Consider the following 144,179-nt stretch of genomic DNA (forward strand, 5'->3'; position numbering starts at 1 on the left):
AAAACCGTAACACTTGGGTTGCAAAATACTGAGAAAGTATGTATTTTTTTTCTATTCTAAATTAAAAAAAAAAGTCTTGTTTTTTAGTAAGGTATATGCTGACAGCCATAAGCTAAACACTCAGCACAATGGCAGGGATTCATTCTCTCTTTTTACATGCTTTTTCAGAATTTGTGCACGCTCATCAGTGCAGCAAGTAAGCTGGCTCAGCTGCGGTGTCTGTGGCAGACAAAAGATTCTGGACAAGTGAGCGCCTTGACCTGGAGCATGTCTGCATACACCTGTGCAAGTAAGCTATGGGCAGCTTGGCGCGAAGCACAGAGATCTCATTTTCTGAGGCCATCTTTGCTCCTAATGCTGTCAATGGGTTTTTAAACCACGGTAGATAAGTACCTTGCCTGCTGCAGTTTCACAGAATCACAGAATCATTTAGGTTGGAAGAGACCTCCAAGATCACCTAGTCCAACCTCTGACCTAACACTAACAAGTCCTTCACTAAACCATATCACTAAGCTCAACATCTAAACGTGTCTTAAAGACCTCCAGGGACGGCGACTCAACCACTTCCCTGGGCAGCCCATTCCAATGCCTAACAACCCTTTCAGTAAAGAAGTTCCTCCTAATATCCAACCTAAACCTCCCCTGGCACAACTTCAGGCCATTCCCCCTCGTCCTGTCACCAAGCACGTTTCACTTAGTGCTGACTGCTGAGACTCAGATACCACAGCCAGTCAAGTATCATTGACACCAGCTGAGTCACAATGCCACTTGGATTTAGAAAACATGCAAAAATGGTCAAAGGATCTTGATGCAGATGAAGTGATTGAGAGTGCCTTTATGAAGAAAATATTTCAGTGTTCTAGAATTCAATAAAATTACTCGTGATCCATCATGAAAAGGTGCTAAATTTTTTAGTTATGTCAACAAACAACACTAATTCTAAAAGCCATCTACAAATATGCTTAATGCTAAATACCTTTAACTATGTTTACATGTAAATACTTTCTTTTCAACAAAGGAGAATTTAAGAATATATCAAGAACAGGGAGTTGTGCAGTTCATACGTTAATTACCTAGTGGCCAGCATAAACATTTCTACAGCTGTTTATCAGAAATGCCTTTGACATATTCACAAACCGTGTTTAAAATATCCTTACTGTAAAACATAGTGCTGCTGAATCTATTTCCCTGTAAACCAGTGTTTTTAAGACAATAATTAGAAGTTGTGGTATGTCAGCTGAGCCGTGGTAGTAATCTTTGTAAATGTTTCTAGCCTGCTGCAGATGTGAAATAATTAATGTTTAGATTTGTTGTGGATAGGGAAACTGAATTCCTCATACTTGCAGAAGCCTAAAAGCATGCAGGTGAGCATTTACAAAGGTTGTCATGCTACCTCGACTGTGGGTGTAACCCAGTATCAACTACTGAGGGAGGGGGGAGAACTGAAAGAGAAGCACTAGATGCTGACCACATCCTATTTAGGGACAGAGATATAATTAATTTTTTCTTAAATTAAATCTCTATCAATTATTTTCTAATTTTAAAAGGCCCTTAGTACAGTGCCACTCAGCTTTGAGAGCTTGATCTCTGGGACTAAACTAGTGAAGAGTCAACCCACTAAAAGTGGCAATGTTTATACAATGTATATTTTCATGCCATATTATCTGCTGTTGCGAAACAGAGATGTCATCAGTTTATGAAAGTATAAGCGTGTTGTATCTAATCCACTAATCACAATTCCTCCAATTTACAGCAAGAATATTTACAACCGTAATGACTACAAATGATCTCTCAGGTGAGTATGAGAATGGCTTACCCTTCCAAAGTAATAGCTGCCATAGTAGTTTTTAAGTGCTTTGTAAAAGCAGTTAAAGTGGCTTAAAATAAATATTTTGCAGGTAATTTAATTATAAAGAAAATTTATTTAACAGCTTCTTACCATCCTGTGAAAAAGTGTGATCCCAACAAAGAACTAAGGAGTGCAGCAGGTTTATCAATATGTGGTTCAAAATCAAGAGTTGGTGGATGTAAGAACAGTAACAAAATCACATTATACCTTATCTGGTGGATCCTTTTTCTAGTTCAAAGCTAGAAATTCCAGCAGAAACATCATCTGAGTGTGTTTTTTATTTTCAAGCAGTCCTCTGCAGCACTGTAAGGCTTTAGTTTTACAAGCAGTTAAAATGGCTCTTTCACTGGAAAAGGAAGTCCCCTTTTCAATTCCTCATTTCTACCCCCGTGTGTGCTGCCTGCTCTATGCTTGGGTAGGGGTGTGCAGGGCCGTGCAGTTAACTGGATCACCAAAGAACTGGCATAATTCACATCGAATTCACACAGAAATATAATCTGGGTCAGCTACTGAGCCCAGTTCACCCACAGCTACACACCTCTGCAGGTTACAAGTGAGAGGTATGTTGAGGGGAGGTAGGAAGGGAGAAAAACGCTGTCTTGAGAGTGCTAGTAAAACCAAATCCCTTGAAAGTAAAGCTGGCGCTGGTTAAAGCTACTTTTAAAAATATAACACAGCACACTTTGGAACATGAAAGAGATGGCAGCAAACATTGACACTATGCAGCTCTAATGGAAAATGTTTCATGTTAACTTCTAGCACTTAACAGTTCGGTGTGTTTATCTCGGTTTCATGCAGGCATATGAAACTGTCAAAGATGACTTATTTCTGAAACAGTTTCATGTACATTTCTGTCAGTGTTCCATCTACCAAATGGGTATTAGCTGTACCTGTGCTTCAAACTGTGGTCTCACAGGTAGCGATACTCTGCTTCCTTGGATTTAAATCCAATCTGAAAGTTAATCAAGATACTGAAAAACAGTTTTGTTTTGTTTTTTTCTAAGTTATCAGATTTCCTCTCATTAAAATCTGACAGATACAAGTATTTCCTGTATCCCCAAAGTGTAAGCTTAACAGATGGCAGTAGAGAATCTCTATTATAAACAACACACGCAACTACAAAGGACACAAAAGCTGCAGCTCCAAGTTTAAGGCTAGGTGTAAATATAAATTTTTATGAGGCTACTCAGACTTGTGCTACTCTGCTGGTTTTGTCACAAAACAATTAAAGGTGTATTATTTTCAGATATCACGTGCAAATGTGAAACGCTCTTTTCTGCTGTGTTTACTTTGAGAGGTTCTGGGTTCCAGAACGTGGTAATTTAAACCAATTGGCTGAAATAAGTTGCAGAATGGGAACCAGCCAATTTGTACACCAGGAGAAGTTTACAAAACAACGTGTCTTCTGAAAATGACAGCAGTTGATTTTTTTTGAATTATGCTTACAAGATTTTTTTCTTCTCTTTTAGTTCTCATCCGTTTCATAACCATGCTCATTCTCAATATTTGGGTCACGGTCACAATTCTGCGCTACAGGAAAGCTAAAAAGACTGACTAGAAGACAATCATCAGCACACAACATTAAAAAAATAACAGCAAACAAGCAGATATAATTAAGCTTAAACAACAAAACAAAAGTTGAGGCAGCTCTCTCTCTTAAGCCTTGTTTTTATCTCTAAACATATTTAGTACATTCCTGCTTATTTTCTCTTGGAAATAATTCTTTTAAAATACTTAATTTAAGCAGCATATTTTTATTGGTTATTTAAGAGAAGTTTTACTGATAGCACATTTTCTATGGAGTTTTTTACTAAATGAACAAGGTATTTTGTATTTAGATGTTTATATATTCTCATATCACTTCAGTACTTTCTGGTTACATAGAAACAATTATTTTCTTCAATTATACAAGAGCTATTTTGTGCCAACACATCAACTCATCTTTCTGCATCTGCTGCAAGTTTGAAAACAACAGATGTTTGTCTTTTTCTTGCAAGCATCTCAGTTAGGTATTAGCTATCTGTATTTTAGGATAAAGAAAATCTGAATAAAGGCCCAATTCAAAATAAGGTTTTAAAAGTGTTTTACGAAGTCACAAATCCAGCTGGGCCTGCAGCACTTGCATGCAACACTTAAACAGTACAATGTATACAGCTGATACAGGACACCCATGGTCATTTTCTATAATGTACCCATTTTTTATTATGATAAGAGCAAAAACTCAGTTATGTATTCTTCTTTTTCAACCTGAATATTCACTGAACATACTGTTTTGGGAACAGCAGAAACTGGAAGGTATAGAAATTAATGGGACTTTGAGCTACAGAGTTAAAAATACTGTTCAAGCAGAAGTCCTGAACTGATGCCCAGTCTCCAAATGCAATCCATATGGGCAGTGACCCATTTACAAGTGCAGCTTGATGCATCAAGACAAACTCATCTCCAGTGTTTTTTGATGGTACTACTCTGTGCTTTATTACTTTTTAACCTGTCTGTCCTGAAGAACTGGAAGACTTCAGTTGAATTTTTACTTTGGAGATTTTAATCAGTTACTAGTAGGTATATTTAAATAGGGAAAAGTATATTCTTGAATATTATAACAGGATTTTATTTTTGGAAGTAGTACCATTCCAGCCAAAAGTTACAGAAGTAACCAGAGTAGTATAGTAACCATTCATCTCTCATTACATTCTCCAAAATGAAAAAAATAGGGCTTTTCAAAAGAATTTTTATAGTATTAGTATTGATTGGCATGCTAAAACCCAGGCACCCTTGATCCTGACATGCTTGAAAACTATGGGAAGACTCGGAAGACTCCATTGACTGCGTTTGAGGCAGGCTTTCCTTGCAATGTGCTAAACCATTGGACTCCTCTAGAGCAGCAAGATCTGCAAAAGGGGATGTTCTGCCAGCGTACACTGGGAGAAGAGCCGACTCTGCAATCTCCTTGAGACCTTGACTATCAGAAAATATAGCTGCTTTGTAAGCTCTGGTTTTGGGGTGGGAAGGGCTGGGAAGAAGTATGTCTGTGGACGTACGATTTCATGTATCTCACATTATTGAGAGCAAGTTAAAAGATGAGGTTTTTTTACTGCTCCAATAAAACTGTATAAATGCTCAGAAGTTTCTATGTTGGTTGAGAGAGTAACTGTAAACATTCTGCTATTGATATACTAAAGCTGTGTTAAATATCCAAACTGGTCTAAATAATTTGGTGGCAGGTGGTATGTTATACATTTTCCAGGTCATGTTAATAAATGGTACTCACCATGATTGATTCATGTCATTCTTATAGTGAATTTTCACTATACATTCAATTTTTAATTCTGTCTCCATATATGGAGAGAAAATAAAATGTTCTTTACAGGTCATTAATGGGCAGCTTTCATCTTAATATTCAAAGTATCAGGCTGTGTATCAACCTGTAAAATGCTAAAGAACTCCAGCATTTTAAAGGAAGAAAAGAAAAAACACAGGCATTTTTTTTTTCTTTAAAGCCTCTTCTTGCTAAGAGAAAGATTTGTTTAAAGTCTAAACTCAGTTATTGGTGTCTTTCTTACTCCTGAGTGATGCTGTAGCAAAATCACGAGCATTTTGGCTTGATGATCAGCATTTAATTTTTTTTTCACCATAAAATGTTGAAAATACATTTAAGAAAGGTTCTGTACAGGTTACTTAATACATCTAGAATAAGTCACCTTGGAAACTTGTGGGAAATGAAGAAAAGAAACGGCTGGATAATTCACAAACTTAAGTAAAGTAATTCTATGGACTTGGAAAGCTGGGCCATGAATTCTCACTCAAGCTGCATGGGATATGGAACAAATCAGAAGGTAGCAGCAGGTAGTTTTACATACTTTTTCTTTCTCTCTCTCTTCTTTTCTCACAGAGAATAATTTCTTTAATTTTTCTAAGGTAGAAACATGGTCAAGTCCTGGGCAAGCCCCATAAAAGTGTAGCTCCCTCCAGTATGCAAACCATAATCTTCCCAAGTAGCTGCATTAAAGGCAATAGCTTTAGCCAAGATAAACAGGGAGGACAAACCTTGTTAAACTTGTCATTCAGTGGTATCAGGGTGGATGCAAGCAAGTGCAGCGGCTGGCCAAAGGCACGCAAGGAAAACATCTTGGACCTGTTTTAGTGTGGTAAGCTAGTGAGTAACTTCTATCCACAGGGCTGGAAGCAATACTTCTCCATTCACAGAGCCTGTTGAAGCACTGAATTACACACCCAGCACTTACTCGCACCAGTTCACAATGCGTTGACAGGGTAAACCAGCTTTTCTTGGCTTGGAAAGTGTGGGGCCTACTGGGGCTTTCAAAAAGTATGAATTTTCTTGCCCATGACAATATAAAATTTGAATTCTAGTACAGCCCATTGAAATTTGAGTATAACCCCAAACCTCTCCAGCTATGAACTATGACTATGCCCTTGGTAATGGCTAAGCTGCAACCTGCATTTGGTGACAAAGCTCAGTTTAACAGCATGAAAGAGAAAACATTTATCATGACATATGGTATCAAAAAAAAAAAAAAAAAGAAAGAATGAGGACATGATTCCAGAGATAACAGGTTGCAGTTTTCAAAGTGGGGATGTAGCCAGTGGAAGATGGGTTTGGTTTACGTTTCCCAAAAGCCTACTTCTGAACTGTCATTAGTGAACAGGAGTCGTACACAAACGCATACAGGCACCTCCCTTCCTTACAGGCCTCCCTAACACTTAGTGGTTTGTGCAGAGTAAAACCATGCAGACACGGGTGTGTTTCTTTGCATTATTGTAATCCAGGAAAAGATTTTATTGCTTGAACAACTCAGAACTCCTTGTCCCTGAGCCTCTTCTGCTGGCTTGTGTGTGCATGTAGCTGCTTCCTAACCTGGCTCTGCTAAAGCAATCCAGCAAAACAGGAGAGCAAAGGGGTGGGGAAGGGGACTCGCACCGTAACTGCTGGCGTCCAGAAGCAGGCTTTTACAGCAGTTGGACTCTGGAGAAAGTCATCCACAACTAGCTAACAGGTCTCAGGCAGCCTTCATTAGGTCTTCTAGGTCTTCTACAAGAAGTAACATTACTATTCCCCCAACACTCAGAGCCCACAGGAAGAATTACCAGAATCGTGGCGATCAACACAAATGAAGTGGTTTCCCAGCCATGCATCTTTGATGATGAATAAATTATTTCCTTTATAATGCTCTTCAGGCTGATTTCCATTCCATTCCATTCCACATTCTTCATTGATAATCATCGATCACTAATAATTGAGATTCATATTCATGTATGTAGCAGAACATGAAATGTTCTGAACAATGCCCCAGGTTGGTATATGAGGAAGCTGAAAATTGTTGAAAAAGAAAAAATATATACAAAATCATAGAATTGGGTGTTATTAAATCTATTAAATTCTTGGTTTTCGTTGGAATTTAATTTGCTTGCTTTTGAGCTTCACTTCTCCATGACACTTAAGATTTCTCTGAGATAATGTCTGTTAGGGTCAAATAGGTGTCTGAGAGGCACGATAAACATTACCCAAGAACCTACCAGTTAATCACTGCTTTTGTTGTTGTTGTTGATTTGTTTGTTTTCCAGCTCTGCATAACTATCTTAAACTGCCAGTAGTTTAAGCAAGTACTTCTATATATTATGTGGTATTATTTATTTACAGGAAAAGCACTTTAAGAGGGCATAAATCTTGTTTTATCTGTCAAGTATTCTGGAAACTAAAGGGCAGTATCTGCACTAGGCTAAATGTGACAAGAAAAGCCAGCTAATAATGATTAAAACTGAATAGTAACATGGATCCATGCTAAAACATAATTTTACTTACCAGCTTACTGTAATTGCAGGTCTTCTGTGTATATGCCTGCTTTGGGACGTAGATAATTTTCACTTTTGAGTTTGGAGACATTAGTCAGCAGTACCAAGGTGCTGACCTGTCTCATACTATACAAAAAGGATAAATGGAAAAATTTGCTTCCTATGCCTCAGTGTCCCCCTGACGTGTAAAGCACAGTCAGCACTCTACTGAAGCATAAAGCTGAGCCAGTGTAAAACATATTTTTAAGTTATGCACTTACTGTAAAGAAATTGTCACCTTTGAGCTATTGACTACATACAGATTTCACTGAGCTGACTTCCAGAATGACTCATCTTGGGAGACTTTAAATTGTTTCCCCTGCAGTGCACAATCAGCATGACTTACCAGCGGTCCTCGTGGTCTCTCTGACCTCCAGGATATTTTCTTATCTCAGCGATGCTGATGCTTCTTTTAAACTTGCGTGTATGCTCACCTTCCCAGTAACAAAACTCGCGCTGCCGTAGCTCTGAATGGTACAGGAAGCACAAAGGGAAGCTCCCATATTGCATTTATCAAGCCCTTCCATAGCTCCAGAGTGGCCACGCCGCTACACAGATCCTACTGATGTTTGTATGAATCTCGGTCGTCCCCCAGTACATCAAGGCTGTAGTACGCCAGACATCACACAGGTTCATGAAGCCATGGGACCCAGCAAATCAACGAGTCTTGAAGCTGCAGACCTAGCTGCAACCTGCACCTAGCTCCAAGATTAGCTTCCAAAGCCTGTCTCAAAGATGGAACACAGCTGGTTACAGAGACCACGCTGGGCCTGGCGAATGTGAGGGCGTTCAAACAGCGGGCTTCCTGGCTCTGTCAGAACAGTGAAGGTGTTAAATAGCTCAGAAAACTCCTAAAAAAGTTTCCACCTATTCACTTGTTAATAAAAAGTAGCACACGCTGAGATATGTTGCTAACAGGGCAATCTAGTGCTTAAGCTCCAAGCAGCTGGCAAGCTGAGGGGAACAAGGAGGATTGGCAGTGATCCCACAGGCCTTACATACTCCTTGTTTGGTGGCTGTGCTTACCAAGTGGTGCAACAGCATCCTGGGGGAAAGAATTCCTGGAGAGCTAGAAAGGGTGATGACAAATGACAAGCTAACTGGATTACCTAAGAGACACACTGGGACATGACGATGTAAAACTACACGTACAAGTAGGCTCACGTTTCTGAACAAACGTTCAAGGCCTAGACCTCAAAATGGGGGTGATACGACTGAAGTGTCACACTCTGTTGCCTTGGCTGTGGAGGCATTGCTACGTAGCTCCTCCAAGCAACCAAAAAAGGGCCACAGGGACATAAAATTGCTGCTCTCTACCCTTTCGTTCCAGGGGGAAGATGCGTCTTTCCAGAGTTCTTTAGTTATGCAGGAATACATACAGTTAAGGCTTCGTAATTTTGCTCCCTCGTACAGCAGTTCTTTAACTTTCATTTTGAAAGATCACTTTAATCTTGTGGCTTCTGTAAGATTAATGGAACAAGAGCAGTATTGATCAAATCTAGCTGCACACTTGCAATAGCAAGTATTAGACAGTAACTTGACATTCTTACCCTTCTAAAGCAATACTTCCTGCCTTCCAAGGGGCAAAGATTCAAAACCCCAATCTTCGTAACAAGACCCGGTAATTAGCAGCCCTGCGCTAATAAATTACAGTTCCTCTCATCAGTATTTTGGAGCTATGGTTTTACATTCATTGTAGTAGTTTCTGGAGTGAACGAGACTGGATGTGTTTAGACAGTGTTCCCATACATCTCAGCAGACTTGTCCCGTTTTTTAGATGAGCGTGTCTGAGTACACCATTGTCTACTTTACAGGTAACTTAACAAAAAGTATGAATTAGTTTCAGAACTGCTCTGCCAACGTCTTTTACAGAGATCCAAATGAAAACTTCCCACTCTCATGAGGGATACTTCAGAGCAACAGGCAAAACCCTTTGATCTAATGGGACATTGATAATCCCTAGATTAGTTTATAGTGCCATTGCATGATCATATATACATATGCTCAAATTCCTAACAACCATCTGAAACCGCCTGAGACAAAGCACGTTATTTCTAGCAGAAGCTTTGCTGGCCGTGGTGACTCAAGAGAGCCACTGAATGTCCGTCCAAGGTTCAGCATCCCCAAGAGAGCTAGCAAGAGATTCAGACACTTGCAGAGAAATGTCAGTGATGTTTTAAATTTGGCCACTGTTGCCGACTGCCAAGATACTTGAGCTTCTTGCATGTTTCCCAGTCCTTGGTGGAACTATGTTCCACATCATGTTTTGGTTACAACATCAATCATGCTAAGAAGCGCAAGAATGACAAATTTTTCTGTCCTACACACGCCTGGTGTTCTACCCGGCATCGCTGTGATGGGCTGAGCTTTGGCAGGAGTCCCTGGAACTAGGGAAGTGCAGTACACAACTAGGACAGAAGAGGAAATCTCCTTTCAGGAAGGCTCTTGTGACAGCTGCCACACACTGCTCTGATGGGGTCTTCCTGTCCAGTTTCTGTGCTGGTGAGCTATTGGATGGGAACCAAACAGCAACTTCCCCGTGAATGTCTTGAGTTTCTGGCTCCCAGTCTGACCCCTGATATTTCCAGAAGGTTAATTTGCAGCTTGGCTATGCCAGCTGTGCACTCTTGCGAAACAATAGGACTTGGAATAAGAGAATTTCTATAGATAGATTCAGCCAGGCCATAAAAATGTCCTGTTTGCTGCAATAGCCCTGTTACAAAAGAAAGCGTTTAAACTTCAGTGACTTTAAAACAACTATTCCTTAGTCCAGTAATATGTTCCATCTCTCAACAATTTTAAATGATTACTACTGACAAAAAGGAAACAACACAATCCCCAGGAACTAATGTTGAAGAGTTCTTTGCAGTCCACAGCTCAGCAGATGAAAGCCCCATCTCGCACAGAAGGACAAGCGAGAAGGACAGAGGAGCTGCTTTCCCTTTTCTGTCCTGGGTACAAAACAAGGTTTGCTCACATCATACCATCGGCCAAATTGTTTCCATGTTACAGCTCAGCGTGGCCCACACCATTCCTTTGTTTTGATACAGAACTGCATGAAGTTGAGAACTGAGAAATGCTATGGTACTTCCATCCCTAGAGGCACTCAAAACTCAAATAGACCAGGTCTTGGGGAACTTGTTCCAAGTTGGCCTTGCTTTGAGGGAGAGGTGAGGCCAGAGCATCTCCAGTGTTCCCTACGAGCCCGTATCATTCTGTGATAGCTTCTCAATACAGCCTGCTGTATGTGTAGAGAATGTATAAACTGTGGCTAGTAAATACTGTAATACAGCACATTTCCAAAAATGTCAGGCTTAACAGGGCCCCAGGGATTCACAGTGAACGAGGGCAAGCCATGCAGAGAAGGTGCACCAGACCCAGCCCCGGTATCTGATGGCCTGCCAAACCAGCTCCGCTGAGTCTGCCCTTCCTCCACACACAGCCTTTGCTTGGCTTTCTTTTGAGCAGCCTTTGCCTTTCACATATCTGCCGCAGTAGTTGCCTATGTATTTAAATATTTTAATTAATTACCAGCTTGTCGAGTTCAGGAACTACTTTACCTTACTCAAATAGTTTATTTAAAAATATATATATAATACTCTCCAATTCAGAAAAGGATAGAACTTCCCACAATGTAACATTTTTTTTATATATATATATAAAATATTTATGCATTCAGTGAATGGAAACAGTTTTACTGTATACATTTTTAATGTTGTACTCTATGCAAATCTGCATTACCTAAAAATATACCGTATTTCTGTAAATCAAAACAAGCGGGGAAAAAACACCGTAGCTGTGCATTGGGTTATAATACCTAACAGAAATGATATGCAAGTTTTAGGTTTGGATTTAAGAACCCACAAACAACGTTTTACTTTGCGAGTGCATAAATAGAAGACTGAATACATTCTGGCTCCGTTAAGATGAACTGTAGTAGAGGTTACAAAATGCAAATATATTTATTCTTTTTCAGTATTTCAGTGTTTCCAAGTCCACCTTTCATGATAGTGTTAAATAAATCATGGTCCTATCCTTCCAAACATTTCAACACTCTTTAAAAAAAAACAAAAACAAACAAACAAAACTTTAAAGTGAAATGTCCTCCTTCATTGAAGTGTTAGATCATATTTTAAATTACTGCACTCCCACACAATAGTTTATATATATATATATTTTAAATATATATATATATTTATATATATAAAGAGACCAAATAGGAGACTACATTTTTTACTGTCAATATGTTTAACATAGCATACTGTAGTTGTATAAAACATGCATTTTCTGGGATAATTATGAACACATCATGAATGAGCCCACATAAATTATATTTTTTGTACAACTCCAAGTAAAAAAAAAAAAAAAAAAGTCAGATTAAGTGCCTCTGAGGCCCTTTATTCCCAGCTATCAGTTCTCAAAACACACTACTGGAATATTTATCTATGCCTACAGCTATGTGCTGGAGAACCAGATTTAAAATTTTAAAATACATCTACAGTATGTTTTATTTTTTCTTTAAAGTTTGTGACAGTCCTTGGATACTGTGTTGTGAAATGTAAAAAATAATCACATATTCTCTTTTTTTTTTTCAGAAATAAAAACACATCTAGGAGAGTATGCAAAAACAAGGCAAAATGAAGTTTTCATAGCACTTAATGAGGGTTAATATAAGTTGATAACTAATATTGAGGTTTGTAAAAAGGGCTGGATGAGCAGTTACATGTATAGCAAATGGTCTAGGAATTCCAATGTTATCAGACATTGTTTTTGTAACCAACACTTCTCCACCCTCAAAACCAGTCGATATACATTCAAAATAGATTGACATTGATATACTTACTAGGTGTAAAAATAGTGCACTATTTTTTCTGCCACGAAGCAAAATTGCATCCTAAGAGCTGGTAAACCTTCTTTTCCTTAAATACAGAGAATGGGCAAAAAACTTGAAAAAAATTAAATTAAGGCAATTAGGCAAAAACAGGACTGCCCATGATGACAAGCTGAAACTAGTATATACTTCAAAGTTAAACTAGCTGCTTAACATTGACACGCAGCTTCTGATAGACGTGTATGAATGATATAAACTTCAACATTATGGCTTTATACAAGTGCATAGTTGCAACTGCAATAAGTAACGGTATCTGATTAATAAGCATAAAAAAATAAAGTGGAAAGATTTTTAAAACCCTCTTGCAGTATTACAGTACAATATATATACACAGTATAATGGTCACTTCTTACAGATGCAGTCTATATCACTGTGATTGATCTTCCTCCTGTTCTTCTTGCAGACGTGCTGGTGGCATCTTTACGAAAGCTGAAAAGTCAGTTTCTTCAGTTTAAATATTCATTCCTCTCAATCCTTTTATGAAATGTAGTGTGTGTGTCTTGCCGAGAAAGCTTTTGTGGAACAGAGTTTAAAAGGTTACCTAACATATCCTTTTACTATTTACCAGCCATTCCTCATTTGATCAGTCACTCAGGGGAATACAGGAAAACCCTCAGAGATTAGTAATTTATATTGCAGCAAAAATGTAAACCTCTGATATATATAGCACAATCTCTCAGGAAAATATATATTTTTAATATATTTTGGGATATGTTTCAGTCTTGCTGTAACGGGAAGAAAATTATCACCTCGAATTGTGTCTGCATTCACGGAAAGCAGTTAGCTGAAAAAGAAGCAGGAAGTTTGGTCAGTAAAGGCAGTGAATGAAAATCTGACAAGAACACACTTCCTCAAAACCTTCATTTAAGATGGGCTCATCAGCATACTTGGGAGAAGTCATTCCTCTGCATTCAACAGCATCAAGTTACTTAAGTATAGTGCATCCTTACGCATTATGATCCCAAATCAATTAAACCCCCTTGTAATATATGAGGGTAAAGTACAATAGTCAGTAATAAAAGATTAGTAATTTAAAGGCTTTTTATACATAAAAATGCATTATATTTAATTAACGTAACGAGCTGGTATCTCAACTGAGTACATAGCTGAGGCACAGCCCTTGTGGTGCTGTCATTGCCCATTCTTTTATAAGGCTGAGACACACCTACGGAGTATTTAGAAAAATTCTTAAGAGGTCACAGTTTAATATTTAGGTTTTTCTGCAGTGTAAACGCAATATTTCATCAACATGTAAAATGACTAAAACATTGAGAACTACAAAATAATTTCATTCACTCTTTCCAGTACATTCACGTTGCATATTTGAGTAAGCCATGGGGCAAATTAGATCAACAAAACAGCTGTATCTTTTCTAAAGCAGTCAAGGAAACCGTGTCACAGAAGCTGCAAAGCCTGCTTGTTTACATAGTTTTCAAATGCATTGTTAGGTACCCAAAAAGCACAGCACTGCAAAGAGAAGCCAAGTCAAATTCACTTCACAACACAGGTAGAAAAAGCAAAATGCAGAACTCCTGGGATTTCATGTCTGCTAGCCATGGACAAGTGAGTTCATGTTAAAAGTTCAAGAAAAAAAAGCATTTGTAAACACCGATTCTATTTCAGGTAAATATCCAACTTTTAAAACCTCCCTTTTAGCGTAAATAAATTATTTGCAGAGCAAATTATTTGCAGCACTACTAAGATTACTAATACTGCTAGTATTAGCACTACACATGAACAACTACTCTGACAACAACAGGTATTTTGTTTTCGGGGCAGGCAGACATGAATTTTGAACAAAGATCCAAAATTAGAAAAATAAGAACAGTGAAAAGGCAAATCCATCATTTTAATGAAAACAACTCCTCTAAAAATTTGACACTGTGAACAGAATCTCATTTTTGCAGTAAAAAATATTAAAATGAGATCTTGTGTTTTCTCTACTTTAAGAAACAAAATCCAACATAGCATGCTGTATTCAAAGGCAAACAAATCCATTCCTCACTATTTAGATTTACCCCTTATACTTCTTCAGAAATCAAAAACATCGTCATCATCATCATCACCATCAATATCATCAACATCATCAAATGACCAATCCCAGTCTTTAAATGCCAGATCAAGTAATCTGCAACAGGAGGGTTTGATATTTAATGTGTGTCACGCTTCTTATAGAAGACACTTCAAAATTCCATTTGTTATCACTAAACCTTTCTAAAAAGACTGTCTTAAAATAGGTGGGCTCCTTCCTTTGTGTACCATGGAATATGAAGATTCAGTTACCTTTCATGTAAGCCACGAATGCTGTATTCAAAGGAAATGTATCTCACAAATCATTAAATTCTACTGAACACTTACCATATTGATTTTTCCCCAAAAATGTCAGTAGGAAAGACCATCTACATTTCATAAAATTAGCTGCTGTTTTGCTGCAGCTATTGTTGACCCAGGTGCAGTTGTATGCTCAGCTGCCGTCCCTTTCCAGACAATAATGCAAGACTAAATTTTTCCAGTAAAACTCAGTAATTTGGTTGTTGAACAGAACATCAAATAGAACAGTGTCATCTGAATTCACAAACAAATACAGTGAGATTATACTTCACAGCTGTCCTGCAGCTCATTATTTCACATTAGGCAATGCCAAAAAAAGAGGATGTATCACCGTGTTCTCTATGCATCGCTGCCGATGCTCCTTCTATGGTCACCAGAGAATGGAGGAGAGAGAGGCAGGCTTTTTCAGCAAATGAGTCATTTCACCTATTTTAGGCATTCGTTTTGGGATGGGATGAATCATTGTCTAAAGGCATTCATCTTTCTGCTATTATAGAAGGATTTTAGACAAACATCTCAAGTACTAACTTCTCAACTTACAAGAAATGAAATCCAGTCTAGTCATTTCTCCACTGAGCTCAGTGGATTTGAAATCAGGTTTATATGCCAACCTTACGAGGCAGAGATAGAAACTTTATTCTAAAGAAAGCCTTCAGGATATTTTAACTAAAACATGTTACAATGTTTAATATAGTTAATTGCATGCTTTAAACAAAGCAGGTTTCAGTTTTTATTGGGATTTCAGCTCTTAAAGTTTTTACACTTAAATGATATATCCCTAAAAAGGCTCAATATTAATCTATTATACGAACTGTGGTTATCATAATTCCTAAAACACAGAAATCATTAGGTATTAAAATATATTAAAGTTGTTTTTTTTTTTTTTAATTTGGAATGATCCTTTTGGCACAATCTAGTTGAATGCGGAAACTATACGGTCTGTGTGACAAAATTCCTGGCACGGACGGCATTTATAGGACCATATGGGTTGCACGGGACTTCAGGAGGTCTCTCGGCCGACCTCCTGCTCAAAGCAGGGCCAGCTGCGAGGTAGGGCCAGCTCAGGCTGTGCAGGACTCCTTCCAGTCGGTTCTTGAAAGCCTCCAAGGATGGAGCCTGCCCAGCCCCACCAACCCTTCTCCCTGCTGACTGTCCTCATACGGAAGAGGCCCGATGGCCTCTGCTTGATTTTCCCCAGTTGGTCAAAGTCTTTCTCGAATCTGGCGGCTCTAAACTGGACGCAGTATCTCGCCGTAGAATAATGAGTGATATCTCCTCCCTCAGTCTCCTGGCTGAACTCCTTCAGTGCAGTCCCAGAGCCTGCCTCGCTGCCAGGGCATGCTGCTGGCTCATCTCCAGCTTGTCGCCAGCCACTCAGCTCCCGCATTTAGCTGGCAACTGGATCTTCACTCTCAGTGAAGTTTGTAACAGAAAATTAACTATTCCACACAGTAAGTGCTTGCACAAAAACCTCATGGAAGCACCAGTCAGATATTAACTGGCTATAGCAGTAACAGTGATGTTTAAGTGTGTGGTTTCTAATTGAAAGTGTTTACATCCATACAGATTTCCACAGAACTTTGACAGACCTGCATTAAGGTGAGATGACCTCACAGAACTCCACTTTTCCATCTGTAACTCCTGAGCTGACAGGTACATTTCAAAAGTTAACTCGGAAAGTTTAACTGCAAGCATAAAACTGCTTACACAAAAAAAATATTCATCCTCCTTCTTTTCCTACCATTACTAAACATACAGATAGAAAAATATACTGTTAGGCAAAAAACATTAAAGACTGATTTGGAGTGGATGAGAACCAAAATAGAAAGAAGGGCAAGCTAGATACAGTTCTGAAAGCATTCTGTAAAGAAACATCATGAAGATTGAAAGAAGGGTGTTACAACAAGAAAATTTTCTTTCTGAGAACACAAGCATAGCTGTGGAAAAAGAATCAGAGTATAAAATACACCCTTTATATGTCAACAATAAGAAACAGAATAATGCTGATGAATTAGAATGTAAAAATGCAGAAGAAAAGCTTTTTACTTGTCCCCCAGGTTGTCACGAATAATGTTTCCTTGCTCCAATCCAATTGTTGATATTTTCATTGATTTTGCACAAAGAATCCCTTCAATAATTAATCTCCAAAATGTGGAATTAAACTTTTCACCTCCATGGTTATAATCAAAAAATCTAATAATTTAAAATTCAAATTACTAGGTCAGACCTTCTTTTAAAGGATGGAAAATAAATCATCAAAAATTAGTTTGTATGGAAATTAGGAGGGAAGTGAAGTTATTTTGAGTCTTTTCACTATGTATTTCCCCATATTAAAATACATTTTTTATTTTTATTACTATCTAACTCTTCCTCCCATAAGGCTATTTTGCGATTGCAACAGCATCACAACACCAAGCATGCTTGCACTGCATTCCCCACTGTAAATCTGGTGACTCTTCCAACCCAGTTTTCAACCAGCCAGCTTAGATACTGGTGGCAGTCTGGTCACAGGGACAAGGAGACCAACACCATCTAGCCACTCCCAAATTGCTTCTTGAAGGAACAATTTTAAACCTTTGTTGAATTGTCCATTGCTGCTGGAATACTGCAACAAACAAAGCAAGTCAGACAGACCAAACCTTTCACAGGCTGTCAACAACCAGGGACTATTATGTTTAAGTATTAGCTTTATAACCCTAACTGTTCCTTCCTTCTTAACTAACTGTGCAGTACTCTAGACGATGAAAAAAAAGCAAACTGAAAAAATCCAGAAATTCTGTACTGTGCTATCACTTAACTGCAATCTGCAGAATGTTATCACTTCTATGGCTGCAACATAGGATTTTGCTCTTTAAAACTGATCCAATAGTAGATTACTGGGTTTTACATGCATATTTATTTCCCAAATTAGAGGAACTTGATGATAAGACTACTCTTTTAGGAAACATGAGACATAAGCATGAGTATTTCTAGGCTAAATAAGGAATTGAAACCAATCCCTCCCTTTGGCAAGTGCTCCAACTACTTGTCCAAACGGTGATCACCACTTCCCATCTACCAGCTCTTTCCAAAAGCATGAGTGATGCTCACACAGATGCCTACCACTGCAGAAAATGGCACCACACTGTGGAACCTGCATGGGCAGAGATGCAAAAGTGAGACTCATCTGAACTATTTTGCTGTGGATGTCCAAGAGTGCTTTATGCTCCCTTTCTTCATTAGGATGTTGTGAATTCAATCCTAAAACCAACTCTTCCTATATATCAACTGTAAGCAGAGTTAGACATAGTTATATACATTTGGTCAGATGAATCACACTCAAACACACACATCCTCAGTCATGGTTCTAACCTCAGAATGGGGCAGGAATTCAACACATTCCTCAAAACCACACAGTATGAAAGAAAAAGATGTGCAGTCTTTAGGTATGTGGAAGACCTTCTGGATCGCTTTTTGAAGGCACCCAGTTTTCTCCTAGGTTCATTAGAACCACAAGTACCTAATTTCATATTGCAACTTCAAATCATGTCCAGTAGTGGCCGTGTTGAAAGTCACTAAACCTTTTTTTTTCCCCTCAAAATCTTCACAACCCTGTCACTGACTCTGCCTAGTTAAATCCCACTTTCCCTACCAGCTGCCAGTTCACGGGAACAGTAAGACACATTATCAATGCATTAGGTTAACTATCATAATGGGTTTTCTTATAACTTAAATAAGGTTTATAGAATATGACATACTAGATCACACATCAGTAGTCAACAACATTTGTGGTCAGTTGCCCATATAAACATGTATCACATTAATTGTAGTAGAATGTTTAAAATAATAAATTAAATAGCAGCTCTTGTGTCACCTTGGTTTGTTTGGAGGAAGCTGTCGACTTGGTCGTCTGATGGACTGGTTTGGCTGTACCTTCATGGAAGTTCTGGGAGAAGATCGAGCAAAGGGGTCTGGTGCTGGAGGCTTCTTGGGTATTTTTTTCACCAGTCGGCTCACCCATTTTTGCTGTTCTTCCGTAGAATTAGCTAACAGTAGTAGATTCTTTGCCGTTGAAATATCATAATACACTGTAATAATAGTTTTTCAAATAAAAAATAATATTGTTATTTCTCTAAACATATACCCACAGCAAAAATTAGTGGTCAGATTACCATACTCTCATAATCAACAAGAGAAATCTGCAGAGAAATCAAAAGCAAAGTGAGGCAGATTTTGCCAAACTTAAAGTTTCCTTATGCCTCCTTATGTTTGTTTACAGGATAACAATTTAGTACTATGGAAGACACATATGTTAAAAAACAAGAAAAGGTAACACAAAGGCATGCCTGATCACCAGAAACCACAACCTAAGTCACAAGGAGCAACTTCACTGAATATCATCCATTTCCTAACCCCCACTAACATTATCATGTCAGATAGCAATGCTGCACAACACGCAACAGTGTGAGCAGTCTATCAACCCCTAGGCTTTGCTGCATGAAGCTGACAACACAGCAGGTATGTACCTAATTAGCTACACGCTATTCACTCACAGCAGTGAGACAATCCTCTTGTAGACACCTTTAGGAAGTTTGACAGCTACATACCCATAAAAGAAAAACCTCCCTGTTTAAGTTGGTGTTAGACCATTACTGACATTAGAATGTTTTGTCATTCCTTGACTGTACACACAATCAAATACTTGCTAATTACCTTTGCAAGGTGCTATAATCTCTTCTTTTTTATCCATGTGATCTTTGTGACACTTGATATGGCAACGACGACATTCTAGAGCAGGAGGAGGTTTAAACATATGCCACAGAGGCTTCATACAAGCTTCACAATTGGTGGGAAAGTGATAAAGAGTAGGTATAAACTCATGTCCTTTGTGACAAATGTAATTTGACTTCTCTCCCATAGGCTCCACAGGAAATTCCTGTTCCTTTTTGCTCTCTCCTTCATTAGCATATAGAATCTAGAATCAAGGCAAAATAACCTCAGTACTCCTATATGACAAACATATATTCAGAGTAATTATCTAATTAGAAAGACTGAGGAATTACACCAGAATGGATCTTTTCAACAATTTTGTAGTAAATACTTCATTAGACAAAGTCATGAAAATATTTTTGACAATGTGATATACCATGTTTATTACATTAGAGACATTTATTTATTATTAAGTACCTGGAATATCCTTGGAATTTCCTTGGCATCTGCTCTGTACACATCAGTCTGAGTGACTGGCCGGACGTGGAATAGTTTGCTATAGGAAATTATTTCAATAAATACAAAAATTAATGTTTCCAAAACGATAGGCCTATCTTAGAATCCTGCACATGAATTTCCAAACCCTAAATAAAAACAAGTCACAAGTATCCAGCTATACTTACAAAAAAAAATGACAACACTGAAAAACTGACATCATGTGACTTTAGTGATTGCTGGTAGCTTTCTAACACAATCCTCTGCCCACGCTCCAACCTCCGAATAGCCAGTCTGTATTTGTTAAGGAAATAAATTAACTACGCCACCTGCTTATAAGCGCATGCTGTAAATGAAAATGTACAAACATTGAAAATTACAGTCCCTCGGCTACAGATTTCTTAACATTTCTTGCTACAGTGTGTGAGGTAAGCCTAGCTCGGCTAGTGGAAGCAGTTCAGTCAGGTCAGTTCAGTGGTCTGTGTAGGTCAACAAACATCAACAGAGCTTATTGCAAAAGTATGTCCCATTTGACATTGTGGTCTAAGACTGGATCTTTCTAAAAGGCCTTTGGTCAAAGCCTTTCTGACAAAGTCCACCTGCAAATCAGAGGAAGCAATCTTACAGAATACTTACTCTATATCTAATACCATATAGGGATTAGATTGTTCTTTATCTTGTTCGCTGTCATAGAACAGGATCTTCTTACTGCTTACAATTACATACTGTTCGGAGGCAGAAAAGCATACAATACACATTTTACTCCAACTCATCACATCAAAGATATCAGAGCAATTATCACAGATGTCAAAGCAATCTCTATCTATTGTTTTGTTAAATGGTAGCTAAAAGGACAATAGTAGTACTGTATTCTGAGTCCATGATTTGCCAAAAAATTCATTGCACTACAGACAAGATTTTTATTACTTGATGCATCAGTTTATGTTATCAGATTAATTGGTATTTAAACAGATTTAAGTATATATGAGGAGATAAGAATGGAAGTCGAGGAGAGAGTAACATTACATTCTATTTTACAGACTGAATCTTCACTTGGACTGACAGAATAGTTGCCATCTTACAATGCCTGTTTTACAGGTGCAGTTCACAACTAACAGGCATCATGCCCACAAAGATCACTTATCAGTACTGCTAGCAGTTTTCATAAAACAGCTTGTTATCTATAAGACCTCAAATTTCTAGAATTTTGTCCAGAATGAACACTATGATTGAGCAGTAAGTGAACGAGTATAAAACTGTGCAGGCTATTCTTTCGGTAAAGACCCACCGAAGAGGCTACTGAAAAGCAGTTACCAAGTGAGGGCTGCACATAGTAGATGTGCAGCCACTAGTTTTTATCTCCTAAATAAAGTATTTCTCAAGGGCATCTTCTTCCAGACTACGTTAAGTTCCAGATACATGATGCTATTCAGATTGCTTATTGTTGATTGTATAAATGTCCAACCCCTGTTACTCTCAGACATAGCTATATCACCTAACATATTATACATACATTCACATATATATACATATTTAAGTAATGAGAGAGCATGTATCAAAAAAAATTAAAGTGCTGAAAATCTGTGGTGAGTGTAAAATCCAGTTTATGCATGAAAAAAGATTATATTTATATATATATATTTACATATATATATATATATACATATATCTTTTCTTACCTTTTTAACCCATCCAAATTTTTTAGTGTTATTTCGAACAGGTAGTGATAACCAGCCTTCTAATCTTGATTCTGAAAAAAGAAATATTTAAGAACATAATTATTCACAAAACAATATTTTTGAGACTACTGTGCACTTAAAAATAGTCATTGAAGATCAATAATAAAGCAAAAGAGCAAACATGAGAACATGAACTATTTAAAAATACAATGTCTTGCAAAGTTTATCATAGTAAATTTTCAGGAATAAATTAAATTGCGTATTCCTGAATACAGCAATCACAAACAATGGGATTACAAAAAACTAGTAGGTATGAGGAAGAAGGTAGGAAGAGCAAACTTGCAATTATAGCACACACATTCCCTTAAGTTTTTGCTGGTTTTTTTTTGGTTTTGGTTTGTTTTATTTTTTTAAGACTTTAAGGTCTATCTAGCTTCACCACTTAGAACAACATCTAAAGATATTAGTAGAGACCACATGACATCCAGTTTTACACAAAAGACAAAACAATGCAAACTACTACCTTCAGTAAACATATATATCCTCTATATTCCAGGTAAAATTTCACAAGTTTTATATTCTTATTCATATTTTCCGCTCTATACATTTTTCTATTTTTCTAGTTCTGCCTAAATCTCCTAGACTTTCTAATCCAAAATAAGTGATTTTGGGCTAAACCCTAGGCCTTGCCTAAATTTAACTATGCTTTCACACACTTGTGATATTTTATATTTCACCATCACATTAGTCAAATGAGTTTTATCAATAGGATTAATAGCTCAACTGTTTTTTGACACACACATTTCAGCAGCAACCAAAATCTCAACAGGATCAGACTTTCCTTGTGCTTGGTAATACACAGTAAGTATCTCACAGACTTTGACACTATTCTTATAGTTCCAAGTTATACAAGAATTTCTTTCCCCTGTGGTTTATTAAGAGAAATTCAATTGTAAACATGATTGGTTTCCCACCCTAGCAGTTAACCTCTCCTGCTGCAGACACCAAGGCTAAAATTCTGAAGCCTTCAGTATAAACAAACACAAATCCATGAAAGGAGCACAAAAATTACCCCAAAGTGCAAATGTTATTTTTTTCTCATCAGATGGCATTTGCAATCCTGTGCCTATATTTAATATAGTGTAACAAATACTAGATATTCATTGAATTTTTGTTACATCTAGAGAGACTTCAGGAGTGGTTATTTACTGAGATGCGTTCTGTCTTCAAATTTTATTTCTCTGTAACCATTGCTATTGATGACACAGTTTAGTGTACGTGAAGCAGCTCTCTAACATTTATTTTGCCTCATATCTGTCACTTTAAATTATTCCTCTCAACTATGCCTGATACAAGGGGTAGCAAGCATAATGCTGATGCAAACATGCTTTCCCACAGTGGTACCCACACGCAGGAAGCACGTTTGGATTTCTTAATGTTGAGATTTTTTTTCCCAATTTTTCTCTGTAATCTCTCTGACTATAGCATGAAAGTGGACAAAAGAAGTTTCGTATTATACTGTGTCATTTCTGGCATCCATTCTATACTAACAGACCAGAGAAAAGCCAAAATATTCCCAAATTTTCACAGCACATGTTTGTAAGCACTAGGAGGAAAAAAAATCATCAAACCTCAAATCTGCTGCAAATATCTTAGTGAACAGTCCTAGCTTAGCTATGATTTTTACTTTACAACAAAATAAAACCATGCACATAACACAAGAGCAGCTAACAAGGAAAAAATATGAAAATACTCAATAATTCTTTCACCAAGAAGCATCATACCAAAAAAACAGAGAATGAAGAAAATACAGGAAATGCATTATGCTTTACTCTAGTTTGAAGAAGTAATGTCAATATTCAGGAAAAAAAAATCAGCCTTTGATTGAAAGGTATTCACACTTTAGAAGAGCCTCAAGTAACATACAGAAAATTGAATGTAATTAAAAAGCTCCGCTTCTGACATTAACACTAAATACAAGTTTTATTCAAGACAGTGTTCATGTAGTCACGTAGAATGAGTATAGAATTAATAAAACAAAGCTCTGTTTTACCAGAGCTCTTTAATTATATTCTTTATGCATCTAGAAAAACAAATAGAAATAATTTTTTATTGCTTTATCATACAAGAATCAAATTTAAGATTCAAACTGAGGCAAAAAGAAAAAATAAAGGTAACACTCAGAAGACTGAATTTCTATGAACAAGTAATGAACACGTTTAGATTGTGAGGAGAGATATCTTGACATTTCACTGAAACATAAATACTTGACTTTTTGGTATCCAGTATCTTAAGGTCATGCAGATAACTTTAGATACTGCATAGAGGCTACCTATCTGAACAAGACAATAAGGAATAAGGATTTATTCAATGCTTTAATAAAAATGGTGTTTTGTAAATGGCAGCAAGCATCCGAAAACATTTAGATGAAACAGGTCAATTATTTCTTCATGCAAAATTTATCATGCCTTTGATTACAATGTTTGCTGCCAATTTTTTTGGTTTGTTTAAATATATAATGTATTAATAGTGTTAGTTTTGAAATTGAGAAAAGAACACAATAAAAACAACACCAAGCAGTTCTCAGGAATGTCACCTGTGCTATCAACTTCTGTAGGGCTGTGGGAACAAGACAAAGGTTCTTCCTCTGAGTCAGAATCAGAATCAGAATCAAGAAGCATGCGAGAACTGGAAGGCTTAGTGGCAATACTGACAGAGGTGGAAGAGTGCTTGTAGGTAAAAGACATGGATTCCACAGTGTGGGATTGAGTGATATGGACTAAACATAAAGAACAAAGGAGGAAAAAGGCAGAAAAGAAGTCAAAACAGAATTCCTAAGAAGAGAGTATTAGTTTTACATTTCATCACATAGCAAAATAATTGCAAATTAACTACTGTCATAGAGATGAAAAAAAATTAGTTCCAATGTGAGACAATACATTTTTTTCAAGAATTTTTTTCAAATAAATTTAGGAATGAAGTATGATTACAGATAGATGTAGTTAGTACATGGATAGTGAACACTATCAAAGCATTGATAAGATGACAGAAACACAAAGATAAAAAGCCCCAGAAACATCAGAGGAGTATTTCAATATTTCAGCTTCCATGGTAAAACGCAGATATACAACCAATTAATGCAGAAATATTAATAAAAATAACATACCAGGGAATCCATCATCTGTCTCAGTATCTCCAGGTCCACTGCCTATGCTACTGTTATCTAGACCAATGTGCAATGACTGTAGCTGTGAACGAAGCTGTTCAATGTCACTATCTTTGCTGTCCAGAGTCATCTGCAGTTCAATGCGTATCTGACTCTCTTCTGCTATTTGCTGTAAGGATAAATGAAAAGATTTCCTATTGTCATTATATTCAGTTACTCAGAGAAAATGTAAGTAGAAAATTTTGGAGACTTTGCAGCCAGTCTCAGTAATATATACTGCACGTTTCTTTCGGACATGGAAATTCAGGAATAGACACTTTATATGCTACCTTAAAAAACTGAATCAATTCAATACATAATAAAGAAAATGCTATCAATGTTTATATTTGCAAAGAGAATCTTACTGCCTGCATTTCATTGATTTCTTTCTGATATTTGATCATCATTTGCGTTAACTTCTCTCGTTCAGATTTCAGTTCCATATGCAGTTTCCTATTTTCCTTTTCCTTCCGCCGTACATCAGTGTCAGCTCCACGTTTGACTGGACCCTTCCGATTCATGATCTCAGCCAATTTATTCACAGCCTTCCCATGGAAGAAAAAGAAGAAAAAACCACATCAATAAGTACATACTACTATGCTGTGAAGAAACAGTCTTCTCTCCCACCCATGACCAGGCACTTGTAACCTAATAGTAAACACTGCGTATCTGGTAGTACAAAGTTGTTTTAATTCATTGCATTGCTCAAAATTGTAAAGAAGGTCACGATTCCACTTTCACTTTAAGCAAACATTTGTTCAGAAGACTTCTACTCATTTAAATATTCTCTTCAGTTTCCGTTAGCTAGCCCCAAAATACATATTTGGATTAAAATATCACTAACTTTAAAAAACAATTGAGATTGACATTAGAAATTTCACATTTTGTAGAAATTACAGAGGAATATAAATCAAGAGGAAAACCATATGAATTTGACTGAAATCTAGACTTATGCTGGTGGACTGCATCCACCAGGAATTAGGATTAGAATGATTAGGAATTCCTCTATGATGAAACGTGAAGTTGAAGTTTCACCACACAGTAAGTCTACTTAGTACAGGCAAAATAAGATCAATTCAACATATTTTGATTCAGTGTAAAAAAAACGTAAACAGTAAGTTTTCTACTAAAAATTATTTGTCTCATGAACACTATCTCTTCATTCATTTACATACATTTGCTTACCTGAGTTTTCAATGTTCTTTCATTCAATAACTGTTTCTCAAACTGTGCTTTAATATTTCCTATATTTGCTTCTTCTTCTTTTAGTTTTGTAATTTCTGTAAAAAAAAAATCAATGAAAGTTCATTACAAAAGAAACAGTATTATTAAAAATGATACTGTTTTCATACTAAACTGTATTTGGTTCAAGGAATACATACGTTCTTGTACTTCCTTCAGTTTATTGTTCAGTTCTTCTTTCTCATTAGCCAGATTAGCCACATCGCTAGTTAGTGTTCTATTTGCTTCCTCCAACTGCAAACAAAAAGTACATGTGACTATGCAACTAAAAACATTTGACATATGAAAGCATTACAGTACATCAGGAAACGCCTGAGAGCAAAAATGGGACAACATAAGAGGGCTAGTTATAGAGAGGTAGGAGCACAGAAGACAATGATCAGAGAGATTCATGGAAGAAACAGGGTATGAGATTTTTATTTCAGTTAATTCATAAAAAAGATGTATTTTTAAATATCAGTTTTACCTTTAAGTATGCTAAACAGCGTTGGATAAATCCAACTGCAAATGAAACTAACGCCCACATAAACCTTTAACAAAATTAGGATGCATATTACTCACAGAGGCTATGGTGGCATCTTTCTCAGTAAGTTCCTGTTTATGCCGAGCCATCATCTCTTTAATCTCCAGTTCTTTCATAATCTTCTCTTTTTCCAAATCAGAATACTGTTCTTCGGCAATGGAACGTGCAAGTTGTTCTGAATCTGCTTTTGTCAAGGTAATCTCTAGCTGAGCCGCCAAGGAATCTCTGCAAATTATTAGTACATACTATTAACTCAAAAAATAGAAAGTTACTTAAAAAACAAACAAAAAACACCTGAACAAAAGCAATAAAAAGCCATCCTTTTCTATGTATTAATAGCACTAGTAAAATCTACCTCTCATCCTGTAACTCTTGTATCTTTTGCTGTATTTCTTTACAAAGTTTCGTCTTTTCTTCACATTCTTCTTTAAGTTCTCGAACTTGTGTCTTATACAGAGTCTAGAATTTAAAGTAGGAAAAAAGGACGTGACTTCCATATTCTAGCTTGAAGGTACACAAAAATGATGTGATGATATAAGATGATGTAGTATACAGCTCTATAATCAGTTCAAGTACAGCAGTGCAATGCTTTCTCTAAATTTAACTAAAGGTCATCATCATTCCCGAATATGTCTTCATTTAAGATTTTTTGTTTTGTTTTGTATTAAACTTGTGTTATTTGTGAATGGATGTATGAGATACATTTTATATGCTTGCAAGCATACTGTGCGTAGGACTCACAATGTGAATTTTCTTTTCTCTACTATTTTAAATCCCTGTCAGAGGTAGATTAGGTTGAGCTTGGACTCTAACCATAAAAATGTATGAAAGCAACATGACAGCCCAAGAGGAAAAAGGCATAAAGGAGTAAGAGAAAAATAGATTAGAAAAGTATTTGAAATTTAGATTTTTTCTTAAAGGGGTACAAACCTAGAGATACAGAGGAAATGAAAGAAAAATTACACTGCTCTGTGCACTAAGAATGACTGAAAACAGATAAAGTGCAAGTGGATTTAGCGCAGGACTTGTTAGACAACTCCCTCAGAATTCTCTCTCTGGCCCATCCACAGCAGTCAACTGACCTCAACTCTCCCATTCTGTCTCCTTTGAGATGTACAGCTTTTTGATCAGTTAGTCCTTTTCCTCACTAACATAAAGACCACAGTAGAAGCATAAGTTTCCTTTAATTTTCAAGCAAGTTCTCTGGCCTTTCCGTTGTGGCTGGCTGTGCACTATTAATATAAGTTAACCTTCATATGATAGTGATGATTTCTACGAACAGTACCTATTTACTCTGTTGTACCTATCACACTGAAGCAAAAACTCTCAAAAGGTCTCTGCCAAGTGTAACTATAATGCAGAAATTTCCTTCAAAGCCTTAAATGCACATTTCATAATGCCATATGATTCTGAGAATACAGCTTTTTTCTCCCTTGCAGCATGGAACAGATGCTAAATACAAAATGCTTGAAACATGCAGAAAATCATTTACACTGTGGAAAAGAAGGAAAAAGCTGCTTGACTACCTCCCACTAAAAACTGTGCTTGGGACTCCCTTCCAAAGCTGTTACATTTCTTAACGCAACCACTTTTACACTGCTCAGTGATCAAGAGCAAAGAGTGGTAACAGGGCTGCAGACAAGACTGAAGACAGACAGAAGGAAAAGAACTAGCCTAAGATTTGAGCAGTGAAATGCCTCACGGCTGAGGAGGAAGAAGAAAAGCTAACATTACACCTAAACATATTAGTATAAAAATAAAGAAGCATCAAGCATACCGAGAAATACTGTTCAGCTTCAAGTTGGTCTTGAAGCTCTTTCATTTGTCCATCTGCATCTTGACGTTCCCTAGGAAGGAATATAATACCTTTAAATAAAAGATATGAAGATATTCCAAACAAGTAAACAGAAAGGAGTTCATTTACACTCTTAACATCCTCAGTCTGTCTAGATCAAAGTATAATCTGCAGTTAAACTTGACACTTCCTTCGGGTACCAGACTTTTTCTCATTTTCACCTGTGCAGCTCAGAACACTACACTAATGAGACATCAGTTTAACACTGCTCACTTACTAACTACAACAGTCTGACAGTTTAACCACTAAGACACACTGATAAAGCAAACAGCCACTGACAGAATCTTATTTCCATGTAAAACATCACTGATCTGATCTGACAGACTGTTTTGTTTCTTGTTTGCTAGAGCTCAGACTCTGAGAATGCCTTTATTCTTTGTCAGGCATCGTTTCTTGAATTCATCTTTTAAAACAACTCAGAAAGTCACTTAGTCACATAACAAAGAACAGTAATGTAGTAGAAAAGACTTCCACCATTATTTTATGTTATAGCAATCATCATATATAGTCTTCCAGGTGAGTAACTGCATCTTGCTCACAGAAAAGAAAAAGCACAAGGTACATCATCAGAAGTCTAAAAGAGCAAAGAATAAAACACACCTGATCTACATATTAAACTTGTCTTTTCTGTCACAAGAATGTTCTTTGTGTGAGAAAACCTTAATATTTATTTATTTTCAGTTGCAATAATTGCTTGTAAGCACTTGAAGAAGAATTGCTAGCATAACTCCTATTCGAAGGCCTACTACGTGTGATTAAACTCCCTTAGCACAGGCTATTTCCAATGGTTACACTTCACACCTCTGTATTAGCATTACTGTCCAACTCTAATGACCTCTCCTAGACTCATAATGACAGCACCTTTCCTCTTTACTGAAGCTCTCAGTTGTTTAAAAGAAAATTTCCTAAGTATTCTCCTAAATAAATGTTTCTCAACTCTTCACGCTCCTGTGTTTAAGATTTTTCTTTTCCTTTACACCTTTTGTTTCTGATTATAGGTCTTCAGGGAAGCAAACATTTACTATGGTAAATCTATACATTGCTCAATCACTAAGGCTAGAGTCGCTATAAATTATATTAAACAATTAAGTTTTGCATTATGGAATAGCATATTCTGTGTAAAAATCTTTAAAATTAACGTGGCTCTCAGCTTTTGCAAAAAGAAAATTAAAAATCAGCATTACTTTAAAAAATAGACTGAGCAGCTCTGCTTACTTGCGGAGTTCATTATTTTGTTTTTCCAGACTTAATTTGATTTCCTGAAGATGGTTATTCTCCTGTTTTAGCTGCTTCTCTGACATTTTTAAGGTATTGACCTGTTGTGTTTGCATCTTGAGGTCATTTTGAGTGAGACAACGCTTTTGTGTTTCTTGCTCTATTTTTAATGTCAGGTTTTTTACCTAAAAAATAAACAGAAATGTGAGTTTTACAAATCTACATAGGGAAATAACATTTAAACAGTGTTTCTTATTAACTCTTTCTACACTTTTGTGCAACTTGCACACATCTTTTGATAGACAAATCTATTTCTTGAATGAAGTTATTAGTACAGAATAAATAAGTTATTTTTCCATGTCCATCTCTTAGCATTTTACATTCCAGAAGAAAAACTTTTTAAGATCAAAAATGCCAGAATACTTCAGAAAAGTGAAACTACAGAAAGCAAAATTTAAATCCAAATACAAAGAAGTAAAAATTGCTACCATTTACTTTCAAATACATCCCTAAATACAGATATAACAGAGAAAATATGAAGACATTTAAAACAAGGTTCCAGCTGAGAATTCTTTTGTCATTGTTACGTACATCTTCATTTAGTATATCCTTTTGCCTAAGGAGTTCGTTTATTTTCTGTTGTGATTGTTTGAGATCACAGTCCAACATGGAACGTTGCTTTTCAGCTTCTAACAAACGATTTTCTACTTTTTGCTTTAAAGCTCTCTCTTCCAAAAGTTTCTTCTCCATTTCTGTGAAGGAGATTTAATATCAATGTAAAGCAGTCAACATTTCAGAGGGTTTCAAGAGTGAGAAGGAGGTGGGAGGAAGGAGGAGGTCTATCCCTTATTAACAACAAATAAAATGTTTGTTCTTTTAACACTGAAGAGAAAGATTGCTGAAAAGTAATTCATTAAAATTTTCACAGTAAACCATGAAAAAGCATCCAAGAGGATGCTTTGCAAGTATTTCTGCCTGAGACCTATTTCCTACTTCTGAGTTTCAAGATAACTTCTAGCTTATCTGCAACACATCTGGAATGGATAAAAGGGCGGTTACTTTTTAAAGAAATATTTTGTATCAATCTATGAAGCATTGCTTTGACAATAATAATCTGAAATCAATTAAGAAGTTGAAGCTGTTCAGGAAACTGATAGACCAAGTGACTCATACATTACCACTGCATTGTTTGTGCTTTTTTGAAACATCTGCAAGCTCAAAATTTTTGTGAATGCTCTGCAATTGGAATGATAAGATACATAGGTTGCTTTTTAATCCGTTGCAATAGAGATAAGCAATTCAATTAAAAAATAAGAGCCATCTTCTGGAGTTGTTTGCTAACTCCCCTCTCTCTGAGAGATTTCAATTGTCAGGAGACACCAGAATACGCATGGTGACGATGGAAGCCTACCAAAGGCTTTACTGTTTTTAACGCTATCTAGTAACCTATTTAAGTTGTTACACTGCTGACATATTCTATTTAGGAAGACCATAAGAAATTTGACTACGTAGATAAGCTCTTGAAAGTTTATATTACTAGAACTGTTTGAAAGATTTAAGAAAAATTAGTTCAGAATACCCTAGCACAGAAAATGAATTAGTGATGTCAGCAACAGAGAGCCTGCTTTACTCAGCAACTAACTGTCTTCAACCTAGCAAAGCAGACAGAGAGATTACAACTGATTTTTAAAACTGCTTTACGATGCTAATTGTGTTTAAAAAAAGAACAGAAGAACTGAAAGAAAAAAAAAACACACTACATTTAAGTTCCCAGTAACACTAAAAGATTATATTACCTACATTCTATAATTTATACTTAAGTCAAACTGTAATGTCAAATAAATACCTTTCATGGCTTCAGATTTTGCTTCCTCTATAGATTCATAAATCTTATTTTTGTCTGCTAGTCGTGCTTTTGTGGCTTTATGCTCAGCTTCCTCTTGTTCAAGGTTCTGCTGCATAACTTTGAATTTGTATGTCATATCTATTTCCATGTTGCTCTTTTCCTGTTAAAGAAAAAAAAATACATTAAAATAAAATTTAAATACATCAGGTTAAATACAAAATTTTGGACAACAGTAACATCCTACTTGGAAGTAAGCTAACAGCAGAAGAAACAACACAGACCCTAAGGTACTAAGAATACATTTCATCAACTGTTTTTCTGGTGATAACGTGCTCTAGAAGTTCACATTGACATTACCAGTTGCAAAAAGTTATAGAATTAGAGCCTTAAAAAACAGTGTTTTGTGAAAAGAGTTCAAAAATTACATTTATTGAAGAATTGTTTGAATACTTATGCTTCAATAAAAAAATATGAAAAAATATTAGCTGAAACCTTTTTTATTTTTGGCAATACTGACAGTTCAAAAAAGGTCAGATTTTGCACCAGAAATGACATGTTATTTCTGCACTTCTAAGCTATACATTGGAGTGCATTATTACGTACTTCAGAAATACAATATATTGGAAAACGGTGTCTTTTTTCCCCACTTTTCAAATTGCAATAACAACAACAAAAAAGTGACACTGAAAACAACTTGTATTTTTTTCACAAACTTTGTCCCATGTCTCAATTAACAAATACACAAATTTTAAAATTAAATAAGAATGTAATACCAAAGTTTACTTAGAAGTGCTGTTACCTTCTCTAAATCTGTGAGCTTTTCCTGCAATTGCCTCTTCTCCATTTCCAGTTTGGCTAATGCACTCTTTCCATTTTTCACTTCTTCCTCCAGGCTAGATATTCGACCTAAAAATGAACAAAACATCTATGAGGCTGGGCAGCATTTGGAAAAAGAATGTACTGTATCTACTTAAACAAACATTTCAAACGTAACAGCTTCCAGTTCTGACTATTAAGAAGAGCTCCCTTCAGGGTGATTTTAGAAGTTATCAATAACATGCATTCTTATCTTATATATATCCTTGCTCATGTTCACTTTACTGTGTCCTCACTTAAATAACACTGTATAAAACAGCATACTAATCTAGTCACAGCAAACTAATCTAGTCACAATTTGAAGCTCAAATAACATCACAAAACCTATTTTTACTTCTGAAACTAGAAGAAAGCTTAACAGTTGCCGTAATACCTTGTAAATCACTGATGATCTCTGATCCATGACTTCGATCTCTCCTTTCTGATTCCAGAGCTGACTGAAGATTGAGAAAGTCCTTCTCTAGTTTGAGTTTAGCATTCTCCAGCAGACAGTTCTTATCCTGAAGTTCTCGATTATTAGCTTCCAGCTGCTGGATTTGCTTTGTACTTTCTGTCTGGTTCTTCCTTAACCTGGTTGCAGTATCAGACTCTGATCGCAGCAAAGAATTGGCTTCATCCAACTAAGGATTGATAAAAACATACTTCAGAAACAATTAAAATGTTAACATCTACCAGTGCTATTACAGATTATTACACTTAACAGATTAAAGAAATAAGAAGTGGTATTTTTTAAGATTATTTTTGAACACAAGAACATGAAAAAAAAGAATGGCTTTTAAAACTTCATTACACATTTTAACTCCCACCACTACTAATACAATCTGAACTTCTAAAAGCTACTATTTTAAAATAAACATATAAAAAGTTGGCATGCCTGTCTTTGTAGTTGATTGATTTTCTCATTGGATATTTGAGAGTTCTGATTCCTCTTTTTTAAATCTTCAAGCTGGTCTTTCAAACTGTTAACTGGAACAAAAACAATTCAAAATTGTTAATCAATGTAGTGAAAAAACTTTATAACTCATTTATTTTATCTTTTAAAAAGCCACATCAAAATATAACCCTTCAAACATTGTTCAACATACCCTCATTTTCTAAATTGCGTTTCTTATCTGCTTCATGTTCTGCTTTTCTCTGGTATTCTGTATTCTTATGCTGAAGAAGAGCCTTCTCTCTTTCTAGCTGTCTGACTGCAGACTCTACATTCTTCCTTGAAGTTATCTGGACACATTAAAAAAAACCACACTAATTACATACAGAATCCTGACATTTTTCAAGTGATAAAGAACAGCTCATGCATTCAGTTTAGTTCAGAGTGGAGAAAGACACGTTCCATTTGCTTACTGCAAACACAGCATATCAGAGCACATGTTCAAATACAGCCCAGAATAACTACAGCCAGGAGCTTTTACCATTTAAGACTGTATGATGGCTTGACTTCAATGAATATTGTAATCTGTTAGCATCATGAAGCACAGAAACATACATGTACTGGAAGATCTCAACATTCACCTGAATGAACAGTACATTAAGTAAATTTGCAGTAGCATTAAGATGCAAAGCTGGGCAAAATAAGGACCTTTTACTGACACAGTTCGGACAGGTACAAAAAATGCTGCAAAGAATGGGCTTCCTTTTCTATCAACATCAATCTCACTTTCAAATACAATTACTAGAATTGTATATGGGGTATTTATATTATGTTATCCTCCAAATTAAAAATTTGGAGATTCTGAAGATAAGGAGATTAGAGAAGTCATAATGAAAATCTTTCAGGAAAGGCAACAATGTAATGCTTGTGAATATCAGGAAATCAGCTGGTGTTACTTGCCATAAATATACAGCTACTCAAAGGTAATTTTCTGGTTCCTAAGGAAAAAAAAAAGTAACACATAAAAACGCTCAAGTTCTAATTCCAATAAGAAATAACTTACCTCTTCATCTAGCTCTTTCACTATCTTCTCTAACCGAGTATTAGTAGACCTGAAGGAATTTGAAAAATATTTTTAAACCTTACTGATCACACAATAATTAGACTGTTTGGATATGTCTCATTAATTTTATGTAAGCTACCCTATTTTCAGCAATCACATGAAATTTTGACGGCTGGGGAAATCACTCAAACAATAGAGAGATTCTTATGGAGAGATAAGGAAAAAAAAAAAGTAGCCATGGGAGTAGCAAGAACTTTTAAGCTTTTAATCATTCAAAAACAAAAGGTGTAATAACACTTCTTTATGAACATATCAAATATTTCAAAATAATCTCACCTGTACTTCTGTTCTAGTTCATCTTTGGCTTGTAATTCATTACTGAGCTGTTCTTCTAACTTGCTTATTTTTTTCTGAAACTGAGCAAAATGTGAAAATAAGCATGGCCATTATATAAGATTGGAATCACAGTGTAAAACAGTTTAATAACAAAAAAAGTGAAAGCAAAGAAAATGAATTCAATCTACCATTATGTGTTTTTTGTGTCTTGTTTTTTTTAAACCATCACCAGAAGATTATTGCATTTCTATTTCTCATCTGTACAAGTTATTAATCTTGATAATTTTTAAAATACCGATGTGTAGTAACAGAATTTCCTACATGCTATATTAAAGCTAACTATCATAGAGTGATGTGCCACAGACTGAGAGTCATAAAATTTCTACGGGCAAAGAATGTGTCTGCTGGCCAATTGCTCTCCTTTTTCTCTGTCTAGAGGCCTGCTGGAGCAGAATATTTGGGATAGTCTTTTCTAGGTAAAATATAAATCATAAAATAAAAAGGTGGGTACATAACTATATTGGACAATATTCAGAGAATATCAGACAATATTCAGAAAACACTAAACATGCTCAATGATGTCACATATTCAGAATATTTTTTCCATCTAGCACACGCAGAAGAAACACTTTTGAAATTTGGGAATGTTTGCTTTTCCTCAATAAAATATTAAAAAGATATTGTGAGTCAAGTAAAAATAAATAAATAAATAAATAAATAAATAAAAAGGATTATAATTATAATGAGCTTTTAAAATTGACCCATGTCTTCAGGCTTTCCAATTAATTTCTTTTCCTCCCTTTCTCTTCCTCCTCCAACCCCTAAACATAAAATGTAAAAATGTGGTTTTCTAAAATACTTTGTAATTGTTACAATTATAAGATTACCGTAACAGGGACACTTAAAAAGACATCAAAACCCAAGACTCACTGCTTGAAAAAATAAAAATTAAAAAAGTTGTCAGAATGAAATGCAAAGTTTTACCAACTACATTTACTATCCCCATATAAAGCAAGTATCATGAACATGGCACTCTGTATTTTAAACAGTTGCATTTCGTATTAAACAGGAAACTAAAACTATTATTCTGTTCACTAATGACAGGAAGGAAAGAAGTGGAGTCCCATAAATATTTGCGCTTAAATTTATGCTGCCCAATACGTAATGCATTTCCTTTACAACTCCTTTTCAAAGTTTAACAATTAAGTAAGCTTTAACAAATGTTAACCATAAACTAGCTACACTTGAATAATACAAATGTTTAAGTAGTATAATGAAGTAAGTTTGTTACATGAAAAAATCTGTAGCATTCTCCTGTCATCTGCATATTTAAATTCAGTTGGCGATCTTCAAAAAAATGGATAAACGTGCTTCAGACACTCACTTCAACTGAGAGAAAGATTTATGCTCATAAACATTCCTTTATCAATGTAGGTGACAATTTACACTTCCAAACTCTGGATAAATCTGTCATGAATCACAGACAGTGTGCAGCCACGAATCACAACCTTTCCAAGAGTAATGCTGTTTGGAGCAAACAGAGCCTTACACATTTGTTTTCAAAACAAATTCTGGATTCCAAAAGAAGTCAAGAAAAATCTGTATTCATTCATCTTCACACAGGAGTGCCTTAACACTTGAATATAACAACTCATTCATAAACTATTTCAAAACATAATTGCTTTACTGTTAACAAACTGGTGAATAAACATTTACGGTATTTCATGATAAATCGTGTCCACACAAATCATGTGGGAATGATTTGCTTCCTTTCATAATTCAAATAATACACTCACCTACCTCCTTGCTGTCCTGTAGACAGAAAACATAGTTTTTATCAATGAGCATTAAAAAACTAAAAGGCACCCCCCCCAACACCGGTTCTTGACACCGGTTTTGACTTTGCTTTTTCTTAACAGACTTAACCAAATTAGTTAACCATTCATTAATACTTACAAAAAAGGCACTAACCTCATTTTTACTAGATTGCACCGATTCATTTTCTCTGCAAGATTGAGAGGAGTCACTTAGCAACCTGTCAAAAACAAAAACAAATCCCTCCTGCTCTTATTCGAGTTTTCAACAACTCTGGCAACCTCACCAATCAAGGCATTTTAATCACTTCTCTCAAGTCTTAATTTGACCTAGGCTATTCTCAGAATGAAGCTTGTTTTACCTCGGTAAGAGCTTTCTAATTTGAATCTTTTCTAATTTGAATCTTTTCTAATTTGAATCTCTCTAATTTGAATCTTTTCTTAAGTGAAGTACAACATTGAAGACACTTCCAAATCCGTAACAGCTTATTTTTTAATTAATACTCACAATTATTTAGTGACTATTCAAACACACTGAATACGACTAACAATGCAAAATAAAGGCAAAGGGGGGGGCAAGTGATGCCTTAGCAAGCTATTATTTTGCGTAAACTTTTTTCTAATTCTACTAATACAAAATTATTTTAGAGCTAAATTACAAATCTAGTGTTTTAAAATCTAGTATTTTAAACCCAAAACCAGATTTTCAAAGAGACTATAAATTTTTATGTATATAAAAATATTATTTATTTAAACAGAATTATCAAGGTAGCCACAATTGTTAAATTCTACTTAAATTCTGCATTTTGTATCTTCACAATTGGACACAAATGAAATAAAGCAATGAATAAATTATGTATCTAGGGTAAAAATAAAGGGGGGGATAGGATAGAAGAAAAATCTGCAGGTGTACTTCTAAAAATGCATATTAAATTCTCACATACAAATTGTCTCTATAGTAGGTAAATCCTATAAAAGGCAGCTGGTTTCCCACGAAGGCTTTGGGGATTGGAAAGGTTTCCACGTCTCCCTTGTCATCCTCAATGTCATCAAAATTACTGCTGTCTATATCACTGCTAAGCTCAGGAACAACAGGAGCAGCAGCTACAGAAAGGGGAGAAAAGATCAACTTTACTCCAGCCACTTTGCATATACTGGTATCTCTCTAATATTAAGAAGCATACAATGTAAGTTGTCACGCTAGTTAAATATCTATTAAACATGCAGTAGAACTGTAAATATTACTGTGAAGATTTTTTTCCCCTAAGGAAAAGTATTTTTTCATTATTTGCTTAATATATGGAATATCTAAGGCTCAAAATGTATTTGCTAAAGTAAGCACATTTTAGAATGGAACACTAAATACAATCACCATTTTAAGAAACTTCAGTAAATACTTTAGAAGTTATGATCAAGCACAGGAACAGAAGTACTTGTTTTTCTGCCTAAAGCTATCAAGTTCTCAATACTTTCAGTGAAAAGCAGTAAAACCAACAAGACCACTCTTATAGCTAGTCTTAATTACAGATTAAAAAAAAAAAGGGTTAAAAGGTTAAAAAATGAATAAAATAAAACAAAAACCCATCAGAACAACAATAACAAAAGTCACAAAAATAGAACCTAATAAGCATTCATTCTGCCAAGATTTCTAAAACATCCAGTTTTGCCGTTCAAATCTACAGAAATCTATAAATTCAAACATGATAAATGTGAGAATAATTTCAGTGGGAAAAACGTGTATTTATTATCTCTTACTGATACAGTTTTTATAATACAAATGATAAATAAGAAAGTTATCTGTAAGTTGTTATCTGTCCTGATAACAGAAAAGATTTGCTGAATTTATAGAGCCTAAAGTTTTTCATATATGCTATTACTGAACAGTAGCCTTATGCAAATACTTAAAAAAAAAAAGCTTACTTTTAAACTAATTTACTTACTCTCTCGAATGTTGTCCCAGTTCCACTGATCACTCTTAAAGAAAGGGTGATGCTTTATTTCTTCTACCCCATTTCTCCCAAGTCGCACATCCCTAAACATAGCAAAGAAGGCAAATTCACATTAGGAAAAACTGCACTTTGTTTTGCTTTGTTTTTAAATTCTGACTTGCTCATAAGCAGCAAAGCAACTTTCTGTAAAGGCTGTCCCTGTAAACCGCATTAATAGTCAAATAAAAGAAAAAAAGAAAACCAAAAAACCACCAACCACAGATCTGTAGTTTCTTATATAAAATGTACTTGGTTTCTTAATATCCACTGCCTGCGACTGCTAAAACGTCCAGAAGTTGGAGTCTGCCACGTGGGGAGTAAAGCGAGAGAGAGAGCACTGAGGCAAAAAATAAGAAGAAACTAAAAACAAAAACAAAACCCAACACCCTGGGGGAAAAAAAATTGCTGAAGTCCGGTGTCTGCCAAACCACATGACAAACCTTAAGACTCGAGTGCAGGAAGGTCTAACTTACTGCACAGAACAGTTATTCAAAGCTGAACTGAAATAAATATTTTAAGAATTCCATCCTCTGTCCCATAACTAACCCTGACACATCTTTTGCTGATATTTACAATGAAGCAAACCTAAAGTTCAACAAGAAACTTCCAGTTTGACCAAGAGAAGTTTCCCTTAAAATGATCTGCAGGAACAGAACATAAAACCGATGCGTGTAACACAACTAATAAATCACGGGGTAGATGCTTATTTCTTCTTGTCCCTTTAAGTGCCTCAGCAGTTATCACGCATACAGAAAGAAGGCATCTGTTTCAAATAAGTCGCCCGAGCACTGCATTAAATATAAACAGGAAGACGGACACACGTAGTGGAAGTACACCTCGCAGCATTCGCATGATTAAATTCTACCCCTATTTTCTCTCCACCCTGCAGCTACTGGTTTGAAACACTTAACGCCTATCTTTCCTGAGCAAGTGGGATCCTGCTCGGCAGAACAAACAATTCTCTTTGAATGCAAAAAAACATTATAAGACAATGCATTTCTGCATTTATTTTTACTAATCCCTCATTCTCTATAAGCTAGATTATCTACAAGTCAAATTTGGGTGATCACCGGAAAGCATAAAAAGGCATTATCAACACATAGTTAACTTTGGACCTACAGCGTTGTTCTTTTAAATCAAAGAAATTTAACATAATCTGTGCTTTCTAACACTAAAAATTTAAATATTCAGGTCAAGAACAAGCTTACACAGCTAATATCAATAAGTAGAGCTCAGCTCTACCAAGGGAGATCTCTATGATTAATTTATAGCCAGAACAACATCCTCTTTGTTTGCTAGCTACACTTATCAATTAGTACCATAAGGTAAATGAAAAAAAGTTCAAACGTTCTATGAAAAAATGAACAAACTAGGTAAATGTATGCTTATCTTCATAAAAGCATGTTTTCATTTTTTATAAGCAACATCCACTTAGTCACTGAGCACAACAATTTGGTCCCCCTGCCTTTAGGGGCTTAAAAATTACTTCCAACCTTACAGGTTTGTTGCTGTGTTTTACACCACACAACAGCTGGGAGGATTTGTTCAGCACAAATTATGTTGTAGCATGAGCCATCAGAACTACTCACAGAAATAAAATGGAGCACCTGGAAAACACCCCAAAAGAAAAACTAGAGCGCAGATGATTTTGCAGAAGAGATTTGAACATAAGTTAGGAAAAGCAATCGAAGGAATTCATTTTTACAATGTACATGTGCTAATACCATCTAAAATAGAAACAGTACCAAAATAATACATACACCTACCTGTCAGTTAAAAAGGCACAGATGAGGTTCTTTGCGTGCTTAGAGATTTCCACATCATCTGGGAAATGTAATGAGTTCTTATGATCCATAATTTTACTGTATGTTCCTACTAAGGAGTCTGCATAAAAAGGAGTATCGCCTGAAAATAAAATAGCAAATTGACTGATTTTCAGGCGTGTTCAAGTCATGTAAGTTGAAGAAGACAAAAAAAGAGATGTAAAGTCTACAAGCAGTTTAGCCTGAAATTGCCTTTACATTTAAGAGAGAAAAAAGGAGTACAAGGTACAAAATAGCATATCCTGCTAGAATATTCCTTTTTCAAAATGCCTGTTACACATTAAACCATTCTCTGTATGACATATCACTACCAAACTTTTGCCCAATGACTTGCATCTTTTGTTCTACCTGAATAGTGTCGCTGTGCTTTCTAATTTACGTGATGGATGACACCCACATGTAAGCCGCTCTTCAAGCACTTCCAAGGGTGTAAGGGAGGAAAACTCAGCAAGGATTTGCTGAGGCACATTCCTTGAAGAGACTCCACCACTGCTCTCCCAGCCCCTATCCAGGGGCAGGTGAGCCTGGGGCAAGGCAGTTCTGATCAGGAGCCTTCAGAGCACGTTACGGCACCACCAAACCCAGATTCTCAAATCTTGCTGACAGACAAATTATATCGGCTTGGGTGCCCATATTAACATGGGCAGGCAGCTTTTAAAATTCAGCCCTTTCTCACCCAGAAGCTTGCAGTGTAAGGTTTAGTTAATTTTAGTTTCTTTGCACACGTAAACTTAGAAAGGTAAAACTGGGACAACTGAAGAAGAATCAGTATCAAGAAAGGTATGTGACATTGAAGTTCACTGACAACATCCTGCATATATAAATGGTTTGGGTCAGTAACCAAGAGGCCGCAACTTTTACAGAAATCCCTTTTCACAACCAATCCACAGGCCTAACGGAGGAGGTGAATAATTAATGGCTTATTAATTAAAATTAATTAACAATAAATAATTAAACAAGTGTGAAAGTCCACAAAGGCTTTTAAAAACGATTGTCAACTGTCTCTTGACAATGCTACTTCAGAATTGAAATGCTAATGCTAAAATTCTTTTATGTTAGGTACTGTTACTGGGGTGAAAAAAAAGAACTTTTCAACGGTCAAAATCCTGGGGGCTCAGCGCAGGACAGGAAAGGAGGACTCAAGCAACACTCGGAAGTTCACAGGTCTTTTATTGGTGGTAAGCGAAAGGCAAGCAGGGGCCAGCTGCAGGAAGGTACCCCCGCTTCCCACGGGTGGTAAATCCACAGTCATTCCCCCAGTCCGTCCCTGGCTGGACATCGGCCTCCTCAGGCTGTGCCTTGATGGTCTGCCCCCATTTTCTTCATGGGTGCTTGTTCTTGGGCTGGACATCGGCCTCACGCGTCACCATGGCGGTCTGCACCAACTTTATTGGTGGGTGTCTGCCTGTGGCCTGGATGTTGTTCTCAGGCTGCGCCATGATGGTCTGTGCCAAGTCTGTTGGCGGGCATCTGCCTGTGGCCTGGACATTGGTCTTCTCAGGCTGAGCTCTGATTCCTTCCGCCAACACTGTTGGTGGCTATCTGCCCCAAACTGCCATCATTTTGTTAATGTCGACCCACGCCCTGATGGTCAGCAAATACTTTGTCAGTGGGTCCAATTCCAATTCTGCATCATCCACCTTTTGACGCTTACGGGGGGGTTGGCCGTCGAGGTAATCCAGTTCTTGGGTGGATTTCCTCTTCCTCCCCAGCCGCACCATTTCATCCAGCCTTGGACGCTTACATGGGGGTTGGCCACTGAGGTGTCCAAATCTCACTTCTTGAGATTTTCTCTTCCATCCCAGACGGAACATTACATCCATCCTTTGGCTTTTGCAATGCATCGCTCAAAGGCTGGCAGTACCTGCCTGACTTCTCTGCACCCTGCCTACTCCAAGTCTCCTTGAACCGCAGGAGCGAGAATCTTGGCAAGATGTTGCCAGACACAGGGCAGCCCTTTTTATAGGGTGACCCTCACAGTAGATGGCAGGTGACATCACAGGAGGCCCCTTGGTGGCAAAGGAGGCAGATACTGAGTACACCCAGCATCATTTTGCTCATCCTTACCACAGATCTAAGAAGCAGTCTTCTCCATTTCATCTCCAATTCATCCATCTTACATGACTCAACAAATGGTGTACCTTGCTGTGGGAGATGGTGCTGATCAGGAGAAACTTCTTAGAAAAAGTGGTTAAAATTGGAAGGGGTTGCCCAGGGAGGTGGTGGAGTCACCGTCCCTGGGGGTGTTTAAGGAAAGGTTGGACGTGGTGCTTGGGGACATGGTTTAGTGGGTGATGTTGGTGGTAGGGGGATGGCTGGACCAGATGATCTTGGAGGTCTTTTCCAACCTTAATGATTCTGATTCTATGATAAGAAAAGTGATAAGGGTTTCAAACGTCAGCTAGCCACTATCAAACACTCCAAGCCATCTTATAGGTGCCTGTTTCATAACAATACGCACGTGGGAGTAGAAGATCTGTCTTGAATAGTTCAAATACAAGAACCAAGAAAATTAAAAGGTTATCTAAGAGAAGCAGCATCTTGATCTGAGCACTGTCAAATGGATCTCACATGAGCCTCAAATACTGTGTTTGTAAACAGAGCCACTGAAGAAAATCATGTTGGTGCTGGTAGACAGGAAATACAACTGAGGTTGGAATAAGATGATGACTGTAGAACAACAAATAAACAAACAAATTACAGGGCATAACCAGGCCCTGTAATTTTCAGTATAAAGGTGAAGCAGGTTTTAACATTTCAAAAAGACTGCATAGATAGTAAATCACATATCCTCTTCAGAGGCAGAGAGAGGCTCAGATTAAATGAAAAAAGGGGGGGGGGGGACGACATGAGAAGCGCAAAGAATGAAGAGAGAGAGTTCAGCAGAAAGGGTACAGTGTTAATCACATCTAGCAGTATGACGTGGCTAAAACCAAAACAGAAACAAAGCCATGACTTAACTCCCATCAGAAAAAGCGTCTAAAAATCATAGCCTTAACAAAACCAAAGATTCCAGTCTAGAATATACACAATAAAAAATGATGTTGAATACTAAAGAAAAAAAAAGTAGTAAAAATAGTGTAGGTTCAAATATTATAACAAGATGGCCTTTGGTAGGAAAAATACATGAGACCTGTGAAATGTTAGGAATTTTTCAACACACAACTCCAAACTTTATGAAAAACTACACCAAATAAACCCTTTAAAATTAAATGACCCATACTGAAAGCCTGGAATAAAGCCACGATGATGCAGTGAAATGCAGATGGATTTTTGTCCTAAGCATGTATAGGATCCTTTACATAACCAAGCTTCTGTAAAAAGTGTACTTCTTCACTTTCACATCAAAAAATGTTTTCATTAGAGGGATGAAAAGGTGAGCATCCTCTTAGATACAGCAAAAAATGAAGTTCTGAGAAAACATTTCTGAGCAGCTATGTCCAGTATTCTAATAACTGAAGAATTCTATTTATCGCTAAAATTGTTTATGAGATTGATAATTACAAAATATACTTTTTGTACATCAGAATGCCTTAATTCCCAAAGGCATGGAGATTTCAATAGCAGCATACACTGAAGTGTCTTTCCTGGCTCAGGATGCCAGAAACATCAGATCTGCAACATTCCCAGAACATGCTGATTTGAATTTTGAGTAATTATATGCTCAATTCCATCCTTCTATAATCAAACTATAATACTGATCTTCAGTGTATTTTAAATCACAGATGACTCATCTCTTTAACAGATTATATTCTATGTTAGTTGCCATAGCAGTCCAGTTTACTTTATTGGAAAATCCTGACCCAAGCACAAAAGAAAGAATTAAGCTATACTTCCACAGTCATTTTGACATAACAGAAGCAATTGCTGGGAGAGGAGGGAAGAAACAAACCAAACCAAATACAAACAAAACAAAATAAAGCAACCATGAAAACAATCAAACAAACCAAACAAGTCTTGCCCTTCCCACTCTTTTCCCATCTCTGCATCCCTGACATCTCAATGCTGCCCCAAAAATGGGACAAGCATTTATTGAGATTGTGGGGTAGCTGATCCAAGTCAAAAACTATCCTAAGAATTAGTTTTAAGCTGAACCAAGTCAGGGAACTAATCGCTGTGCAAGCACCCAAACAGCTGTTGCCGCAGAAGAGTGACAGAAAGCCCAGGGAACAGGAATGAAACAACCGCACCAGGCAGAAGTCAGAAGCCGTGAGATAATGACGCACAACCAGCCCCCTGGCAACAAAGCACATGTGAAGGCACAGTAAAGACTAAATGCCAATGTTATTAGCAGAAAGAAATTGCTACTTACCAACTAGCATCTCAAAAAGGAAAACTCCTACAGACCACCAGTCACATTCCCGTCCGTAATAGCCATCGCCCCCTTGCGATTTCAAGACTTCGGGGGATATGTAGTCGGGGGTTCCAACAGCCGTGTCACAGCGCACCATGCCTGTCTGTGCAACAGCAGCAAGTCAAACAGCTCCATTAGACATACTGCTGAGTCTTCACACAAAACTGCAGTAGCGTATTAGTTAACCAGGATAACATATTAAAAAAATATAACCCGTAACACTTGGTTTGAGGTACACGTTTGAAAGCTTCTATTTTTACTCCAAAAGCAATACGGATTGGAATGACAAATCCTGATAACCTGCCCTCCTCTCCTTATTAAACATATCTCAAAAATTGAAAAATTTTGTGATTTTACTCGTTTTCAATATGAACAAACACATGCTATATTGGACCGCTCCTTACCTCACTAAATTCAAGGACAAGTTTCTGAATAATTTTGATTAGCTTAGTTAGGCCCTACAAAGCAGGTACGTAACATTTTTGTGTAAATCAAACAATTCAGCAACTTATAGGTAAATTCTTATGGCCACGTCTTTTTTTTTACTTAGAAAAAAGTTAAAAGTTAAAGCTATGTTTAAAGAACAGCCAAGTTTTAAGAAAAATAAAGTAAAATATAACTAAGTGATTTTTATTAACATATTAACTTAGTTGTACTAATGGAGTGACTCTTTATCCTCTTTGCTTCACACTGACAGACTACAAATGCAGGCGCTAAGTAATGCAGAAATATCAGCAGATCTGCCAGCATGCTGGTTCAAACTTACAAGACTTATTTCCTTTAATGAAATTCATTGCATTCATGCCAGAGAAACCAGATGGATGAATGAAATAAAATCCTGGATGAAGCTAAAGAAGTACCAAAAATACATTCATCTTTTACTATGTCACTCAGCCTCGAGTCTTTTCTAAGTTACCTTACAAAGTTCTCTGTGCATTTTGCCATCACTTTTGGCTGAATATTAATACAGCCATCACCTTTGGCTGAATGTTAATACAGAGTATCAGTAGGAACAACTGAAGCCAAAATCCATATCTAAATAAATGAAAAGAATCAATTTTGCTTTTGGAACTATCTATATGCAGAAAAATTAAATACCAAATGAGAGTATTTCTTTTCACATATAATACAAACTGCCAGGAAATTTTATTTATGTACGAAAACAGGATCCTGGAAAGTCATGAACCAGTAGGCCAAAACACTAATACTGCAGAGACTTAAGGAGTACTGAAGACCTCTTCCTTGTAAATGCTTATCTTCCTCTACAACTCTATGCTGAAGCTAAAATGTAAAGGAAGTTTAATTTCTCAGTTCCAGAATGAAGAGCAGGCTTACTTCTGTTTCCTGCACAATGAGCCAGATAAAAGCATACCACTTGATCATCCTGGGCTAAGAAAATGAAGCAACTCATTTTAGAGGAGCTAATGCACTCTTTGGAGAAAGAAAAATATTGCGTTTTACATTAAATGACATTATGGAAATAGCACTGGAAAATAAGCTAAAGCCCAAAGGCTCCAGAAATCCAAAGCCAAGAACACTCAAAAACGGATCTGGCACAAGACGAGAACAATTACTTTGTCGTTCTGCTTCTAACAGCACTCAGGCAAGTAGGGCTGCGGCATCGTAATGAGGCAACAGCCTCCAGCACTGGTGCACGTCCACGCCTTCCTTACCCAAATGCAAGATTACAACAAGGGAATGTCTGTGCCTTCCCTCGGTGAAGCCTGGCTGAAGCCACCTGAATCCCTCCCCAAGTAAGAAGATACGTTAAATATAATGTCACCACAACGGTGCTGAGAGGCTTCTCTGAGGACTGCAGCTTCAGTCACAAGATCAGCTGCATCACCTTGACACCTAAGCACTTAATGACACCCTATTTCCCATTCCTCTGTAATTAATACAGCAAAACAAGAACACTTTTTAATATTTTATACATGTTAATGTTTTATGAGGAAAAGGCGGCCCTACCCAAGTCTGATGGCTGGCAGGTGGCGACAAGAAAGCTTCTTGTCAATGATGTTGTAGATGCTAAAGAATTCCACTGTACAAGGCCTTAAGTTTTCAGACAAGATGTCAAAGAACAAAACAAACAAACAAAAATATTTCTCCAGGCAAAACAAAAGGGCTCTGTGTGCTAACATCAGTTTTCAGAGGGCTGTATTTCTCTTAACCACGTGGCGTTGGTTACTCTTTCTCCCCACAGAACTCGCTACTGTCCGTCTCAGGAGCAAATCTAAAAATGTATTATCACTTGACTAGAAACTTGGGTGTTGTCCTGTATGTATTTTTAAGTACTGGGTACTCTTACTACCACAGTCGGACCAGCTTCTGTCATCTCTGGCATCTAAGCCAAGTAAACAGGGAAGTCCTCTCTGTGCGCTACATGACATCTTGACATTCTGTACATTCTGTGAGATGGCTTCTGCCTTCTGTATTTCATCAGCTGAGAGGAGATCTGAAGGGGGCCGTTTTCTCTGGACAAAGTGCTACTCCTGTGTTTCAAATCCTAAGCCCCTGTTTTATGCCGAACACCACACTTATTTATAGCAGTTCTGATACTAAACTTCCTCTCAGTAGTCTCAGGCTGGCATTTTTCCTGAGACTTTTCTCACCACCTCCAAAGATCAGGGTGGATCTTGGAACCCCATTTGAGGGAAGCTCCCGCAGCTATGTGACAGATGTGCAGTGAAGAGCTTAAAAAAAACACCACAAAACCAAACAACCAAAAAAAGAAGTTGTCAACAAGACAGTATGTTCTCACAGCTTGTGAAGATTTGGCTGTGAGGCTACTGTGTTTCCTAGGATCGATCGTACAAACCATTACACTGCTGAAGGCAAAGCAGTTCTGGTTTCATCCTCAGCCAGACCCTAATGAGTTGCTGTCTTGGACCAAGGCTAAGAATTAGACTTTCATTCCCTCATGAATTTCTTATCAGCAAACAAGAGCTGGAGAGTGCTGGTGCGGATATGTTAGGACACTGCAGATCAGGTGTTAATACTACCCTCAGGCTGCAGACAACAAACTGAAGCAAGAAGGATCCAGCAGAGTCTTGGAGGAGCATCGAGGAGAAATCAGTGTCCTGCTGAGCAGGAGGGCTCGACCAGATGACCTCCAGAGGTCCCCTCCAACCTGAGCCATTCTGTTACTCTGTGAAATAAGCCAAGTTCTAAGGAGAGGCACATTTCTTCTTTCAGCTAAACTATCTGAGCCGAGGCAATAATCCCAAGTGATAAATGGTTCCTCTTTCAGTCACATCTCTTTTCAACAGACATTCTCTAAGCCTGTGCTGTCCTGAAAGCACAGTTAGCACAAGCCAGAGCTATGTACTGAGCCAGGCAGCACTAGCAGTTACTGGCTCTGCAACACCTACAGTAGTCAACCATGCTACTGCCTGGTTTATTACTTACAGCAAACCCAAAGAGTAGCATCTGGTGAAACCTGCACTGGGCTTCTTTTCAATACCTAAGTACCAAAAGGGAATTACAATTCCTACTAAACCTTTGAGGCCAACTCCATCCTTTATTCACTTACAGATATTCACGTTGTTGCAGATTTAAAAAAAAACACCAACAACAACAAAATATCACAACCAAGTTACAGAAAGAGGCCGGTTCCTTTCATGTTGGAAAACATCACTAAGAGACTTAGCAATTCTTTCCACATACTGGTAAGGAGGAATTCTGCTGCAAGTGTCCAGAGTGGCCTGGACAACTTAACACTCATTTCAATTCCACAGCAAGTATCAAAAAAGTCTCTCTTCCAAACTGTGTCTCTCACAAAAATTGAAGCAGAGTTTTCTTCAGCTCTCAACAGTGTAAGGAAGATGCTAATGTGTACAACTGCTAAAAGAACTGCAAGTCAGAAAAAATAAATAAGTGTTGGGTAAGCATATATTTTCTAGAAATCATCCTGCCAACATCAATATTATATTTACACAGCTGGGATGCGTTCATGTTTTGTAAGAAGTAGCATAAGATTTGGAGACAGTCCAGAGCCTCTCAACTTCTAAAGCTTCCTGTATAAAATATTTTTGCCATTCCACTGAGTCTGAGAAACATGAGGAACTTAAAATGTAGCCTGTTAAAAATTAACTTCTTTAAGAGATCACCGATTCATTGATGATGTCCAGTCCAAAATGGAGCTTGCTATAGCTCTTCACAAGAGCTGTGCATGCAGTTCTCATTACAGCATGATCAGCCGCATTTTAGTATTCCATGCTTTTAGACAAAACAAACAAAACAAAGTAAAAAAAAAAAAAAAAAGAAAAAAAAACAACTTAGGCTCACAAATTCTGGGCTCCCTAACATAGCATAAGTGATTTCCTTTTTTATAGATAAATGTTTTGAACTTTTTGAAGCTTTTCTATTGTCTCTTCTGATGAACATTAGATTTCCTTAAGACCTACAGTCTAATTGGCTCAAAATGAAGGATAATCTAAAGACTGTATTAAGAGATCAAATACCACTTTTGACTTTTCCAGTTAAAATAAAGGCTGTCCCCTACAATACAGGCAGCTAAATAAGAAAAGTGGAGGTAAACAATCTGTACATCTTTGGAATAACAACTACAGTATCAGCCAAACTAAACAGACTATTGAATCTCAATAAACAGATGTGTTCAAGAGTAATATATTGTCACTTGAAGGGGGAAAAAAATGACAGCAATTCTAAATACAGCTGGATAGACACTAACTTAACAATGCAAATGCAAATTAAGTAGGTTTCAGAAACTATACCAAGCACTACCTAAATAATACAGAATCTAACACATTAAAGCAAATAAGCTGAGAAAGGATCATCCTTGCCAACATTAACATAGAAATCTTTCAAAGCCCAAGTAAATGATACATTCATACAAGTTTTTGAGCATCTGTTTTAATTTCATAGGAAGAATGTATCATGTAAATTGCCTGACACTGTTTGTCAGGGAAGATTTGTGCAAACTATTAAAGATAGTTTTATTTCTATGTCTCCTTTAATAATACAAGATAGCGCATCTTGTTAAAAATACAATAGCTATTCTTATGCAACTTCATTAGAAAACTGTATTTGGCTGCACATGATACAATCTAGACAGCTAAAATATGACATTTTGACTAATAGCAAACATAAATTTTAATCAATAGATCACATTCCACTGCTGCCTTACTGTGACCTCATTTTAATGACCACTAGAGGATGCTATGAGAACAATTAGACCTAGAAAAAAATATATATATAAGAATGTTATATTGCCTATAAAATCATTTCATTTATAGAAAACTGTCAGCTTATGAACTGTTCCAAGGTTACTAATGTTGAAACTAGGAGTTGTCTCATAAGCTTTTCAGACATTTGGCAAAAAGATGAACCTCAGAAATTCATAAACACGCATGCTTTCAAAAATAACAAAAAGTAAGTTTATTTCCTTCTTCCATGTGCCAAAACAGTTTGTTATAGACAATGTTACACTATTTAAAGTACCCTTGTATTTAAAACTAGGAGACAAGGAACAGCTTTCCAACCAAGTGGACCATTTGATAAGTATTCCTTTGGGTATTATAACTCATAAGAAAATATCCTTAGAATTACAGTTTATAGATGATATATTATTCAGTTGCATACTTACTTCATCCATTTTCATGCAAGTGCCAAAGTCTGCCAGCTTCAGATGCCCATATTTATCTAAAAGCATGTTGTCAGGCTTCACATCTCTGTGTATCAAGCCCATGGAGTGAATTGCATCAAGAGCAAGAACAACTTCAGCTGTATAGAACTTGGCCCATTTCTCAGGCACATCGTAATTGCTCATAAGGTTTACGAGATCTCCTCCTGGCATGTATTCCATTACCATATACAAGTATTTGTCATCTTGAAAGGCACAAAAAAGCTGCAACATAGAAAAAAAAAAGGAAAAGGAGCAATTATTTTTCAGAGACAGCTGGGAAAAATAATAAAGTACTTGAATACTTCAAGTTGCATTAAGCCTGAGCATACATTTGCAAGGATGTAAAATAACTTTATTTTATATATTCAAATAATCTCTATTTCCTACTAATTATTGCAGTAACTTGAAATTTAATGAGCTTTGAAAACTCTCACTTTCAGTTTTAAGGAAACAAAAAAGATTTCCCTGTTACTTCAGTGGTATGACTATGTAAATCTCCATGTTTCTTGGAAGTATCACTACTAATCAAAATGCCAAATATTGAATCTGAGAAAGGGGGTACCTTGTAAGGATTTGAAAATAGCTCAATAGTGAAGAGTATTTTACACATTTTCTGAATTTCAGATACTATAAACATATATATGTGTAACATTTCCATATATATTTATAAAAAAAAAAACAAAAAACAACCTGTCAATACTGATTTTGTCCTAAAACAACATGTATGCTGAAATGAGAAAAAAATCAGAACAGAAATAACAACACAATAATACAATGTAAAGAAATTATCCTTAACATTGAAATTAACTGTTTGGTATGCATTGCAGCTACTATGTTTCCAACTGGCATGATAGTTAAAGTAAGTTTAGTCTTTTTAAAACATATTTCAGACCCAGAGCACTGAAATTTTATAGAATTTCACTCAGCAATCACCGGGTCTGAAAATGACCCAAAACAGCAAAAAGAATCACTATGTATCTGAAAGTCACTTTCTCAGAGAATACTGCTCTTTTACATTAAAAATTAAAAGTATTCACATCTTTAAGTTACTCACACAAAGTCCAAAGGCAATAAAAAAAAGGATGAATGGAAAGGAAGAAATCAGAACTAGGGAGTCTGTGGAGGACAAGGAACCCAGAAAGATAGGAAATTTATCACAGATTGGACCTTCATAGTAAAATTTACTGTGTATTACTTTTCACACACAGATAGTATATACAATACATAATGTGATCATGTATTTAATCATTAAAGTCTAAATTAAAATCCAAAACAGGGCCTGTATTCCCATACCTAAAGGCATTAATTTAACACAACGATAAATAACACTATGCCTTTATACAGCACTTTCAGCATAGTTCTCAAGGGATTTCATAAAATCAACAGTATCTAGGGCTCTGCTTTCACTTTTTTTTTTTTTCCCCCACATGAAGAAGACACAGAGAAGCAGTGTGATCTGTCCCAGTTTCTACCTCAGAGAGCGGGACCTACATTTTCTTAAAACCAGCTCCAACCCCCCGGGACCACAATAGCTAAATATATCGCTCCTATACACTCCATCACAGAAAGCACAATTGCAGCTATAATACAGTTGACATTTTACATTTACAAATATACATGCACATATAAATATCATGCAATACCCTTTTCTGTGATAATAGTCAGACATTTTCTTTCAACTGCATGATCATTCAGTTCAACTGTAAAAAAATAAAAATACTTTCTAGACAACTTTTGTCACTAGAACAAAACCAAAGTAGTAAATAAGTCATCTATTCTGTTAGGTGTTTCACCTGAATACAGGCAAGAATACAGAATATGCTCAGAAGAGCAAAACATCTAAATGGAAAAAAAAAAGTGAAACGTTGCTTGCAGGCATGATGTAAAATATTATGAAAAATATATGGAGAGCTTAAGGCCTGTTTTTACTTTCTAAAAATACAGAAGCACAGCAATGTAACTGAGAGGATTTAAATGTATTAATTATTTAACAAAATATATTAGTAATACCATTCCCTAAACGTATACTTTCACTACACATTTTATTAATCCGTGTAGTCTACCAGTTATAACAAATTGCAGTATTTAGCACTAATTCTTCCCAAAAGGATAATCCATTTTACAAACATGATAACGAATACCATGAGACAGTTGCAAGCAACAGTGTTCAAGAACAGCTGAAGAAGTCAACTCTCCATCAGCAGGAGGATATTGCTTCTGAGCTGAGATGTGGTAACTGACCACCAGAGAGAGGATAGCTTCAAGCAAACTACTGTTACAGTCTCCGGTCTTGCAGGACACCAGGAGTGTGCACTCATCCACCTAGCATATCCCAACTTAAAGGCCAGTAACATCTTCAGGCACTCATAATACTAATTTCTTGTGATCAACTGACCATATCATCAAGAAAGACTGGAAGTAATGCTGGCATTTGTTTCTATATTCCTATACAGATTTTTTTCTAGCTGGAACCATAACTTCTCTTATCTCCGTTATTCCCAATAATTATTTGGATACTTAATTCTGTTCATTCTGGATACTTAAAATTCTGTTTAATTCCATTTTATGATGCATTTTAGTGACCAAAATACAAGTTAATCTACGTCCTAACATAACCAAATGCACAAAACTCACTGAAATTGCTGTAAACATGCATCTTTAAAAAGTACGATCTGAATCTAAACCATTGAGTTTAGAAGTAAATTCAAATCCAGCTCAAGACTAGGAATGATTTATGGCTTTAATATTATTATTTTACTCTTACATTTCTTCCTTACCTGAACCACCCATGGACTGTTGGCGAAGGCCATGATATCTCTTTCTTCCCAGAAAAAGGCTGAATCTGATCTCTTGATCATTTCAAATTTACTAAGTAGCTTCATTGCATAAACCTTCTGTGTCATTTTATGGCGAACCTGTTGGTTGAAAAGAAGCAAACCAACTTTTTCAATACATCTCGTAAAAATAAAATGATAATAATAAAAAAATTGAGTACCAACATAGCAAATTTCTCCTAACTGCAAACTGTTTGTTGGGATGCGATGCCTCCGGGTCTTCATATATCCAACTTGCTACACAGTAAGAACTTGAGAACTTTCAAACCTGGAAAGAAAAACCTGACAGCTGCTCCAAAAAACATAGTAGGGAAGAAACACGGATGCCAAGCAGATGCCAGAGCCTGGCCAACTCCCGCGGCTGCTGCTGCAACCCCAGAGGAAAAGTTGTGGGGCCACAGGAAGGACGTGCCTCAGGGCTGCAGGCTCTGTTTGGGATAGCTGCTTTACTGAAGATGGACTGATGCACAAACACATGTTCTTTGCTACTAAGGCTATGACCGTAAAAATGAGAGCTGTCTTCAGTAGCCTGCTTAATCCAATTGCAACTGCTAAAAGATTTTCTTAGAATCCGAAACGTACCACCTTCCTATAAAGAGCAAGACTGCTCCTAGCATTTTCGGAGTGAATACGCCTACTTCAAATCACCAGAGTACTAGAAAAAAACAATAAAATAATTATTTTTACCGAAGAAAAAGAAAATGCTTTTCTATGCTCCCTTTAAAAGTTTCGTCACGTAAGAAGAAAAAAATGCAACTCTGTTTACAATTTCTTATTCTGAACACTATCTCTGTTTCATCAATCCGTTAGAAATTCTGCAAGCAGTCCACTTCAGATTCGTTCATCTTTTATGTTTACATGAAAACACTGCTATTTCTTTTTTTGTTCTTAAATTCATTTTAAATGGTGTGAACTTAGTAATATGGATCTTGTTAGAAAACTGAAATTAAAACTTTTATCACAAAATCTGAACATATTTTGGAAAACTTCATCTGAATACGGACATGAAACAGAATCCTTACGACAGACTGTAAAGTCATTATCCTGTTAGTGAAATATTCCATTTATATGACTAATGAAACAACTACTAAAGGACCAATGTTGTAACATTGACAAGTGCTCCTTGCAGAAATCAAGGTGAGGAGTATTCATCTATGAGATGTCTGAGTCAGCAGAAATAATAAACTAACTATATCTTAAGTTTTGGCATATTTTATGCATAGAAAAAAAATAAAATTAAGTTGGCCTAATTTGTGACATCAAAACCAAATGGTAAAGACTTTGTGGTTCATTTAAAAACCTAATATTTAGTAAAATAAATCATATCCCCCAACCTGTTAGGTTGATGCAATGTCCAAGTTTAATCATGATTCTTGAAATACTGTTTAATAAGCTCTTTTCCTGTACAAATCGAAGCATTTCAGGTTCATTACAACTGCAATGCAAAGCTTCAGAGAAGCACTTATGCATCTACAAACATGGGAGCATCAGCCTCCTGTTCCTGAGGAGCCGTAAGCTTGAGCTTGTTGCTCAAGCCAACAGAAATGATTTGTAGAAACGGGAGAAACATTAGGTTAAAAATAAATAACTAAATAAAATCTTAGAAGAAATGAAAACATATATAGCAACAGGATTATCTATCAATTTACAGTTCTTGAAATTGTGTCTTTTTGCTTTCAAGAAACAGGTACAAAAATGTTAGTTAGCACCTTGCACAGTTTAACACTGACCAACAACTTTCTGCATAACTAAGTCAAAAAACCTCCAGCCAAACCCTAAGACAGAACCATGTCACCTGTGTGCATTACGAACATTAACAATTAATCAGCTAGTGAACATGTCTTCTAAGAAAATTTTGCAAACTACCTTCCTCCCATTTTCTAATCCCTGATGGAATTATTTACAAAGAATTGGTGGTACACCACAAACCATGCTCTGTAACGTAGAGCTTTCGTAATCCTGTTCAAAAACAGAAGAAACTCAGCAACAAGAAACCTCAAAGAAAATCTTTGTCTAATTGCAGAAGCATTTTCTGTGAACCTGCATATACATCTCTGTAAGGCATTTTAGTAGTTTATGGTTCCTAAATTCATCGTGTACTCGTGCTTGGGTGTAGTTAGTATAGCTGCCTTCATTTACAAAAACAATTATCTCCAATTACTTAGAGAAAAAGACTCCAATAGTCAGTACACCCCAAAGAAGGCTCATGCATAAGAGGAGCAAAAAAAACTCGTGCACCTCTCTAAATAGTGCCATTAGATTATTAGTTGGCTAAATTATTTCTTGAGAAATTTCAAGATAGGTTTCTTCTGGCACATCCAAAGGCTGACTGTATCTTGGCTTGCTTCGCAGGTGAACAGACCTACCAATTATATTACTTCTTTTATCACGACGATGGCTGCTGAAGACAGCCTGTTTAGATGATGGCCACTGGGCTCTTCACCCAAGAGCTATATTTGTACATACATATATTGGCTCATATAGCAGATTGTTCATGTATTAAACTGTCATGACGTTTCATTTTCTTCCAACTGGTTAAATGAACTGCCAAATTTAAACTGCAGCTCACCAGAGTAACACTCAAAATAGGTAGGAAAATCCCTTCGTGCCATCAGCATAAAGTAACATGGCCTCATTTAACTCCTAAAACACATTAAGGAATGAGAATTTCCCTCTACTCTGCCTCGTCATTGACAGACAAAAAAAATCACATCAATCTAAGACTTTCAGGAAATCAGTATGCAGAAAATGCATCCATAATTTCTGGAGCATTCACATCAGATGATAATCTGCAGGCAAAGAAAACAGCAGATTAAATACGTAGTATGGATTAATAAAGGTAGCAACTCTTCTACCATGAAAGAAAATGAAGATTCTAGAGTGGAGTTGTGAAATTAACCCTCAGGTTTTGAAATAATCACAAATATTCTAAATTATGTAACAGAGCCATAGGAAATTACTGCAGATAGGGTCCTGAAGTTCACATCCCGATAAACTTTCGGGTAAGAGACCACGACTACTTTATATGCACTTTGACATCAGCAGTGGCTGGGGAACAAAGCCTCATAGAGCAAGCATTTCCTGGAAAATTCGAAACCAGCACCTGGTTACATATGCTATGACAACCCCTGGTTTGCAACACTAAATCATACCATATAGACTGTCACCCAGAGCATCCTTTACTACCCCAACACCAGAAGGATTCAGCTGTTAGTTTTCTGTTCCAGCATACAACCACGTCAGCCTGCTGCGTCACTGCAGTGTTACAGTACTGTGTAATTAGACCTGGGCAAAGGAACTGAGAAGTTTTGATTTCAGATCAAGAGGATTTTTCCTAAAGTAAAAACAAAAGAGGTACTCAGGATGTGCTTTCATAAATTGCTGTTTCTGCATGAGCCACAAGCAACAAATTAAGCACCATAATTCGATTTTTATGTCTGGCCTAGACACCAGTCACTTTTATTCACGCCACTGCATACGAGAAGAAGAGATCTGGCTGCAGACAGGGATTTCTTAGCTTTCTTCACCACTACAGACCCAGCAAAGGAGAAGGACAGAGTACAAGAGTCTAGTTTAATACTTCTCAAGTCCTCGGAAATTGCTTTTCCACCAAAATCAGATGCTCAGATCAGAGTCATCTGATCTCTCTTTACCGAACTGAATTTGTGTGTGATGGGGGGAAATTGAGGTGGTTTTTTTTGTTGTTGTTTGTTTTTTAAATCTAGCTGTAAGATACAACAGCAAAGAATATGTTTTTCTTTCTTTATAATCTGGGAAGTTGATCTCTATGCTCCGCTTGTTTCACCAGAAAATGCCACTCTGAAGCAGAAAGCTTGGGGGAAGAAAAAAATTACATGAAGGCAGTCACAGCTGTTTATTCTATGCTATATGTTAACATGCTCATTTTTTGTCTTGTTATATTTAAATAGGACAAATATTTAAAAAATATTTGTTAAATATTTTAATTTTAAATAAAATATTAAAAAATATTTGTTCTACATATCTTTATGCACAATGGCAGGCACTGATAACATGACAATCATGAATTTAACTCATACTCGAGCACATTTTATTTATGGTTCTTTCTGTAGCCCCCAGTGAAACAAATTTCTATTTTGATCACAGAATGTGTTGCAAAATATTTTGATTACTGCAAATCCATCATCTGCAACTGTGGTGTTAACATTATGAATGGAGTAGAAATAGATATAGCTTAGCTCAATAGTTTAAACTTGTATCATACCTTATGAGGCAAAAAATCTAGGTATGTATGCCCTCATCACCAGCTAATATTAGTTCAGATCTACAGTTGTATTTATTAACCCATTACTTTTTAGCTGTAAGACAATACAGCATCATGGTTTCTACTTGTATGTTTACATTCCAGAAAAAGAATGTTCTTTTAAGTTGGCATGAAGTACAAAAGAGCTCTATATGAACACAAAGAGATTTCCTTCCAGCACCAACCATTCTTTAGCTTTTTTATTTTAGGGCTTCAAGTGCCTGCTTAAAAAATAATAACAACTGTTTTGGTCATATATGACCAAGTTACTGTGTGTTTCAACATTACATTATAAAGATTAAGCAAATGAGAACTAAAGTTTGTCTTCAGACTACTCAAAACTACCTAGCTGAAGCATGTGCACTGTGAACAATTTCTACTTTAGAATTTTACAAAGGTATTCATGATACAGTACATTAAGAGGAAAAAAAAGCACATTAAGAGGAAAAAAAATGTTTTCCTTCTAAGCCAGAACAAATTAAGAACTTGAAAATTAAATGTCAAAAAGCAAATGAAAAAAACAACTATTTAATGGTTTAGAAAAACAAAACAAAAAAAACATGAAGTGCTTAGAAATGTATATGAGAAAACAATGTATTTTCATTTTTGAAGCCCATTAAAAATTTGATTTTCTTGCATGCTTCCAGCAAATACATCAGTGTGACATCCAAAAAACGCAAACAATTTCTGTTATTGGTATCTTCTCCTTTTCATCTCCTCCCAACAATAAATGGAAGAGGAACTGCAGCTATTACAACTTGATTGTTCTTCAATAGCCATTCAAGCACATGGAAAAAGAGCATCTCAAAAGCATCCCTAGTAGATGCTCCAACTGCAAATGAAAAAATAATGAAAAAATGCCCAATAAAAGACTTTAAAATGAAACAATTGACTAGTGAAAAGACGGGAGTAAGAATAGACCATTTTCTTACAAAGCTCTCTGCAGCAGTAGCTTCTCAAATACGTGGGGTTATGCTGACAGTTTTGGTTTTGATCTCTTGCCAGCAAAGATATAAAAGCAATACACCCATTAATTCTTTAAAGTCTTGATTGAAAATGCCATCTTTGGAAAAATCCCTCTCTGTATTTCATAAATTCTTCTTGATAGAAATGAAGCACAACTGACCCAGAAAGAAATAGGGAAGAGGGAGCTACATTCCCATGTTGCCACACTTGGATGAAATTGCCTTAAAAAAATAATACAAAATAAATAAATAAAAATTGCAGATTCAATGCTGTTAACTGCCACATGAATGACATCTAAACTTGCAAATTACCCATAAGGCACATAAGTAGTTTTAAGCTAGCCATCGTTTTCTCCCACTCCATTTTTTGTTTCATGTTGAAAAGCACGTTATACAGTTAGCCAGGAAGAGTAAGCAAGCAAAAGCTTCACCTTATTTACAGTGTATTAAACCACAAAGTCGAATCCACTATTCATCTGTTCTTACACCAAACCAAGACCTCTTGTATCTATTTTGAGACAATAAATATTGACTTATTGGTAATGAAGGATCAAAATTACATCTGTTTAAGACAACACAACTTTGATCAAGCCACTGCTGCAAAGTAAACAAGGAATAAAAATAAATAAACAGTTGTAAAAGCTTGTATTTATTCCCTGTTTCCAACCAATTTCACCAATACTAGTATGGAATATACAAATAATTTTATAAATGGGTAATAGGTTTATTACCATTACACATTGTGTGCCTCCTACAAGCACCGCAGATATAACAACTTGCAACATTTCTCAACAAAACTCCGAAATACTGTGTTTTCCAAAAATACCTTATATTACCAGGTGATATGACCTTCCCTTCTTTCTAGTACAAAATTAGCACAGAACAGTAAAATGCCACTTCCATGCCAAAATCCCTAAGCAAAATACAGTTTTTGTTACCTTGTGGTAACGAGTAAACCAGCTTCAATTGCTGCAAATTAGTTGTTCCCCTTTCCATTCTTCACATCTCTCACATCCTCTAAGAATGCTTACACAGAAAATTAGCATGGATCAGGCGATACACACGTACCTGTTAGCTCATGGAAACTTGTTTGTGTTATTCTCAGATTCCATTAGCTGCTTACACCTATAGCATGTTTCAAAACTGACATACCAATCCGTCTCATGTTCCAATGTTTCTGCTATTTATCTCACAGATTGTCCTGGGAATCCAGGACAAATCAAAATTAAATGCAAACTGTCTCTGCATGATATATTAAGTCAGACAGTGAAAACTTTTTTGTTTTGTTATTTGAAATAGAATTTCTCTGCAATATAAATTTTAAAAGTAATCCATCTCTGACAATAGAAGTTATATAGGATAGGCTGTTGGGTAAAAATGTTAAGAGAAGAGTCTTAATGGAAAAAAAATACGCAAATCATATCAGTTAAATACAATGCAAGGATCAAAATTACAAGACAAAAACAACAAGTTTTTTTTTGGTTGCACTATTAGCTTCTTCTTTAATTGGAGGGTTTCAAACATTATTACATCGTGATAGTTGTGGCCAACAAAAATAAAACTGCCGTGAACTGCCTGTTTCATTTTGATGACAGTACGGCAAACTGTTTCCCAAGTCCTTCCCTTCCAATCCATCACATTCTAAACGTAGACTGTATCGGTTTACTATCCACAGAAATGACCTCAGGATACAATGAAAATGATTTCTACTTTAACATTTATTCTTTGTAAGAACGCATTTTTACATATAAAGCATGCAAGACTGGGCAGAGTTTTGACTACAGCCATAAATCTGTTTAATCAATAAATTATCAATCTTACCAGCTGCACTTCTCCAAAAGCCCCTCTTCCAATCACCTTAACAACATCATAGTCTTCAGCTTTCATTTGTAAAGCTCGTATTTTTTCCACAATCTTCTCATCTAAAACAAATTAAATAAAATGTGTGATAATGCATGTGTTAACCAAACACAGTAATTTTCTTTAACACTTGCCATTTAGAGTCAAAATAAGACATTTGTATGCAAACGTTTAGAGCCTTCTTGGTAATTCTTGAAATCTGCAGTCACCATAAAAAAGCTCCTTTTGGTACTGTTGGAAAAAAAACGAATGTGTATGTTTAGATGTAACAATTGAAATTTCCTTTGGATTTTGCCAATTCTCATTCTACACCTCTGATACTCATAAACAAGCTTCCAGGAAGGCTCTGATAAGGACAAGAACCAGAGATGCCCATCTTGAATTTTCAGACGTTTACTCATGGCCATATGCTGTGTTGCCACAATGATGGACGCTATGGAGAACGCAGGAGCACCAAATCCCTCTTACACACAAAAGCGCTGCAGGTGCAGCCTGCTCGTACGCAGCTGAAGGGTTCAACAACAGTCAGACAGTGAGGAATACAACTCAATAAACTTCACATACAACTTCAGGCTAGATCACACTAGGATACGATTTCCTATCAATTTGTTCATGATATTGTAATTCATTATGTTTATGTATCTACTGGTCATCACAAAGACCCTTCCTTAGTGTTCACCACTTCTGCAGTGTACGCCAACACCTCTAAAAATTAGATCTACAATATCACGTTCTAGTATCCTCTGGTACAATATTCTGCAGGTAAGCTCATTTTTTTTTATTATTATTATTTTGGTTTGCAGTTGTGGGAATCTGTAAGGAAAGCCAATGAAATTCTGACCTTGGACAAATTCTAAAGAACTGCAAGGTCCAAGCCACTGTAATTTTGCAAATGCAGCATGCTAGTGAATGCGCTCCTGGCTAAATGCATTTAAAAAAAAGAAATTCTATTCACAATGACAAAGCTAATGGAAGCAGTGAGTGGAATCCACAGTACTGGAGGTAATTTTTCTTAAATGTGCCAAATCTTGATGTTGCCCTCACACATACTTATAGGAAGAGCAGAAATGTGCAAAAAGGGCTGGCTCGAGCAAGACCTCTGCCAGGAAATAACATGAGCTTGTATGAAGAGCTGTGGATGCTTACATCCAGAGAGGAGTAAAGGTGTATATTGTGAGATCCCTGTTCACGGTCAAAGACTGTGGAATTCGATCCCAAGAAAGGAATTAAAAGGGACTTCAGACTTAATGGGGGAAAAAAAGGATCAGAGATGCAGTTAATTCAGTATGACATTAAAGACGGCATTGTCAGCGGGAAGTTAATGATAACAAATACCTGGTAAATAGTTTAACCATTCCTACATATTCCTGAAGGGCAACCTGGCAGGCTACAAGCAGTCTATGACATTCCTGACCATCGAGAGCATTTCTTTTAACCCCAGTGACCAGCAAGCCCAGTCACGGAGGCACTCTGATCTGTTATTCACAAACCAGAAAGAACTGACCAGGGATGACAAAGTTAATGGCAGCCTTGGCTGAAGCGAGTGTGAGCTGGTGAAATTTAAGATCCGGAGAAAACTGAGGAGGGCAAACAGCAGGCCCTGGACTTCAGGAGAACAGACTACAGCTTGTTCAGGGGATTTACAGGCAGGATCCTGTGGGAAGCTACAGTGGAGGGCAGAAGAGTGGGTTGATCTTTGAAGATGACGTGTTCATAGCACAAGAACAGTCTGTTCTAGTTAGCTAGAAATCAAGCAGGCATGGCAGAAAGCCACGCTAGCTGAATGGGTAACCTCTGCCTCAACTCAAGCACAAAAAGCAAAGGTTTGGAACACGGAAGCTGAGCTGGGCTACCCCAAACCCAGCAGCAATACCCCAGGCACACGAGGATGGAATTGGGAAAGCCAAGCTCAGCTGGAGCTGAAACTAACCAGGGTTATGAAGGGCAACGAGCCTTTATAAAGCAGTAAAACTATCAATAAATGAAAGAATGATGCAAATGTGGGCCCCATGCTCTCAGTGGCGTAGGGCTTCAGTGGCAAAGGACATGGAGAAGATCAAGGTACTCTGTGCCTTTTTTGGCTCAGGCTTTACTGGCAAGCTCTGTTCACAGGCCTCCCAGCTCCCTGAAGCTAATAGCAGAATGACGGGCAGCCACAGTAGAGGAAATCAGTATTAGGGACTTAATTACTACCTTCCCTGATAAGATGGAAGACGAAGGAAGAACAGTGTATGTGTCCTTTCCTTGACTGTAGCATGGCTTTCAATACAGCATCTCAGTTCATCTTTGCAGTCAAACAGGGAGGACACAAACTGCACGGAGAAATTACACGGCGAGTGGAAAACTTGCTGAAGCAGTGGTCAGAGATTCACCTGTCCAAGTGGTTGCCAATTCCAAACAAGATGAGTTAGGATTGATACTGCCCCATATTGTTTAGTGTTTTTATGAATGGCCCAGAAGATAGTAACAGTCTCCTCGTCGCAGGTTCACTGATAACATGGCAGGGAACACACTGGAGGGCAGGGCTGCTCTTAAGAGAACCACAGAATCATAGAACCACCAAGGTTGGAAAAGACCTTCAAGATTATCTGGTCCAACCATCCCCCTACTACCAATGTCAGCCACTAAACCATGTCCCTAAACACCACGTCCAGCCTTTCCTTGAACATCCCCAGGGACAGTGACTTCATCACCTCCCTGGGCAACCCATTCCAACGCCTGACTGTTCTTTCTGAGAAGAAATGTCTCCTCATTTCCAACCTGAACCTGCCCTGGCGTGACTTGAGGCCATTCCCTCTAGTCCTATCACTAGTTACCTGGGAGAAGAGGCCGACCCCCAGCTCTCCATACCTTCCTTTCAGGTAGCTGTAGACAGCAATAAGGTCTCCCCCGAGCCTCCTCTTTCCCAGACTAAAGAACCCCAGCTCCCTCAGCCGCTCCTCACAGGACTTGTGCTCCAGGCCCTTCACCAGCTTCATTGCCCTTCTCTGGACACGCTCCAGGGCCTCAATGTTGTTCTTGTAGTGAGGGGCCCAAAGCGGAACACAGTAGTCGAGGTGTAGCCCCACCAGCCAGAACACAGCTTGAGAAAGGGGACCCAAGAGCCCTAGTGGACAACAGGATGAATGAATACGAACAAGCATTAAGCCTCTGCACTGACTGGACACCACCAGGCTGTTCTGGTAAATGCATAGCCAGTAGGCTGAGGGAAGTGATTCTTCCCCTAGTTGTTACTTCTGAGACCACATCTGGAAGGATGTATCCAGATTTGGTCTTCTCAGTGCAATAAAAAAAAAATAAAAAATTAAACACTCCCTAGCCTAGTGGAAGACCACCAAGATGCTTGAAGGGTTGGACCACACAAGGTACACTGAGAATATGAAAGAGCTGGAGATGTTCAGCTTGGGAAACCCAAATGGCTAGCCTAAACAGAAGCTGAAGGTTGTAGAGCCCAGCTCTTCTCAAGAGGTGCAGACTGAAAGGACAAGAGGCAACAGGTGAGTTGGCACATCAGAAATCCCACAGCACAGGAAAAAATCCCCACAAAGAAAGTGGTTAGCACAGCACAGATCGTCCAGGGGAACTGCAGATTCTCCATCTTTGGAAACTTTAAAAATTTAGCTGCACAAGGCCCTGAATAACCTGATCTAATGTCAAAACTGTTTTGCCTTTGAGCAGAGAGTTGGCCCAACTGATCTCCAGAGGTTCTTTCCAAACTGCACCATTCTACAATCCTGTGATTCTGCTGGCTTTCACTGCTGCTAGCACTGTGGCACACAAAATTTGGTGTACCAATAAGACTTGTGAAAGAACCCAGAGTGTGAACAGGAAAAGAAGCTGAGAGAATGCAGAGACCATTTTCTCGAGCAAATCATGAAAGCTTAGGCAGCAAGCACACAACAGCAACAGTGGTTCTCCCATGCAAAATTTATTATTTTGTTCATGCTGTGAACTAATTTTGCAGTCTGAGAAGGAAATGCAGTTATTCAAATACAAATCAGGCACAAGACAGGGAGGACCAATGCAAATTTACAGGAAGCAGCAGTAGAGAAGCAGTATCAGCAGATTTCATGTCAGAGAGAATGTGCTATTCTCTGACTTGTTTGAGCCCAGAATGTTACATCTCACAAGGGAGAGGAATCACATGAATTTTATTTTCAAATGTTTCTGAGATGTTTCAAATGTTTTGAGGTATGTGAGATGAGATGGCACGGATTTAAACATGTAACAGTAGGTTGTAGATCTACATAGCTCCATTACTGGTCAGAAAATCACAGGAATACTTCAAAATATGTGTTCAAAATATAATAGAAACATTATGAACAATTTTAATACAGTTCCAGTGAAACTCTTTACGCAATTAGCATTGCAGTTAATACATTATATATATATAATGGTATATGTATTTTTATATCTATAAATATATATATCGTGCATATTTTGTGTGTAATGAAATGAGGTACCTGCTGAGGAATTACCAGTTTTATCATCCCTGTGAAGTGTTAAAGATGGAATAATACTACTAATTCTACCAAGACTTAATGATCTTTGAAAAAAAATCTACGGAGACAGATGTTGTGGGTGTTATATAGATGAGATGGAGTTTCTGTTTTCTCATAAAGTTTAACAGATAGGGAATAGATAATCAAAGCATGGAACTAACTTGAAGCAAAACACAGGCTGCAAGAAGGCAAGCTCAGAGAAACCCTGAAGCAATGTCATATCTGCAGCATGCTGAATCATATGATTTGGTTCATGTATCACATAACACGACCTAACTCAAGGTGCAGAAGACCTTTCCAACACTATCCTTTTACTACAGAAAAACATTTCAGAAGGTTTGATGCAGCTCAGTTTGTATGCATAGATACCAGAGATTATATCTGACACACGAATTTGCAAAAACAGGAAGTCCAGCAGAAGAAAAATATCAACTTAAAATGTAGACACTAGATGGACTGCCCAGTCCCAGAATATGATGGCATTCTGACATTTGAGTTAAAATTCCTAAAATGTGAAAATATCATCACCTATGATTCAGGTTTCTTCATTGATATAGGAAGGACAAGGAATGCTAGACAGCAAGAGTGTTTAATGACACCTTCTGATTTACTACTTGAAAATGGCACTATAACCTTTAAACAAACGAAGCTTCACTTTCTGAAAGGGCAGAGTGGTTGGATCAGTCACTGACAGCTGGCAGCAAGAATGTAGCTGAAGGTTACAAGTGCTGGTGAAAATGGAACAAATACCTAACTAGAAGTATAAAACTGCGGGGGGCGAGGCTGGCGAGGCAAACTTTCCTTCCTTTTAAAAAAAAAAAAAAAAAGTTTCATATCCAGGTTATTTTCTTGGAAGTCAAAAAGAACATTTATCAGGCAGTTCTGGGGTGTGCATATACGAGGAACAGCGGAAGAAGAATGCAATGGAGTGAAATTTGACTATGTCTGATCTGTAAGAATAAATCACTGAGTGCTGCTATGAAGTATAGTAAGTCGAAAGTGGCTGCTGTGGGCAAAAGTCTAGCCAGAAGTGAAGCTGAAGTACAGCCAGGAAGTGCTGCAATCTCACACCCTCCCAAAACCAAACAAAAAGCACAACAGAAATACTGAGGTTGGTATGCATTAAGTAAAGGTGTTTGGGGAACACAAGCTGCTGGGCAACTTGTGGAAGGAGCAAAAACTAGGACTCAACTTCAGACAGCCTAACGTCTCCTCCACAGAAAAGTAAGACAGACATTTTGTTTTCCACAGATAAAATGAATAGAATATACAGAAAGAGAAAGTAGCTTTCCTCTGACTCACAGAGGAGACATCCCTGACCTAATGAAAGTAAGCCTGCACATACCCAAATGGAAAAATTTTAATTTTCCATTTAATAACAATGACATATATTTCACAGCCCAGAGGAGGGCCACAAAAATGATCAACGTGCTGGAACATTTCTCCCATGAAAACAGGCTGAGAGATTTGGGATTATTTAGCCTGGAGAAGAGAAGGCTCCAGGAAGACCTTAGTGCAGCCACTTAATACATAAAAGGGGCTTATAAGAATGACAAAGAAAGACTTCTTACCAGGGCCGTTAGTGACAGGACAAGAGATAAGAGTTTTAAACTAAAAGAGGGTAGATTTAGGTTGAATATAAGGAACAAATTTGTTATGATGAGGGTGGTGAGATACTGGAATGTATAGCCCAGAGAGTTGTGAAAGCCCCGTCATAGCAAGTGTTCAAAATCAGGTTGGACCCCATTTTAGTAGTGACAACCTGAAAGTAATGACAGATATCCCCCTGCCCAAGGAAGGACACTGGATTAGTTTATATTTAAAGGTCCCTTCCAACCTAAACCATTCTATGATGCTATTTGTTAATACATGCAAGACATCCTGTCTTAAATTTTGTGGGCCTAATTCATGCTCCTCTTAGAAAAAGTTGATTATTTGACACCTCCCCATCACTACGCTTAACAGAATGACAGCATTAAAAATGAAAATGAAGCCAAACCTGCTCTGGTGGCTGCAATGACCTGGCAAGTTATAGCCTTAAAGAAGCCAAGAGAAAATAAAAGAGGAAATTAACTCATTAACTCAACATAAAATCTAAATTTCTAAGATTTCTCTTGGCATGCAACACTTCACCTGTGTCACTGACAAGAAGTACGTAACACAGAATTAGAATCATGACAGGCATTAATGCCAGAAGAGATAATGAATTTCTGTTGATAACTGTATAGCACCTTCAAGTGACATAACAAAATGTAAGCGAAGGAATTAGAAATGTTAATTTTGCAAGAAGTTCATCTTAATAAATACAACTCAAAGTAACCATAATTGCTTAGTTAACAATTGCTTGGAGACGAATATGGTAACAGCAACCTGCCAGGAAGTCTCTTCAAGCCTTTAGCTCACGCACACGTGACATGCCTGCAGCAGAAGTTCCTTCTACAGTAAAGAAGTTTGTTGCCATTACACCTTGGAAGTTCACCATCCTCCAAAACATCAGCAAATCATTGTAACAATAGACGTTTCCAGTCTTTGAGTGGTGCTGGATAACGCATAGGAAGTTGTTGATCAGTTTACGGAGTTAAGGCTTCTGGATTGTACCAGGCCTGTTGATGGAACCATTCCCTATGCAGGCTGGTCTTCCTTGAAAACCATTCTTCATTCCCTTCTATTCTTGACAATAGATTATCAACAATTAAATATATTTTGTGCATAAAATTGTCGCTTAATTATTTAATTTTCCTTCTCCCAGAAGTTAAGGCCGCTAACAGGCTATGGTAGTACCATAGTGGAAGACAACTTGAAAAAGGCATAATACACCAAGACATGATTCAACACTTAAGCAAATCTCAGATGGCAGAAAAAGAGACTTGGAAGAATTTACTCAATCTGTTGTCATAGCCTAGATGACAGGCAAGGAAAAGAAAAGGAAAGATTTATTACATCAAGACCATCCTGGAAAACTCAAGCTTCTTCTCTAAAATTAGCAAGCTAATTTTTGTTCTCAGAGGACTATGAAATTCCTCTCATTGTTTTTGGAATTAGATATTACGTTATGCTTTCCTGTCCCATGAATACTCAGAAAAAAAAAAAAAAAAAGGCAGTTTAAACAGAATCCTAACAGTAGACTAAAGCAATTTAGAAAACTGAAAAGGAGTGCCCCATGTGATAAATACATGCTCTACTTTGGTTCCATGTTTTGGAAAAAATGGCAAGAAAACAGAATAATAAGGCATGGTGGCTTTTACCCATCTGCGCAGCTGAACTCCACCACAACCGCTCTCTCACTCCCCCTCCTCAAAGGGAAAGGGGGAGAAAATAGGATGGAAAGGGCTCAAGGGTTGAGATAAGGACAGGGAGATCACTCAACAATTAGTCTTGGACAAAACAGACTCGGCACTGGGAGATTAATATAATTTATTGCCTACCACTTTCAGACTAGAACAGTGAGAAACCAAAAAGCACACTAAAACCACCTTCCCCCATCCACTGTCTTCCACCTCCTCCCCCCAAGCAGCACAGGGGAACAGGGAATGGGGGCTGCCGTCAGTCCCTGACACGTCTCCACCGCTCCTTCACGGTCACTCTCTGCCCCTGCTCCCCGTGGGGTCCCTCCCACGGGATGCCGTCCTTCCCGAACTGAGCCTGCGGGGGCTGCCCACAGGCAGCAGCTCTTCAAGAACTGCTCCCACACGGCTCCGTACCACGGGGTCCATCCCCCAGGAGCAAACTGCTCCAGCACGGGTCCCCCACGGGCGGCAGCTCCCCCCAGACCCCCCGCTCCTGCGTGGGCTCCTCTCCACGGGCTGCAGCTCCGGCCCGGGGCCTGCTCCTGCGGGGGCTCTCCATGGGCCGCAGCCTCCTCCAGGCCACATCCACCTGCTCCACCGGGGGCTCCTCCACGGGCTGCAGCGTGGAGATCTGCTCCGTGTGGGACCCATGGGCTGCAGGGGGACAGCCTGCTCCACCAGGGGCCTCTCCACAGGCACAGGGGAACTTCTGCTGCGTGCCTGGAGCACCTCCTGCCCTCCTGCTGCACTGACCTTGGGGCCTAAAGGGCTGCTTCTCTTACATGTTCTCACTCCCCTCTTTCCATGCTGTGCAGCAGGTTGTATTTTGTGTGTGTGTGTTGTTTTTTTTTCTTTACCCCTTTCTTCAGTGTTTCAGTCTGCTCTCCCAGAGGCCCACCCAGCATCGCCCACTGGCTCGGCTGTGGCCAGCAGTAAGGTCCCTTTTGGAGCTGGCTCTGATCTGACATGGGGCAGCTGCTGGGCTCTGCTCACAGAGACCGCCCCTGCAGCCACCCTGCTTCAAAATCTTTGCTACATGAACCCAATTCATAAGGCAAAGCAGGTGGTAAAAAAGTTTCTTGCATATTAGACACATGAAGAGGCTTCTTCTGCAGTGTTAACAGAAGCAGAATATACCAAACTCTTACAGTACATGCAATTAATAAATTTTAACTCTGTGAAATGAGCTAACACTTGAATTTCAGCTTGAAACTATGTGTTGAGCTGAGTATCAATTAATGTCTCATCTGAGATGTAAACTTTTCATATTAAAATAAGCCATCTACAAAACATTAAACTTACTACTAATGACTTGCAGTAAATTTGAATTAGGGTGTATTCAAATCCCTGGGACTATGGTAAAAAAATGCCCTTCTCAAAGTATTATAGTGAAAGAATTGATTAAATTGACTAAAATTGTCATGATTATTGCACCATTTTGCACAATTTTTAAAGATTCATGTAACGTAGATAAGAACACTTGCTTTACTTTGCATTATAGAGTGCTTAACTCACAAAATGGCCATGACACCTCTGTGCAGCTGCCTCAGGCCGCCTTTCTGCCTGGAAGAGGGATGCAGGCTCCAGATTCCCCAAACAGACCACTCACCAGAGGTCTGTCAGAACCTTTTGACAATAAAGCTCATCCAGGCATTTGCTACAGCTCTTCAGATACTGACAAAAATGAGAAGAGACAAGAACTCGTTGTTCCCTAACCTAAGACAAGAACTTAGTCTTCCATAAATTAATACTACTCCCAACTCCTCTTCCAACACCACAACAGCAAGAGGCTTCAGCAAGCATGGGTATACTCTTCCCTTCAACTGATACTTACAATGGTTTCCAAAAAGACATGGATATTGGTTCAACTTTAAACTGCATAAAATGGCAAGGACAGTAAGAATCTGACTTTTTTTATTTATTTTTTTTTTCCTGTACCTGATCAGATCCTTTTATGCTGGTACAAATAGTGGAGAAGTGATATGAAAATCTGCAACTGGTTGTTTTTTTATTTTGCCTGACTTGTTCTTACAAAAATAAACCAACAAAACTACCAACCCACCATCTGCATTAATTCTGATCAGTTCCCCAGGCTGGTTCAAACAAACCACACACACCTGAATTGGACAAGACTGAAACAAATCGCAGGTTTCTGATTCTTTCAGTTGCAATGCCAATGCATTACCAGCTTCAAAGGTCTAGAAAATTCTCACTTCAAAACACTTTTTTTTCAAAAGCTGTAAATCACAGAAGATATGCAGCACTACTTTTCATTCTCTCCCAGGCAGTACTGAAACACAAGTTACATTGGTAAATTCTTCAAAGAGATGAATGACTTCACAATGTGTGAACCAAAATAGTCACCTCTTAACACGTTTTTGGTTTGTTCTCTCCCTCACTCCCCAAAGTACAACAGATAAGGATAAAGTGAAAACTCTTAATTAACTACTGTGAATTTAAAGACGTGTCTATCTGTAAGTGACAGATTTTTAAAAACATATCTGAGGTCTCTTTATCTGTTATTCATCTATTTCAACCAAAAACTGACAGCTGACTTAAAAAACAAGGGCAGTAATAAAACTGTGAACCAAATAAGGTGATTGTGTTTCTGCCACTGCTGGTAGCACGGCTGCCACATCAGATGCTTAGTAATATTTAACACAGTAACGGGAGAGAAGCTGGGGTAGAAGAAGCAGCAGCAGTCTTCAGAAAAGGGAACAGACAGCAAGAATATCCAGGGGCTGAAGAAAAAAAAAAAAAAAAAGCACATACATTTTCCAAGGTTTAGTTGTTTTCCCATAGCTTCTATTTTGAATGCCTCATGAATATTGGTCCTTGTAGAAAATGTTTCTAGTTTTGTCTTACTTGTATTCCAATGTACATGCGGATCTGAACAGCTCATAAAAGTTACTGTCATTTAAATCACTTTCATATTTTCTGCAAATAGGTCTTTTCCTCTCACATCACACTTATAATACACAGTTGCAGGTAACAAAATTACTTAAAACCCTGTTCCTGACCTTTTCTTTTAAAAATATCTACTTGCATTCATTTTAACTTAGGACTAAGAAAAATCCCAAGGTATGCCTCCACTTCCAACCTGCTGTTTCTTATTTATTCTGTATTCAAGCTATGGAGCTCTGCAAAACTTCACAGAGAAGCACTGAACTCCAAACATAAGAACTCACTACGAAGGACTACACCAGCAACCACTTATTTGAGAGGCATGAATGGAAATTCAAAGAAGTCCTAGAGCAATGGAGAGCAGACTCATAATTCTTACTGGAAATGAATCAAAAGAGGAGTGGCTGATAGACTGCATTCACAGTAACCTTGACACATGCAAATTTTTGTAGTTTAAACAACAAAGAGTTATCCCAAAAAGTCTTACTCACTGCAACTTATATTTTAAAGAAAATAATCCACTATTTGTACAATATTTTGTTTATGTATATATGTACATAGATGAAAAACATTTTAAGAAGATAAAGTACAGTTACTCTTAAGTTAAAGTCAAAATAAAGTTAACTCTTACTGTAACAGTCTTAGATTTTCACATGCTCAATAAACACTAAAATCCTGTCAACAATTAATTTGCGCAAAATCGAACATTTACACAAAGGTCCAAAAATGCACCCATAGATTTTAAGGTACAAAAATTAAGTTTTAAAATCAACAGAAGATGTCTTTGCCAGGTTAAATAAGACTTTCTATACAGTGTTTACATTTTGCATAATTCTTACTTCGTAATAACTGGGATATGTTTTGCAAATTACTTCACAGCACATACTCAAATATTTAACATAGAAGGATTTTTCTAACTGTAGTTTTAAAAATTACACTCTACAGTCAGTATTTTCCAATACATTTTCATCAAAATAACAACTCCCTAAAATGAAACATCTCCATAACAAGTGGTCCTTCAAAGCCTTCTTTAACATCTTTCTTAATAAAGTCAGAGGTACAATAATTAGTAAAAAAAAAAAAATCAGCAATGCATTTCTGACCACTCAGCTCCTACAACTACAATCACAACAATGTCATTGTTAAAAGGCCACTTGCAACTTACATCTATTTAGGAAATTATCAATGTTCTTGTTCTTCCTCAGTGCTGGGTAATCCAGATCAAGGACCAAAGAATTCAAGCCATCCTGAAAAGAAATAAAAATACGTTAACCGAGTACTAAAGGAATAATTACTAAAGGAATAATTACCACTTTTCTTAAGAGATACTATGCTGAGACTGGTTGTATGTTATTTAAACGTATTATATTCCTAGTAGGAAAATAAAACAAGCTCTCAAGTATGCTTATACACCACTCACCCCAAAGCAGTACACAAAACACAGTGACAGGTTCCAGGCTGGTCTAGAAACAGTGCAGATACACTACCACTAGTTAGTGGCACTGGGACTTAAACTGAAGTAATAGTTTTAATCTTAACCAGTAAGCAATCTTAATGCTTAAAGAGGGATTTAATTACCCACGTTATTATTTTGATCACATTCTCTCTACCTTCTCATTCTGGCTGTTCAAAATCTGACAGCATATTTTTGCTCTTCGAAGGAAGACATGACGGTTCACCACATAATTCAAGCTCACAAGACGATACCGCTTAATTTTAAGGTGAGTCAAAAAAAGAAAGCAGAAGCCTGTGAACCATTCTGCTAATCAATGCTTTCATCAACTATCAATGCTGCCATCTCCACAACCGAGACCTCTCAGAACAGCAAAGAACAACATCACCAAAATCTGACCTAAAAATAGTCTTTTAAACGCCTGCTCCAAGGCTTAAACTCAATTCCACCTTTCAGCAGCCTAGAAGAACTTTACGGATTATTCTCCAAAACACACAGCCTTTTCCAGTAACACAAGGACAAATAAAACTAAAAATTAGTTTCAGACATTAGGAGCCAGAGACTGCACTCATACTCAGCATCTCCAGTGTTTTGCCTTAACTGACGGTTTCGTTCACTGCTCTAAGAATAAAACCCAGAGATGGCTTCTTAAGGTTTTTGAACCTCAGCAGGGCACAGAGCTTATAGCCAGAGACCACATCATCTTTATTAATAAGCAACCAACAGAACTGCACAGCCTTCTTAACACCCGATACACATAAACGAGCCTATAGCTAACAATCCACACAATTATTTTTAAATATGCCTGGTAAGGGACTGTTTCTGTTGCAAATTCACTAAAATTATTATTGTTATTCTAATAATATACCTACCTGGATAGACTTAAAGGCAGGGCCCAAGATTATTAGATACCCACCAAATGCCAGCCTATGCTAAATATGTATATATACAAATAAGACTCATCTGTAGAGATGTCACTTTTCAGTTTCACCGCATAAAAACATTAATGATTAAGCACATTTTCAAAGCTGAGACATTCAATTGCTTTGTTTTTATATTTTATCTTATTTGTTTTGCCTCCTAGCAAATGAAAGTGTCTTGGGAAACATCACTAGCAGCCACGAGACCGTTTATGGAAAATAGGAGTGGCTGGAGGAATCACAGATGTATTTGTGTGATTTCCTATACAGATGACTAAAGGTCAGAGACTACAAGCTTGCCTTTCCTCTTTAATTGGTGTGAAAACATAATTAGCATCCCATTAGGATCATCTGTGGGGTTCCTAACTGGACTACAATTATTGTATTTGACGTAATCATAAAACATCAGACTCACAGACGCATTACAACATTGCATGAAGCATAAAACTTCATCAAAGGCAAAAACTCTTGAAAGGTCATCCCAACAAGTAGGAAATCAAGCAAAGGAAGCAGGAGGCCTGCCTGGATGAAGAAAGAGCTGCACTCAGACATGAAAAGAAGCGAGGGCAGGTGACCCAGGAGGACGGACCTGATGTCCCATCGTGCAGGGACAGTGTCAGGAAACCCAAGGCTGACCTGGAGGTGAGGGGAGGGGATGGAGAAAATGCTCCTGAAAACCATTTCCAAACACATGAACGGCAAAGTGATCAGTAATAGTCAGCATGGATTCATGAAGGAGCAATGACGCTTTACCAAGCTGACAGCCTTCTGTAATGAGGCAACTAGTTTGTGGACAAGGGGAAAACCGTGGATGTTGTTTACCTCAATTCTATAAGATTTTTGGCACTGTCTTCCACTGCGTGCTCATAAACAGCTGACAAAGCATGGGTTACACAAGTGGGAGGTGAGAGGATTGAAGACAGGCTGAAAGACTGGGCCTGGAAGACTTTGATCAGGGGCAGAAAGCCCAGTTGAAGGCCAGTCACTAGTGGTACACCCCAAGGCTCGATACTGGGGCCGGCAATGTTTAACAGCTTTATTAATGACTTGCTGCACCCTGCAAACAAACAAAAATAAACTAGGGCACGCGGCTGACACACCAGAGGGTTGGGCTGCTATCCAAATGGACCTCAACTGCACAGCAAGAACGTCAAGGGGAAATGCAGCAGGGGAGGAACAACCCCAGGCACACGCTTCACTTTTTAGACCTTTTTTTATTTTTCTTTTAGACATAACTTTTTAGAACTTCTTTATTAAAGCAAACATAAAAGCGTTAGTAAGCCCAAAGGGAAGGCGATGAATAATGCACAGTATCAATCGTTAATTACTTTAAGAACAATACTTATAGCCATTACTTAAGTCTCGATCGTAACTGCTACTGCAAAACCCATTAAGGAGAAAGGAGCGATGCACTAGGACATCGTACTCGTCTTTCAGAGGGATAGAAGACATAGTACCTATTCTTAAATTTGATTAAATTTTTATGAAAGATACAATAAATCTAAAACAAAGTAACAAAGCTGTTAAATGCTCATGAATTAGTCCCTGCATGAATTGTACAGGAGTTGTCCAATGACCTGGACATAACCACCTGAAAGGATTCTGAGCACAGACGACTTCCTGCAAAATAATGTAATAGACTATGTCATTCCAAACTCTTTATTTAGCAAGTACTGCCTTCCAAAAAAGGATAACTTATTCTACCAGACAGAGCATGTCAGCAGAAATACACATCTTTACCTTGCAACATGTAGAAAAGGACCATATTGGATGATATGATGGAGAAGAGATGGGCCATCTTTTAAAATTTCACCTAGCACAATGAAGTCCCAATCCCAATGAGCTGGTAGTCTAGCTCTAACAACACCTAACTCTAACAACAAATACTTACACTATTTCTTTCTTCATAGTCTAATTCCTTATTTACCACTTATTTGCCATTCTTCCTTCTTTGTTACTGAAACTATCACTAACAACTGCCCGTGCATTTTAAGGGAGAAGATGTAAAACACATCTTCAAGATGTGTCAACACAGATCAATGTGGCACATTTCTATTCTTCATATTTTGGGGGGAGAAAAGAGGGGAGCTCAATTGCTATTTTAATGCTTTTTAGGCAAAGATATTTTAGAGGTTGCCCAAGTAAAACATTGTTAGGGTGCTCTATTTATATCTTATTCACAAAGGTAAAATAATAAAGTTAGCAACTCCAAAAGACGTTTTAGTGAAGCTGGATTACAAGGTCCAAAAGAACCATAACTTCCAATTTAAACTGAGCTGTACTTAATTATTTTAGATATCACCTTTTTTCCTTTGTCATTCCAATTCCAAAAGGTTTTTTTTTTTGTTTTATTTTTTGGGGGTGGGAGGAAGGCGGTGCAGGGATATAAAAAAACCTGAACCATATTTGCAGATAATTTTTGATTAGCTCTGTCTCCTTTTCACGGACCGCTGGTAACAATTTTCACAAGTAGCTATTAGAAACAGAAATTTGAGAAGAGCGCAACTGCCTGGTAACTATTTGGAAGTCTCCTAGCTCTTGTGGATATAACGATGCAGTTGGCATCAGAGAGGTGATTAGTATCAGCATCATAACAAACAGAGTGTCAATTTGTTTTTATCCCTGTGAACAAACCTTATTAGCATCTTTCAAAGACAGGATTCTATGCTCTTAAACATAATTTTAAGTTAAGAGATTGCAAATTCTTATCAACATGTACTTTATAAAGACTTGTGTCTTGCACGTTAGCATTTTGTTAAAAAGTGTTTCACTAAAGCTTTACATTTTCATTAAAAGGCCTTGTTTACATTACTTAACACTAAAATTGCACTACAGTTAGGTTGGGTCAAAAGACTACACAGTAAAACAGAACACTCAAACCAAAGATAAGCAATCCAGGAAATGACATCTCCTCTGTCTAGGCCTCACAGATAAGTCACTTGAACCAGGAAATATGTTATTAAAGTGATTTCACTGTTCGCTTCCTCTTTCTGCCATTACAAAAGGTTCAGAAGCTAAACAGGACAAAAATAGCAGCTTCCAAACAAACACGTTGTTGGCAAAGACAGCTCTCTCTGCCCACACCATTCCATTAAAAGCCTTTTGCTCTTGGCAAACAGGCTGAAACACTCTCCCTAGATTGTCTTCCAACACTGAAGTCCAAAGTAGATATTTTTGCACCACCATCCTACATCAGGAGAGAAGAGCTCCAGGCCACTGCGGTAGCAGAAATCGCCTCTGGGGACAACGTGGAGTTTTACTTTCTCAGAGAGCAACTTGTACTGTTGCAGACCTGGATGAAATCACGAAAAAATAGGAAAGAAAAATTCAGGAGATATGAGAACTAGTAAATGTTCGTTTTTTCTCTCTGACAAAAGTGACTGTTATAGGGAAAAATAATGGTAGCTTCCAACCAGTTCAATGTTAATTGCCACCGAAGCCCTTACAGAATTAAACCATGCCATGCCAATTCTGATTTTTAAAACTAAAACAGCTATTTTAACCCGTCCAAAGTTGATACACACATATACTTTCCACAGGATGCCAAAACAGCTTTGGCTACTTCAATTTACTTCTCATTTTCATGATGAGAAAAGAGTAAAACAAATCAAAACCAAAAAGTAAGAACACTCAATAGCAGCAGTATCAAATGCTTCCTTAGTATTCACAGGAAACAATTCATAACCCTGAAATATTTGGAAAAAAACATTACATGTAAGAAACCCAAAACACTTTTCCTTTCCCCTTTGCCAGCTTCCCAAATCCTCAAATACAATTTAATAAGCTATGCTGCAGTAAGAAATAAGGACAGAAAAGTCTGTAACTTCGGACTACATTTTTCTAACTTGACCTACGCGCTTTTTAAAGCAGAACTTGCTAAATCTATGCACGTGTGAACTGACCATCTAATGATGCTTCACCATGATTAAATCCCCACTATATTCTTCTATATGCCACATGGACCCTTAAATGATTTTGGTCTTTCCTGAATAATTATGTCTTTCCATAATATAGAAGTTACCTTTGGATATAAGCTCAGTAACAGCATATAAAAGGAAAAAGAACCAATAGGTCATATGCAAGACAAACGTACTGTTTTTCCCAAGTTTATCCTACTCCAGCGATCATTAGGCTACCTTGTAATTCATTTTTATCGTATTAAACCTTAATTAGTTCCTGAAGGAATAATTCACATCACGATAACGCAGCCAACATTTATTGTCAGAAGGTCTTATTTTTCTAGAAGTTCTTTAACATTGTACATTAAATAACAGATTTAAGGTCAGACATGTACTGAGTATATATACTTTAGAAACCTAAAAGTAGTTGTTGCCACAAAATATGTATGTAAATACTTCACGGGTTGTACTTGCCATCTGATTTCTGTATGATATGGAGATAAACAAGTATTGATGCATGATTTAAATACTGTCTTTCAGTTGAATAGATGTAGATTCTTTTTTCATTGTACAAGAAATACCTCTCAGTGTCTGTCATCATGTGCTACATCCTACATGCATGTTTTAATGGTTTTACAGTATTATGTCAAACTCTTCAATTGTAAAGATAGGATGACAACAGACTGAAAAGTACTTCATCCTTAGAGATCAGCAAAAGAATAACCACAAAGCAATTTTTCAAGATGCAACTAGAACAACAGAAAGGCAAAGATGTATAATCACTTATAGCTTACAAGTGACAAAAGGAAATGACAGAAGATATTTTATGTAAGAATGATTAAAATAGAATCATAAAATACCCCAAGTCGGAAGGGACACACAAGGATCAAAGTCCAACTCCTGGCTCCACACAGGACCACCCCAAAATCAGACCATGTGTCTGAGAGAATTGTCCAAACCCCCCCTGAACTCCAGCAGGCTCGGTGCTGTGCCCACTGCCCTGGGGAGCCTGTCCCAGTGCCCGACCGCCCTCTGGGTGCAGAACCTTTTCCTAACACCCAGCCTGACCCTCCCCTGTCCCAGCTCCATGCCGTTCCCTCGGGTCCTGTCGCTGTCCCCAGAGAGCAGAGCTCAGCGCCTGCCCCTCCACTCCCCTCGTGAGGGAGCTGCAGGCCGCCATGAGGCCTCCCCTCGGCCTGCTCTGCTCTGGGCTGAGCAAACCAAGGGCCCTCAGCAGCTCCTCACATCTTGCCCTCCACTTCCTTCAGCATCTTTGTAGCCCTCCTTTGGACACTCTCGAATAGTTTTATGTCCTTGTAATACCGTGGCACCCAGACCTGCACACAGCACTGGCAGTGAGGCCGCACCAGCTCAGAGCAGAGCGGACAGTCCCTTCCCTCTACCAGCTGGCTGGCAGTGCTGTGCTTGATGCACCCCAGGGTACTGCTGGCCCTCCTGGCTGCCAGGGCACGCTGCTGGCTCATATTCAATTTGCCATCAACCAAAACCCCCAGATGCCTTTCTGTGGGGCTGATCTCCAGCATCTTGTCCCCCAGTCTGTACGTGCAGCCGGGGTTGCCCCTTCCCAGGTGCAGAATCCAGCACTTGCTCTTGTTAAACTTCATATTGTTGGTGATTGCACAGCTCTCTGATTTGTCATGATCTCTCTGCAAGGCCTCTCCATCCTCAATGGAGTCAACAGCTCCTCCCAATATAGTATCATCTGCAAACTTACTCAAAACACCTTCTGCTCCTACATCCAAGTCATTTGTGAAAACATTAAAAAAAATGGAAAATAAAAGAGAACTGGAAAATAAAAGTCCGTCATAGGTTAAGAAAAGCAAACCAAACACAGAAAGCTCAGGTTTTCCACGCTTTCTTCAACCTTTTTTCCTTAATGTTATATATCTGGACATATTTACAAGGGATAAGAACAAAAGAAAAAATCATAATGAACATCACTACACCTAAGAAAATGTCCTGAGAGCGTCAAGATCAGCTGAAATTCACTCTAAAATACTTAAGGGGGCTGTCCTAGTCAGTCAATATTTTTTTTTTTGAGTACTCAGGAGAACAGGAGAGATCAACAGGACTAAAAAGGGCAATCCAAAGAATTACCTTCAAAGGGCAGGGGGGAACAACTTTCCAAACTATAGACCTGAATGCTCAGGGAGAGGGAGCTAGAAAAAGATTTTAAGTAATTTGTAAACACCCAGAACGGGTAAGATCCTCACTGCAAGTTTTTTGTATTTCTCTCAAAAATAAAATCATAGAATAGTATCATGTAACTGATTTCTGGCAGAACACGTGATAAAGCAGAGCATCTTACCATAGGAATAAAAGAGAAGATTCACCTTTCAAATTAGAAAAATAAAGAATTATACTGTACAGGGAATCATGGAGAAATGTCTGAAAGGTAATTATCAGGAGTTTGGTATAAGGCTTTGAAAAGTGTGTCAAATAAATTCACCTGGGTTTGTCCTGTTCCAGTTCAACAGGATATTTTCCTTACCATAATAAAGAAAGAAAACGAGTAATTTATCTGTTAAAAGCAAACAAAAATCAGCCAGTGATACCAAGGCATAGAATTCTGAGCACATGGCTTTTATTGTATTTTAAATGATCTCAAAATGAAGAAATATTTTTTAAAGATATCAACTGAAGGGATGAGCATGAGAGAAAAGAACCCACTAACATATGCTTTTGACAGAAATGTAATTTACATAACATGAAAATGGGAATAATTAGTAAACATAAGATAACAGTAAAAGACGCAGGGTTACAGCAGACCAGAAGTCAAATCTAGGCTGTATAAACAGGAGGTTCACTGTGTAAAACCTCACAGAGGACTCATGTTGTTTACGTGCTGTTATAGTCTAAACCAGAGTATAATCCCTATAAGGATTGCAAAAGAGCAGCAGCTGGAAAAGAACTGAGGGGAGGCTAACAAGAGCAGTAAGTGATAAGCAACATGTACTAGGGAACACTGTTGGAACCAGAGTCTTCAGTCTTAAAAAAGATCAGCTTAACAGGAGACATGACATCTCTTTTCAGAATGTAAAAAGCTGTTATGAGCAATGATGGATGGATGTTTCCCCACATTACCAGAAACACCGTAAGAAATTAGCTGAGTTTGGAGGAAGATTTAGGTTACAGATTAGGAAAAGAAAAAAAAATCTAAGTAGCAATAACGACAAACTGACATAATATACCTAACCAATAAAGCTGAGAAATCTGCCTTACAAGGGATTAACGGGTTAGACAAATAGCTGTTACAGTAGATCCATCCAACCATATATCCTACCTCTCTAAAGAAGACTGTACTAGTGATCCCTAAAATCCCTTCCGAGACTACTTGGAAACTCTTCATAAATGAGTTGAAGAAATGCATAAAAGCAGGAACTTAAGCCAGAGAGAGAGGACTGAGAAAAAGAGTCTATCAGGAGCTGTGGGCAAAGGTACAGCAATTTAATCTTTAAAATATTATTCATTTTAATAAAAACAATGATTAAACAGTTAACCATTGCAAAAATGCACGTTTTCTTCCCAAATACATTCATTAGTTGTTTCTCTGCCAAATCAGTTGCTGCTATTTTCTCCTTAAACCTTGGTAGAATAAAACAGGTCTGCATGTCTTGCTAGTTAGCACTGTAGCCATGGAAAATTCAGCAGTTCAGCATAATCTGTTTTTATCTGAAGTCACTGTACATTTCCATGTTCTGTAGTTAGCTTTGATTTTAGAGTTCTTTTTGCTTTCAAAAATTACTGTGTACTGAAGCCAAGAATTGCAAACCTGTTAAAGTAACACCGGAGATAATTTCCTATTAATTTGAATTCTCCAAGGCCTTTAATAGTAAGCTTAGCTTCTTAACAAGAGAACAAAAGCAGTATGGTGATTTCCACTGTTAACTCTCCTGCAGCAAGCCATTTATGCATCGATTCAGAAGATTTCCCAAGCAATCAAGCAGAACAGCACAAATACTAGAACTGCAAGTAAACTATCTACGGATGCACAGAAAACAAACACGAACCTAGAATTGCTTCTCTGACACCCTGAAAAAGTGGAATTACCTCCTGTTCCATAAAAATCCAAATGGAAAATGCCACGTCTTATTCATCTGTTTTCCTAAGCAGCACTTTCAAAGCCTACAGCTGCAGGAATCAGTGGTAATACAAAGAACACAGATAAAAGGTCAGGGAGCTCATCTGCGGTTGAGGTAGGAGACGGATGTACAGTCTATTCTTAAAATCCTGTTTTCACCACAAGGCCGTCCTTTGTTTCATATTAATTAAGGGCTCTGCTTCTCCATCATGAAAAATGTTTCTATTTATCTTTTCTTACCCTCAAGCAGCTCAATCTGTGAAGTGAGTTTCAGCAACAAGCCACTGCACCTTGCACCACCTGAGACATTTATCCCTCAATTTCAACATAGCTTATTTTTAGAGAAATATATTTCACATCTATTCCTTCATATATATGGTTTTACTAATCTATTTAGCGGTCTTGGATAATAATATGTAAGAACCAATCCGGCAACTAAAAAAGAACACTTACTAGAGTACATAATGAAAATTGCAACAAGCTGCTTTATAGTAACTAGAATTGTAAAAAACGAGACCTGAAAGAAAAAAAATCAAGATGCCATTTAGAATCATCCTCCCCTAAAAGCAAGGTTAACTAGAAGTAACAAAAGGACTTTTATTTTTTTCCCCCAGTCACTTATTCGGAACAAATGATTACAAAACCTCCTAGCACTAAAAATATCAGCGACTGTTTAGAATATTTCTAACCCCAATAAATAATAGTTTGCCTATCATAGTATCTCCTGCCTAACCTCAAAGTTGATGTCAGCATACTGATCAGTAGCACCACATATATCTTAAAATATAATTCCATGAACCCTGATTTCCAGTTAAAGTGATAAATAAAACTGAAGCAATCAAAACCACATCTAACTTTGGAGTAAACAATTTGCATGCCACATGGAGAAATGTAGAACACTTACTGTCACAGATTGATTTTTCATTTTTATTTTTTAAGAGGTCAAGATAACCAGACTAATCCAGGAAGCATCAGAATGCTTTGACCCATATACTAGCAAAAATGGCACTGTTTCTACATCAGGGGAGAAACAATTCATGTCAAATAGAAATAGTCAAAAGAGAGTTTAACCATTTGCTGCTGTTCACATACTAACACATGGATATGTTTTATGAAAAACAATTGGAAAAGAAAATAATTGTAAAAATGACTGCCTGAAGAAAGGGAGTCTGCAGGTAAGAGAGAGCATGAAAAATGTAATGTCTTGTAAACAGACACAGAAAAAAAGAAAATGGGTAAAAATTATTTTAAATGCTGATAAGTCAAAAGACCTTGCTCACCCTTAAACTACTCTTGGTCCACTGCCTAGTATTATACACAACACAATTAGCTTAAGATTTGCTTTGAATGAGTACCTACCTAATAACTGGAAGAAAATTAATGGAATTTAAACAAAATGAGTATGCATAATAATTTATACCAACCACCAATATCTCAAATAACTGAAGCAAAAGTTTATCAACATAAAGAAAACCAATTTTTATTTTTGCAATAATATATATGCATTATATATTGGTAATGAGATAATTATTTTACTCCAAAGAAGCTAAGCAGCCCTAAAAAATGTCTCACATAAATAGATTTGACAAAGGAAAATTACAAATCATTTTAGCCTATTTAATTAAAAGCATATTTCAAGGAAACATTATATGAACGCCTTATTTTTTAAGGCAAAATGACAGTATTTGTATCCATTCGTAATCTTAGCTAATACAGGCTTTATCTTTCCTATTATAAATTTTAAAAAGGGGCATCTAATTCTGTGGAATCAGTTTGAAGAAAGGTTAGTGCCTTTCTTTAGCAGAACTGTGTGTCCATAAAGCATAACTCCCACTTCATACATAAGATTAACTTCACTTGGAGTTTCAGACAAGCACAGTGCAATATCCTTCTCCACCATCCAATATGCACCCTACCCTAGAGACAACCTTCACTGATGACTCGACTGCAGTCAAATTTACTAATAATTTTGTCTCTCAAATAGATAATGTGCTCTTTGATAAAATAAACTTACATAATGAAAATATGTTTAAATACCTAATATAACGGAAATACCAATTAAATTCCAATTCCTGTGTCAGGACTACTAATGAGATATTCTAGGCTTTATAAAGTGTAACAGGAACTTTTGTAGATGAATTCTGCTGAAATTCGAAATGTATGCTTTTAGGGCCTGATTAGACTAATCTCCCATCCCATGTAAAATTCATGAGGACTATTTTTCATCAATGAACTGAAATTTTCTCACCAACTTCAATAATAAAAAGCTACTTAAGAGGTCACTAGCCTCCGCTTTTTGCAGTGGAAAGAAATACTAACTAGATTTAATGGTAAATTCAACTAGAAGTGTTTGATCTTCCATGTTTTTCTCTGGAATAAAAAGAATATGTCATGAAATCATTTGAAGAAATTTCCTATTACTGAAATAGTGGCAAAAATAAAAAGAGAAGAAAACCACATAACTGGCTGTCCTGTAAAAAAAACAGACCAGAATCACACTTGGCATAAACATTAAGTAGCTGCTTTGAGCAGGGGATGGACCCAGATGACCTCCCAAGGTCTTCAAAGCTGAATTATTCTGTGATTCTACAATTACATTTGACCTGAGCACGTGCAAGTCGGCGCCATTAAGGTCAGCTTTTATACCAGTTGGTCCAAAAAGGTCTGGTTCAGCAGAAGATAGTCCCTAAATCTGGATTTTATTGCTTAAAAAAAAAAAAAAAGTTTAACAGAGTGTGGTTGACAGCAACCTCTTCTCTACAGATTTTGACAGACTTAATTCTGATGAAGCCTGATGAAGTAAGGTTCTACTGTAATCTTCTGCTGTTATTACTCATTTTTCAAGTCCCTAAGCACAAAGTTTATTACGTGCATAAGTAGATATTAATTAGGTATTTCATCTAGAAGATCAGTCAGGACTTTGACATTGCAAACAACTAACCCATAAGGTTGGGAACAGATTTTGGTAAGACCTTTGACCTCCTTAGTTAGACAAAGAGGAGGTCCAAAGGGGCATGGAAGAGATCAGGTAATTTCTTCTGAGGAATTTTTCAACTACTTAATCAATAAAATAATTCAGTCATGGAAGAAAAATGGTTGCTTAGTCACTAAAATCTTAAGATTTTAAAATAAGACTTTAACGTCAGGATAAGTGCAGAACCTTGTTTTAGAAGTAAGAAGAATTCATTATAAAATATAAATTTCTACCAGAGTCAATCACAAGCTGGGGAAAATAACAGCTCTTGGCTTCTGATCATTTTATCTAGCCATAACTTCCATCCAGTGCATCTTGTTATATACTCTGTATTATGAATCAATTTGCAGATTCCTCTTCCAGCAACTAAATATTGGAATGACTGTGATTAAACCTACTTCTCTCAAACTTTAGAGTTATGCTGCCCTTGCAAAACCACAATATATATGCATACTTGTATATCCTTGCACACAGACATTCAGATCGTGGCAATGAAAGGATATAAGGGCAGTAAGAAAGGCTGCTATCAGTAAATCAGCAACAAACGTAAGTACATGTGGGCATCCTTTCTCAGGGGGGTAGGAGAGAGAGTGACGGAAGGCACAGAAAAGACCGGGTGAGCTTTTTTGCTGCTGTCTCCTGGGACACACACCACTCTCCTCCAGGGACCCCGATGGGATGCATCTGAGGGAGCTTTGGAGCAAGTCAGAATCATTACCGGGCTGCTCTCTACCACCCTAAAAAGGTCATGGCAACTCAGGAGGTTGCTGATAACCACCAAAAGGCAAGTGTCATGCCTGTCTCCAAGAAGGGCATGAAAAAGGATCTGATGAACTACAGGCCTGAATTACAGTTAGCCTCAGGTCCCAGGACAGTTATGAAGCTAATCTCTCTGGAAGCTATTCCCAGATAGATGAAGAAAAAGATAACTGAATAAACTGACTGCAAGCAAATTGCATCCAATCAATCTGACGGCATTCTAACACAAGAGGCAACAGACACAAGCTGCCACATGGGAAATTGCAACTGGCTATATGGAAATGTTTTTTCCACCAATGGAGTGGTCAAATATTGGAACAGGTTGCCTAGAGATAAGGTGGAGTCTGTATTTGGAGATTCTGAAAACATAACTCACCATAAAACCATCATCATCTAATGGACCTGCTTAAGAGCATATCAGTGGCTTGGGCCAGAAGACCTCCAAAGGCCTCTTGCTTCCTAGACTGCTCTATGATGGGTGCCTTTATTCAATTCTGTAAAAATGCTTCAATCAAACGGAGCTCAATTATTGTCAGGATGCCATGTAAACCTTCAGAAATGCCACAAATTATTTGGCTAGACAGTGCTGTTAGAAGAGCTGACAGGAAATTTTGTAAAACAATGCTTCTTCGTGAGTTGTATTGTCACAGCGTCATCGATCAGGGATGATGGCCTGTCTGCGGAAGATCGTGACGTGGTTTTGTTTTGTACTGCTGTCATATCTAAGATAAGAGATGGATAAACACAAACTGGAATACACAGAGCATCAAAGGCAATCACCTTAGATCTGCTCTCCTACATCTGTGGTGACTCATTAAAATAATTTGCTATTTGGATCCCAGTTAACAATAGGATGGAAGGCAAATGAAGCTAGCATGCAAGAGACTCATCGTGGAAGATTTTTTTCACATCATAGAGTAAAGCTGGAACTTATTGTCATGGAATGTTTCTGCTGCCAAGAAGCTCGCGTTGGTCTGAAGGCTATTTGATTCAACAGAGATGGAGCTGTCAAAAGCTACGAGACAGAAAACACTCCAGCTACCTCAGGAAGCTCCTGAATTGTGTTGCCAACATAGGCTGAGAGATTTTAATAGGACAGGAAGTTTTCTTCTCTTACACCCTCTCCTAGGCATTTCTAGCAATTGGCTACTGATGAAAACAGGGTATTAGGCTAGACAGATTCTTGGTTCAGTCTAGTTTCCATTCTAGTCATTCATTTTCATGTTATTACTCTGGGCAACTGTCTCATTATTCCTACAGAAGCTGCTACAATCCCAACAAGTAATTACAAGGAAATGAAACAGAGGCTGTTCTTCAGCCCCAGTGTTATATCCTCTGTACAAAAGAGGACATTAAGGGGTCAAACTCAAAAACACCCAAGGAAAAGGAGAAGAGCTTATCAATGGAGACCAGCACTCTGAAACTAGTAGTGCACTGCATCTTACCTCAAATGTAAAAAAATGGAGGCTGGGTTCAAATGTCAGTTCTGGCAACAACCAAATCAAGTGTCATTGCTATAAAGCAGGTTATGAGCTTAACGAAAATATTTGAAAGTACCTAGTATTGGCTCCAGATGGAATAAAATGGGTTTTCTCATCTTAGTGATACACAGAACAAGAAAACTATTTATCATTTAGTGATATTTTTATTTAAGTAATAACACATCTATTTTAAGCTAACATACGTATCTGGGAAATAGTATTACCAATATATACACATACAGTTTTACATTAAAAGCTTTCCAAAATTTAGATATAATAGACTGAAGGCTGAGCGCCCAACATCATTTCACTTCTTCCACGTGATAATAATCCTTCCAGTGTGGAATGGGTGGATATGCAATACGGCTTTGTATCCTCTTCCCGAGATGCAACTTATCTCTGATTCAGTGAAAACAAAACCAACAGTACTGAGTGTATAAAATTTCTCTTTGGTTATTTAAAAACAACATTCCAGGTACATTCAATGCTCTTAGGACTTTATTTTCATTACTGCACAAACAACGCAAAAAACACTCACACTGCAGTTTCTGAAATAGCATGACTGATTATCAATTTTACAGCTGGTTAAACCTCATTCTAGTTAGAAAAGGCTATTTGTTGTGGTAATACTCTAGATGGTAATTGTGAAATAAAGTGGGACACTTGGTCTTCCATTTGCATAACAAATTCCGAGCACATTTTTCTTCCCCAGTATCCCAGCTGTAGGTGCAAATCAAACAGTTGGGTGCACTTATGTATACACCAGATCTTTTTGTTTGCATTTCTGAAAAGGAATCGTATCAAATTAGCAAAGGAAACCGCAGTCTTCTAAAAATACCCCAAATCATACTGCAATTCCCTAGACTTCTACTGCTAAGAGTGAAAACAGTTAGAAGTTGTAAAAGAATGTTAAATGTATTATTCACCTTCAGGAGAACACCAGTGTCTTTTTTTTTTTTTTTTTTTAATAATGACTATTTTGATCTTCAGTTTCTGTTTAGTTGCACAATTTCACCAACTTTGGAAATCAGACTTCTCAAATCCAATTCCAAATAAGGCTGATCTCCAATAACAAATAGTATTGTGAAATTGTCCTGAAATCAGCAGTACTGGAGTAAGAACAAATTTTTCACGAAGAGTTATGTTCCTGAGTCATTGTACAATCTTTCTTCTGTTCATTATAGATGAAACTTTTGTATATATGCATATTCATCCTCCTAGCCATGAAACTGTAATGTGGTTTTCAGACAGCCATACAAGTGTTACAGTCTTGAGAAACAATCACTTCCAAAAATACATTTTGAAGTCAACGTTTACCTTTTTACTCTTTAAGAGAATTCCTGCTCTCTAACTTCCTCAACACAAATCAAGAATATTTATATATCATTGCATATCTTCATAACATTCCCTTTTTACATGCAACTCATGTGAAAACATTTCAAAGCTAATACATAAACACAGCATTATAAAAATTTACTGTGTTGACACAATGCATCTTACTTTCTAATACTTATTTCTAAATTTTAATATCACCTTGTTCTACATACTATGCAATTCTATATTTAAGCCATCTCTTCACTGAGAATTGAAATACTTCACTCAGTGGAAATACTTAAGTTAGATACCAAAATAGAACTCCTAGAAGCATTAATCCCTTATGCTGACTCACTTACCTGAAAATATAACTTCAATTCTTCGAAAGTACAAACCTAACTTCATTAAGCACTCAAATCACAGATGTTAAACTACACTTTTCAGAAACATTTATTACAGTTACTACTTTCGTCATAGTAACAGCTATTTATGGTATTTAGCTAGTATGCAAACCATGCTATTTTGTCTGATCCTGCTTTAAATCATCCTGAACAATAAACTGACCATGAAGTGCCTGTCTAAAAGTATAAACCAACTACATTTGCTATGTATCAGCAAGTAAAACCATTTCCCTGAAAGACAGATAAAGAAGATTTCAAGAAGCTAGGAAATATTGCAGTAATCAAATTTGGAGATATTAAGATCCAAAACATTAATCATCACAAATACTGACGCAAATTTAGCTTCAAAACTAGACCCCACTTGTTCATGAAAAGGATTTGGGAGAATGAAAATCCACAGAGGAGTTTCTACAATAAATCACAGTACTGAAAATGAAGGTTTATAGTAAAATGACCCCCCCCCCCAAAAAAAAGGCCATTTTTTTTTGTAGACAAGACATAGACAAGAAAGGGGGTCAACAGTTGAAAAGATGAAAGTATAGAAAAGAATTACACAGGGAAATGCCTAGCATCATTCCAAAGACATTTTGAAAGGAATTCTAAATATTGTTATCACTCAGAGTTGGGCAGGAGGAGAGGACCAGATAAAATTGTTACAGCCTTTTCAATCTGAACAGCTATTTCAAATTATACAGTCATGTTTCCACATTCACTTTAAATCCTATTAACCACTGAAGTTTGTAACAAGCTGCAGCTAGATATCAAAATTTTAAAGAATGTCAGCAAATGATAGATGGATATTCATCTCTCTGTCTACCATTGACCAATATTGTGGGGGAAACTGAAGCTGCTTATTTTAAAAGAGAGCTTTCCTGTGAAATTATAAAATGCTACTAATACATACTATTTTTTATAGATTCACTTAAAATTTTTGCTGATAAATTTATTTAGTAAAAGGACAGTGCAATTTTTTGCAGGTATTCCTACATACAGATATAAAAAACAGCGGATCAATAAAGCATCAAAAATGACTGTAAGATGACCTCTTTTCTGAGGCCTTCCCAGTTTCAAGTAAGGAAAAAAATAGGAGTCTTAGAGTTTCTTGTTGAGTGAGTAAAACAGATTCCTTTCAGATCCACCAGCAACCCGGCACCTACAAAGCGAGAGCGGGGAAGGCAGCAGCTCAGACATGAAGGCACAGAATGTCCTTCTGGTGGACTTCACAGGCCGTGTGGGGTACAGGTCAACTGAAAAAACAAAAACTTAAGCAGTCCTACCATCTTTCAAGAAGGCAGCCCTGATTTAAGAATGACACACGTTCCAAATTCCCAGAGAAAGATATTATGGAACAAACAAGCCAGTGAAATCTTCCGCAGCAAAAATGTCCAAAGCAGTGACTTAGACGCTGTTTAGACCGCGGAGCTGTATGTTATGCCACTGACTATTTTAGAGGAGTATCAGCAGCAGAATTACACCCCACAGAATCTAGTACAGCTCTTTCTTGCTCTTCCCATCATAAACTGAAATGCAGACTGTGACTATTGCTTAGAGTAGGTGCACAATCATGCCAGGTTGATGACATGCTTCCTTTTTCCTCCCCCTTACTAATCTTCAGTGTCAAAGATCTTTACCCATTCATGACTCAAACTCACAATGCTGGTAATCAACTGATTTCCTTCACTGGAATCTGTACAGGATCAGCTTTAAAGCAAAAAAAAAAGGGGGGGGGGGGGGGCAAAAAAGCCTATATATTTTTTTAAATGCCCTTTATTAGACAAAACTGGAGGACATTGTACATTGGGAACATGAGGGGTAAAAGACCTTAAGATCAAAGATAGGTTTGCCAGGTACCATAAATTAAAAGAAACATCTACCAGTGTCACCCATTAGTAAGAAAACATTCACCTATGCCACTAAAGCAGTTTACTTGCATCATTTTCTGTTGTGTCACCTCCTTATCCTCATTTTTACAGCAGTTTCTACAGTTCAGGAACAGAAAAAAAAATGCCTTTACTCAATACTTAGAAACTTTGCCCTTGATTGAAGTGTCCCTTGTCTGTATTATTATAAATATGTTTGTTAAAAGTTTGAAGTGCTGTATATAGTAAAAGCACTCCAAAACATGAAAGCAGGGCCTATTTTTATGAAGTATCTTTTAAATTGACAAACCCCACAATTTATTTTAGACTTCGGAAGAATCTCCATAGTCCACCATCATTGGAAATGCTCCTCATTGCCCCATCAAAGCATCCAACACCCATTGGAAGTGCTCAGTCAGGCTGGACGGGGCTTTGGCCAACCTGATCTAGTGAGAGACATCCCTGCCTGCTGCAGAGAGGTGATCTTTGTGATCCATGTCATCTTTAAAGGTGCCTTCCAACCCAAAGCCTTCGATGGCTCACTGATCACTCAATTTTCACACGCATGGAAGTTGACCCTCTTCCTATACAGTTCATCTGCTGACTAAAATTTTACAGATTCTTACTCGACTTTTAAAAACTCGATTTGAAACAAATACGCCAATTTTACTATATCCAAATACATGCATTCAAGTGTTCTGTTGCTTCACCAGTACCAAATACGTTTGGTAAAACTAACAGCCGTTCGCACCTCTGCCAGATGAGGTCACGCAGAATCGCATCCCACCGCAGCAGCAAGGAAGACGCTTGGCAGAGAGGCGAAGCCGTGCCACCAAGGCCCGGTGCTGGCAGCGGAGCAGAAGCGTGGCCACGGCCGGGGACGACCAGTGCTCTCCTGCAGCTCCACTTTTCAGTTTCAGGCAGGAGTGTGGCTTCCAGCACAAAAAAGACAGGGATCTCCTAGAAAGAGTCCAGAGGGGGCCACAAAGATGATACGGGGCCTGGAGCATCTCCCATATGAAGAAAGGCTGCGAGACCTGGGTCTGTTCTGCCTTGAGAAGACTGATAGGGGATCTCATCAATGTTTACAAATACCTTAAGTGTGGGAGACAGAGGGATCTGGCCAACCTCTTTCCAGGGGATTGTGGGGACAGGACAAGGGGCAATGGCCACAAAATGGAGCCCAGGAAGTTCCGCACCAACATGCGAAAGAACTTCACGGTGAGGGTGACGGAGCACTGGGACAGGCTGCCCAGGGAGGTTGTGGGGTCTCCTTCTCTGGAGGCATTCAAGGCCCGTCTGGACGCCTACCTGGGCAGCCTGCTCTAGGGAACCTGCTTTGGCAGGGGGGTGGACCCAATGGCATGTTGAGGTCCCTTCCAACCCCTACAACCCTGTGATTCTGTGATTCCCAGCCCTCCTCTCATTCACCAAGTGGGGTGGCCAGACCGCAGTCTGCCAGTGCTGGGAGGACTGGTTGGGTGCTGATGTGCCAAAATCACCCATCCCCTCCTTGTGTCCAAAACCCTTCATAGCCGCTTCCCCCTCCGGTATTTGCCAGCTCTTCCCTTCTAACCCACAGCAACACATGTATGTGTTTGAAAACTGCAATGAGGAGGAGAAAAAATCCCCACACTGATAAGCATTTTCCAAACTTGGAGACTATCCTTCAGTTGCATCTTAAAGCAAATTCTGCCTTCAAAGTGCAGGCCTTACCTTCCTTTCTGACACACAATTCCATTCAAGTTGAAAAAAATAAAAAAAAAACACAAATAAAAGCCAATCTTCTTTGCCAAAATGCAATTTACCAGAAATTAGGGTTGTTTGCAAGGACGTGCTGTTTTGCGTATCAACTTGACATGTACTGTTAACAAGAATGCTAATAAAGAAACAAACTCATCCACTTCGGCATGCAGAGATATTTTAATTGTGAAACTTCTTATTAACACAACTTTAGGTATTTTCTAAATATAAATACATAAATTCACAAGAAGTCTCCCAAGTTCCAAAGCTATTTAAAAATACGTGACCCAATCTTACTTTATTACATACATGCAAACTCACAAAAATGCTTGGCTGTATATTGATTTCTACCATTTCAAATGCTGCAATTGAGATTGTATGTGCAAAGTCAATAGAATTAAGTCTTCACCTTCTAAGAATGTTTAGAAAACTATCATCATACTTCATTTTGGAAATGTCTTCCACTCATACAGAAAGCAGTTGAACAAAGAACAGATCAGTGCACCTGTCCACCCCTAGAAACAGCTGCTCAAATAGCATCCTGTAGTAGGTAGGTGGTTAGATGGGAAAATCATTTAATTTCCTCATCTGTCTCAAATTTAAGATGATACATAAGGTCCATCTGCATGAGCTACTGTGTAAACGTTTGTGTGAAGAGTACGAATTTTTAACAATACTACAGTGAATTGCTACTTAACCAAAATGTGCCTATGTAAACTTTAAACTCAAAGTGTGACAGCATACACGTGTGAAACTCTGACGTTCTCAATAGAATAAGTGAAGTTACTCTCTATGATACAGCAAATTGCAGTGCCCTACGCAAAATTACTTTGACTACATAAGTATGTTACACTGTAATTAAGTGTATTCTTCCAACTAGCCACCATCCATCTCTGTAAACCAACTCCCTCCTTTTGAATGAATAAGCCAAAACCAAGGAAGCATCCAGAGACCATCAAGGAGCTCTTCAGAAGCCCCATGACACAGCTGCATCCTGCTGGCACCTCATATCACACTAGAAGAGCTAAATCCTTCCCTGGACAGAAAGGGGTTGAATGCAAATGTTCAAGTAAGGAGCACGAAGGGCAACTGAGGTGTATGCTGTGAATTTTCGGGCAACTTTGAGGAACATGAAGCACTGTAGCTGTAAATGCAGAGGCAAGCTATGCTGTACATCGGACTCAAAAGTGGGACAAACGCTTTTGCAACTTCCACTTGGAAGCCAAGCTGCATCGTTTCTGCTACTGAAATAAGGATGAAAAAGTGAAAGTTAATCACTACTTTGTACTGCAAGAAGATACTTCAATAAAGCTTCACCTCATTTATACTGAAGTCAGTGGAACTCTAATATTCAAGGCTTTTTCAAAAATGTGTTTTGGTTTTTTTTAATGTCAAAAATAGTTATTTAACTAAGATGTGCTACTGTATACCTAGTCTCTTGCATTTTTTTCCTTGCTATGGCTCCACCTCAGCTTGTTTTCCAGTGAAATGTCATTTTCTCAAAGCCAATTTTGCATTATTTCCATAATTTGCCATTAATTGATCTTGTGATTAAATAAACACAGTCATGTGTCTTCTTCAAAGCTGCCATGGATTATTCAACCAGCACATTTTTAGCTTTTTTTTTTTTTAAAACTCGTCTTATTTACCCAGTCCAGCTTGCCAGGTCATTTTTTCCTACAACCATATTTTTCTTTGTTCTATGTGAACAGGTCTGCTGTATTAACAATGTGCATTGGCCTTCTCAGCAGACCACACAGCAAAAGACCTTTTCAAAGCTTCACATTGAAAAGATCACAAACTTTTGAAGACTGGGGACCTTTTTGACAAAGAAAGCCAACCTTTTAAACAATAATTTTAGGAAAGCTATACTTTAACAGCTGAGCTGTGCTTCTCCCCCCACCCCCTCCACATGCACACAAAAACCTGCAGAGGACTTTGGATTTTTGTTTTCCTTGAAGTTAGTGACTTGTTTAGAGTTTAGACTGCTCTCTGAAAGTTTTTTCTTTTTTCAACCTACTCAAAACAATAGTCAAGTCTATTTCATGGCTAAACAATAATACTAACAATTTGGCAAAAGCAAAGAAATTCTAAAAACCTACTATTAATAACCATTTAGAAAGAAGTTCTGAAGGTCGGTCACTTTAAATGATACTGCTATCTCAGCATTTTCTTTGAAAGTATTAAATCTACCATACAGTTTTCGTTCAGTTGTAGCTTTATTATAACTATTTTACTTCCATGTGCCTCAAAAGAATTGCACTACACAGTGAAATTCAACAGAAGTACCCAACTTAACTGAAAAATTCTGTCAGCTAATTAGCAAATGTTTGATAGAACTGTTATTTAAGAGCACTTCAGAAACTTGACTAGGGAGCAAAAGAGGTTCTGTCTGGCACCATCTCCCAATGAGAGGCACATCACTGAATAAACCATTCAGGTTTTGGAACACCAACATTGACAGAACGCCTGGGTGGCCATATAAAGTTGCAGCTTTACATTCTTAGTATTTATTTTCCATAATTTCTTGGAATGCAGTTCGTGTTTTGTAATAGAAGTCTTTCCAATCTTCATGTTTTAGCTGTGTGATGTCATTTCACCTCTTTAACAAGAGACAGTCTTCAGCCAACTAAGCCATTTTATTAAAAAGGTTATGTAAATGAGAACATTAATACAAGCTCTCCATTGCTATGTATTCCTTCCCTAACATGACAGCCTCACATTAGGAACAATGCACCTAAGAGATTTAATTATAAAATCTATGCACTGTATCCTTCCTAAACCACATACCTCCAGGTCTCATCTCAAAACAGCTGGCTTATACAAATAAATCATAACAGATACTGTACACATTACCTATACAGAATGCATGATTTTTTAAAAAATTGCATTTTAAATAAAGTGAATAAATTTGCAACATGTGACAATGTATTAGAGTTTATTAAAACCATTTAAACATGATTGTGTTAATGTTAAAATGAGAAAGAGCCAGAAGTTGTAGTGAGTCAATCTTACTCTTGCAATACATGATGAAGAAGCACTTACTTGCTACACCTTCTAACAAAGCCTGAAGGCCTTCCACAAATAACTAATGTGAAACTGTTGAAATTGTAAAAATGTTGGTAAGTGGTTTGTTTTAGCTCACTGAAGAAAAATAACCAAAATTTTAGAGGGTGGTTCTGAGGTGAAATTTAGCAAACAACTTGCACTTTTCCCTAAAAACCAACCAATTCTGGTAATTTTCATAGAAAGTAATTATCAGTATATGCCATTCTAATATACATGCTGTATCAAGGACAAGTACAGAAGACCCTTTTGAAGCCTACGTCATTGTTTGCCCCAAACTGTAGAAAACAGCCACTATATTCTTGGCACTGTCAAGAAGCATTTGAATAAAAACTGCAGAGACATCGGAAGCTCAAGCCTGTGCTATAGTTAAGTGGTATGTGATATCCACAGCAGTTAAGATGGATGTCTCAAGCACTTACTCCATCTGACGCTTCTCAAAACAAACTACGAAAGCAGCTTAACATTACCCTTTGCTTCCAAAGCTGTGTATGTTGCAGGCATCTAACATTGAATAAATCAATTACAGCAACTGGCAGTAATTTTCAGGGCTGCAGATTAACCAGTCAAGCAGCATATATTTGCATATAGCAATAATCTATTCAAGGTCTGAGGATGAAGTTCCAGGACAGTCTAAACCAGTCTCCCTGTCCCCTAAACAAAAATCCCCACCCCTCCTTTGACTCAGCAGCAGTGTTCTCATCCTGAGCAAGCCAGTTTAGGGAGCCAAACTGAACAGGTCTTTTGCAGTTTTCATTTTCGGCCATTTAGCTCCTTAAAGCTACTCACTGCAGCATCAGTTAAGCAAAGACAACAGAAAAAAAAAATACAGCAACCAAGACAAATCAGATTAGATGCATGGGGAATCATCCTTGGTACAGTGTCCATTCATTCAAACTTGAAGGGGAAAAAAAAGAAAAAACCTGTTTCTTTTCTTTTATTAATACAATTTCAGTTGAAAAAAGATGTTATCAAGTCTGTAGAACTAATTGTTTCTGGTTGTACTAATCAGTCTATTTTAAGTACAGAAAATACTTTTGTAACTGTGTAAGTAAACTATGCTAAGCATATTATCTATCAATAGCCATTAGTTTACCCATAAAAAATGTTTTGCATTTCATTGAGTTATAGTTCACACCCAAGTGGACTGATACATGTCTCTGAAACAAAACACCCCCCTTCATATTTAAAAAAAAAATGTCCAATAAGTTCACTCTTTATTTTCTGACTTAAAAAAAATATACAAAGTGTCCCAATAGGGAATGTTTCTGTACTTAAATATAGAACTGTTCAAACATAAGTACCATACTTTCTTTTGCTTAGAGGATAAGAAATTTAAAGAGAAAAAAAAAGAAAGAGTTCTTAAGAAAGCCATATTTACATACTAAGCAAGGGCCACTTTCAGCTGTAACATACACAGCTGTATCAGTAAATTGGTATTTTGGGAAGAGAGTCATCATAAACTACCATGATTTAAAAGCTTCCATTCCAAATTGATTCATCCTCTATCTAGAAAAGGTAACAGTACTTCACTCCTTCAAACAGATTTTTCCCCATCCTATTTAAGACTGTGGTCATGACCTCCTGAATAAAAGTGCTGTTTGGATTTATATTAAGTAGTTTGAGTTATTTATCCTGGGTTTTGTATAAATACACCTTGCAAAAACCTGAACAACACTCTTCCTCTTCAACTTCCTACCCCACTCTGCAGACAAGCCTTATTCACTTATCTCAAACCTTGGATGGGGTACTGCCATACAATTCTGTGGACACGAAGACTTCTGGAGCCCAGTTGTGCCGTACAAAGCAGTGCAGTATTCCCTGCCAGACAGACGAGCTGTCTCAGGCTTGCCTTTGGCTCCTGTGGTTGATTTAAACTTAAAAGACTCTGACCTTAGCATTCCTTGAGAAACAATGTGTGCATGAACCGTACCTTATAATATCACACCAGTGGAATCTCCCACCTCAAGATCATGGTTTATAACCACATTCCTCCTGAGCAAAGAAGCTTTCTACAATTTGAGGGACCGGTCCAAAACCTGGGGATGAAATTCCACAGAAATGAAGGATCACAGAAAAGCCCAACAACTTCCCAAGCGCAAGATGCCTTTTCCTCATCTGATGCTACTTATTTGCTACAAACATCATAGTGAGGAAGCAAGCATAACAGCTTATGGAAAAACAGAATATAATTCCCTAAATTCTAAAGATAAAGAGAGCTGACAGTAGCTATGAAGGCAGTCAGCCCTGCCTGTCTGAAACAAACTGCACCTCTTCTGACAAGCTTATCTTTAATTAAAAAGTGTGTTCTTCCAACAATATTTGAAGTTTGTTGCAGAAGCCTTCTCCCACGTACACCAAAAAGGTTAGCAGTTACCACAATTACTTATAAAATAAACAGTAAGGAAAAACTTTCAGAATTTTAAATAAATACTTATTCTTTAAAGATGGCCTGCGCGCATACTAAGAAAAGGAGGGAGAAAGAAAATAGCTGGTTATTATTTGACAGTTTGGGTTGAAATTCCTCTTCAAAGGCTAGGCTAATGAAGGTAGTACAGCTCACACTAAGATGACCAAATTATGTATAAAATTGAAGTACCTAAATGCTTGACAAAATGAGATGAATGTGACAGAACATCTATCAACCAGTATCACCTGATTAAACTTACTGAAAAGTTCAGAGGAAAGAAAAGACAGGTAATGTATGCATTTTCCTCACTAAAAATATTTTAAAATTATATATTTTGTGTTACACATTCATATTTATTTTTATCACCTGCATTATCCACTTAATTATTTAATAACAAGGTATGTGAAACGTAGCACGTTTTTGTAATAATTCGAGTCATGCATATGAAACAAACCTCAGGCCAAAGTTCACTTTCTACAGTAGAAAAAATCAGTAATATGAAGAAATATTAACTTCTAAGTATGCATGTGGATGCATAACCATATACACTGCAGCTACTACTGGGAACGTCAAAGAAAAGCAGACAGTACCATAGAAAGTGTACATTATCTTTAAAAGATAATCCTTTAAGATGGGTAATGAAAAGATTGTGGCAACTTTTTTTATAATCAGAGAGGTGATAAAATCATAATTTGAGTTCTGTAATTTTCATCACAGTGGCACCACTGTAAATATGCCAGTTATGCTCCAATTTAAGTTTCACATGGGTATTCTAGAAACAGAACAAAACATCTGGGGTCTGAAAAGAAAAATTAAATCACTGGATCCAGGACATCTGCCCTTTCCTCTTCCTAGAATTATTCCTCCATAAGGCATACAAAACTCACTCAAAAATACAATGACATACCTGAGAAACAAGGGGTGGAATTCCACAGAAATAAACTGAATGTATTACTAAATTTCACATAAGGTAAACTGTTTTATTTCAAAGCAGCAATGACTAAGCTTACAAAACTACGTGCTAACACGACACACATTCAAACATTAAGACTAAGATGTCAGGAATTTGTTTAAGCAAAACATATTTTTATTAGGAAATAGATTTCATTCGTTAGTCTCAACAGAAATGGCTCCCTGTTGCTCTAAGATGACAAGAAAGATTAAAATGAAGTGGATACAAGTATCATACGTATCAAAGAGATGACAAAAAAAAAGGCGACTGCAGACAGTCACTGACAACCACCACCAAATCCACAGTCCTCTGGACAAAACCACAGTCCTCTGCCTTATTATGGGCACATGAGTAATCCTATCTACTTCACTGCATTTGCTAAAACATTTGCAGCTAAACATGAATGTAAGTGCCTGTAAAAATGGACTCTAAGAATATTTCTGAGAAACGCCTATAAAAAAAAATGTGTCTTTCAAAAGACATTGAGGAATCCATCTCTTTAGGATCCAGTTCACTTTTATATGATGTGTTAGATAATAAAAAAAATTACCTAGTCTAGCTATCTAATCTGTTTATCTTGGGAAAGGGAATTATAAAAAGAGAGAGATATAAGAGAACATATAGTAGGATCCAGTTCACTTTTATGATATATTAGATAATAAAAAAAATTACCTAGTCTAGTTATCTAATCTGTTTATCTTGGGAAAGGGAATTATAAAAAGAGAGAGATGAGAGAACATATAAACACACAAAGAAAAACTCCCCATTATGACAGAGAAATGTGTTTTGTTTTTTTAATTTTTCAAGCTCACTAAAACAGATCAAAAAATAAAATTTTGGGAATATCTGAACAGGAGAACAATACAGATTTCAAATATGTTGTTTTCATTAAAAAAAAAAATCAGCATTGTCAAAAAAGTATCTTCCATGAAAATAACTGAAAAATAGCATCCCCTGGGGTATATACATCTCTGCATGAAAATTTACTTTAGGATGCCTGACCAGGAGATTCTGTGTCTATAGAAAGTGGTCCCGCTGCAGTTCCTGCATTCTAGTGTTGAAATGTACTTTTTGGTACCACCCCTAATCTGTTTTGTTTCCAAACCAGGACTCTGAACTGCTTAGTATTAAGCTACAAATACGAAATAAATTAAATATAAAATAGATTGAGATGCTGCTGCTAGTGACTATTCCCTCAATTCAGCATAGCTGATGTAGTTTTGTAAGATTTTAAAGACAAATAATCAAGAATATCAGTTCCAGTTGTAACTCCAGCAATTTATGGGCCTAACCTGAAAGTCTTCACCAGAACATAAGAAGACAGCCGACATCAATACCAATCTGTTTCTTTCTTAACAATTTAGAGATAGTACCAGTCATTAAAAATACTTTAAAACCAACTGTGAAATTAAAAGCATGCTTTCTGCAAAACATTAAAATACTTTTCTTTGTGATAAACACATCCACCTCTGTGTTAAAACCCAGAAGTAACTCCTTTTGTCCTTTAAGCCCAAACAAGATTCACTCAGCATTACACCACTGACGTAGCTGATGTTGTAGCCCTGGTGTAAGACTATTCCATCAGAAAACCCTAAGTATAACATCCAAGTAGCATTTGTACAATTTAATCCGGTCAGCTATCAAACTGAGCTGCACAGCCTGCTTTGTGCCAGTGTAACATGCTGTATGTATTTGAGGTTTACACTGGTGGAGCAATGGTAACATGGCACTAGGAATAATTTCCAAATAAGCACTGGCAGATAAGACCTCAAATTAGTCACTCTGGCATTTCGCATGTTGATGCATTCTACTATTTACAGCTATTTTCAGAAGAAAATGAGAGCCAGTATGCGTCTTTAAAATGAGCTTGTTTACACCCACAATTATGTTGTTTCCTAAAACGGGAAGAAACAACAGATTAAAGCAATGGGCTACAATACAAAACGTAGATTTAAGTTACTCTAATTTAAACACAGGCCAGTACTGATAGGAATCAGCCTTCTTCTCCCATGCAAGGGTTGCATAAAACAAGTTTCTTCAAAATAAACTTTTCCATTTTCAACTATTTTCTCTGTATATAGGCTAGTAAGACAGCAGCCTATCACCCTATTTCTTTCTTACATAGGCCTGAATGTGATAACTCATCTCTCTTATTCTAATTCGCTTACCTTCTAAGCTTATATTATCTCAGTTAACTTTCAAAAAAAGTAGCTTTGGGAGGAAATGTCTTGAAACGCTGCTTTTTCTAGGGCTTCAACTGTCACATAACAGTTAAAAAGCAGATTCTATCTGAATTGTTAAGCTTCTCTAATTTTGAAAGAAGGTAGAGTATTTGCACCGCGGTACAGAGCTTTGTTCTTGTCACCATGCTCTCTCTGTACTCATGGGTGCACACCATCATGGCCCATGGACTTGTCAATTTGCTCAAATTTCCTTGACTTGATGTTCTTCCACCAGAGGTACATCTTCCTTACTCCGGCCTTTCAGCCTGGTCTCTGGGATTCCTGAAGGCAAGTCTTGCTGGTAAAGACTGAAGCAAAGCTGGCATTCAGTACCTTGACCATTTCACTGTCCCGGGTAGCCAGGTCTGCCGTTTCCTTCAGGAGAGGGCCCATATTTTCCCTAGTCTTCCTTTTGTCACTGAGGTACTTGTAGAAGGCTCTTCTTCTTGCCCTTGATGTCCTTGACCAGATTCAGTTTTCTCTGGGCTTTGACTTTCCTAACCTATAATCCCTGCCTGCTTGGATAACGTCTCTGTATTCCTCCCAGGCTACCTGTCCTTGCTTCCAGCCTCCGTAGGCCTCCTTTTTCTGCTCGAGTTTGGCCAGGAGCTCCTTGTTCACCCATGCAGCCCTCCTACCATTTTTGCCTGACTTCCTCTTTCTTGGGATACATCATGCCTGAGCTTGGAGAAGGTGATCCTTGAATATTAACCTGCCTTCCTGGATCCCTTTTTGCTCCAGGGCAGTATCGCATGGGACTCTACTAAGCCGATCTCTGAGGAGGCCAAAGTCTCTCTCCCAAAGTCCAGGGTTTGTGAGCTTGCTGCCCTCAGAATGTCCAGTGGACAGCACCAGGACAAGAGGCAGTGGGCACAAACTGGAACCCAAGAGGCTCCATCTAAACATCACAAAGCACGTTCTTAGCACGAGGGTGCCGGGGCCCTGGCCCAGGCTGCCCAGAGAGGCGGTGGGGTCTCCTCCCTGGAGGCCTTCAGAAGCCGCCTGGATGTGGTGCTGGGCACCCTGCTCTGGGTGGCCCTGCTGGAGCAGGGGCTGGGCCAGGAGCCTCGGGAGGTCGCTGCCAACCATAACCATTCCGTGGTTCATTACCAACATTGGTGTAGGACACCCAGATGATGGCCTGCATTCAGAAGCAGCATACTTTGATTAATAAGCAGACCATTCAACTGAAGCCTAGGTCTTTGAGGAAAGGAAGCAGTACAGATTTTCTGGTTTTCACAAATTTAGGATTTTTTTTTTTTTTTAAATATCATAGTTTTAGTTGCAGTCAAATTCTGACAGGATTAAATAGGAAAATTATTTGGTTTAATTTTAATCAAGATTAGTTTCCCAGGTCAGTTTACAACACACTAGCACGAGCATTTGCATCACTATAAAGGTGGTGCCCCATGGAAGGAGGTGGAGCTATTTCTTTAACTGATAGTGAAAGTATTTGTGGACCTTGACTAAGCATCTGTGTTTGTTTGTTTTTGTTGTTGTTTGTTTTTAAATCAATATAACTAGGAAGGTCAATATAACTAAGGGAGAAAGGTAAAAAAGATCTGAGATTGCTTTGCTGCAGTTTCCCATACTTATCTTCTACTTCCCCAGATTTTAACATTTCTTTTTCTAATATTAAAAGCTGCTTCATTTCTCCCTCAAACGATGTATAATTTTATTGGTTGATCTACATTTTCAAAGGTAAACATTTTCATTAAGTATATATAAACTTGATTGTGACTATCCTTAATGACTGAAGCCCTTAAATAAATGTAAAAAATATACACACCTTAAAAAAACATCTAGATTAGAGAATAACCCTGCAAAAAAAATAATTATTTCAAATATAAAGACCATAACATCTATTCCTCTTCTAAACATGCTACTACTGAGTCAGAAGAGCCACGCTGGTTCCATCAGTAACATTTTTTACATATAAACACCATTGAGAACGCACGTCTGTGCTCTGCTGTGCACGTGTCTGACCTAGTTCCCAAGGGATGTTTTGGTGCTGCACACCCAGCCAGCTCGCTGGGCCACGTAGGACCCATTTAGCATAGTCACAGTTTCTTAGACCGAGGAATCTTGTGTCCAGCTTTTTAAAAATAAAAGGATCGCATTGTCATACCTTCCTTTGGAGTGCCAGAATTACCATTATAGACTACCTGAAAGCAGGTAGGCTATTATTAATTACTGCTGTATTTACCTCCACACTGCAGGCCAGTCATCTGGCCCAAGGACCACACTCGTCCCATTTAATAAGCTTTTGTCTGCAATGCGTCATCTCTTTCTGTTTCTGAAGTCATTCAGAAACAGATACCGTATCCTACAGAATCCTAAGGTTTTCCCAGTCCCCTGACTACTCATGGATCTTAAAAGGATGATGACAGAGCTTATCTGGAAAGACAGAAAGGCATTCAAAAGGACTTTGTTTATGGTTGATATAAATCTTCGCAAAGGAACCGATGTCCTCGGGAACTTTGCTCTGTCAGACAATTAAGCACCTTGTATCTTCGTACTTGTAGGTATATTTCACAGTCTTCCTCAGGAACTTTGCTCTCAGACAACTTAGTATCTTGTGCATACATACTTAGAGGTGTATTTCACAGTCTTTTTAAGATAAAGCTATTACAGTGAACAACCCCTAGGCACTATAAATCTTAAACTAAGTATGAAGTTTTTCTTTCGATACATACTGGCTTTCAAGTTTATGGTATTATCTCCACACACCTGGGCAACAAGATTTTGTCTTAATCACCGTATCATTGAAGATAAGATAAGCATATTTGCTTTTAACAAGACAGTTAAATTGCAACTCTACCAGGATTTATTTACATACAGATATTAAAAATATCAGCAGAGATTACAGTAGCTAAGAGAAATTTTATAACGGAAGAACATTTTTCATTTATTTAGCTTGCATTTACTGCAGTGTGATTAGTTTCTCCCTTCTGTGAAAATTCAGCTTTGGAATACAAAGAATTAAAAAAAATCATGAATGTTAAAAAAAATAGAGCACAAAATTCAGGACTAAGTGAATATCCCAAGGTACTTGGAAAACCAAAGCAAAATGAATAAAATAGATTTCACGTTCACGGCGGTTCTGTAAGTGGAAATAGTTTTCCCATGGGTGGTAACTTGATGTTTTCTAAAATTTCCTTAAGATTTGGCAGTAGGCATTTCCACCTCTGAGGAGAGGCCGAAAGAGCTGGGGCTGTTCTGCCTGGAGAAGAGGAGGCCCAGGGGGATCTCATCAGGGTCTGCCAGAACCTGAAGGGAGGTGCTGGGAGGACAGGGCCAAGAGGCAACAGGCACAAACTGGCACACAGGAGGTTCTGCCTGAACATCACAGAGCACTTTGTTAACGTGGGGGTGCCGGGGCCCTGGCCCAGGCTGCTCAGAGAGGCAGATTTACCCGTGTCTCTTGGAAAAGTACTGCAGCACGCATCCCATATGGTACATAGCAAGTACAGAGCACAGACCCGTGAGCTAACTAGAAGCAGTACAGCCCCATTCAGTGCGGTGCCATCCTACAGCACGCAGAGACTTTTACTAAAGCTGCATTTAGATCTGGCAAAATAAAATCCTTACATCAACAAAAACAGCTTGTCAGCTTCACCACACACCATTGAAACAAGAGCACGACCCGATCATTTCGAGCCATTCCAGACCAAGTAGTGTCCCCTGACTGACTCTGGTTTCTTCTCATTCCTTGCTACCCTTCACGGAAAATCCGCGTACAACCACTATATGCATCCCATTGTCAAAGGGAGCTCAAGCATAAAAAAAAAAAGTCCAGTATTTTCAGAAAGTGAACATTGGAATATGGCTAGATAATTGGAGTGGCATTACTTTAGATTTAAAGACCTCCTACTTAACTACCTCCTGCTCTGCTGGAAGAGTGGTGATGCCCAATTTCACCAGAATACTACTTACCCTGCTCTGTCACACCATATCCAAGCCAGTAAGTCAAAACCAGTAAAATAATCAGCAATTTATGCTTAAAATAAACCCTGAGAGTACTCTGGCCAAATGATGCGCTTCAAGGCCTGGCCTGCAGCAGCAGGTTAAAGAAGAGCAGCAGCTGGGCTCACCTGAAAGAGCCCAGTCCCACACCCAGATGCCCGTCCCCGCAGTGCACTTCTGGACAGCTCCAGGCTGTGACTTTAACCCCACGGCCGAGGTGAGACCACACCGGCTAGAGCACGGCAGGACCTGACCAGGGTCTGGGTCACTGCTACAGCTGCAGACTGACAGACAACAGAATCATTTTACTTTTGCAACTATTTTTCATGCAATGAAACTAAGAAAAAGTCATGATCTTCTCGTGATCCCTATGTACCTTCAGCATCGCTGGCCCTAGGACATCACAGTGCCAAGCATGTTTGTTTCTCTTTTCCTCTCTTTTCAATTTTAGAGAATATCCATCTAAATGCTGATAAGATTTCATACAATAAAAAAAAAACAAGCCATTATGACAGTAAAAACAATACCAATTCTATAATGCAGAAGAATATTTGATATATAAAAACAAGAACAATTCCTATGTGCCAAGAAAGGAGTTGAATCACATGGCAGTGTATGCTGGTATTTATGCACCTAGAAATTAAGATTGAAATAAAAATATAACTTAAAAGTTCTAACACTTAAACATAACACCTTTTCTCTCGCCCTCCCAATTCAGCATCCATGCTATATACTATGCTGATAAACAGAAATAACTTAATCATGCATTGATTGCTTATGATTTAATTAAAAAAAAAGGATTTGGATTGTAAGTATACTGAAACTTCACCAACTTACATCTAAGTCTGAAATACACGCTGTGCATCTTCCCTCCTACAGACAGTGTGATTTCAAAAAAAAAACACATTACAGAACATACTTTCAGCAACACAGTCTAAACAAAATGTCCCATACTTTATAGAAAATTTAAACTACAGTAAGGCTCAACGCTGCCTGAGGCGTTCTGATTCACTGAAATATATCCTGCAGGGTAATCATACAAAATCTAGGATTTTTTTTTAACAATGATCAATGTCACATTTTACATAACTGGTTTTAAAGTTCCATTCTCAGTTTTTAATAATCTAGGTTTTGATAAAGACATTTTGGCAGGTAGAAAGGGGACAGTTGCGACCTCCGGCAATTGAGAAACACCACAAGGCATATATGCAGAAGAATACTGGTATTCCTTCTGAAAATGAAGAGCAATTAAATAGTTTATTTTGACACCTAAATTGCCCTTCTTCAGAAACAGCCAGTCATGAAAATAGATGAAATGAGTCACGCCTCATACTGCTACTGTTTCAGCCTTCCACATACGAACGGTTCTTCATCATACTGTCCATATTTAATGTTTGCTTCATAATCTTAACAGTTCAAAATTATTTTCAAGGCAGAAAACTAGCTGAATGTCTACACTTAAAAATACCATGGTGGCAAATCCTTTTAAGGAGAGGCAGCTTACAATAGTATATTTGTTAGATATTTATCTTTTCCTCATTCAAGCTGAAATTATTCCTGACATAGAACAAACACCACACGCACATAAAACAGTAGTTTTGCTCCTTTATTTGCTGCTACATTCAAATTTTGCACCAGAACTCTGAGAACTGGAGTTCTGCTATTCCCTACCCCAATAATGTTTGTGGAGTCAAGGCAAGACCTTCAATTCTGCAGATATGAACTCCGGGGAAACCCGCAGAGATGGGGATTAAGGAAAATAACTAAAAAATTTAATTAAAAGTACATTTAATGTAAGAGAAATTATTTGTTTACAGTAATACTGAACATTGAACTTGACAGAAGCAATGAAAGAACAGGACTTCACAAAAACTTTTGTTTAGCAATCATCTTGAAAATGTAGTTCTTTCTAGCTTATCCTACCAGATCCATAGCTTAGTTCAGGTGCTTATAATACCAGCATGGATCTCTCTCTTAATTTTAACAAAATTACTAAGTACTTTGTGCCCCCAGAGAAAATACTAAACATAGAATAACGTTTAAATTAACTGCAGTAGCTGCAATACAAGAATAAACTGTCAGTATCTCCCTGCCACAGGAGTAATTCAAGTAGTTGTCTTCAGTTACCTTTCATACGGAAGAATTAAAAACAAAAAGGGTGGGGGAGGGAGGAGTTATAGTTTACAATCCAGGATTATACAACTTAAAGAGGTCATTAAGTTAAATAGGCCAAGAATTAAAAGTTATGGCTTAATGCCTAAATGGACTGACTTTTACTGTTGGAGGAAGAGGCCTGAAACTCACTAACAGAAACAGACTGTGCATGTACACAGCTGGCACTAGAAAGGTTTTTCATTACTCACTAAGCCATCAGCTTCCAACACGGTATTTTTACCTGCTCTTCTCCATTTTCTTGCACTGTTAGAGGGAATATATCTACTCCTAAGGGGGGACTTCGTGGTCATTCTATCACAAAGGTTTAAAAAACCTGCAAAAGAAGCATTCAGAAGTCAAGGATAATCATACGCTTGCGTATAAAAAGGGGCGGAAACAACCTTAAGCAACTCAGCAACATCTTATACCTACTTACTACAGCTGGTTCCACGTGTCTTCAGCTGCACATACCAGAAGTCTACCACAAAATATGCTCCCCTGTACACCAGCTGGTGATAAAAGATTTAAAAATGAAATCCTACGTCCTACCCATGCAACGAATGACAACGCTCATCTTTCTGATCTTGCACTCAACTTAATCAGTGCTAAACTGAAAATGGAGACCAGAACAAACCAGTCACAGAAACCACAGGGAAAACCAGTTTAAAACTAGTTTCTGCATGGAATGGAATATTTTCATAGCATAGGCAAGCCAAACTGAACGTATACCCCTCAACCAAAAACTGTGCTACTGTAAATTTTTTAAGAGAACAATCTCTTTGAAGATATGCACACATACACACTACAGTGAACTTACTGATGTAGCCCTTCACTTTCAACAAAAGAAAATCATGGAGGATCAATCAGGTTGTACAGCAGCAAACACAAGTAGACTAAGTTTTCCAAATTCACAACTTGTTCAATAAAAAGTAATTTCCAAGAAACACCCAAAGGTATTTCTCCTCTACACCACTTCAGAGTAAACCTACGTTGTTGAGACAGCAATACTTGATTTTTAATCAACAGCTAAGCTACAAACTTTGGATAATTACATGTAACAGCAGTGACAGATGCGGACAAAAAAAAGATGTATTAGAACCTCATAATAGTAATTGTAATTTTAGTTAAACTTTAAATACCATTCAGAAGAAGTGTAGAACTTCACTATTTTCTCTTTCAATTTACTTATTCAATAACAGTAACAGTCAACACTGTTTGTTTAGAGATTGAAAAAAGAATAGAAGGCATATTTAGTAAAGATTAGCTTGTCTTCCTTCCTCATGGTTACAAGCCTTATTTCATGTTTGTATCTGACCTCCACTTCATTTCCTCCTGAAGTAAAGCATGAAAAAAAAAAACCTATGTTTGGATCAGTCACCCAAACTTTATCCTGCTTAATGCAGGATCCTGTTATTCTCCGCTTTAAATGCAGACTAAAAGTCAGTACCCATGACTTGGAACAGTCAAGACAGAAAGCAACCGCTTTGTTATCCAAGTCCTCAAGACTCAGAATTAAACACTTTGCCATAATGTTTGCTCAATCACCCTCTCTATATCACATTAAGTCCATTCTAAACATTTAATTCTTCTCCAGCACAGGAGGGAAAAAAAGAAAAGCTTTTTGTAAAGCTGGAAACTGAGAAAGATGTGTCTGATGGCATGCAGTGCCAACGCGGGAATAGAGCGCAGAGCTTCCTGCACTGCGAGCTGGTCGCTGATCCCTGTCTGCAACATCTGACCATCATCGCCCTGCTAACAATATGACCACAGCAATAACGGGGCAGTGCTGCACATTACTGTTTAGTTTGGGCGCACAGAAAACACAAAATATGCAATTGGTGACCATTTGCAAATGATTTGACTTCGGCAAGTTGTCCTACATTAAATAAAATTAATGGAAGATAGAAATAATAAAAAAACATTTGCACACTCAGATTTTCTTCTCACATTTACCACCTTCCAGATCCTACAACAACTGAGGCAGAGACTGAACAGAAGGGCAAGTGGGTGACGAAAGCAACCCCCATCCCTTGATGTGAAAGAAAAGCTCAATACCAGGATATTTCACATAAGACAAACCAGCCCACTCTCTTAGTAGCAGTAACCATAGCAGAAGAACACAGAAAAGAGCTAAGTCCACATCACATAAGCAGCTGCTACCGATCGATACCATCCAACCACACAAAATTCTGACCAAGCTCACAGAATCGCCACCTTCCAAACATAGTTGGACCCCCTGCACATGCGGTGGTGGCCAAACGACCCCTTTACGCACAGCACCTTACAACTTTGTTAGCGGATAATTAATACAATGCTCTAAAGCAAGGACACAGGTGGCACTTCACCTGCGCTAAGGAAGCCGTGACTTTGCTGGTTTGGAAGACGAACTCCCTCCGGCCTGAACTCCTTCTGTACAGCAAGCATTTCTGCAGTTTCACTGCTGTAGCAAAAGCGTCACACACAGTAGGTACAGCTTTGGAACCAAGCACCACGTTCAGCGTGCTGTTTACATAGCAAAAGACTCATTAAAATAAGTTTATTGCTAACAAAGACTGCCAAAATAAACATAGTATTCTTGTTCTTAACCAGCGTGATGTATCAGGAAAAAAGTATTTGGGGTGAATTTTTCACTGGAATCATTTGGTGCTTTTAGGAATAGCAGTTTAAAACAACCTCTGAGTTCATACAGCATCCCCCTCCCCACACCTACACTTATGGGTTATTAAAAAAATACCTATTAAAAAAAGCACATATAAATTCTTCTATTCTTTCACTACATAAAACTCTATTACCAAGTTTCAACCCCTTTCATCCCTGTAATCCATGGATAATTCCTCCACAGTAGCAATGCAATACCGGTTATTTTTATAGATCAAACATTGGCAAGAAAGCATCTACTGAGAGCTGCAGAGATTGTTTACTGTGGTAGCATTTTTTTTCTTCAAATTAGGCAGCTTTTGGCACGAATAGCATCACTAGACAAATAGCCAAGTGCTTTGGCATTGCTCTGCCATTAGCTGAAACCTGAAATTTTATTTAACGAAATGGTTTTTAATCAGTATTTGCTGATTTGCAGAATCCCCAGTGGACACTGAGGTTACTAATATTTGGAAAAGAGATTTTTTCTTTTTTTTGAAGAAAATCAGAAAAGAATGGTGCTAGCTGTTACAAAGGCTGAACAACTAAAGGATACTAATGACCCACTCTGCAATCTGATCAATACAGGCAAAAATATTGGGAGCACGTATCTTTCTAGTGAATGCTCATGAAATCTGGCTGCATCATATGTGTGGCATTAAAAGCAGAGCAGACTGGCTTTTTTTTCCCCTTTCTTAAACTAAGTGAAATGCTTTAATTCTGGTGTGTAATAATACAAAATATAAGAACACTTGTAAGTGTCAGAAAATAGAACTGTCCTTTTCCAGTTAAACTATATTGCTATATATAAATCCATCACCCAGGAACAAAGAACAAAAGGCAATTCTGTTTCTTTAAAGCTCATCTCTTCAACTCTACAGTAGATGTTCTGAAGTCACAAATTAAAAATAGAAAGTTTCTAGAAAGAGTTAGGAGCTAAGAAAGAAATAACAGCACAAGAACTATAACAAACAAGGAAAAAAAATCTTCAGGAGCAGAGAAACATTTGGCTTGTCCACTCACTGGGCAATGAATTTCAGATCAGATCCTGATAGCTGCTACATTTTCAGCTCTTCGCTGTGCTAGATGGTTAAAATTAACACAATAGATTGTTCTTACTCATTCAAAATTACGTGACAATAAGCTCAGGAAAGAGAGGTGACTTCAATATTACTTCTGAAATCCCCTGAAAGCTCCTAAAACCAAAATCCTGCAACAGGATAGATGCATGTCAGCCATGAAGACCACATACGAAGAAAGCTCAGCTGAGCGATCTGCTAAGATAACACTGCTGGTGTCACACTGGTACCCATCCAGGTGGTGAGACAGCTGCAGAGACATCTACTGAAAGGGTGACAGTCACAACTGTACCGGTAACACATTTTTCATCATGAACAACGCTCTAGGGTCTCGATGGCAAGGTTAATTTTCTCTGAACTTCTATTCCTGTCCAAACTAGCGTAAATACAGCATTTACCCATCAATTTTATCTTAACAGAGAAACAAAAAGGCATTTTTTTCCCCAGTTTTAAGGCATGTATATTCCAAGACACTGAAGCACACCTCTTCCAACCGCCTCCCTGTTCTGCAGCGTGCCACAAACATGCCCACAGCCGGCACCGTGATCACTGCCTGACAGCAAGCACTGCTTCTCCTGACGGCTCACTCCACCACGACGAGGCCGAAGCATAACGCTAAAACACCAGGGCTTGCACTTCACAGAACAAAAGGCAGCCACGAGCTCCTTTCTCTCCCCAGCTGCTGGTAAGATTTATGGGAGCTGCTCATCACCACCCCGAAATTCTGCGCTCGAGTCCAGCACGTGCTGAAGTCGCACAGTGACACGGGGCAAGGAAAGGGAAGTCTGGATTAGTTTTGCACAGCCCACGTTGACCTGTCTGCTCTCCTTTTGGAGAACATTCAGTCTTCAGATAACGCTTATCAATGCACCCTTAAATAACACGTATTCGATACTATATAAAACAGCTCCATTTACACTGTAGGTAGAGCATATATGCAAATAAAAAAAGCAGCACATGTATTTGAGAACTGTTAAGCTCTTCTTCAACGTAGCTGGCAGCTCAGAATCATTCAGTAGGACTGTATTTATAGTAGGGTTTCTTATAGATCACCCAAGGTCAAATGCCATTTAACACGATCATCAATGTGTACATGCAGCGCACATAAAAGCGTCACTTCACAGAATTAGCAGATGACACAAACTGGCAGAGGAGCAAGTCACACGAATACAGTAGTTTTACCAACCAACCTGCGCAATCTAAACGTGATATACCAAAAAGGTTTTCATAACTGCTGCAACAGGACCAAAAAGAATAAGACTGTATCACAGAGGTGTAACAAAAAACTTATTTATCTTAGCACAGGCAACAGAGGCTTTCAGCATATTACAATGAGAAAAAGAACAGTCACCAGATGTCTAAATAAGGTTGCAGAAACCACTTTCCTTTGTAGAGGTTCTCGCTTGAGCCTACAATGGCATCATGTACACAGCTCTAGTGCTGCCGTTTTCATTTTCAGCTCTTTATCAAACCAAAACCAGAAGAACCCACCAAGTGCAGCACAGGCTATGCATCTGAACCACCTTAGTAACTTCTCTATGGTAACCTTTTTTTTTTTTCTTAATTTAGCAGGAAAAGGATGGCGATAAGCATGCCACATATTTCAATTTGCGTATTTTAAAAATTCTGCCCTCGCAAGTTAGCTACCACGACAAACTAAATGGTGAGCTCTGAATTGAGGCTATGTGTCTTCTCCAAAGATAAATCTTATTCAATCACAAATGATTATGCTTAATACAGGCAAAATAGCGAAGTAGTAAGTCATATAATATAGCACTGGCCATACTAGAAAAATCTAATGGTCTCTTGGAGCCATACAGGGGTGGAGGGAAATAATCAGTTATCTGGCCTCATAGATGCTGCTGTTGAAGAAGCAGACGGTGTGGTGAGGAAGGTACACAAAGAAAGCCTCCTCGTTCGCAGCCACTGCATAAATTAGCTCCTGATAGGCAACGGAACTGATATCTAGAGAAAGACAGCTTATTACCTCTGCTTTTCACTTTGTTCAAATTTGCAGCATGTGTTGTAGATTAACAGTTACTTTTTCGCTTTTTACAGCTTCCCAAAAATAAAACACGCACACGAAACGCAGAATAGCAGCTGTTTATGACTTTTTACAGCGTAAGGAAATGAATTCCATTTTGAATTCCATTCCACATTTTTAGTTTTGGTTATGTTATTTTTGGAGGATGAAATAGTAGCATTCCAGCCAGTCTTTTTAAGACCTTTTCCCTGACTCTTAGTTTCAGTTGCTGTATTTCTACTTTTAAACGAAAACACATTTCCACTTACGATAATTTACACTGAAAGTGAGCTGTTTACCAAACAAGTAAGTGTTGCAATTTGAATATGATTTTTTCATATTTGGATTGCAATAGGCAGCCTAAAATGCCGATACAAAATTAATGTCAAATAGCATAAAGCAACAATACCAAAGCCCCAAGGCTTTTACAGGAAATCCACTGCAAATTTCATAAGGTCAATAAAAAAGCCTAACCAATTTATTATTTCATACATAGGCATGCAGAATGCGAAACTAGGAAACTTGATTCATTAACGTTATATTTTCCTTGCTGTTAATTATTTAAACAATACTTACAGAGAGAGTGCAGAGAATAAACTGATGGACTTTGCTACAAAAATATGCATTTACAATCCAGTTAGGATACCTCCACGGTTTACTGATTTGTCCAATGTATTACACGAACTGGTCTACACTATAAAATTACAAAACATATATTAAAAAAAAAAAAAGGTGTTAAGCATCCTAGTTTTTGCAATTAGAATTTCTTTTCAGAAACTTAAACAGTTTTCAGTGTATCTAATCCATGTCCAAGCCACGGGAGGCAAGAGAATAAAAGTAACACTCCATTGAGTATAAAAGCAGAGTGTGAAAAAGTCTGCTGGGGTTAAACGTTAACCTGATGCATTTTTCAGAACGACTGTACTATTTTTAAACTGCTCTTTTTTGGCCACAGGTCAAAGTTTTCCTAGCAAAATACCAATGTGAAAACGCTGGGAGCGAAGCCCAGAGGCAGCTCTCTTTGCTTTGGCCTAGGCTAGAACTTATCTGAATCTAGCTAGATATGTAGCGCTGTTTCCCACTCCCCTTCATTGACTGCTATGGGTAATACGCCTCGTTACGCCTCTGAACGTCTATGAGAGGAATAATGCAGCACTAAAGCCTTGAGAACGACATTTTTCAGATGTTATAGGAAATTCCTATATTCTCCACACAGCACAGGCATACATACTGTTCAGTCAGTTCCTGTATTTTTTGCCAAACAGAACTGAGTCATTTGAAAGAGAAAAAAAAAAAAGAGAGAGAGAGAGAAAGGCTCAGTGTAAGTGCCTTGAGGAACTCTTGGAAAGGCTGGGATTCTTGCCCCCTTTTCTGTTCCTCTTCACTGGGACACACTGGAAATCTTGGGAAAGATTGGAAATATCAGGCCTGAAGACCCAGAGATTCAGATTTTAAAATGTATTAATAAAAATAAAGCGGGGCGGCTCTCACGGCCTTTTCCAGGGTTGAGATGTTTTAAATGGGGAAACGTAACTCTCTTCCCACTCCTTCCTGAGGGCACGGATTTCTCGCTAAAGGAAATTCAGTTTCACGCACTCACGCCGAAAAATGCGACTTGCCACAGGAGACGGGGCCAAAGGCAGGAAAACCAAGGGGACCCCGCGGGACCCCGGGGCCGACAGAGGCTCCGTGAGGCAGGTCCCCGTCCCCAGGGGCTGGTTTGGGCAGCGGGCGGCCGAGCCCGGCGCTGGCGGGCGGCGTTCCGGCGAGGTTTGGCAGCTCGCACAAAGCCAGGTACCCGCTCAGTTCACACACACGGCGCTCGGGAGGCGCGAAAGGGAAGGGTGGGAGCGATGCTGGAAGCAAAGCCGCCTCCCTCTGCGGCTCTGGGCTTTCCACAGGCGTCTCCGGGCTTCCCACAGGCGTCTCCCCCCAACGTTACCCCAACCTTTAGCTTGGTATTGAAGCACGGCGCCGTGCCCCCCACCCCCTGCCCTGCCCTCCTCGGGGCCCCACGTCCCCCTCGGGCCGGGAAGGAGCCTTCCCCGTCCCCGCTCAGCCTCCTGCGGGATGCCGGAGCTCTTCCCTTCCTTCCTCCCCGCCTGCCGAGGCGCTGCCTTTGTTCCCCCCCCCCCCCCCCCCTTTCCCCCCGCCGCCATCCCCTCACCAGCAGGCTCTCCACGTTGACCGGCGAGCGCGGGTCGCGGATCATGGACTCCAGCTTCCTCTGGCGGCCCTCGAGCATCCCCGCCGCCGAGTCGGGGAGGGGGGCCGCCGACATCTTCGCCGCCTGCTGCTGCGGCTGCTGCTGCGGCTGCTGCTGGCTCATCCTGCCGGGGCTCGCCCAGCGGCGGCGGCGGGACGCCTCCCCTCTCGCTGCCGGGGAGGAGGAAGAGGAGGAGGAGGAGACGGCGAGGGGTCGCTCCGGGGCCTAGCGCGGCGCGGTTGGGCCGCCCCGCGGCCGCCCGGCCATGAAGGAAGCCGGGAGGGGAAGGGAAGGAAGGGAGAAGCGGGGCGAGCGGCTCCCTTCCTCCCGCCGCTTAGCGCCGGGGCTGCCTCCCCTGAGCCGCTCCCGCTCCCTCCGAGCCGCCCTCGCCGCTCAGTCCATGCTGAGGCGGCCGCCGCTGCCCCTTCTTCCCCTTCTTCCCCTGCCGCCGCGCCCGCCCCCGGCCCGGCCCCGTGAGGCGGCCTCCATTACCCACAAGGCTGCGCTGCCGGCGGCCGCCTTGCTGGGGGCTCGCTCCCCGGCCCTGAGGGGGTGGGGGCTCGTCGTCGCTGTCTCTTGTCCCTCAGTGGGCTCCCAGCGAAGGGACCCCGGGCCCGAAGGCTGTGGGGACGCGGGGTGGGGTGGGGGGTCAGAGCTTTTCGTGGGTGTGAAGAGAAAAATGAGGGGAAAAGGGTTGAGCTGAGGGGGTGAGGAGGAGGTGGGCTGCGGGGTGTGGTGGGGAAGGGGCACGTAGTCCCAGAACTTGGAAAAAAAAAAATGAAATCCTGAAGAATTAAAAGACTTTCGTGTGGATACCGACTCTGTGTGCTTATTGGCGCGGCGCACGAACCTCCAGACAACAGGCAGAGCTCGTGTCTTGCAAAGGGGGAAAGGGCCACGCTGTCCTGTTGGCTTGCTGATAGCTGGATGGCAGCGGGCTGATGTCAGAAAACGGGCAAATGCTTCGGCTTGAAAGGAAGAGGAGATGGATTCAAAGAGAAGTCACTACGTGACTCACTCGCGTGGTTTGGAGTGAGATCACCCCGTGCCGCGTTCTGAGTCAGGACCCTGGAGGCCGGCAGCCCCCGGTTCCAGGGGGTTCAGCTCTGGGTGTCTGGTAGCCCCAGCCTCAGCGCCAGGCTGCGCTGGGCAGTCAGCTGGGCCAAAGTGCCCGAATCGCATCTGTGCATGTCAAACTCACATTTCTTTCACTGAGATTCCTTCAGGAGTTTGGGTTTTCTGAAGGAATCAGTGAAAATACGTTTGGGAGATGTTCTTTTATTTATTTTGTAGGGCTACCTCATCCCCAAAACAGATCAGGACCCACTTCGCTGTAACATGCGCCCCAAAACCTCACAAAATTTGCTCGAGTGGTTTACGTGGAGACAAGATAAAAGATGTAGGTCCAAGGGATTCCACCAGGATTAGGATGTGGATGCTGGTAGCATTGTGAAGTTACATGAGCTAGCACTTCAGCCCTTAGAAACTCTAAATTACTTAAACATAATTTCTTCCCATACGGCCTACTTGTAAGTGAGTAGGCTAATTTCTTGTAAGCGGCAGAGCAGAAATGTGTATCTTTGCTTTTTTTTAAAGAGATTTAAATAGGTTGGGACAAAAGACCAAATGTGGGCAACATATTTCCAGTGATCAACATGCTGGGTTTTGTTAATGTCAACAGGAATCTTTGGGGTGATTTCAGTGAGCTTTGAGTCAAGCACCAGATGATTTGAAGATATCAGTTTCCCGTTGACTGTAGGCAAGCTGTGTCTCTTTCCTCATTTTTTTAATCTATAACGTTTGTCAAAACTAATCTATACTTTATCTAGCTCATATGATTTATGGACATTATTTAGGGCAGCGTTTAAATGACCGTAACAAAGAAATTCTTAAATAAGCGTAACAGCCCTTTTTGCATACAAAAAAAAAAGGTGCGATTGCAACTTCAAAAGTGAGTGTGTAGAAACAGTCCCTTCTTGAAATTCTTGCCCAATAGATCTATTCCTCCAGCCTTCAGGACATAGTTGCTTACTGACGAAACAAGTTTTACTCTGTTAATGTTAGAGAGACAAATTTACAATGGCAGCATCAGCTGAATTCCTTTGTACGGCACAAATCCTCAACAAAATCATCAGCTCAGTTCTAACAGCAAGATCTTTATTACTGGTTATAAATGATTAAGTGGCAGAAAGAGCACTTTGAAAGTCAGATCCTGCTCTCAGTTTGTAGGCTTGGTATTTGGGAAAACACTGTTTTAACATGTTAGTTGAGCAAATTGATACGGGTGTCCTAAAGGAAAAATAACACCACCTTGTGTGGTGTTTTTGCAATTCTACCTTTTCTGTCTATAGTACCATATATCTCATAGGATAACACCTATCCCTGATAGCATTTAAGGAAGAACTGGCTTTATTTAGTCCATGCACAATGGTTCTGAAGTCTGCTGCAGTGAATTGTCAACTGTTACTTAACCATGTTTTGCAAGGCAAAGCCAAAGACTCCCAGGGTGCTCTGAAAGCAGACTGCAGCTGTAAGCATGTGAATCCACAGCTGGAGCCTTCTCTCTATCTCTCCTCCCTGGGATGCCATTTAACTCTTTAGGTGTCTAAATCCAAATATCTCTTAGGTGTCCTGAAGCACTCATGAGTTTGCTGTTGACCTTTTTCAGAAGTCTGTGTTTTTATAAGCAAATTCATAAGAAGCTGGTAAGCTGAACATTGATCAGCTTCAGTGCCTCGTGAAAAGCAATTTTTAATCCCCCAGTACAGCCCCTGTAGGAGTGTCACACACTTTTAATCCACAGGGCTGTGGATTAGGAGTCACCAGCTTCAGGTGTGAGGATGGTTAAATGTTGGAACAGGCTTCCTAGGGAGGTGGTTGATGCCCCATGCCTGTCAGTGTTCAAGAGCCATTTGGACAATGCCCTCAATAATATGCTTTAAGTTTTGGTTATCTCTGAAGTGGTCAGGCAGTTGGACTCCATGATCTTTGAAGGTCCCTTCCAACTGAACTATTCCATTCCATTCCAGATTGTTCCTTCAGGGTACTTCCAGAGGGATCAGGGCCTCTCAGGAAGACAAGGAATTTGAATCTGGACCTCAGACATGCTTTACCTACCAGCTATTGCAAAAGAGGAGAAAGGAGACAAGTCACTCACGTGTGCATCAGCTTTAGGAGAAGGGGCTGCTCTGTTCTTAGCACTTTCAGCTGGCTTCTTACGGCTTTTGTGAGCCTTCTTCCTAGGCTTCCGCTCTCTACCATCCATGCAGAAAGAGCATAAGAGCACTGTGGAGGGGGGAGTAGATTCAGCTAATTGGTAAGGTGCCTAAAAATTAGATGTAACACCTCATGTGGTTGGATTTTACATATGAGTTGCCAATGATCTCATGTAATACTTCTGTGTAGAGATGTTAGTGGACTCTCATCACAGAATCAAAGAATGCTCTGGGTTGAAAGGGACTCTTCAAGATCACCTGGTGCATCTGCATGGGCAGGGACATCTTCCTCTGGATCAGGTTGCCCAAAGCCCCATCCCACCCAACTTTGAACACTTTCAGGGATGGGACATCCACAGCTTCTCTGGGCAGCCTGTTCCAGAGCCTCACCACCCTCATCATTGTGACAACAGAGTAAGAAGGACAGTAAAACAAATAGTCCAGCATGTACACGGTCTTTGAAATCTGCCGAGCCTAAGCTCTGACAAACTGCTACAGGCAAAGGTGTGCAGCTGTCAGCCCTCCCCTTTTGGGAGCCCAAGGCACTGCTCTGACAGCTTGAACATCGCAGTCAGTTGTCGTGACGGAAATAGGGCAAGAGGCCATGTTTTAGGTAATGAGGTCTTGGGACATTAGAGGTTACAGCTAAAGATTGTCATCCCGCCTCCAGAAAATGATCTACATTGATTTCACAAGCATAACAGGTGCTTTATTCTTAGATTCATAGATATGAAATAGGGAAGGAAAGGAATATACATTTTGTTTGTTTAATTTATTTTTATTTTTTCTTTCTCACATGGTAGTGTTTAATCGGTCTGAGGATTAAAAATTTGTTTCTTCTGGATTAAAAATTAAGCCTTTTTTCATGATTTCAAGTTAATGAAAACAGACGGTAAGGAAGGTACATGACTTTGTATCTGGGAAATGTAAGAGGACATGTTTTAAGGGAGCTGTAAAGTTAAATAGTCAGCCACAGTCATCATCGCTGTTGATTTTCTGATTCCACTGTTGTCTTGGTGCAAATATTTTAGTTATGCAAAGTACACACGCAGAAAAAGCATTTTTTAATGTTCTTTTTCTTTTAGTTCATGATACGGCCTCTGTTGAATTGCAACTAGCAGCTTTAAATACAAGCAGCTTTTCAAAACCGATGCATTTCCAAACCAGCCCTCAGTAAGAATGACACCACCACATCAATCAATGGCACAGGCCAGCTATAAAATTACAAAACCACTCAGCCATCTGTATAATTAAATGCAAACCAAAGTAATCAAGCAAATGTTAAAGAAAATATCTTCATTTTGTAAACTTTATAGGTGAAGGCCTACATCTGCTGATTCTGATTGCGAAGAAATGTATGTCTCTGACAAATATGCCTTATTATAGCTTTCCACTCTTTCAAACAGCATATGCTGCTAGCAGATAAATGCAGAAATATTATTCGGTACTGTCTGCTCTCTAGAAGTCAGTAATCTAAATCACAAATACCAACAGATCAGGTAAAGGAGGTGTGAAAGAAAAGGTAAAGTGGCTGTGTAAGGACTGGGTGTGTCCTGATAATGCAGGACATCGCCTCTGCCTCTCTGATTTCATGTGTTACATAATTTTCCCCAGCTAGCTACGGTGGCTTTCGATAATAAGGTAGTTTTGTAGTCTCTTGGATGCATCGGGAAGACCAAAGTGAAACCGTGAATGTAGGTTAATTGAAATGCTTACGTGATGTTGATGTGCTAGATTCTGTGCTGCAGATCTCGGGAGGAAACATGTAGTAAGCATAATTTGGAAAGCAAGGACAAAGTGTCCTAAAGATTTCTTTTGCTGCTTTCTACATTTAGCCTAAAGTTTGGAGCTCTACAGCCCGTAGACATGAGTCACAGCAGTTCAAGGGGCTGCGCTGATTTATGAAATCCTCCCCACTGTGCTGTCAGTAGGCTGCTCACGGTACACTAGAGCTGAGGAGCATTTCTGCTATTCTTATTTCAGCTGCATGCATCATCTCTGGTGTGTCCCTTGTGTGACACATTGTAAAGGCTGAAAAATTGGAAGCGTGCACAGTGCAAAGCTGCTGGTCCCTCAGAAGTGCTGGCCACAGCTTCTCAAAGGTGTTTCAGCCTGCTTTTAATTCTGATGAGGAGACAAAGAGGATCAATTCACTCCTGCCACTTGCATGCCTGTAATACTTGCCTCTTCTAGTGAACACATACCAATATGAATATAAGCATTTTTGATAATTTATCCTGGATTTCAGATCAAACATTTAAATATCTGCCTCCCAAAATGGAACCCAAAGTCCAGAGTTGGGCAAATAGGCTGCTTATATAAAGCAAGAGGAGAATCAGACAGTTAGTAAGAAAACTTAGCTAGACAATAATTGAGAAGACTATATTTGGATTGCACTCTTGGGTTTTGGTGTAAAATCCATTGTAGTCATGTAAATCCTTCCTCTGATCTGGCTTTTAGCCATGAGTATGCAGCAACTGGCTTGGAGAGACAGTAAAACCCTGGGCAACAAACACTCCCGGCTATTAGGGTGAAATGCCAGTGGAAGATGACTCGTATATAAGAGGCTAAATAAAGATGAGTATTGCTGCAGTTCTGTGTGCATCTCTGAATGCCCACATTATGTATCTCCATACTAGCACTGTCATTCCTACGATCTGTTTTTCATCAGGACTTAGCTACTGTGAATTGTGGGGAAAACAAGCCAGTCTAGCTGATGCTGGGGGGTAAACAACTATGGTTGCTGTGCCTGCTCTTGGGGAGCTTGCAGAGGTCGTAAAATAGGCATTAAAGCAGTCATGAGCATACTAGTGAAGACATAGCTTTGCAGATACAAGTTTACATGCTTGGAGAAATTGTGTAATTTTGTATTTAAACAACAGCAGAGTCAAGCAGAAAAGTCACAACTGCATAGGGAAGGAGGGAAAGAAAAATAGAATAACCAGACACAGGCAGTTTGCTTATTTTCTCATTTTGTCCAGCAAGAAGGACAGTCTTGTTTAAGAACTGGAACGCTGCAATTGAGGGCTACAAGGGGAGGGGGAGATTGCAAAGAGCTGCCTTTGAGAAACAGCCACAAACAGGCTGAAAGCTTGTGGGTAAAAATTAAGGACCGGACTGACAAAGGACACCTTGTGGTTGGGGCCTACTACAGGCCACCCGATCAAGAGGAGCCTGTTGATGAGGCCTTCCTGCTTCCGCTATGGGAAGCATCATGCTCACAGGCTCTCATCCTGATGGGGGACTTCAACCACCTGGATGTCTGCTGGAAAAGCCACACAGCAGGCTGTGAGCAACCCAGGAGCCCAGGTATTAGACAAACCAACCGGAGGAGAAGCGTTACTGGACCTGGTGCTCACTAATGCGGATGAACTCATTAAAGAGGTGAAGATAGGAGGCAGTCTGGGCTGTAGAAACCATGCTCTGGTTGAGTTCCTGGTCTTGAGGAATATGTGCCTGGCAAAGAGCAAAGTCAGGACCCTGAAGTTTAGAAGAGCGAAATTCCAGCTGCTTAAAGAATTTGTGGATGAGATCCCCTGGGACACTGTCCTTAGGGACAGAGGAACTGATCAGAGCTGGCAATTCTTTAAGGACACTTTCTTAACACACAAGAGCTCTCCATCTCCGTACGTAAGAAATCAAGTAGGGAAAGCAAGAAGCCAGGATGGCTGAGCAAGGACCTGCTGGTCAAACTGAGGTGCAAGAGCGAAATGCACAGGCAGTGGAAGCAGGGACACATGGCCTGGGCAGAGAACAGGGATGCTGTCTGGATGTGCAGGGATGGGATCGGGAAAGTGAAGGCACGGATGGAACTGAGCTTGGCAAGGGATCCAAAGAATAACAAGAAGGGATTCTCTGGGTACATTGACCAGAAAAGAAAGGACAAGGAGACCATATTCCCTCTGATAAGCGAGAAGGAAGAGCTGGTAACGACAGGCATGGAGAAGGCTGAGGCACTCAACAACATTTTTGCCTCAGCCTTCAGTGCCAGTCGGGCTTCCCATATCTCTTGTTTCCCTGAACCTGTAGATGATGGCTGGGGGAGCAAAGTCCCTCCCACTGTAAGCAAAGAGTAGGTTTGAGAGCACCCAATGAAACCAAACAGGTACTAGTGCAGATATAAAATAATGGGGGGGGAAGTGCCGCTCATTTACCATGTCTTCAATAAAATAATTTGATATGGTAAAGCTGGAGATTATATGAATTGATAAGGGAACTTTTCATATACATTCTCTATAGGAGATCATCCATAAAATATTCCTGAAGGTAACATGCTATTCTAGAACTACAAAGAACTGACTGTAGACAGAAATGCCTTATGGGGTGAAATAGAAGGGTTTTTGTGGAATCATTGGAAATTCACATTGGTCGGAATTAAAAGGACCAGTCTTGGTCAGACTTGTTAAACATTTTTGAGTTAACCTTTTTGTTTAACAGCATGAAATCAAGGAGTGCGCTGATGATCTTGGTTATTTGCACAAAGTCATAAGACAGCACCAACAGAGGGTCGAGGGCTGGGATATTGCTTGGGAGAACTGGATCATCTCAGTGGTGGGAATGACAGAAATGGGATGTAATTAAATAGGACAGTCTGTAGTGGGATGTGCTCTTTGGAAGTAGTAAGAAATTCTGTTATAAGGTGGGAGCTTATCATTTGGAAACAGCTGAGGAGAAAGACCTCAGGCTGTGTTAGCTGGTAGCACTGTGGAATTAAAATGCATAAGTGGTACTCTAAAATTTAACAGATACTCTAGTAAGATAGGGTAAGGCCAAGATGAAGTAAAACCACCACGGGGACATAAATAGCTCTATTCATGTGTCGAATGAGAGGAACTGAAATGGGAAATTGGGCAGAGGTAAAGGACCACGGGAGCCTGTTTTATATGAGGTGACTGTGAAGTGCAGCATATGGGTGACTGAGAGTATGGTGGTCTCTGTAGGTACACCAACGAAGTCAACGCCAAGGAGCCTAAGAGCTGTTTAAGTTACAGAGCAATGCTGACAGACGAACATATGCATGTAAACTGGCTACAAATAGATTTAGATTGGAACTAAGAACCTCCTAGCTACGAGCAATGAGGTTTTAGTACTGCCTTCATCCGAGTGAAGCAGCAGGAAAGTAATTGCGTTCGGCAGGAGCAGTACGTTTCTGAAGGGTTGTGTGATGCGGTGACTGGAAGGGCAGGGGCTGGGGTCGGGAGCCCTCCAAGTCACTCTCAGCTATTTGTTTCTGTAGCTGTAGTCCTAACAGCTGGTAAAAAGAGTAGTAAGGCCTGGATGAAAGTGAAACTAAACGATTTCACGACCACTCAAAGACTTTGCGAAGATGGCATTTTTGTTCAAAAGCCACAATGAATATAACAAAACCAGCATGGTTTGGATGGAACCAAACTGACTGTTTTCCTTGCTGAAGGAAAATAACCTGGGGGGATTGCTTTGCACAGACCAAAGTTCTGCTTGAGCAATGCAGACCATTTGCTCTGGATGCTTGAAAGAAGAGTGACAATGGCTTTTTATCTCATAGCGCAGAGATACTCGGGATAAGGAAATCCTACTTGTGGCCAAGGGAATTTGAAGCAGAACCCTACTCTTTAGGAAGTTGCCCAAAGACTGAGGATCCCTGGAGTGGAAGAACGGGGAAATTCTTCATGCTGGAGCTGTTCCCCTGCACAAAGGCACCAAGTTCGTGGTGTCGGTGAGGAGGAGCACAAGAATGGTGGCTTCCCACCCTGTGCAACATCAGGGCGGGAGCAGGAAGGATTGGGTGTACCCTGCCTCAGGACACCCTGTGCGGAGGGGGCTCTGCTACCTACAGAAATGCTCTGATCAGTGAACTGGTGGTAACTGGGGACTTTCCTCCAACAGAGGTCACCTCCTCCTTTTTTTTTATTTTTTTCTTTTTTCTTTTTTTTTCCAGACAAAACCATTCAGCAAACTCAAAGCAAATAGTTTAGGCATGACTGAAACCACATTTTCCAGGGAATTAGCTATTAAAATAAATAAATAAATCATCCAAACTCTTAACTGCTACCACTTTTAAACTCTGTGCTGCTTCTTTTGCACGTAAATTAAAATGCATTTTTAAATCTTTTTTTAAGTATAAGAATTTGACCTTTCTACCCAGCCAGGGCTATAAATTAGGGTTCATTAATAATGCTGTTCTACTGGGGCACAACACGTATTATATTGCTTACAACTAATGCTTAGTTCTTCAGCTTACCAATTTTTTCCCCTCTTTTCAGCCCCTTTCATCTGGTCTGGTCCAACAGCCTGTCCCTGGAGGAGGGGAAATGGTATTAAATTCAGTATTAAATTGCCACCCTTTTTGGATCAACTAATTTAAAACTAATAAAAGGAAGTATCCTTGTCACTGCTACTTGTTCAGTAGTTTAAATAGTTTGTGCTATGCCACAACACACAAGTGAAAACATAGGAAACAAAATAAATAAATAAATAAATATCTAGCAGGAGTCGATAGGAGTGCAGGAGGTGTTACAGTACGTCAGAGTTCCAGGTCAGAAGCAAATGCTGGAAGTGTGACGCTTCCCGAATGGAAATACGAAGAGATTTCACTTAGAAAAGGATGAAATTTGGGCATTTCAGAATTTTCCAAGCAGCTGCTCAGGACTCTCCCACAACAGGTATTGCAGGCAGCCGGGCCGCTGGAAGCCTTGGAACCTGGGATGGCAGAAAGACTTGGGTGCCTGATGTGTTGAGAGGAAAACAGCAGCTGGGCATCAGGGGGAAGCTGTTTCTTTCCACCAAATTAGAATTTCACAGTAGAAAACTGTTCAACTGGAAATGTTGTGATCTGCTGCCTTGGATCTGTGCAGCACAGCAGCATTGCATAGCATCTTCTCAGGTCAGCAGTTTCCGAACATTTTCCCTAGACTGTGGTATATACAGGATATATTCCATATATATGGTGTTTTCAACTGAAATGCTTGATGCTGAGGATTTTGCAGCTCACAAGAAATGCTGAGCGAGGTGGTGGAGTCAGAGTGGGCTTGGACAGCCCTCTGGTGGCCTGGGGCTGGGGACGGGGCTGGCAGGGCTGGTAAAGGCATAAGAAATAGGGATCATTCCTCTCTTCCTTTTCTCCAACATTTCCCTCAAAACTCCGCAGCAGTCCAAGCTGCTTAGAGGATTTATGTCAGGCCAGCTATGATGACGAAAGGATCTATTTCAGTTCCTATCTGGCCACTGTAAAAAGGACATATTGGGAGATGACAGAGGGAGGAGGAAAGGGTTAAGGTTATCTCCCAGCTTTTTTAAGTGTCTGATTATTTAACCTAGAGAGGGAACAATTCTGTCATTGTGCAGGTTACTGAAGATTAATCAGATTTTGCATATTTTCCTGTCTCATAATACAAGAAAGATGGGGCACCAAAGGAAAAAAGAACAAAACATGTCTATGTAAAATTAAAACAAGGAACATTTATTTGTGCATTTGTACATTTTTGGTTCTCAATTGCAGTTGTCGGTAAAATGCTAATTTTGATCATGTGCTTGGAACATTGAATTATTTTGCAATTTAAATTCTTAGTGGTTGTGCAGTGAAGTTTGAGAGCATCGGTAAGCCCTGGAGCAGGATCCCTGAAGACAGCAGAGGCATTTCCAGAGCTGTCTTTGAGAGGATGCTCTCCTAGGGCATCTTAGGAGATGGTCCTGGCACTCCCACGGCTGCTTCAGGGTGCACAGCCTGAAGTCCTTGTTGTAGGATCAGCAGCCTGTGGAAGCTGATGAGGACTTAGGATTCATTGCAGAGCACAGCTGATAGTAGCTTGCAAAGGAGATCAAGGTAGTCACCCCTATTTTGTAAATGGGCACAGAACAGAGAAATTATCTGCCTGGTGGCAGGGCGACATGGTGGTGGTGGGATGTGCAGATGTGGTTGGATGCGCAGGGGCATGTGTAAGTGAAACTGTCCCTAGAGAACCCAACACTGAGGTTCTCTCCGCCTGGAAACAGAATACCCAAATCTCATCCGCCTGATGATCACAGCGGTGAATCTCAGTAATTCTTCTGCTAACACTATTACCATTGTGAATCCATTGTTACTTTTAAAACGTGAATTACCTATACAAAATATAGAAGTGTAACAATTCAGTTCCATGTGTAATTTACACAGCTTACTCATACCCACTTAAAGTCATCATTTGGTGTCAATGAAGGACACTGCTGAATATTCCTGATCAGAAGCAATTAATTGACTGAATAGACACCATTCTGATCAATTTTTGATTTCAAAGGTGGTAAAAGCTTTTCAGGTATTGTTCGGATTTATGATTTTTTTTTTTCCTTTACAGCTATACCATTTTCTCTTCAAAATACCACTACAGTTTAGCAGATTTCCCTCCTTATCCCACAACGATAGTTCCCACTTGTCACTTTTAGCAAGAGTCCAGTGAAGGCAGGCATGGAGCCAGCTGAGGGAGCATAAATGCATGAGAAGTTTGCAGGCAACCTCTATGTAAACAGTTTTTGTTTTCTTGTTTTCATTTCCAGGCAACAGATTCTCAGCGAGACATCCATAGTACACAGACTATCTGGACAGCTGTCTGACCCCTTCTATCCAGATTGTAACCGTCTGTATTTTCTCTGGGTATAAAAGAACAGTATTTTCAGATTGGCAATAAAAGATATTTTCATTTGTAAGATGCTTGCTTTTAAGACTCTATGAAACAATCATTTAATGTCACAAATTTAATTCCTTCTTGAAAAGAAGTCTGATTCCTGAGCTTAAATCTGCAGTAGATTTTTTAATAGAGTCTAGAGTCTTTCAGACTGGAAAACAAACAAACAAAAAATAATTTTAAGTAGTCAATAAATGTAAAGTAATCCATCATTTTCTTTTGTGCTACTCACTGGCTGAGGGCTGTCAGTGCTTATGACACTTTCCAAACAAATCAAATCCACTGATCTGTGCATTGGGACTGCTGACATACGTGTCAGATTTGGTAATTGAAACACTATATTTGTATTTATCCCTTTATTCATCTCCTTAAGAAAAAATCTGAAATTAAGAAATGTTTAAGCTCAAGAGAGGTAATGCTAATGTCTTCACAGTATTTTCTTTTACTTCGAACCTCTAGCCACAGGAAGAATTCATCCCCAGGCCTAGAGGCAGATCTCTGCATTTCTCTCATGAATACTTGCCCAGGATGGGATCATTTTATATCATTTCACACGTGTTTGTTTTACCTTCAGCCAGATAAGGACAGAAATCATCAGCTCGGAGAGCCTCTCCCCACCTTGAGTGCCTTGCTCATGTTGCTGGGCAGTTGAGGTCAAATCTGGCTCCAAGGGGAGTTTTGCCACAAGACTTTGTCTCTTACACAAAACAAAATAAAGCATTAACAAAATGAATCCTTAACAATTTATGGAGAGCAGCATTATAAAGGAAATCACAGTTCTCTGTTCCAGGCTACAGATTCTGTGCAACCTGCTTTAGTGTAAAGGGTAGAGGCAGCACATGAACGTCGTCCCCTTCTTTTCTGAGGTGTCAGGGGAGAGGAAGTTCTGCTTCCACGAATAACCACCGGGAAGTTTGCTTTGATCCTTGCACACCCAGAAAATAGTAGTGCCTGGTGTTACTCGGAGTACTTTCATACAGTCAGGAAAATATCTTCTGAATGCTCATGGTTCTTGCCAGGGAAAACAGGAGTCCATTTGTTCATTCATTCATCCATTCTGCATGCAATTTATTTTTTGGGCCCTCCCATACAACAACACAGGCAGAATACAACCTAGCAGATGAGAACTTCAGAAGACCATCTCATCCCATCTTGCATAAAGATTGATCTTATCAGTAACACCATAGAGATATTTATTGTTCCCATTTTCAAAATTGCTTCATGCCTTCCATAGTTCCAGACGAAAGGCTAGAATTTTACTTTTCCTCTATCAGCAATATTTAGTAGGATGTTTTTCATAAAGGTACCCGTTCAAGAACTTCTTTGTGAGTGCTTGTTAGGAAAACAAAGGAGTAGTTAGGTGCCTACAAGCAGCTACTGCTGCAAATAACAAAGGGAAATTTTCCGTTTGCTGATGTTTTCTTCTGAGCCCCAGCTGTCTGTTATTTTGGTCACGCTAAGTCTCAGTCAGATATCTTGATCTTAAAAAAAGTCTGTATCTAGCTTCAACTTTTACTGTTAATGACTGGTATAATAAACACGGGGCCTATTGACCTCGTTTTATTCCGAGTTGGCAGGTATTTGCTTCTTAGCTTGCACTGAAAGGTTTGGGGCCATCTCTAATTCACAATCCCCTTTAAAACTTTATTATCCCAATAAATTCTGAGATGTTTTTTTTTACTGGACTTTGAACTTTTCTCCTGATGGATAACTTTTATTTTCACGCTTGGAAATGAACTCTTTTAATGTTGAGGTCACAGTTTGTGCACACAAACGTTATCCTAGATTTAGGAGCCAGCAAACCTCTCAAGAACGTGTGCCTTCTAATTAAAATCCATATAAAAAAAGATTTTCCCTTTACCAGCTTGCTGAAACTTTATATCTGATCCACTACCTTTCTACTTTGCAAGAAAAATATCATCAATTCTTGTTTCATTTTTTCCATGACATTCATTTTGGCAGCATGTTAGAGAAGCAACTACTGCTGTAACCTGCCTGTGACATTTTTGTGGCCATAGATGAAAAAAAAAAAAAAAAGTTCCTTGGAAAACAACAGCCATACTACCAAAATGGCTTGTCTGGCTGGAAAAGACCATTGCATTATCTAAAATCAGTTCTGTACGGGATTTGCATGAGAATCTGTAAAGGAGTGAAAGCAAAGCTGTTCCAGGAATTCAAATAGCTTCTTGCAGATTTTTTGATTCCTACAGTTTCCATTTGAAGTGCTAATGCCAAGTCTTCCTTTTGAAGAAGGATGCCATAAAATATGAGAGGCCTAAAAAAGTCAATAAAAGGTTAACAATGTCCTGAGCTTTCATCTTTTGGATTTGCTGTTACAACTTCGAGGATTTAATTATTGTCTCTTACAGCCTCATCCCTTACTCGAGGGGTGACTACAAACCCCTCGTTCATGGGGCATGCTGTGAGAAGCTGCCACACATCCCCATGGGCTTGGAAACACAGCCACAGGGCCACTTCATCAGAAGGCCTTCAGGCCATCATCAGAGGAACTTAAAGGTTGGACGCGGTGCTTAGGGACATGGTTCAGTGGGTGACGTTGGTAGTAGGGGGATGGTTGGACCAGACGATCTTGGAGGTCTTCTCCAACCTTGGTGGTTCTATGAACTAAGTATGACTTACATCGACTTTTACATGACATACATGGGTATCACAGTCCTTTAGGAAACATGTCAGAGAAGCCTTGTAGAGAGTTACATAAACCATACACAACCATGTCTACTTTATTCAATGAACTTTTCACAAATTACTGTTGGGAACCCAAACCAGCAGATTACTGCTCTGGATAAACACTTGAGCGGTTCCGTAGGTTTCAGGCCTGACACTGAGGTGATGGAACAGGCAATAGCTTGAAGCTCACCATGAGCTCCAGCTACCCAGGAATAGCCGGGGCCTAGCAAACAGGCCGCCCTCAGCAAGAGCTAAGGTAACTTTTGAAATCACTATGATTTAATTTTGCCTATAAACAAAACTCTTCGCACACAACAAAAGACTATTCAAAATGAAGGAATTTGCTGTCTTTTAAGTACTTTCTGGAAGATACTAATAATTTAATCTTCTCTCTTCTTCGCAAATTGCATTATTTAAAAACTGCAGTTCACAACTGAAAATCCCAGGGAGTAATTTCCCATCCCAAATAAGGCCTGAACTGGCAACTTGTGGAGTTTGTTCCAATTACAGAGTCAGCAAAATCAGGACATTTTATAATTATAGATTTTGGCCGTTGTTCTTGCTGATTAATGCATTTAGATCCTCAGACATTCTTACTGAAGGAAAGACAAAAATGTTATTAGAGTTTTCTAATTTATTGCAGGCAGAGTCCTCAAATAATGAGGGAAACGCTTAGACATAAATGTGCTGAAAATAGACACATAGGGACTCAACAAAAATATTTTATCTTAATAACCTGTCAGAAAAAATCAAGCATTATTATACAAACTCAGAGTAAGATTCTATCACATTTACTTTTTAGGCAAGCTTGTAACTTGCATTTAGTTTCAGCTTCGCTCAACAACTTTTCCTACAGACCAAGTCTAATCTTTCCATCAAGTTAGCTGACTTCTTGAGCCCATGCAGGACATTGCTTTCCAGTACCGCAAGTGGATAATGCTGCACGTATTCAGATAACAACAAGAATATCTTCCAAAGTCCATTTGTTCCACTGTAGGCGCATTTATTGAAACAATCCAAAGTATTTAGGAAAATTATTCAAGCAGAACTGTCATCTTAGAGCTTCTCCCATTTCAGTGATAATCGTGCAGCTTGAAGTTAAAAAAATAATTCTACAGCTCAAAAACCTGCACAAAGGAGGAACAACAGAATCACAGGAGATTTCTTCCAAACAAAAATCCCTAATGTTCTAATTAGATGATGTACGTTCTGCCTTTTAAAACAGCCTTAACATTTGCAAAATGTTTACCTTGTAAAAATTGATTTCCTTTCTACGTAGTTCAAAATGCTGCATTGTCAGCTAACAAAATCCCACCCTAATGCATGGCATTCAGTGTGCCTCATTCGGTGCTGGAAATTGTTACAGATTTCATGGCAAACATTTTCTCAAGTTATTGAACAAGTCTAGGTGAATCAACACACAGAGCCCTCTCTCTCCCCCCAGGAAAAAAACAAAACAGCAATGCAAAAATGAAATAGCAAGTTGCCATTTGGGGAGAAGACAGACAATGAAGGCACAAGACGATCTGGCTGTGCAAAACTTTTAACCCCCACCCCCAGCTTCACTGGAGGAGCATATTCCTCAGTTTTACATTCTCTGATCGATATATGAAATGTCCTTTCAGTTTGCTTTATTATTGTAACAGCTCAATCTGTTGTTTGCACTCTACAGACGTGTAGAAAAAAAGGGACCCACCACAGAATCCCTGCCTTCCAGAGCTGGAAGTTGATTGAACATACACAAAATGCCAAGATTATTTTCTGACATGAATTTGTGTTTGGTGTATTTCGCAGTCCGCATAATACAATATTTTGCAGAACTAGTGAACCTTGTAGGAAGACAGAATAACTCTCAAACCGTATTAGGCATATTTAAGCTCTTCAATGTCAACTGCCCTACTTTACATGTATTTCTTCAGTAGAACAAGGCAGACATTTAATTTCACAGCATGTCTAAAATTAGTGTAGAGATGCTGGTTAACACTTTCAGGGCTTTATCTGATGGATAGTTGTTGATACGGTGCAATCACGAAAACCACGAGTTTTGATTCTTTTATTTTTTAAGTACCACACACAGGAAACTATGAAATACACTTTAAACCTAAAAAGAAACAAGAATATGCATGGCATTTGTACAGTTACAAGTTAATGCACTCAGAAGACTATTGGGTTGATCTTGGCTACTGACCCTGTGCCCGCCAAGCTGTGCTCACTCCCCCTCCAAAGCAGGGCAGGGAGAAAGTAAAAAAAAAAAAAAAAAATAAATCTTGTGGGTTGAGATAAGGACAGAGAAATCACTCACCAGTTACCATCATAAGCAAAACAGACTCAGCTTGGGAAAGATTGATTTATTGTCAATTAACAGGCTAGAACACTGAGAACTAAAAGCAAACTAAACCCACCTTCTCTTCAGCCCTTTTCTTCCCAGGCTCAAGTTCAATCTCAATTATTCTACTTCCATCTGGCGTGGTGCAGGCAAACGGGGGCTGCGGTCAGTCCCTGATGCTTCGTCTCTGCCGCTCCTTCACGGTCACTCTCTGCCCCTGCTCCACGCGGGGTCCCTCCCACGGGATGCCGTCCTTCCCGAACTGAGCCTGTGGGGGCTGCCCACAGGCAGCAGCTCTTCAAGAACTGCTCCCACACGGCTCCGTACCACGGGTTCCATCCCCCAGGAGCAAACTGCTCCAGCACGGGGCCCCCACGGGCGGCAGCTCCCCCCAGACCCCCTGCTCCTGCGTGGGTTCCTCTCCACAGGCTGCAGCTCTGGCCAGGAGCTGCTTCTGTGTGTACTCTTCCCAAGCTGCAGCTTCCTTCAGAGCACATCCAGCATGGGGTCCTCTGCACACTGCAGTGCGGAGAATGGCCCCAACATGGTCCTCCACAGGCTATGGGAGGAGAGCCTGCTCCACCATGACCCTCCCTACCAGCCGCAGGGTAATCTGCTCTGGCACTTGGAGCACCTCCTCCCCCTCCTTCTCTACTGACCTTGATTTCTGGTGGGTTGTTTCAAATTTTTCTCACTCCTCTCTCACAGCTGCTGTGCAACACTTTTTATCCTTGCTTGAATGTTATCACAGAGCCACCACCAGCATCACACACACTTACTTTAGCCAGCAGCAGGTCCCTTTTGGAACACCTTGTCCCCTAAAACCAATACAAAGACCCAGCCTCGACACTGAAGTCTCATTTTACACATACTGAAGGTGGATAAATACAGAAGTTGGATGCATTCTCAACTCTCAAGTATTTCTTTACTAAGTTCTAAAGTATCTGACAGTACTTGCAAGCTGAAGCCACAATGAGGGTGTGGTAACAGGCTAGGGCTACACTATATAGAAATTCTAGACCCTAGAGTGACCAGTTTAAATATTTACTGTTAATTGTGTTACAGTATTGTAGTGATCTTCAGAAGTATCATCACAAGAATTAGGTCAAGTGAGGGGCAGCTAGCACTACATTTAACAATTAAATTTTTTTTCCATATCAGTTTTAAAATGTTAGAATTCACTGGGTGAACAAACATTAACAACTAACCATCACGTTTAATTATACTGGCCACTTTATGTTTTATAAGCTTATTTTATTTCTTTGCTGTACAAAGGCAGAGATGCAAACCACCTCAATAAATCTACATCAGTAACTACCCAGACATGACACAGATATACAAAAAGCCCACTTATTTAACTTCAGTGTTGATACCATAGTTAATGCAGATCTGGATGCAAACAATGCAAACAGCATCTACACAGTGTAAGGCGTTAACTCTCGTAGTATTTACATCTTGTTCCTTATAGTGAAGGCTTCTGATGCATCAAGCTATTTCTTCATCTGTATTTGACGATCCTGCTTAGCAGTAGTGCAGCCTCAGAACTGAAAAGTGCATTTCTTTATTACATACATTCTCAGAAGGATTGTGGATTGTTCCAGAAACAGTTTCCAAACCTTCATTTTAGGAGTCATTATGTTTTCCATCAATTAAAGTCATTTCATAAGCTAAAAATACCACTTTCCCAAAGCTCTGTAGATCACATGCAATTATGAAAACAAAGCTCCTAAAAGCAAATCTAGGAACCGTCTTCTGACTTGGGAAGATAAAACAGTCCTGTGAAACCATTCAATCCACCGCTGTTTTAAATTAAAAACACCCCGGAGCAGTTTGGGTCGGTAAGTTCACAGTTCCAAGAGCTTTGGAAAAGCTCTGTAACAGATATTTACATTCTGTATTTGATTTTGAGTTGTAATTCATCTTCTATCTCAGTGTATATACATATATATATATTTTTTTTATTTTTTGGAATCTCACTCTGAAAGGGAAGTGAAAGAAGAATCTAGTTACTGTCACTGTAGGAAATATAATTGAGTCATTTCACAAGCAAAGCAGTGTTAAATGAAAGCCCAAGATTAAATAGTCAACTCTTCCTCTCTACTATGAAGTAGAATTGCTAAAAATAAACTCTTGCGTCTTCTGAGCTACCGCAGTTCCCGCCACATTTATTTTTAAACCACAACGTCCTGCAGCACCGGAGCTCTTGACAGACTGAATTCCAGCCAGTCTTGTTGGAGGAGATTAAAATACTACATCCCATCTCCTGGCTGTCCTGCTTTAAACGTGGCAATAATGAGTAAGAGCAGCTAACGTCTTGTTTGAAACGCATCTTAACTCCCACGACAACTGGTATTTCAGCCGAGCTGCTGGCCTGGACGTTGAAACAGCTGAGAACTCGCACACAGTCCCATCAGCAGAGCACAGCAGAACGGTCTGCTCTGACAGGAAACCAGTAACGAGCAAAGGAAGGAAGAGGGTCGGAGAACCAGAGCAGCATGCTGTGTGTGCACGTGCCTAACCCTTTGGCCTCCTGCTGCTGTGAGGTAATGCGCCACCATAAGCTTAGCTTTCAGGCACTTCCTGTCCTCCCACGCATCTTAGCCCACTTAAACTATGCCCAGTTAACACTGTCATACCATTCTGGTAAAGTTGAGAACAAGTTTTCTTTAAAAAAAATTACATGAGGATAAAAATGCAAGTGGGAGACGCTACCTTCACCAGGAGGAACCGATGGCTCAGTTTCCGATTTGACAGCATTCATATTTTCAAAAGTTTTGGCACCTGGCTTATCTTGTTCCACCTCACACAGATACACATCAATGGGTCCTTTTGTGCTCTTTACATGTACTTCTATGCAATCCTATAAAACAATGACTTACATATTAACCAAAAGACCAGTCTTATGCATCAGTTATCTATTTTTACACATATTTTAAAGCCAACAGGTTAAGAGCAGAACAAATACAGGAGTGACATAACTACTTAAAATTGTGTTACTAGTTCTACGTAAGTTATGAGTACTTAATAGATTTTTAGGCCAATTAAGTACCAGTAAGCTAACTAGGTTTCATTTTTGACATGCAATGCACCTAATGAATCTTTTAGTCTTTTTACTGACCTTTTGATATATAGCCAAGATTTACTGTATGCTTAGTATGAATAAAAAAATTAAAACTTGACCACCAATGCCACAGATCAGAAAACAAATCAGAGCACATAGCAGCTTTAATAGTATGGCAAAACAAATAAACCGTACTACTGCTTTCCTTTAGCAGGTATCACATTGCAAGGCACGGAGTAAGTCATATTAATGGGAAATGGCTAGAAGAGTGTTTTCTCTAAAGTACAGCCTTTCAAATCTTGCCTTCTTTTGCTTCAGGAAACCTCTGGAATCTTCACAGGATGAGACCCAGCTACTTTTACCAGTGACACCACTGGAGATACACATGGTGGATCTAAGTCTTCTATATTGATCCGTATCTCCTTTTCCTAAGATATCCTCTCCCTTCCTGTGCACCCAGCAAGGCAAATTTGAAGAAAACATAACTAAGAACATTATAAAAAACGCATACGCAAAAAGAAAAACAGAATTAAACCTCCATTATTTATCTCAAGCTTACGTCCAGTATTTCTTCTCTTTCACAGCATTAAACAGTGGGTTCACAGTGTATGGGAGCAGATGCAGTCTAACTGGGTGCAGAGGGCAAAGCTATAGCTCTTCTGTGTGACCTGAATGGGGTGTGCATGTTGTAGCGTGAGACAAGGTCATGTTACATGTCCCACCTCCATCAAAAAATCCATCTTGACATGATCTACTAGAACGCAAGAACTTTTTTTTTGATCATACTATACATTTCATACTTCAATATTATAGTGACAGTAGCTGTTGACTCATAAGACAACATTTACTTGCTGTTAGTATGATTATTAACTTAGGCTTAATATTTTGTTTGGTTAGATTTACAGCTTTTATAGATTTTACTGAAAAATATTAACAGCTGTTTGTTAGTTTCATTATCAAAATTATCAGACATAAATATTACATTTGTCCCATCATTTATCACAGCTGTTCCATCATCTCTAGCAAAACTAAAGTTTAGATATGTTTATAGTTTAATAATTTAGGTAAGCAAAACAAAATTCCTAAAAATAACCTTAGACTGTTATACCCACAGAATTACTTAGTGGAACACAAGAACAGTGAAGTACCAGTACTTGCTATACATGACAAAGAAATTGGAAGTCAGTTGCTAATCACTGTTGCAAAACCAGAACAAACAAAAACCAGAACAAACAAAAATTTAATAACTTCTCTTCCCTTAAGAGGGAAAGGGAGGAAAAAGTTATAAAACTTACTTCCTTAGGAATTGGTATTTCCAGTTTGGTTTCTTCTGGAGCTTTGATTGCAATCACAATCTGTTTCTGAAACGCTTGAATGCTACGGATATCTTGATATGTCACATAAGCTAGTGTATACATTGGTCAAGGATTCTGTATACCAATTTGCTAATGGGCAGAAGCAAAGAGAATGTTAAGATACACTGAAGCAAAATACCAATTCAAGAAAAACAGTAAATAGTTCAGCTGAGATTATTTCAATATTAGCTTTGTAAAATTAGTTATCAGCTGACAAGTGGAAATTTTTTTTTGTTGTTAGGAAGGAAAAACACATTCAGTATTTAAAAACACACACTTGACAAAGTTTTCATAGATGCTATCATAAATCTATGTAGCAGATGGAATGCTGCTTTTGAGAAGCCATTTTTTTTTCTTTTGTATTAATAATACCTGGAAATCGTATCCTGGAAAACAAGAAAGTTACTTTCTTATCCGAACAGGTAAGGTATAGTGATTTTTTTTTCTAGATAACATACAGGAAATGAACACATTTCTCTTCATTTGAGCACCAATCTTTAACATTCTGCCAAAAGCAGTGCTAAGTTTTATTTGATTGTAACCACAGCCAATATCCAATATTTGTCATATTAAAACTAGGAAAAAGGAACCCCCTTTCTATTATCAAATCACACCTGAAAGGTAAGACTGCATTGGAACCTCTCCCCAGAGACAGAACAGTATTAGGACATGATCAACGTACCATTATATCTTCATGGCAAAAGGCCACTGGGACTCTGTTTTGGGTCCTCTTTCTTATCTCAGTAAGCAACTCAATCTCACTGGTTGGTCAAGACCTGTCCCTGAGACAACTTTACTCTATAGTGGAGAGAACAAGGTAATGGTCAGGGTACTAAGACTACTGCCCCACTTCCATTTTTCTTTTCCTCATTACCACCCCAAATGGTTCCTTATCTCAGTAATATACCGTTCCTTACTCTCACTGCCACTGGGATACTCTGCTTTTCTTTCCGTGGCAGAGCACAAAAGGAATGAAGGACTTACAGTCAAACTCCAGTTCTTCCCACTCTACTTCCTCTCAATCTTCTGCTGTGGCAATGTCACACAAGTAGCACTCCCCTGAGAACAGGCTAGACTGTGCATAATACTACAGAGCACAAGTCTAGTCTATACTAATATAAAATAGCCAATGAGTTCATTGTTGTCTCATTATCAAGTATTATGGCATACCTGTGGTATCAGCCTACACCTAATGCCAGAATGCCTGCGTGTTGGCAACCAAAACCACGAGTTAAAGTAATGCAAGAGTTAAAAGGATATTTTGCATTTTCTTTGTCATCTGTTAGATCAAATAACTGATGAGCACAATCCTTGATTAATTCATCCAGAGCTTCTTCCATGGCTGACAAGTCAGAAAGTTCATCTTTAAGGTTTTGCTGCTCTGCTGCCTTTCCAACAACTTGGTCAAGATTAGAACCTCTAGAAGAATATGAAAGTTGTCTAATATGTTTATAAAAGTAAAAGCCTGTTTACTGAATATAAAAAACACATGCTAAAATAGAAAGCAACCAGAAATTCTGGTATTCTTTACTCAGCTGAAACATACTTCAATGTGCTTTTTTACATTTGATACTTTTTAATATAGTATGTAATTCAGACAACCTAACGATAAAGAAAAACTTAAGATCTTTCTATCTATTAAAAATAATTCAGTATGTTTAAAAATACTCTCAAAGTTATAAATACTAATCAACATTGCTGGGTTTCATTGCTTAGAAATTAAGGGTTTCAAAGCCCACTTACACCCACTGGATAAGATTCTTAGATCTTTTCTGAATTAAGTGAATTCCATCCAACACGTTGGTGATGTCATATACTCTTCGTTTTCGTACTCCAAGAGTTCTTGCTACTTCATTTAAATCAAGGACACCATCTGGAGCTCTTTTGACAAGATCCATGAATTTTCGGGTCAAATAAACCAAGGACGCATCAAATCGAGACCTTCTAACCTTCAGAGTTCCTGTAATGTTTTGATACAATATTCAGGGTAAATTACTACAACAATATGAAGTGTTTCTTAAAAAAACATTAGCCATGAAGTTGCAATGAATGTAAAAGCATAAAACACTGCAATATCACCACCTCTGGTTAACTATCGGCAGTGTTGGGGCACTGCACCAGAGAACCGCAGCTGTGTCATCTGCCCAGTGACACTGGTAAAATGGTTGTTCTTTTGGCCCAGAACAAACCAGAAGGTCCCCCAAATAACTCTCAGGCATGGTTCAGGGACTACTTCAGGCCAGTCAGTTCCAGAGCCTGAGAACTTAATGTATGAACAAAATGCAGCTTGTACTAGCTGTCCTCAGGGCCTAAGAATTGGTGATGTCACTCTTCAATTTAATACAACAAAGATCTACTGATACTGGGCCACCACAGGTTTAAGAGACACCTGTGCTATATAAATCCAGTACCAGCATAGTCTCAGAAACAGCAGAAGAGTTACTGATGAACAGTTTTGTTAACTTTAGATTATTTACGTGTGCCTGACCAATCATTTACTTTAAAGCACAAAAAAGTACGTGCATCTAAAAATTCTAATGCTGGTGAATGAGACTGTCAAATTCTGCTGTTATTTGTGCCCTGTCCTGCAAAGCAAGCCTGATAATTCCTGTGTAATCAAACTGTGCCACTGAATAACACTCCAGTCTAATGTTTCAAGAGAATGTGGGTACATATGGAAGGAAACTTCCTTAGCAAACGCTACTTCAAACTTCTTATTTTTCCCCAGATGAAGAATGTGCACTTTTATTCATAACTCTCCACTCTCATTCTATGGCTACAGGATTGTCTGTTCTTTAACCTGAGGTGAAAAGTTCAAGAACCCACTAGCTAGTTTTGAATAGCGCTACCGCCAGAGTTGGACCCGACGATCCTTATGGGTCCCTTCCAACTCGGGATGTTCTATGATTCTACCATAAGATGTGGGAGACTATTCAACTGGTGAGAAAAACAAAAAAAACCCAACCAACTCAAATTCACTCAAGCTTGTATTTACGTTTATTAACACCAGCTGAAAAATAATCCTTGCCAGCACAATGTCCCAGTTGTCTCTAAGTCACTTTTTCTGTAAATACATTTTCTTGATAGCAGCAGTGATTTCTACTTGGAGCAAACGGAAAGAGGAGAGGGAAGACCATGAAAAATGCATTGCTTTGTGTTTGCTAGTTCATTTAGTATGCAGCGTTCCTCTTGTTCTGCCTATATTAGGCACACAATGATTTCCCATTTGTTTACAGCATGCATTGTTGTAAAAAAAGCATTAAGTATTTCAAGGATAACCTTTACACATGGAATGCAGCAACTTACTTCTTACAAACTGCATGTCATCGTCCAGATTCAAGTTGAGCATTGGTGGCTGGGGAAAAAAGTGAAAATATAACTGACATAAAATACCATGGAAGTTTTCAGGGAGAAAACCCCGACCCAACTGTGGATGCTACAGCAATGAGAGTGCCAACAACTCAACAGATATTACAGTGAAAGAATCTCCTTGGATAGAAGGGAGACACACTCATTAATACCCATCAGAAATTTCACCTCAATCACAGCAGATCTCCCTCCTTCTTGGAAAGCTGGAAACACCACCAAACCCTCTAATTCTCAGGCACAACGGTCACAACACAGCCATCTGTATAAACTCGATAAATACCAAGTTTGAGGCGTTCCACAGAACAGCCCACATACAGAAGATACACTGGAATTATACAGCATTACAATTATTTTGTAGTAGACTTTCAAGCTAGCAGCAGTCTGCTCTGCTCACATAACCGACATGGCAAGTGCAAGAATTTGTTATTCCATCTCCCCACGGCAATTCAACAAAATACTCTAAATTCAGACTCATTCCAATTGGAAGAGACCTCAGAAGGTTTCTGGTCCAACTTCCTACTCAAAACAGAAACAGCTGTCATATAGACCAACTAACTCAAGGTCTTATCCAATCAGGTCTCCAAAATCTCCAAGGTTGGTGGCTGCACCTCTCTGGGCACCTCATTATACTGCTTGCCTGCCCTTGTGGTGAAGAAGTTTACGTCAATCTGCAACCTCTCCTGCTTGTTCTGCTTCAATTTATGGCTCTTTTCTTTCAGCCTGTCATCACACACTGCTGTGAAGTGTCTGGCTCCTGCTTCTTGATAACTTCCTTGCACATGCTAGTGGGCAGCTATGTCTTAAAACACTCCCTCAGCTTCTCCTCACAGATATATCCCCATACCCACTGACCACTTTTGACCCATCTCTGCTGGTTGCACTTAAGTTTATCAACATCCTTCCTGTAATGGTCAGCCCCAAATAGGATGCAGCATTCCAGGAGCAGTTCAATACTAGCCAAATAAAGGAGAATTACTTTATTTGATCTGTTGGCTGTGCTCTTGCTAATAAGCCTCATATGCCTTGAGGCCATGGCACATTGTTAGTTCATGTTTAGCCCACTCTCCCTAAGTACCCTCAGGTCCTTTCAGGGGGGTGCTTTCCCAGCATCTCAGCTCCCAGCCTGTATGATGGCAAGTTACAGTCCCAGATGCAGGATTTCAAACCTTAATTTTCAGCCACCTTGTCTGTCAGATTCCTGATGATCCGTTCTTCCTGCCTATACCTTTATGCCCATAGTACCCTCCCCTCCCCATCTGGTGTCATAAACATCATAGGAGTTTATCCTATGTCCTCCTCTAGCTCACTGATATTTAATAGGACAGAACCCTGGACAAACCCAGTCCTGGGGTCTGTCCAGACAGGTCCCAGGTCCCTAAGCAGCTCTGCCTGTAATCCACTTTCAGGTAAAATACGAGTCATTGACCATTCTTCTTTGAGCCTAAGGAACCAGTCAGTTTTGCACTCAACTATTATCTGTAATATTCCAATTAAAAGACAGGATGCTGCTGGAGACTGTTTCAAACATCCTGCTAACATCACTGCAGATGACATCTATGGCTTTGGATCTGCAATCCAGTCACTTCATCACTGAAGTGAATCTGTTTGCAAGAACAGTCCATCAGCTATCCCCAACCACCTTTACTTTCTTCCACGACCTCTCAATGATCAGACAGCAACCTCACAATGCCATCAGCCAGCTCTCTCAGACTCCCCCTGGATGTACCCCCATTAGGTCCTATGGCCTCAGACAGGTTGAGATTTCTCAAGAGATTCCTAGCTTGGTACTTTTGCATCGCAAGTCACTCCTCTCCTCCTCGAGCCCTATCTCTCAGGCACAAGCCTAAGAGACATTGAACTCTGAAGATACAAGCAAGCAAGCAGAGCACTTCATCCCCTTCTGTGTCTGCTTTCACTAAATCACTTCTCCCCTTTAGCAGGGAGTTCTCATTTTTCTTCCCTCCTTCAGCCTTAACCAAGGATGTGAAAATAAAAGTTCTTATCACCCATGACACGCTGGGGAATGTCCTTGCAGACCTCCACCCCTCCAGCTCCCCCACCTTTCATTTGGATTTGCAGCCAACACTTTTTAATTCCAATCACCGTCAGTTCCTCTAATAAGGAGAAACTTCAAACCATCAGGGAAAAAAATAGGTATCAACATCTTCACAGCTTTAAGCCACTACTACCAAGCAACACTTAGCTCAAGGTTAATAAAAACGAACACTTTAAACCACGTTTCAGAGAATTAAGAGATTTATTTTTAATTACGAACACATTTCAGAGCATTAAGAGATTTGTTTTTAATTAGCAACACCATAGCAGTGCTGAAAGCAGTAGAGCAAGGTGCATACGTGATTAACCGAACCTCACAGGCGCCCAGCGAGGAAGAGAACACACACTTGGGGTCCGACTGCTGTTCCCCAAAGCACCTATAACCCACTTCGGTGGGTTGGCAGGTCGCCCTGCTACGACGCCGTCCCTTCGCAGCCGCCCCAGGCAGCCCCAAGCCCGGCTGGGCTCCCCCCCCGGCTCTGCTGCCTGCCGCCCTCCTGCCGGAGCCCTCCCCGGCGTCCCCTCGGGCTCTCCGGCGGGGGAAGCCAGGCGCTGCGTCCCCGTCCCGCCCTCGGGCAGCGCCTCGCTCTCCCCCCCGCCGTGTACCTCACTCACACGCAGCGTGTCCGGCCGCAGCGGCCTCAGGTGCTCCCACTGGCCAGGGGCGGCCATTTTGTGACCCCCGCCCTCCATTACCCAGCGGCCCCTGCAGGCGCCGCCGCCCCGCCCAGCCCGGCCGTGCAGAGGGGGGGAGCCGTTCCCTGAGGGGCGGCCATGGCGCTGGGTGCGAGGGGGTTTATTTACGGGTGGTTTATGGGTGAGAGGCTAGATTTAGCTCCTCCAGGGCCGGAGAGGAGCCTACGAATGTCGCTTGCCCGAAACACGGCTGTTTACATCCCAGCTAGAGGTCCCAAATCCTTAGTCCGGTGCTCGTGCCCGTTCTTCACCCTTCTGATAACCTTTAGCAAGCGCTGACTGCTTCCTTGTCAGCATCAGTAGTGATCACAAACATTCTGATTTAGTAGCTAACTTCTGTTTGTCAGACAAAAACATTTCGACAAAAACATTTCGACATAACTCTGTTAAATTATTGATCTGATTGATGTTGATGCCATTTAACTGCCCTCTACCATACAGTACAACAAATAGTCATGAAATTTCTTTCATAAAAGCTTTCTGAACCGTTGTGCTTCCTTGACTACCCAGTAGGTGACACTTCAAGGCACTCCCCCTTCCCTATGCTCAAGGAAGGTGCTGTGAACAAATGTAAATTTCACTGAACGTTGTGTAAAAACACTAGTCTGGTATGAGGAAGTCAAAGCTGTGAAGGTTTTAATTCATCTTCTAATGTGCCAGCCTGGGCAGGTCAAGAAAAACTCTCTTATCTTGAAAAGATACTGAATGCATTTTCATTTACTAGTGGTTTCATATCTCTTCAGGTTAGACATTCCTCTGGAGAAGCTAGTGTCACCACTGATAAAGCTGCTGCCTTGATGGCGTTTGCTTCTTGGTAACTTATTTTCAATCAGTCACTTCTGCAGTAATAATTGTCTTTGTAAATGTGTGTAGAACCAAGGTGGGTTGTTCTCATGCTCCAATCAATTTATAAGAAAAAATGGTGAAAAATATACACTGGCAAGTATAGCTCTTCAAAGGCATGATGTCTATATAACACGAGACGTGAAGCCTTAACTTGTGCAGTTAAAGATGTGCAAACATTGCTTGTCAGCATTCCAAGGAGAGCTTAGACTGGTACAAATGCAAAAGGTCTTCCTGTCATGGAAGCAACAACACATCACTGAAATGTAAAAACACTCATTTTTATATGAGCAACATAATGCTTCCGAACTCCTTGATGGTGATAGATGTAGTCCAATAAGGAATCAACATTTTTCCCCCTTTGCTGTATTCTTAACTGGACACATACTTTACTATTGTAATCCCACTGTTATAAGAGTTTTTTTTTTTTTTTTTTTTTTTCCAGCTGTAACAGAAAAATGGTTTGGAGCAGATGTCTTGGGCCACTTCAGCTTGGGGTGATGCAAGGAATGTACCATGCAGTATAAAAATCATTGACGAGGATTTTGATGATTGTTGGGTGTTCAGATATTAGCAGGGAGGCTAACTGCTCATAATTTGAGCATTTAGGCGTATGAATTTCTGTATTAACCCACACAGAAAACACTGCATCAACATTTAACAATGCCGTTGTTCTAGCCAGTCATAAGATGAAATTCTGTATTTCTTATGCTCTTCAATCCCTGGCTGGTGGAAATAGCAGAGCAAAGAAAAGCCCCGTGTGTCTTCAGATTCAGGAAGGTTTTTCTGCATTTACATTAAAAGTATAATGCTTAATCCTTTTTTAAAAGGAAAATGAGATTTTGAAGAAACTGACTTAGGAATTTAGGCAGTGGCATTCTACTGATAAGAGTTTGATTCTAGTGTGTTTCTATTTACATTTTATAAAGCTGAATTAAAATGTTTCCCACATTAATTCTTTATGCTCTTGCAAATGAAAATGTAAAATTTACCCCATTTACTGTTATCTTATTCTATATAATAATGACTGTGCAGTTTGTTTTTAAATATCTCTAAGCATTAATCACACTAGTAATGATGCTTAAAATTATTATTTTTTTTTTTAAATCTGAAATCATGTTTTCATCGATTGAATTGATTTTCAATCTGCCACCAGAGGGCAATAACTCCATTTACTAAAACGGAACTTTTAAAATGAATACATCCTACAACAGTAGTTTCATTACATTTTTTGAGGGACTG

General features: G+C 38.8%; 3 protein-coding genes and 1 long non-coding RNA gene across 7 annotated transcripts in view; 2 read left to right on the top strand and 2 right to left on the bottom strand.

Annotated features, from left to right (window-relative positions):
- Positions 1-5,119, top strand: part of SLC66A3 (solute carrier family 66 member 3) — a 9,883-nt gene extending 4,764 nt beyond the window's left edge. The window contains exons 5-7 of the mRNA XM_080584071.1: positions 169-289; positions 1,754-1,795; positions 3,319-5,119. Of these exons, the coding sequence (XP_080440197.1) occupies positions 169-289; positions 1,754-1,795; positions 3,319-3,407 (252 nt within the window). The 3' untranslated portion in view covers positions 3,408-5,119. The remainder of the gene's footprint in view (positions 1-168; positions 290-1,753; positions 1,796-3,318) is intronic.
- Positions 5,120-11,248: 6,129 nt separating this feature from the next.
- Positions 11,249-115,196, bottom strand: ROCK2 (Rho associated coiled-coil containing protein kinase 2). Of its 2 annotated transcripts, none has more exons than XM_080584069.1 (32): positions 114,655-115,189; positions 72,239-72,320; positions 60,342-60,442; positions 53,217-53,354; positions 50,401-50,661; positions 44,751-44,895; positions 40,382-40,520; positions 38,568-38,659; positions 37,572-37,731; positions 36,785-36,848; positions 34,814-34,893; positions 34,478-34,526; positions 33,629-33,764; positions 33,418-33,509; positions 32,917-33,163; positions 32,467-32,573; positions 31,668-31,827; positions 30,413-30,573; positions 29,822-30,006; positions 28,529-28,598; positions 27,107-27,210; positions 26,790-26,976; positions 26,369-26,462; positions 26,172-26,266; positions 25,352-25,531; positions 24,948-25,116; positions 21,782-21,852; positions 20,739-20,827; positions 20,085-20,163; positions 19,611-19,872; positions 18,772-18,985; positions 11,249-13,371 (listed from the first exon to the last, which is right to left on the bottom strand). In XM_080584069.1, exons 1-32 carry the CDS (start codon positions 114,814-114,816, stop codon positions 13,368-13,370), a joined length of 4,179 nt encoding a protein of 1,392 aa, XP_080440195.1. In that variant the 5' UTR covers positions 114,817-115,189; the 3' UTR covers positions 11,249-13,367. The 2 variants fall into 2 exon arrangements, with proteins under 2 accessions (XP_080440195.1, XP_080440196.1); XM_080584070.1 differs by lacking the exon at positions 11,249-13,371 and adding an exon at positions 13,378-14,715 and having other exon boundaries at positions 114,655-115,196.
- Positions 115,197-124,394: 9,198 nt separating this feature from the next.
- Positions 124,395-131,496, top strand: LOC308192290. The gene is made up of 2 exons (XR_013948702.1): positions 124,395-124,770; positions 126,417-131,496. It is a non-coding gene; the product is annotated as an uncharacterized lncRNA (long non-coding RNA).
- Positions 131,497-132,791: 1,295 nt separating this feature from the next.
- E2F6 (E2F transcription factor 6) lies at positions 132,792-142,120 on the bottom strand. 3 transcript variants are annotated; one of them, XM_080585689.1, is made up of 7 exons: positions 142,014-142,120; positions 139,281-139,329; positions 137,718-137,934; positions 137,234-137,393; positions 135,915-136,028; positions 134,271-134,418; positions 132,792-133,536 (listed from the first exon to the last, which is right to left on the bottom strand). In XM_080585689.1, exons 1-7 carry the CDS (start codon positions 142,089-142,091, stop codon positions 133,532-133,534), a joined length of 771 nt encoding a protein of 256 aa, XP_080441815.1. In that variant the 5' UTR covers positions 142,092-142,120; the 3' UTR covers positions 132,792-133,531. The 3 variants fall into 3 exon arrangements, with proteins under 3 accessions (XP_080441815.1, XP_080441814.1, XP_080441816.1); XM_080585688.1 differs by having other exon boundaries at positions 142,005-142,113; XM_080585690.1 differs by lacking the exon at positions 132,792-133,536 and adding an exon at positions 135,179-135,287 and having other exon boundaries at positions 134,278-134,418; positions 142,005-142,113.
- Positions 142,121-144,179: the final 2,059 nt, after the last annotated feature.

Source organism: Anser brachyrhynchus (assembly GCF_964034855.1).
Source record: "Anser brachyrhynchus genome assembly, chromosome: 3".
NCBI lineage: Eukaryota > Metazoa > Chordata > Aves > Anseriformes > Anatidae > Anser > Anser brachyrhynchus.

Coding starts and splice junctions, on each gene's coding strand:
- ROCK2 (XM_080584070.1), bottom strand. CDS start 114,816: ATGAGCCAGCAGCAGCCGCAGCAGCAGCCGCAGCAGCAGGCGGCGAAG. Junction 44,896..50,400: donor CTTGCATGAAAATGGATGAA/GTAAGTATGCAA, acceptor GCTGTTGCACAG/ACAGGCATGGTGCGCTGTGA. Junction 18,986..19,610: donor GATTATAGCACCTTGCAAAG/GTAATTAGCAAG, acceptor CTATTATTACAG/TGTATTATGATATTTCAACG.
- E2F6 (XM_080585688.1), bottom strand. CDS start 142,091: ATGGAGGGCGGGGGTCACAAAATGGCCGCCCCTGGCCAGTGGGAGCAC. Junction 139,330..142,004: donor ACACGCTGCGTGTGAGTGAG/GTACACGGCGGG, acceptor TTTTTTCCCCAG/CCACCAATGCTCAACTTGAA. Junction 137,935..139,280: donor TGACATGCAGTTTGTAAGAA/GTAAGTTGCTGC, acceptor AAAACATTACAG/GAACTCTGAAGGTTAGAAGG.